Source organism: Emydura macquarii, unplaced genomic scaffold, assembly GCF_026122565.2.
Source record: "Emydura macquarii macquarii isolate MOO-44397 ecotype Brisbane River unplaced genomic scaffold, CSIRO-AGI_Emac_v2 contig_1348, whole genome shotgun sequence".
Lineage (NCBI taxonomy): Eukaryota > Metazoa > Chordata > Testudines > Chelidae > Emydura > Emydura macquarii.
Window position 1 is genome coordinate 13026001 of NW_027131485.1, and position 141851 is coordinate 13167851.

The following is a 141851-nucleotide window of genomic DNA, read 5'->3' on the forward strand; positions in this document are numbered from 1 at the left end:
GTTCTGAGGTCTCTGGCTTCATTGACTGCAGAGCCCGAAGCCCCATCTGCCCTGCAGCCTGACAGGCTCCTGCTCTCAGAGAGTTCCCTGAGCCTGCTCTGAGGCCGGAGGCCTGGTCCTGGAGGCGTGTGTTCTTGGGGCAGAGAGGGGTAGCGGTGCTGCTGGCCCTGTAACCCTGACAGACTGGGGACATGTGAGGTACCTGCATTCCTTCCCTCTGGGAACCTGTGACCAGGAACACGGAGCTGCTGCACACAGGAGGGATCTGATAGTAGGAACAAAGCACTAGCGAAAACAGGCTCTGAGAACTAGCATATGTGCATGTGTGTCAGACCTAGAGTCCTACCATTCTCAGCCAGGGGTGAGCTAGCCTGCCCAGCTTCTCCAGCCTGCCCTCCCCCAGGTTCCTGTGTCTGTCTGTCTGTCTTTTCCATCTGCCTTCCCCCTCCCCCGGCACTGTCCTGAGAGCAGCTTTTAAATCCCACCAAGTTCTTTGTTAGTCTCAGCACTGCAGGCTTTGTCCTGCTGGTCAAATCAGTTTTGTAGGCTCAGCAGGTGATCGAGCCAGAGTCCCTAGAACTGAGGCTTTGTCTACACCAGAGACCTTACCGCAGCGCAGCTGTACCGCTGCAAGGTCTCCCACGTAGCTGCTCTATGCCAACGGGAGAGCGCTCTCTCACTGGCATAATTAAACCACTCCCAATGAGTGGCGTTAGCCATGTCAGCGGGAGAGTGTCTCCCACCGATATAGCGCTGTCCACACCCGTGCTTCTGTCAGTGAAACGTATGTCAGTCGGGGGTATTATTTTCACACCCTGACCGACAAAAGTTTTACCAATAGAAGTGCTAGTGTAGACAAAGCCTAAGCAGCATAACTCCTGTCCCACCATCTTGAGCCATCTCCTCCGTCCTGCCTAACAGCTCCCTTAAGAAGAGGCACTGAAGCCAAAATATTCCTATAGAAAACATCAAGCCGACATACAGTGGTAACAGATTATTACAGAGCAGCTCTGTATTCCTCATTCTCCTCTTCCCTTTCCAGCGTACAGGGCCTAGGCAGGTCTCTCTGCCCAGAGGAAGATTTCACTCTTTGTGCTGCTGAGAATACAACTGTGGTGAAGAGATGTCCCTATTTTATAGGGACAGTCTGATATTCAGGGCTTTTTCTTATAAGGCATTTATTACCCCCCCACCTCCTATCCCCATTTTACACACTTGCTACCTGGTCACCCTGGGGGAATATAAACATTTATCCATAGGACAGGTCCAGTGCAGGCTGGGCAAGTTTCCCCACGTGGCGTAGGTGAGCCCTCTGCAGAGCTAGTCTGCCCATGGGTCAGTTCAGATTGGTCAATGTAGCCAATTCTCCACTAGGAACTGGACTGACATCCCCCGATACAAAACCCCCCTCATTTCTACAGACCAGCCAGCAGTTCACGCTGACCCAAGTTGGATCTGATCTAGTGTTCACAATTAAAATGCCTCCTTGCTCCATCTTCCATGCTGTACCACCACCACCATGCCCAGAACAGGCCGGGCTGGGACAGATTAGAAACCAGATACTCCCAGGGTCAAGCCAGGACCAGAGAAATGGTGACATTTTTGGACTGGTCTGTACAGACGGTGGTAATATCCCCAATTTTACCACTAGATGGCAGCTCAAGAAATGTTATTCTTTGTTTTACTAGATGCCACCAATAAATTAGGACACTGTTGTGCTAGGCGCTGTACATACAGTAAAAAACACTCTCTGCCCCAAAGCTCTTACCAGCTAAGTCCAAATGCAAGGGCTGGCCAAACTGCAGCTGACAGAATTCTGCAGTGTACCCTGCAAGAGCTTGGAGCCACATGGAGCACTGCATTCTGGGACTTGTAGTCTTCACAGGCCACACCTTCATAGTAAGGGTGATATTCATACATCCTTAAACAACATCCTCTATTTCATGTGAACTCAGTGTGAACTTGGAAAACTGCCAACGCACAGTGTACTCAGTATTCACTTCCTCTCGCATTGTAATTGAGAGATCTTTAAGAAACTCCAGCCCACACCAGTTCCTGGTTCCTCCTGCCTTTGATTGGTATCTCTTTGCACTTTGCCACATGCTCCCCTTTTAATGTACTGGCAGCACTTTGCTTTGCCAACACTGATGACGAGAGCTGGGTTCTGGAAAGCCTAGAGCTTTTATTACTGGTGTTTGTATCTACTTGGGTAGAGCAAGGACCCCCTCACCGTGCAACTTTGCCACTAGCACTCATCTAGATCTTAGGCAGGTCATGTCATTCCTCTGTGCCTCAGTTTCCCCAGTTGGTCAATGGGAATTATGCTTCATACTGAGGGCCTGAGAGTAACGTGCTTAGAGATCCATGGATGGCTGTACAGAAATGCAAAGGAAGATCAGTTAGTACTGTACCAGATGCCTACCATTTCAAGGGCACCATTAAGGAGTCCCCATCCCTGCCAGAGACACCTACCGGACCTACTTAAGCCTTCCTCCCTGCTGGACCCTCCCAACCAGACATTTGGGAAGCCCCCGTCCCTGCCAGACACAGTATCTCACCATTAACATGCTGTGTGCTCTGGGGACTGATAAGGCCCAACTGGTCAACTTCCAGTATCTGCCATGACGTAGGATTAGAAGCCTCTTCCTGACCCATTGCTTCAGCTCCTGCTCCCTGCTACTCCCAAGGATTGGCACTGCCCCAGAAGGTGAAGACGTTCCACTTCACTGCCCCAGACACTGGGGGCAGGTGACTCCTTGGGGCCAGACTACCACACTGGAGTCCAGGTCACGGGTAATTCAAGGGAGAGTCCAGTGTGACCTCCAGTCTATCACAGGCCACCAACCACAACTCAGCAACCAATGGGAACGTGTGACAGCAGTGGAGGGGAGAGGGTCTGCAGTTTGGCAGCCAGCCTTGCTGCCCCTGTTTCCCTGAATCAGTCTCCTTTGGGAATGAACAGAAATCCCTGTGTGCTGAGCTTCATCTCCAGAGATAATTTACAGCTTAGCCCCCACTGAACCCACCACCTCTGCTCAGCCAGATTTCAATGTTAGACTGTCCATTAGTAGTGACTGATGGCCTTAGAGAAACAGGGAGTTTCAGTCTTACAGCCTTGTTCCAGACACACTCCCAAGGTAATAGTTATTATAGATTTAAAGTAGCACCTAGAGGCCTCAGCCAAGAGCAGGATATCTTTGTGCTAGGTGCTGCATGTACACATAGTGAGAGACAAGCCCTTCCCCACAGGCCTTACGCTGTGAATAAAAGAGACAAACAGAAGGCAGGAGAAAACTGATATTATCTCTGCTTTACAGCTGGTGAACCGAGGCACAGAGAGGTTAAATGACTTGCCCAAGGTCACCCACGAGGTCTGTAGAGAGCCAGGAATTGAACTCAGCCCTCCACTCGAGTGCCTTAAGCACACCACTATCCTTCCTCTTTAGTATGTGTAAAGTGCTGTGGGAATTCAGGGACTCCGTAATACGTGGTCAGACAAAAACCAAAGCAAGACATTACTAGCACAGATTGACAGTTTTAAACTTTATTTACAGTGTGCACCTGACCCCAGAAACAATGACCACACACAAGTGATGTACATGGTCAGGGCTGTGACCAGGTCGGGATGAATGGGACAGCCGCCCCAGGCACAAAGCCACAAGGTGGAAAAATGACAAGGGGAAAAAAAAAAACCCCAATGGTAAGAGGCACAAATACGGTTGCTTGTTCCAGGCACTAAAATGCCTAGTTATGGCTCCGTACACGGTAAGCGTCCAGGTGAGACTGAGCCCTTCCTGCACAGTCTGGGATCGCTGGGTTAGTCCAAGGCTCGGGATTGTACCTGCACCTGGAGAATGCTGCAGCTAGGGAAGGGTTTCCATCCAGGGGTTTGCATTCTTCATGATCTCACTCCATTAGGCTTGGACAGATACAAAATCAAATGCGTTGGAGTTGCTTTTGCCTTAGATATCCCCAGACTTGCTCTGTAACACACCAGGCTCCAGGTTTAATACCGTGACCCCTAAGCCTCCAGAGTGGATCAGAATCAGTTTAATCAATATAGGCGGGATACTCTTTCCTGGGGAAACTTCTGTAACCCTTTCACTCAGAAAAAACCCTGCTTCATCTGGTGCTACCATCCAAAGGAGGAATCATGGATGGAGACTCTCCCAACCCCTCTCCAGGCCACAAGCCTTAAAGGTGACATGCAAATAGGCTCTGTGTCCTTTTACTGCTTCTTTATGCTAGAGAAGCAATGTTTGAAAGGGTTTGCCATTTAACATTTTTTTTCTGCTTGTTTTTCACTTTAGAAATTCGAGTCCTGTCTAAGCTGGAAAGACTCGATGGTGACAGGAGAACTTGCGAAATGATGAGATCAAAAAAGCCAAGAGTGTGAAAGGTGAGTAACTGACAGGGTGAGACGGAGGAATTTCTAATCAGACTGTTTTAAACACTTTGTGTGTTTTTTTGCAGGGAAAGGTGGAGGAAAGAGGGAGGTTTTCAGGCATATTTAACTCCAATTGCAAATTAACATTGTGGAGAAAGGATGCCTTTGCTAAAGATCAACAAACCCAGCCCTTCGCCTCTGCTGTGAGAGCTCACAATATATCCTTGAGACCCCTCAACAAAACCAGGGAGACCAGACTTGACATTCCTGATATTTCTAAGGTACAAAACAAGTAGGAAAAACTCTCACACTCTTTTTGCAACCATAAAGAAGCAAAAAAAAAGCAAAAGCCCCATTTTAAAAAATTCTGTTGCAAGTCACCTTTAAGCGTCTGCCCCGGGGAATGAGGGCAGATCTCCCAGGTGTCAGGAAAACTATTAAGCTGGCGCATGGAAGCATCACTTTGCCAGGGGACACGCATACTGCATGTATGAGGCACTTTTTGCTTCCTGAAAGGGACTGGAAAGAAATACGTGTGCGCATTCACATAGACTTGTGCATAGACACGTGCACATACACACCCACAGAGCTTAAAGCCAGGCCCATTGCCAGCTCCCCTGATTTTACTGCAAGTCTTGCAGTGTTATATACACACATGAAAGGGTTCACAGGAATTTCGGGTCATTTTTGCCTTCCACCTAAGAGTTTAGCCCTTGTTCCAAATGGTGGCCATCTGCCATCACTGTCAGCAGGACCGAAGCCACAGGCTGCCCTCACCAAGATGGCTGCCATGTCCCTTTGCTATGGCAGGTGAAAGGGTGGCTTCCCCCACCACCTCCCAGTGGCCCCAGTGGGGCGGAAGCCAGGCTGCCCTCAGGGGGTGGGGGTGGGAGAATGTGGAGACCCAGGAATGGGGTTGTGGGGACAAAAAAGGGGACAGGGAGGGACTGGTGAGGTGCCAGGGACTGGGGGGGGGGGGTAGACTGGGAGGGCTCAGGGGAATGTGGGGAAGAAGAGGGGAGCATGCAGAGGTGCACAAATGGGGCAGCTGCCTATTCTGCCTAGGGAGGGAGGGAGCTGGAAGGGCAGCTCCCCACGCCCCAGGGATCAGGAGGGGAAGTGGAGGCCCATCTGAGCAGTGAAGGGTCTTTTGGGGCATGGGTTGGAGTTTGGCCCTAATGGGGTGTCTTAAAGGTGAGAAAACCAGATAGTAGGTGTAAAGTTTAGCCCCACATCCCTTTGCAGTCAGGCACTCCTGCTCCCCATGCCCTGCCTGCTGCAGCTCCCTGGCAGGCTCCCCCGCCCCAACTGTTTGCATAGCCACAGCCCTTGAACTCTCACTTCCTGGAGGGAGGAGGCGGGAGCCCTGGGCTCTGTTTACCCGCCTTCTCTCCAGTGCAGAGTCTGTGGCACAGGGAAGTCTCTCTAAGTCACTCATCACAATGCTCACAACAGCCTAATTAGCCAGGACTCAGTAACCTCCCCTCCCCCAATGCTATTCGGGCTTCCAGGCCCCCTCCAACATATGCTGAAATGAAAAGACGCCCATTGACTTCAGTGGGCTTTGGGTTGGGGTCCCAATCTGGAACCCATCACCTCCTGCCCCTCTGCAGCTCACTCACAGGCTGCTGTGCACACAGGCAGCAGGAAGCATATTTTGTCAGCGTCCCTCCCCGCCCGTCCCATCCGATTCCTCCATGTTCTGCAGGAACGCCCTGATTCCTTGCAGCATGCACCCGACCTGCTCCCGGTGTGCTGGGGCAGCAACCAAATCAAACACACATATAACCTCCCCCCACTCCCCGGGTGCATGGACATGCCAAGAAGGAAAGGGGGGAGGGAAGAAATGCAAAACCACTGAGGCCAAAGCAGTTCTCCCTGAGCGATGGGCAGTCCCCGTCCCTTCCCACCACTTCAGTACTGGTACCTCCCCCGTGCGGCCGCTCACACTTGGCTAGGTTGGCCTGGTCACAAAGACCATCTTGGAGGAGTACACCAGGTCGATGATGTAGGCGATGAGGTTAAAGAAGGTGAGGAAGGTCATGCCCAGCTGTCTGTCCCACATGCAGTTGCTGCCACATGAACTGGGTCTGGGGTTGTCTCTGAAGCTGTAGATGGGCCAGATGATGGCAGCCGTCAGGTACATGAGCGCAGCCAAGAAGTTGTAACCAACCAGGGCTTTCTCCAAAGGGAAAGGTATGTAGGTGAGACACCGGCCGATGGTGAGGATGATGATGAGCAGTGTGACAATGAAGCAGATGCAGTAGACGGCTATGCACCATTGCAGGCCGGGTTTATTATATGTGATGTTACTCACCAAGGAGAAGATAAGACAAGCCACGTAGGCTTCAAACACCTTCAGGAGGCCAGGGACAGTGGCCAGGAAGCTGCTGATATCTCCAGGCTTGGCTCGGGTCAGTCCCACCTCGATGGCGTAGGCCACGAAGCACAGGCAGGACATGGCCGTAGCTGCTGCCTGATGAGCACATTTGCTGCCAGAGCAAGTGCCGGAGATGAAGACAGAAGGGTACACAATGGAGGAGGTGAAGATCATGAGCGTCGCCAGCATGGAGAAGGCGCTGGTGAAGTCATCCCAGGACAACGGCAGCTTCTGGTGCAAGCCAGTCAGCTCCAGCAGCACGATCAGAACGGACACCGTGAAGCAGAAGCACCAGGTGAACATACACCAGGCCCCAGCGGGGGCCCCGTAGGCGAAGACGGCAGCCACCAGACTGAAGGCCGTGCAGGACAGGAAGATCTCAAAGAACCGGACAATCCCCAGGGGGGTGATCAAGGAGCGGGCATTCAGCTCGATGACTGGCATGGTGCCCTTGGCAGGAGAGAATCCCTGCAGCCGGTACCAATTGCAGCAGCGGCTGCCCAGGTGGGAAGGCAAGGGATTGGGGCACCCTCACCTAGAAAGCCAGGCCCAGGCTGCACCCTGTGGCACGCGCTGGGCGTGAAGGGCTGGCACCGGTCTGAGAGGCTGTATTGTCAGTCACAGAGTGTGCAGTGCCACTCTTGGGCGCAGGCTATATGCCTGGCTAGCAGCACCGCCCAAGCCCAACTCCAGGGTGAGCTGGCGATTGGCGTTTGCTCTTATCTGGACAAAGGGGGTGGGACCCTGGCCCAGGGAGACGAAGCTAGGAGGAAACACCTGATACAGTGACTAATTATCCTGGGCTCTGCCTTAGCCCAACCTGGAATGAGCAGGAGGGTCACACCCACAGCCCCGCTCTCCACCTGGCACACAGTCCCCAGACAGGGCCCGCCTGCCGACAGCTCAGCATGGGGCTGGGGGGTGAAGGGGGCCCTTCACAAACAGGGCTTCTGGGGCATCCAGGGGGGACAGCTGCCTGGCTCACTCCTGGAGCTGAATCTAGCCTCTCCTCTGGGCTCAGGGCGGGGCCGCTCAGCCGCAGCCAAGTAGATCATTAACGGGGGCTGGTTAAAGAGCAACTCAGGCAGCCATGGGAAACTCCATGTAACTAATCCTCCTGCCCCCACACCGGGTGGGGAGCTGCTATGTGGAACTGGGAAAGCCAGCTCAAAAGCTTCTGTCCACACAGACTCACTCCTCACCGAGCCTGCCTGCCCCAGGGGGTCCTTCACACCTGGGCGAAGTGTGTGTGGGGCATGGGGCTGGTTTTAGTTTCACCCACGCTGGTGTAAATCAGGAGGAACTGCAACGAAGTCACTAGGGCTACACCACTGCAAAGCTGGGGTCAGTGAGAATCAGGCCCTCGCTGGTAGCACCTGGTGCAGGTGTAAATGGTGCAAGGCAGAGGAGGATTAGGTGCCATGAACTCTCAACGGCTACTCACTTGAGTCCATCCCTTGAGCTGGGCTAGCAACCAGTAGCCCATGTGCTGTGAGGCCCGCAGAGAAGTGGCAGAGCCGTCGAGGAATGTGAAGCCGGATGTGTGTGAGGCTAGAGCCATGCCCTGACACAGGTGCAAGGCGTGGGGCCCGGCTGTGTGTGGCAGGAGGCTGGTTGATACAGTCGCTGCTGTTCCAGGGGAGCCCCCAGGAGGTTCAGAAGGAGAAGTGACCATAGGGGATTCAGCTGGTTCTGACTGGCTACAGTTCTTGGCTCTCTTCCCCCTGCACTTTCACTGTAGGGCTAGTCCAGGGCTTGGGGTACTTATTGAGCAGCAAGAACAAGTAACCCCTTCCCCCCTGCTGCCTGGAGGGTCTGAACTCCCAATTACTGAGAAATAGCAGGATGGGGCCTGTTGCCTGAGCTACCTGGACAGAGGCCACGAGTCGCTGAAGATGCCATTAATCCTTCGGCAGCAGCTTGGGCAGGTGACGTGAAAGGAGCCCTGGCCTCTGCCGAGCTGGAAACGGCTCTTTGCTTAACTTAGTGCTGCCTGCGCATCACGCTCTGGGCCTGCTCGTGACTCTCAGGCACGTTTAAAGCACGTCTCCTAGGCTGAGATCCTGACACTCCAGGCCCTCGCGGGGAAACAGCGGCACGATAGAGCAGGCGAGGTTCTTGTGTTTGGGTTCCCAGGGGTGGGGCTGGTGAAGGGAGGCAGAAGAGGAGAGACATGTAAAATGGCTGCTGATCCTGGGGATTCAGTGCCTGGGGACCTCTGGGGCCTGATTTCCAGAGGGGGCCGCGTGGCTGTGGCTCACCTTGCCATTGGGCTGGTGCTTTCTGACTGCCCCCTGCTGGCAGGGTGTAGGGAGTGACCCAAAGGGACGGACTGCAAGGGTTGGGGTCGGGTCGGCTCGTCCTGTCCGTGTCCCATGCCCACCACCTCATGCGCTGGGTGCCCCGCGGCGTGTGTGCTGACGAGGCCACAGCACCCACAGCGCAGCAGTGGGCAGGAGTGGGGCACGCTGAGGTGGCCAGAGATGGTTCATGGGTGTGGGGAGTCCCCGGGCTAATCCCAAGCACAAGGGGACAGAGGCGGCGCTGCGACAGGGTCAGGGCTGGCCGTGAAAGGCCTCTCAGGCTGGGTTGGGGCAGTTGTGCCCATCTCCGGGACCGGCTTTAAAATCAGGCCCGAGCAGCCCTGTCGTGGGAGGGGAGAGGGAGCAGGCTCTTACTGCCGGGGCCTTGCGGAGAAGGGGACTGGCAGGGGGGGCTGCTCCAGGCTGCCCAGGACACAGCTCCAGCTGAACACTGCTGCCTCCTCCAGCCCTGTGAAGGGGGGCTGCAGCCTTCGCTTCTCAGTCCCTGGTGGGCTCGAGGCTCAGTCTCCAGACGCTTGGCTGACGCCCCAGGCAGCGCACAGCCGTGGGGGGCAGCCTGTCCAGGGGCTTAGTGGCAGTGACCTCGAGGGACATGTCCCGAGCACGGAGGGAAACGGATGCCCTGGCTGGAAGGAGCCTCAAACCCTCTCACTGCCTCCTTCCCTGTGGGGGGATGAACAGCCACCAGGACAAGGGCTGCAGGGGGATCTTTAATGGGTGACCAGAGCCTACAGCGAGAGAAGTCACCCCAGCCCCACAGCCGAGTGTAAATGACAAGCACCGCACTGGGGGCAGTGGGAGCAGCTCCTGGCGGACCGCCCCATGCCCCCCCTTGCTCCTCCCGCTGCCTGGCACTCAGCACCATGGCAGAGTCGCCCCAGCCCTAGCCTGCCCACGAAATGCCACTCTCCTGCCTGGGGCAGCCTGCATCATGCCCCCACACTGGCCTTTCCCAGTCCACTTGTGGGTCAGACACACAGTGCTGATGAATCTGCAACCGGGCAGCCGGTTGAGCCTCCGTCCCCCTCTGCTATCCCCAAAACCTTAGCAGTGCCCATCCCAACTCTTCCCTCCCCCTCTGGGGCAGCAACAGGCTCTAGTCCTGTAGGATGGGTCCAAACCCCTAGAGGAATTCCATGGGGCTGCCCCTAAGGGCATGGGAGAGGCTGGCTTGGTACCACTACCTCCCAGAGCTTCCCTCATCCTCCAGCAGGAAGGGCTAGCTCTGCCCCTCCCCACCCCACCTCAGGGCTCCCCTTACACCACAGCAGGAAGGAGCGTCTCTGCCCCTCTCACCCCCTTTGCCCCTCGCTGGGTCTCCTGAAGGAGCTGGAGACTCAGGACAGCTGCCCAGGTGGGGCAGATTGGAGTGAGGCTGTTAGCAGCAGCTGCCCCAGTCCCAAGGACATGGTGTGGGCCACCATGGCACTGAGTGGGAAAGGCCGGTGCCTCCACACCTACCACTGGGTGCTGCTCGGGTCTCAGGGGGGTCAGGCCCACTGGCCCCAGAGACGCACTGGGCCCTGATGGTAACTGGGGAGGGCTGGTCAGGGAGCAGAAGTGCAGGGGGAGCATATGCTAGGGGCCTCCGAGTCCCATGCAGTCGCCAAGTGGGAGTGCAGCTCTGAACAGCTGGGGGGCCCAGGCGTGGGGGAAGCAGGAGGCGTGGAGGGCGAGTAGTGGGGGCCCTGGAGGCAACGCCTGGCCCGTCCCCCTGGGAGTTGCTCCTTGCTTGAGGCTGTTGCATGGCAGGAAGGTGTTGGTGCAGCGGCACAGACAGTGTCCAGCCCAGCATTAGGGCATGTGGATAGGGCAGTGAGAAGGAGGGGCTCTGTCCAGGGGGTGGGGTCTTAGCAGGGCTCCTCCCCCCTCAGCCAGTCCATGGGCGCTGTCCGGGAGGCGGATGCCTTGCTCCCCCAGCTCAGAGGTTGCTCTCCACCTCGTCTTTCCCCAGCAGCCCCTTGGCGGGGCTCAGCGCCAGCCGGTTGCTCTCGCTGAGCCGCTGTACGCGGTAGCTGTCGTAATGCACGTTGTGGGTGATGTCCTTGAGATCCTGCAGGTGGGACCTGGGGAGGGGGAGCGAGAGGCAGGGGTAATGGGGCAGGAAGAGCAGCTGCGGCCAGAGCCCCGTGCAGGCGAAGCTGTGCTGGGAAGAGCCGTCCTATAGCCACAATGAGGGGCAGGGCCTTTTACACTGCCATCTGACATGGAGCGCCGTGCCAGCCTCCCCCCTCCAGCAGCGTCATCCTCTCTGCCAATCCTGCAAGGGCTGCCCTCGCTGTCCAATGGCCCCAGTCCATCCCACACTCCCCCGCAGCTTTCACTGGGAGTGGAGGGTGCCAAGGGTGGCTCACAGTGGGTGCCAGTCTCCCCCTCCCCCCAGTGTGGGTAGGGAAGGTGGACCCGGCCGGGCGTCTTACCGGATGAGCAGGTCTCGCAGCAGGGGGAATTCGCAGTGTGCCGGGTTCTCCACTGAAAAACAAGATGCAGAGACAGGCTGGGACCCCAGAGTAGGTGGAGCCCTGCAGCCCCTGGATGAGAACAGGAGGGATTCAGGAATGCATTCAAAGCCACCCTGCTCAGAGCAGCACCCCGTGCCCCGCCACCGTCTCATCCTCTGCCTTGCCCTTCGACTGCATCTGTGCTGCTCTGTCCTTTCCTTTCCCGAGAGACTAGATCCTGCCCTACCCCAGGACTGGACTGCACAAGCCAGGTGGCCTTAACTCCCACTGGGGAGCTGCAAGGAGGCAGGTAGTCACTAGGGGGCAGCAGGTGTCCATGCATGTGCACTGGTAAACAGATGCAGACAGCTGCAATCTCAACAGAGCAGCAGCATCCCTGCGTTCAAAAGCGCAGCTCCAACTCCAGGACGACGCGTCCAGGAAGTGGCCAGAGCGCGGTGCTTCCCAAGAGCTGCACGGATGGACACACAGCACCGGAGCCTCAGCATGTGCGGCCAGGAGACCCAGGAACCCCGGTTACCAGGGATGGCCCTGTGAGTACATCTCTGTTGGGGATACAGGCGGGTCTGAGGGTTTGCACGTGTGGCCATAGGTGTGCGCATGGGAGCTGCTCGTGGGGGTCACCATGTGCCTGTGTAGGAAAGCTGTGTGTGTGGCTGCACGGGGATGGCATGTCATCGGTGTGAACCAGAGGCTTTGCACACGCGTGGATGGGAGGGCACGTGGGAGTCTGGACGTGTCAGCGGAAGGAAGGTCTCATCTCGCCGGGTGTGCTGCGAACGCGGTGGGGACAGAGGCTATGCACACAGCAGCACACGTGGGTGCTGCGAACAAGGGTGGGGCTAGAAGATCACCCTACAGAATACCAAGAACTAGTAGGCATGCATTAGCACACATCTGATGGCTGCACATGCGTCTACAGGTGTCCAAGGGAGATTGTGGCCTCCCCATCATTGGAGATTTTTTGGAATCGGTTGGACAAAGAGCTGTCAGGGATGATCTAGGTTTGCTTGGTCCTGCCTTAGCACAGGGGCTGGCTTAGATGACCTCTGGAGATCCCTTCTGGCCCCACCTCGGTGTTGTTATACACGTGTCCCTGCGCAGTCCCACAGCCTACTGGGAGGCTCAGCATGTGCCTGGGCGCTCGCGTGTGTCAGCTGACTCTGCATGGGTGTGTAAGTGCCATGACAGCTCCAGCAGCTCCCCCGGCAGCTGTGCCAGTCCCCGCCACGCACGGCGAGATCTCCCTCTGGCACAGAACACAGACAGACAGCAGCTGGGAGCCTTCAGCCAGAGTTCGAACAATTTCCCTGGCAGCAGCTTGGCCGCACAGTTCCAACGGCCTTCAATAAATGAAGAGGCCCTTGGTAACACTCTCCAAAGAGGCTCTTCCCAAGCCCCAGCTGACCCACAGCAGCCACTAGGCGCAGGTGCAAGGAATCACTGGGGGAAAGGGCTTGTGGCTACAGCAACGGCTTGGGGTGTGGAGGGAGGGAGGATGGATGTTCCCATTGCTCGGACGATTGCAGGAGCACCTGCATGGCACCGACCCAGCAGCGTCCCTGCCTGGGGTGTGGTCCATGGGATCAATGCACACCCTGGAGTTTGGGACGCAGCGATCTCCAGATGGGAGTCACGCTGGTGACGGGGAAGCTGGGGTCCAGCCTGGCAGAGTTCATGGGCCAAGCTCAATGATAGCGTCATTCCAGTGAGTTCAGGAGGCTGACACTGGGGCTGAAGCGAGTCCAGTGTGTGCCCCAGTCTCTGGAGTGCGAGGGACTGGCTTGGAGCTACACAACACGCATCACCCCAGCTCTGCCATTGGGCTCTCAGCAGAGCCTGTGTCCCACGGCGCTCGGAGCAGCACAGATTGAGTGGTGCAAGCACAGCCCAGCCAGACCCCAGCTCCCCACTGGGCCCCTCTGCGCGCCGGGGATCTCTCTTGGGGAGGAGTTCCCTGGGGCACTTGCTGTATTGGTGCTCAAGGGAAAGCTTGGCTCAGGAGGACGCCTGCCTGCTGCACTTCCTTGGGTGCGGGCAGAGGCCCCGAGTGTCACAAGCGTTCCCTGCTCCAGGCCCTAGGGTAAGCAGGGAGTGTCTGAGCTCTGGGGATGGTCCCTGCCGCCTGGCACCCTGCCCACTGCCCTGACACACTCACATAGGCCCAGGACAGAGGTTGAAGGGCCCAACCAGGGACGGGCCAGTCTGAACTTTTGCCCCATGTTCTGGGGTCTAATATGTTTGGGCAACTTTCCTTAACCCTCTGCCCTCCTTACACCCAAAGCCAGCCCCACTTGCTCTCAGGTCAGGACAGGACTAGAACCCCCCCAATACCAAGAGCCAGGCTTTTTGCTGCTGAGTTGCCCCCACCATGACCTCTAGCTCACTGCTGGGCTGCAGCTCATTTCTCAGGGTCAAAGGAAACCTTCCCTCCTGGAGGGTGGCTGGGCTGGAGATGCGTCCTGCCCAGCGGGCCTAGGAAGGCGTTGGGAGGACACCTGGAGCGGGCTTTGGACAGAAGGGACCTGTTTCCATTGGGCACCCAGGGGTGCTGGGCTGCCCCAAACAGCAAGGACTGGGAGCGCTCGGCTTCCCCTGCTCCAAGGCAAACCCTCCGTCCGTTAGCAGGGGTCCAGCGGGAGCCAGCAGTCGGGGGACAGGATCGACCTCAATGCTTAGAGGAGGAGTCCGGAGCCACGCCCCACCCATGGCAGAGCCACATCCGAGATGCCCATTACCTTCAATGATCCCCCACTTGGTCTTGCGGCCCAGGACCCTCTTCCCGTTCACCTGATGCTCCTTGTCCGCTCCCACCACCGCAAAGGGGATTTTGTCCTGCACGGGAAGAGGGGGCAGGGTCACTGTAGAACCGGGGCACCACCCCGCACGGGCAGGCTCCGCCTCCCCCTCATCGCTGCTGCCGCTGCCCAGCACAGCTGCCCGTCGGCCTGCACCAGCCAGCGACTTGTTGCAGCCCAGAGAGGGGTCCAGGGCATGGCCACGGCAGGCACCCACAGGCAAGCGGCCCCACTCAGCTTTCCCCCCGTACACCCACCTCCCAGCACTCACTCGAATCTTATTGTTCAATATCCTGTCGTCTGGGTTGTCATCAAAATCCTCCTGGGGATAGACACTGATGCCGTGAGCCTTCAAGTCCTTCTGGATCTGCAGGAGACAGCACCTGTGAAATTGCTCTGTGCTAGCAATGGGGATGGCTACCATTCGCCCCAAAGTCCTTGAGATTGTATCATCTCTCCTACCGCTGAAATGTGGCCATGTCTGGGGTGGAGCGGGGTGCTTATTAAACAGCACACAGCAACACTACCTATGTGCTGAGAACCCTGTATCCAATTGACCGGCATAGGAGGATTTCAGGAGGGGTGGGGACGGTGTCATTGCAGGGGCTGCTATTTGGCCGGTGAAAGATGCCATGGATCTTTCCAGGACCATAAGATGCTGCCTCCTGCTTTCCTCTGTCCCTGATGTGTCTCTGCTCAGCTGGGAGGAGAGGAGACACTTAGTCGCCTCTGTCTTAATGCAAGAGACCCATGGACTGTTGGGTTGCTCTGGTCAATTGTCAGGGATGGGTGGAGACCACCGAGCGGTTTGGGGCAATCTTACACAGACCAGCCCTTGGTGCTGGGACTGCACCCGGTCCCTTTAATGTCGTTCATCCCCCAATGATGAGAGGCACCTCAAGCCATGCTGCCTACGCCCAGCTGTGCCCCAAGGGCGCTGGGTTCCCATGCTGAGCTGCCCTAGAGAGCTCCACCTCTCCCCCTGTGAGGCCCCTCACCCTTTGCTTGAACTCGGCCCGTTCCTCTAGGGTCAGGGTGTCCGCCTTGGCGATCACCGGCACCACGTTGACGATCTTATTCAGCCGCCTCAGGAACTCCAGATCCAAGGGACGCAGCCTGCCAGGGAAACACCCCACCCCACCACAGCGATTCAGAATGACCAGAGGGGGGCGCTGGCGCAGTGAGATGGGGCCCCTCCATCCTCACACCACTTTCCCTGCCTCCCCCACGACACAGGCCCCTCCACGGCCCATACGCTTGCTGGCAAACTGGGGCAGAGATGGCCAGCGCCAGCTTCAGAGCAGTGGCACCTCCAGGCATCCTGACCAGCGAGGCCAAAGGGAACGGCCGGCCAAGTCCTCAAGCAACTAAAAAGCGGCAGCAGCTAGGCGAGCTTTGCCCCCGGAGTGGGGCTGACCCAGAGGGGCGCCGTGTCAGTCTGTGGCCTCTCTGCTGAAACGGGCAGCAAGGGGCCCGAGGGATGTGGATGCTCGTTCACTAGGACCTGGCCCAAGAAATATTCACACGTGGCACACAGGCCCCCAGCCAGCTCAGCTGGTCACTGCTGTCAGCTGTCACTGCCCGGGCCGGAGGCAAGCTGGCGACCCAGAGAGGCTGCCCCATTCCATTAGCAGCTCCATGAGCCAGCCATCCCAGGACTGACTTCAGAGGAATAGCTTAGATCAGAGGGGCAGATTCTGCCCAGCTACTCTGGAGTAAGCGAGGTTGGCTGGGGATAACCAAGGGCAGGGTTTGGTCCACTCTGCTCATCTTCGCTAGCTGGTGATGGGGCCATGCAAACTGCTTCTAAGTAAAGGCCAGGTGGGCCAAGGATGCCTAATAGCCGTGGGAAGCGGATGTGGGTGGACAGCAGGAAACCCTGCCCCACGGTGGGTCCTGTGTGAAATGGCCCTTTTGGGTTGCTGGAATGAACGGCCAGCCATCTCTCCCCAGCCCCTCCTGTGTGTACCGCTGGGGCAGCTACACCAGGGAGTGGCAGAGGGTTTCCAACCCAGTAGCCCCCAGTTTGATGTTCACCAGGAATGGCCTGGAAAATGCAGCAAGGCAGTGTGCCCCAGCCCGGCTCCTTCACTCCAGGCATCCCCTGCCCTCCCATCTGCACTCCTCCACACCCCTCCCCCCGGCTTTGATAAAATCCACCCAGCCAGTGTGTTTCAGAGGCCAGCAGTGACCCTTCCAGAGCACATCACATGCTGCTGTGGCCCTGGAAGCTGCCTCTCCCCTGTGTGGAGGGAGGGGGACTGAGGGAGAGTTCAGATCAGCAAGGCATTTGGGGTATTGGGCCAGACTTCCCCCGAGGGTGCCAGGCAGGGCCCTGAGCGCTCAGGGGCTGGCAGAGCCCGATCCCAACTCACCAGTGGCCTGTAGGTGGCACGAAGTACACACAGCTGTGGACCCTGGTGTCCGGGATTTTCCGTTTGCGGCTGATGAGGATCTCCTCCCTCAGGTACTTCTCATATTGCTCATTGATGTACTTGATGATGGGATCCCAGCTGGGTGATGGGAGAGAAGGGGTGAGACTGATCCACCACATCCCCGAGGTGCCCTAGGCACCATGTGCACCGCACACAGAGCAACTGTCCCACCCACCACTGAAAGGCAGCCACCTCTGGGGTGGAGACGAGCAGCCAGAAGCACCAGCAGAAGGTGCTCAGATAGGGCAGCGATGAGCATGGTATAAACCCTCCGGGGAGGTGGGGCTGGGGGATTTAACCAAATCCCTAACTCTTACTGAAGTGACTCAAGCTTTGGTGTCCCCACAGAGCAGAGAAGAGCTGGGATTTAAGGTCTCCTCTGAAAGCGTCCCCCTGGTAACTGCCTGGAGCCCAATGGATCTAGCTCACACAGCTGAAAGGCACAGTCCACACTGCCAGCGCATGAACCTCTGGATCCAGGGTGTCAGTTATTAACAAACAGCTGCTCAGCCTAAGCCCCACCTCCGGTAAGTAACCCTGGTGCCCCCTCCCACAGGCCCCACCTCCTTCGATGGCCTGCCCCCAGCCAGCCATGCTGGGCTCCCTCCTGCCCTGCTAGATTTCCCTGGGGATCCCCAGAACCGGGGAGCCCGGTGAGAACCTACCAGTTTTCATTGTTAATCTGGTCGCCAAACCCCGGCGTGTCCGTCACAGTCAGCTTCATCTTCACGCCCTTCTCTTCGATAACTAGCAGGGACGGAGGGTGCAAGGTCACCAGGCATCTCCAGGAGTCCCCTGACCCCCACTCTGGCTGAATCCTGCTGGGCCCCTTTCCCCTCCCCAGCTCCTGCTGGCTTCCCACTGGTCTCTGGGCACACGCCCATCCGGGCACATGCAGCGAGCGGCCCAGGCCCGGAACTAGCAGCCGTGGGAGCTGGGGAGGCACGCTGGAGATCGGCAATCTGGCTAGCACCTGGGGCACAGCGTGGGGAATCCCTGTCCAGTAGGCTCACCCAGGCCAGGGGGCAGCAACAACTGTCCGGCTGGAGCCCCGGCAGGCTGGGCTGGGAGGATGGGGATGATGGGGCTGGAGCCTGTTCCCAGTGAGGTCAATAGGAGCTCCGCCATGGCCAGGGAATTGCCACCATGCCCTCTGAGACCTCACTCGCCTCCCTGGGGCAGAGGGGCAGGAGCCAGGGGCAGGCAGGTGTTCCCCTCAGGGGGTCGCTCTCAGGATGGGGGCAGCTGAGCCAGAGCCTTTGTTTCCCAGGGCAGCACGCACTTCTGAGATTGTAGGGTGTGGGGCGAGGGAGGGCCCTTGCTGGGCCTCACAGAGTCCATTCTGCGGCTCACGGGGAGAAGGATCCAAGGCTACGCCAGGACTTCCAGAAGGATGGGAGAGGGGGCCATGGTGGGGCAGTCTGCCAGGGCTCCCGGAGAGATGGATGGGGGGGGCTGCACCAGGGCTGCTGGAAGAATAGACAAATGGGGGGAGAGGAAGGGTCCTTCCCGGGGTTCCTGCAGCAGGGCCTTACCGTGGGTGACAGAGCGCAGCTGCACCGTCTGTGGGATGCACTCCTCGTAGCCAGGGCCTGTGGGTTTCCGGCTCACCTTCGACTTGAAGAGGGTGTTCACCATTGTCGACTTCCCCAGGCCGCTTTGCCCTGCGCGGGGCCAGAGAGGGGGAGTGCCGTGTGAGCCTGCGGACGGGCACGTGGGATCCAGGACATGCTCCCCTGCCTAGCCAAACCAGCCACTCCTCCTCCCCCATCCCCGTCTCCGCTGAGCTCCTGCGCCCTGCTGGCAGCGCATTGCCGACTGGCAGAGCAGGCAGCATACGGGGGACAGGAGGAGATGGAGGGGCCCGTGGTCCCCAGACATGGGGTGCAGGATGGACAGGGCACAAGCTTGGTTCACTCACTAAAGTGGAGACACTGGGCGTGCCCCCATCCCCTCCCCAGGTCCAGGTTAGAAAAGCTCTGCCCATTGCTCAGTTCTCTTCCTCTCTTCACTTGCCTTGGCTTTCTGCTGCAGCCCTTCAGCAATTAACTTAGCAGCACCCCTGCCACTCCCAGGCACCCCAAGATGTCCTGGTGTCCTAAGTGAGCCCAGCCCCCAATTCCTTAGAAAGCCCCACACGCCCCCAGGCATCCAAAAATCCTCAGATACCCCACATGCCCCAGCACATGTGTGTGGGACTAGGGGGTTTATTACTCTCTCCTTGGACTCCCCCGGTGTTAGCAAATGCAGATGGTAGGTGTGCCACCCCCCGTCACTGTGGTCTATGATCTCTTCCCTGCTGGAAACCCAAAGGGGTGACTCCATCTATCCCTGTATGCCACTGCAGGCTGGAAAGCCAACCCAGGGAAGTAGCTAGCATGGGAGGCTGGGCTGGTGAAGCCGCAGTGTCTGGATCATGCTGCTCGCGAGGTTACAGGTGGTTTAAAGAACATTTTTCCTGGAGTGTTAGTGATAAAAAGCAAGAGGGAGCAGGACGGGAAATTCATACTCCGGAGATCGCACTGGAGGTAAGGGCTGTCAGCTGCACCATGGGAAGGAGAAGTGAAAGCGACCAGGATACAGAAGGGGAGTCATTGCAAGAGTCCTTCCAGCCCCCAATACTGTATCGATCTCCCGCTCTTCTGCTTTTGCAGCTGGTGTCCCAAGAGCAGACAGGAGCTGGTGTTTCCCAATGACACCCACCTGCCCTCCTCGACTTTTGGCCCCATTGTATGTTCCTCCAAAGGCTTGGGACAGCCTGGCACGTGTCCAGTCCCCATCCTACTCTCCACCCCTGCCTCCCCCTGCAGGATCCTTTGAGCAGCCCTACTGACCCCCTCCTTGCCTGGCTACAGCTTTCCCCCAGGCTACGGATCTTGTCTTTGTGACCCTTCCAGGGCTGGCGCCCACATGACTGCCCAGAACAGGAGGGGGCTGGAGTCAGTCACCTGTGTCCAGGGAGGGAGGTGGGTGCCCCTTGGTGCTCGAGCGGCTGGTGGATTGCAGGTGCAGAGACAGGAGAAGGGAGAGGAATTAATATGAAGGGACTGAGGTCCCACGAGTCGTGGGGCTGCTTCTTCCAGGGCCGGTCGTTCACCAGAAGTAAAAAGCACTGGCCTGTGAGATCAGTGTGCCAGGGCTAGCGCTGAAGGAGGGAAACAGCCTCACGCCTGCTGAACACACCCCCAGCCCTGCTGTCCCGAGCCTGGGAGCGCAGCATTTCCATGGCATGATTCTCTTCCTTGGAACCAGCTGAGAGCACCTCGCAGGTGCAGAGACAAAGGCTCTGCAGGGAGCAAACGGGCTTCCTCCACTGCCTCTGCCAAAGCCCCTCTAATCCTGATCTGCAGCCCCCAGTTATCCCAGCCCTAGGGAACCCCCAGCTCTGCCAACACGCCCCAGCCTCGTCCAGCAACCCGCTGCTAGCCCAGCCCTAGGGCCCCCCAGCTCTGCCAATGCACCCCAGTCTTGTCCAGCAGCCCTCTGCTAGCCCAGCTCTGCCCACATGTCCCAGCCTTCTCCAGCAGCCCACTGCTAGCCCAGCCCCAGGGCCCCCCAGCTTTGCCAACACATCAAGACCTGCGACTCCCCTTGCTTCTCCAGCCTTGAGTTACTGCCATGTACACAGTGTGCACTGCTAATCAGTCTGCAAGCCAGTTTCAGGCTGGTACCATAGCAAGCTGACCAGGACTTGAGCTGATTAACTGACAGCTAGTAGCCCAAAGACAAAGCCGAGTAGCCAGGGTGAAACAGGGGCACTCTCCGCTCTGCCCAAGCCACACCTGCCCCGTGTGCTGCACTGCGCTGGCAGTGGGCTAGAGAAATCTGAAGTGTTAACATTGCACTGACTTTGATTCTCCTGGCAGCAAGCCCTGCTTCTGCTGAGCGAAGCGAGCACACCCTCTAGTACCCACCCCCCCCGAGAGAAGGCAGCATTAACACACCTGACCGAGTGTGATAAAGCTGCTGCAGCACCATGCCAGGGGAGAGGTTGAGAGAGCAAACTCAGGGACGCCCACAGGTTTGGTTTGCTCGTGTCTGCCACACGGTGCCTCCTACAGGCCACCAAACGTATGGGCTGCATCACATAGCTTGGCCAACACTGCAGGGGCAGCCTCAGCTCGGGGCAGGTCTTGAGTTTGGAGGGTCCTGGCTAGCATTGACATGGAGGCTTATTTGCAAAGTCAACACCTCTGGCCTGGCAACTTGCCAGTTCCCTGAACTGGCTGCACCTGGTTTGTGCAGCTCACAACAGGATGGGGACACGGGGGAAACTTCAAACCCAGTTGAGCCACGAGAAGGAAGGGCGTGATCTTGAAGAAGGATGCACAGTACTGAGTCATATACCTAGGCAAAGTCTCGGCTGCATGAGAACACTGAACTCCCCACCTGGCCACAAGTGGGGCAGTTTGGTAAGGTGGAATCGCCACCCCATTCTGTATAGTGCCATGATCTGAGCTCTCTCCGCAATAAGGCAGCTCCACCGCCGCAGGCAAACGGGGGGCATGTTTGCAATGAAACTCCTGTCTCCGCTCTGGTGTCCTGAGGCACTTCTGGCTGGAGAATGCTTTGAGCTCTGCTTCCCATCCCCAGATCTGTGCTAGGAGGAGATCATCTTTCTCCAGGCAGGCCACCTCTTGATCTCTGACCTGTGAGGTCGCAGCAGCAGCACTGGGGAGGTGCCGCTCCCGGGTGGGGATCAAAGCTCACAAAGCAGGGGGGAAGAGGGCAGTTTTCCATCACCGCGCACTAGAAGGAAATTCAGCCTCAAGCTCTGAGAGCGAGATGGGTATCCCCTTCCCTCTGCAGGAGGCAGCGCGCTGATCGCTCCAGTGCAGGATTCCCAGATCTGGAACAAAGCAGTCCTTCTTCTCACACCCACGGCTTCCTCTCGGTGGGCGGCCAGTGTCTCCGCTCGCTTCCGCCGGGGGGCGCCAGTAGGTGGTGGCAGCACCAAAGACTTACGCGTGTGGCCGTACTGTGCCCGGGTGCAATGCCTCTGGCAAAGGTGGCCCCTGCCCACCAAGGTGCCTATGTCACTGGCACCCAAGTTACTAACGCCTACCCCACGCATGTGTTCTTCTGCCCAGGCTCCCCAGATCCCCGCCTGAGCTAGCCGCGCACGGGCAGAGTCGCTGCGCTAAATCTGGCTCTGAGAAAGCGAAGGCAGAAGGGTATCTCTGGTGGAATATGAGGTAGGGGCGGGAGGAACAACCCTGCCTAAGTCCAGTCCTAGGCATTGCAGCCTTGCAGCAAGCGCCCCGGTGAGTGGCCGCCCGCGGGAATGGGAGGTGGGATCTCCAGGCAATCAGTGTCATTCTCCAGCAGTCAGATCAGGAGCTGGACTGCGCCCGGACCCCTCACAGCAGCGTGTGGCCCTGCTGACAGGGCAGGGCCCGATGTGAAACACGCAGTGACGCACTGGCAGCGTCAGAGTGCATGGGGCTCGCGCTTGTGACGGCATCAGCTTCCCTCGCTGTAACGAGACTCCCGCTAAGGAAAGGGCGGCAGCAGAGCTGTGCAGGGAGGCCAGTGTGGGGTCTGCCTTGGAGAGGAATGTCCACCTGCGGAGCGGGGATTGGCAGGCAGGAGGGCGGCTGCAATATATGACCTTCCCCTGGCTTCTGTGGAGAGAGGGAGCCAGGATGGGACAGGGATGGCAGAGCAATCCCCAGGCAGAGAGGAGAGCTGCTGGGAGCCAGGGAAGCCTCGAGTCTGCGCCCCACACAGGTTTTGTAGTGGCACAGCTGACAGTTCGGAGGGCGATTTTATGCCGGTACAGCCACAAGTGTGCATGCAGCGGTGAGAGATGCCTTACACCCAGAGGGCTTCTTCCCCTCCTGTTTGGGGAATAAGCACCTTTATCCAATAACTGCGTCCACACTGGCAGGTGACCCCACTTTCCTGAGACCGGTGTAGTCACAGAGCCAAGGCCAGAAATGGCCACCAGGTCATCTAGTCTGACCTCCTGTCTACCAGCGGCCACCCCCCCCCAGCACCCGCACACCAAACCCATCCTGAAATCAGAGCCAGGCACTAAGAGCCTGCAAAGGGCAAACGATTACCTGCTGCAGGCAGAGAACAGCAGGGACCAAGGGGCACATGTGCCTGCAGCCCTGCAATGGCAGGGAATTGACTGAGCGAGTTATGCCCAGATAATCCTGGCAAGTGACCTGCCCCTGCACTGCAGAGGAAGGCAAAAAAGCCCCAGCGTTACTGCCAATCCGAGCTGTGGCAAAACTCCTTTCTGGCCTCATAGGGTGACCAGTTAGACCTGAGCATGTGCACAAGAACCAGCCATGCACCTGAGAGAGAATTGTCAGTTCCACCTCACTGCTCCAGTCCACCTTGTCCAGCTGTGGCGATCTCTGATGCTTCAGAGGAAGGAGTTAAAAGCCACCACCAAGAACCAGATAGAACAAGGGGGCAAGGTCCCTTCCTGACCCCTACAGGTGGCCAGCTGAAGCCCTGAAGTATGAGACTTTAGGAAGATTAGACATGAACCGGAAGGGACACTCTGGGCTGCCAAGCCCAGGCCCTCCCCACCCCCAGCAACCCTGTCGTGCAATTCCACTCATCAATTTGTCCAGCTGTCTCAAAACGAAGTTGTTTGCCCCCATGATTCCCCATGGGAGGCTGGACCGGAAAACCAGTTTAAGTGGCACAACTGTTGTGTGTAGTCAGCGTCACTGTGTGGGCAAGAACAGTGACGTATTCGACCCCAGTAGACAGAGTGGAACAAACCATTGATTGCGCAGAAAGCCTGTGGCTGATAGGAGGCCCCCAGCCAGATGCAAAGAGGCAGACAGGGAGCCCAGCCGGGCCATCGGACTCTGGGCATCATAGAAAGCCCTTTAATTAAATGCCCAGGAACTTGGAGGTGCCTGTTTACTGGAGGAGGTTGAGAGGGTCTGCAGATAGTCAAGGCTGGAAGCTGGCCAGCTGAAAATGCCCCTTCCTTTGTTATGGGGAGGCAGCAGCCTGCAGGTAACTGGGCAAGGAGAAGCAGGCATTGAGCCACCCTTGCTGTGCAGTGGCTCTGTGGTCATGGGACAGCCGCGGAGCCTGGATAACGGAGACATCCCCCCCGCTTCCCTGGGACGTCTGCTAGTTCAACATGTGCTCTCCCGTGATAAGGTTTATCTGGCTGCAGAGAGTTTCCTCTCCCTGTCCCAGGCAGCTCCAATCACCCTCCCTCTCCCTTTTAAGTCAAAATGTCAAATTAGTCCATATGAAAAATTCCCCAGGCTGATGAGAAGCAGATGTGCAGCGCCCCGGCACACAGCTGGAAGCCCTTAGTTTTTCTGTTCCCGTTTGCAATTGGCTGGCCTGGCCTGGCCTCCTGGGTCCCTCCACACACCCTGCTGGACCCCGATGCTGCCGCCCTCCTGGGCAAGCTGAGCAGATGTACAATGGCTGCGGGCCACCGAGCCCTCGCGGTTAGAGGTCTGGGGACAACTCTGTCCCTAGGAGAGGGGGCAGGTTGCTCCCTCTTCTGGCACCTCCGATAGCCCTGGGGCTCCTGGGCGGGGGCGGGTGGCTAAGAGCAGGGGCTGTTTGATGTGCAGGAGAGTGCAAACCTGCCTTTCCTCTGGCCGGGGCTGCCCCACCCCCCTTTCCACTCACTGCTCCGATTTCACTCTCTAGCTCCTTTGGGATCTGCCCTCTGCATCTGCTTCCACCCTCCTCTGCCTCCCCGCTGAGCCAAGCCGAACAAGGCCCCGGGCCTGCAGAAGGAGGGGTCTCTGCAGATGCATGGGATTCGATGCCGAGATGGGCTCCATGGGCCCCCTTCCCCACCCCCTCCCAGGTATCAGATGAAGCCCAGCAAACCAGTGCCGGGGATGCAGAGATCCTATGGCAGCATGTCCCTCTCTCGCTCCTTCTGCCCGGCCCAGAGGTCACTGCGTAGGCGTCTGACAGCCAGGCTGAAGGGCCCAGGGGAACCCACTCTGGGCACAGGGAGAGCCAGCGACTGCAGGACTGCAGCGGCTCCCTTACTCCTATGCCCTTTGCTGAGAGGCTGCCACGCCACAGTGCCATGGGTATCCCCGCCGGCAGCTGCTCTGACCCATGGCCCAGGCCTGCCTCTGTGCTGCTTGGTGCTGCACAAGGGCCAGCACGAGCCCATGTAGCCGTGGAGTTTGAACGTGCAATGCGGGGGCCCTGGCGGGCGTGGGTTCACATGGTAATATCGTGGAACCCACCCCCACGACTAGAACAAGGGAGCAGGGGGAGGGTTGAAAGGCTCCAGTCCATGTTCATTTCATTCTGGGAACCCCACAGGGCTCCAGTAATGCAGCCTGCGCTTCACCTGAAAGTGCCACCATCTCCCAGAGGAGCCTGGGCTATTTAGAGGTTGCACGTCAGCTGATTGCCACACAGCTGCCTACACTGAGGATGCCCTTGCTTTCCTGCTTCTGGAGTGGCACAGATGATCAGCACGTGTCCTTCTCCCGAGGTGAAGAACCTATTTACTGTGGTTCTGAATAGCCTCTCCCTTCAGGGATGGGTCGATCCAAGTCCCATGGCTCGGGCCCGTCTCTTTTGCTAAAAAGTAAATTGCCAGCCCGTCTTGCCTGTTCAATTCTCCTGAAGTTATCACTGTCTCCTTCACCTGCCTCCAGGCTCCTCATGGGCTTGGAGGAATCCTTAATGATTTATCTGACTCCCTCTCTGCTTTTCTTATCATTGCTTAGCTCTCTTAAAAATGTTATCCCATAATCTCCCCATCCTCCACTCTCGCTGATGTTTTATGCTCCACACAACCATCTCTCTTACCCTGGATTACTTTCTGACATCTCCAAGTTGGCTTGTTTCTCTTGATCTGGGAGTATTTACTGCCGGACAGAGCACACACCCAAGGCTCTCCACACAGTTTTGGCTGGCTACAGTGCCAAGTTGGGGCCAAAGAGAAGAGATTCTAGGTATGTTGGGGGCAGGAATGGGCATGATGCTCTGCAAAGTGTTGGCAGCGCTGGACATGAGCAAAGCAAAACTCCCCATCCAAACGCCTCGGAGCTTTGGGGGAGTTTGGATCTAGATCTGGAATTGGTCCAAAACTGTGCCATTGGGGGAAAACCATCAGTGAAATATGGTGCAGAAATGAAAGTGCTAATAGAGCTGATGGTAAGGTTTAAAGTTAGATGAATTTGACTAACTTTAGCCCACCAATAGAGGTTGCTTTAAATTAAAAGGCTGGCGCAGTGTGAACAGATTTTCAGAACTCTAACTCCAATGAAAATAGATATTTTGGGCCAGCTCAGCAGATGATTTAAGCTAGTGTAGCTTCACTAAAGTCAACGGAGCGCTGGTGCTTTACACTGGCGGGGGCTCCGGCCCTGTTAATTTAAGGGACATTCAGGTCAACAGTTAGGTTTTGTAAAAACAAGGTGGTATAAAATCTTAACTGCTTCGTGCCTGTTACATTTTCATTAAACACTAGGGCTGGATTTACACAGGCATTATAGAGACTCTGCAGCATTCCACTGCATTCCCCACTGCCTGAGAGTGAAATGGATCAATTTGATTTGGCAGAGATAAGTAGACACCAGGAAGGAAAGTACATGAAGAATGAAGAGTATCTAGGGGTTTATAAATTGCTGCCTTTAGAATCATCTAAGGCATTAATAGTAACAGAGTGAAGAGGTTTTGTTTTAAAGTATGGTCAGTTTAATGTTCTTTCCCCTTGAAATACAGATTTCACAAGCTGTCTAACAACTGTCCCATGTGCTAAACTCTAGAATCTTAAAGCATATCATGGAGTGACAGACTGTATCTGAACCCAGTTCTCTGGCCCCATCTCCCCTACCTCCTCCTCAGTCTCTTGCTTTATCCAGTTTGATTTCACTCTGCATTTCCCTGCATTCATCCAAAACCGGTTCTGCTGAAACCTAACCTTATACCCCCTTTACTGGTCTCACTTGGGTGCTGAGTACACACTTCGGTGGATTATGGTCACTTTTGCCTCCTACCAGGTCTCAGAAACCAACAGCCCTGACCCTGTGTTGCCAGTACTCATGATTTTATCACAAGTATCCTTTTTCTTAAAGCTCCCGCGTCTGGAGGCATGTGATCACACCGGAAATCCAAGTTGCCAGGGCGGCAGAGAAAAGCTTGAAAAAGTGACCCCTCCTAAACACTCAAAAGCCCTCCTTAAATGCATTATTTTTAAAATCTCATGAGTTTTGAGGCCCGACTCATGATTTTGGCGTGTGGGGTTGCCCTCTCTCTGTCACAGGGCATGCAGAAAGAAGCCAGAGCATTTCCGTCCCAGGTCCTGGAACACAGCCCCAGTCTGGGGCATCGGACTGGTAGCACAATACAAATATTAAGCAGTAACAGTCTATCGTCTGGGCCGACCCTACCACAGCGATATGCCGAATGCCCTCGCTAATGGCAGGGGGAGGAAGGGTGCTCAGCACCTGGCAGGGAAGCCTTGTAGTCCTCCCACAAGACAACTTTCACCCAGCCGAGGGACACATGACACCTTGTGGGGGGCTGTGCCTTATTCTCATGCGTGGCCTGCCCAGACTGAAAATTAGCATACAGCGCAGCCTGGTGGGTTGAGGAAGCCAGCGCGTGCGCCAGGTGTGTGCGGTCCAGTACTCTCCATAGGCCTCAACTCTGGATTAAAGACAAGCAGTGCTGGCTGCAGTTAGCCTGCAGCTGGACTTTCTAGAGCCACCCCTGACGCAGAGTGTCCCAGGCTGAGGGCCCATTCTGGGATCTGAGTCTCCCACTGCTCGCTCTTTTCACAGCCCCTTCTTCTCATTTCCCGTCTCCCTAGCCAGACGGTCACACTTCCCACAACTCCAGCTATTAGGATTCATTGCCGAGCTGTAACGATCCCTCCCCCTGCCCGGAGAGCGCTGTTCTGGCTCCCAGCCTGCTCATCCAGACCTGCTTGTAAAGTGCAGCCCTCTGAGTCCGGATTAAGCCCATGACATCTGAATGCTTCTGGCTTCCCCTCTGGCCCCTGGCCATTTCTCTCAGAGTTCACAGGCACCCCAGGAATTCCACACAAGTGCCCTTCTTTCCCGGAGAAAAGATCCACATGGAATTTGTAGCTTTGAGAACGCTTTGAACTATTTTTCGGGTTCCCATTGGTAGCTCAGGTTCACAACCCGTCCCCCCCCCATCCCACAGCGCACACACACTTTCGTTATCTAACCAATCCCAGGCCTTTTCCTGGCCGAGTCTCTTGACATGTTTTTTTTCCAGCTGCAGAGCGCACCCCCCCAGGGTTTTCATAAGGGAGAGAGGGCAAGACCCTCAGCTGGGGTAAGGCGGCAGTGACATGCTGAAATCAACGGAGACACCACAAATCAAGTAAAAGATACACTGAAATCAGTGGAGCGACCAGGATCTGGGCCAGAAGCTCTCAAAAGCTGAGCTGGCCCAAGTGGGTGCGCTGCACTCTATTAATTTGTACTGCGCTAGGATCCAGAGGGCCCGGTCAGGATCAGGGCCTTCTGTGCTAGGTGCTGCACACACACACCGGCCATGAGTTTACAGTGCATGAAAGGGGATGGATACGATCAGGCCACCTCTCCCACCCTTGTATTCGGTTTCACTCTGCCCATTCTCGGTTCACTTTTTCATGGCTTGTCGTAGACAGAAAGCAAACCCCGAGACAGCAAAGCCGACCAGGCTAAGCCAGCAGTACTCATGTTGGTTTTGAAGCCATGGAGCAGGATGTCATCCACTCCTTTCATTCGGACACCACCACGTGACTGTCCCTGAGTTCACGACTTCCCACTCACTGTGCCACCACTGTGGGGCAATGGGGCAGCCCCCCGTATCAGACTGCACAGGATTTACTAGGCATGCACAATGGCTGGCGTGGCTGCAGCTCACAGCACATGCACAGTCATGACTCCCCAGTTGAGACAGGAAGTGGATGATCCCAGCTCGTTTCCTCTCGGTTCCCTGTCTGCAAGCCAGGCTTTCAGGAAGCAGGTGGCAGGCTGAGTAAAAGCGAGCATCTCACACCGTTGCACACCCCCCCATGGTCACCTTCCCCAAAGCGCTCCCCCCCAACCCAGCCCCACTCCGTATTAAGGAAACAAGATGTAAATACAAATTGCTGTCCTAGGAAGGCTGCTGTGACCCGGTTACCACCACCCTGCCCCAGAGTCCAGGTTTCTCTCTCCTCCCAGCCCCCTGTGCTCGAGTTCCCTGCATCAATGCAGATCTGCCTTCTCTGAGGCCTTGGCTCCCCTTCTAATTCGGATGCAAGCACAAATAAGACCACATGAACAAAGCCCAGCTGACACTGAGACAACAGCTGAGCCGGGCCTGGCCCAGTGCTGCCTGTTTTTATCAGCCTAGTGTGTCCAGAAAAGGCTCAGGGAACCATGAAGTCCTGGACTGGGGTAGGAGCTAGTAGGAAATGTCCCTGCTAGGTGGACAGGGACAGGGAATGCCATGCTGTGATGGAAGCAGCTGTGAAGCACAGTGTGAGCACAGCTGACCCATGCAGAAGGGACATCGGGAGAAGGACTCACACAGACAGTGGCATGAGGGACTTACACCTCCCAGCAGAGAGAGGATAGCAAGCGCCCTTCCACGTGCCAAGCTGCAGCCTTCAGTCCAGGAGGAAGCGCTTTTATTTACCAAGAAGGCGCTAACACCACATCCCAGGCATCTGCTCTGCCCTTTGCCCAGCTTCGCAGGATCATCAGAACTGCTGCCCTACCCTGGGAGCTGCGTGGCACCATTTGACATGGGCCAGGAATGCCCGGCAGCTGCCTGCGCCTCTCTCCCTCCATAGGCACCTGGTAGCAGGGACTGATGTGTCCAACGTGAGACCAGAGCCGTGGTTCATGTAGGGTCTCAGGATGCCTGGAGCACTGTGCAATGGAGATAGATCCTGGCTGGGCACTGGGTGACAGCACCACCTGGGGCTCCAGCAGTGCAGGTTTCCCATCAGCAAAGCCCAGGGAACGGGGGAGCAGTCTGTAATGGGGGCTAAACCCCACCAAGGAAACTCGCGCTCACCTACAACCATGATGTTGAATTCGAAGCCTGTTTTCATGGTCTTGATCCTCATCTGATCCAGCACCGCCTCGATGCCCACGTAGCCAAAGAGCTCCGGACCCACGGTGCCTGGGTTAGCATCGGGGGGCCTCTCCTCGGGCGCTGGCTGCCCCTCCATGCTGATACACCCTGGCTCTGGGCTACTCCCTGAAAGGGAAGGAGATTCCTGAGTTAGATACTTGGCGGCTGCACCAAGTGATAAAAACAAACACACACATGGTTGACCTTAGGGATCATCTGAAAATCATTAGAGCCAACCCCAGCTCCCGAAAATAAATCCATTCATACGGATACTAGAGCATGTTCTGCTGCAAATGCATTTCAGTTCCCTAAATAAAGCTGTCTGGGGAGCCCACAGCCACAGCCATTCTCCTGGGTTGTGAAATTCACCCTGGTCTAGCACCACCGGAAAAGGAAATTCCATGGGCATCTCCATAGGCGGATCCTCCTTGTCCCATGCACCTGGGATGCCCTGCTTGAATAAATGGGGCATCACAAAGTAGCTGTCAGCGCAGAGAGTCGGAGACATGCCCCGTTTCAGGCCCAGGACTCTGGGACAGCTCGCAGCTCAGGAGTCTGAAAACATTAATTTTGCAAAAAATCGTTGAGGAAGTGAAACTCCACCAGCATCGTTTATGCTTTCTGCAGGGCCTGGCTGTTTGGAGACAGTCTCTGGGGGCCAGCATGTATTTCCATATCTGCAGCTTATGGAGGGTGGGGTAGCAGGTAAATCTAGAGATGGAGTGGGGGGACTGAGGCTAGGGCTGAGGAGAACTGGGTCAAATCTCTGCTTCTGTCACCACGCAAAATATGCCCGCCATAAAGCTTTTCCATTGTGTACAGATCCCACAGTAGATGGGAGAACCTTGGATCATTCTCCCCTCAGTAATGTACTAGCACTGTGCTCAGTCTCCTTCCAACGGTCCCACCACAGGATGCATCCCAAAGCCCTTGGACCTGAGGCTGTTGAAGACATTACAAGATCCTTCTAACAGGCGGGCATAGGGGATGCTGGAATTTGGCTGGATTATCCTGATAAACTCCAGCGGCTGCGTAAGACAGAAGGAATCCACTTTGCAACTCGGTGCTAAGGGGGTATCAGCAGGGGAACCCTTCTGACTCCTGCTGGCCATCATTACTATGAGGGTGGAAGAGGCACTGGAGGAAGCCTGGGAGGATCCCATCACAGAATGCCCTGACATCGAGATGGCAGACTAGTATTCTCATTGGGGCCTTCCGTTACTACCGGGTAGCAAGCACAACTGGACTCATTTATTACATGCATTATGCTAGCACACAGGGACTGCCAACCAAGATCGGAGCCCTTTGGCGCTAGGTGCTGTACAAACACAAGGAATTCAGGAGCTGAATTAGTTTGCCCTGCCAGGGCACATGGCCAGCTGGCCACATAGGAACCGCTGCATTCACAGATTGAGGATTACAACCACATTAAACAATGGTAACACATACAAAGGGGGGAGGGGGAATATCCCAGAAACTACCACCAAGTCCAAGAAGAAACAGAGGCGCAGGCAGCATTGAGTTCCTCTGGGCCAGAGGGCAGAGACTCTTGTTCCTGCCATGCTGTGGCATCTTTCCTCTCCTTTGACACATCCCATCCCTCCCTCAGCTGTGTGCTGACACCTCCCAGGAGTATCCATCACCTTGGCATCCCAGTGCCAACATCACGCCCTGCTAAGTGCCAGAGGGCAGATTAGAGAGCACACCTGCCCCTGCCCCCGCCCCAATCTCACACTCCCATGGCTCTGTGGCCAGCAGCAGGGCTGTGATAATTGCTGGCAGGGCCAATAAAAGCTTCCCATCAATAGCAAACAGGAATATGCCTGTCAAATCAAATGAACCTTTCCAATATGTTACCATTGAATTCAGGAGCAGCTTATATTACTTATATTACAGTAATACCTAGAAGCCTCCAATATGATCGCATTGTGCTAGGTGCTGTATCTGCCTACCTTAGGCACTGATGTGCCCTCCATCTCCACAGTATCTGAGCACCTCACAATCTTTAACATACTCACTCTCATGACATCTCTGTGAGTAGGGCACTGCTATTATCCCCACTGGACAGAGGAGGAAATTGAATCACAGAGAGGCCAAGGGACTTGCCCAAGGTCACACAGGGAGCCTGTGGCAAAACAGGAAATTGAATCCCAGTCTTCCAAGTGCTGGGGTAGTACCCTAACCACTGGGCCATCCTTCCCCTCCCCACTTTGCACACTCAAAGAGACAGTCCCTGTTTTCGCTGAGTTAGAAGCTTTAATTTCCAGGATGCCATGCTGTAGCAAGCGAACATGTTACTCTCTGCTTGGCAGAGAGACAGAGTACAACTAGGAATCAGATCCTGCCCATACGCCATGCGCTCTGGGGCAGATAACTGTAGCCCCCGCGTGTGCTTTGGCCAGGTGAGGTCACAGGGTACCACGGAAACAGGTGTGATGCTAGGACACAAACACCTGAGCACTGAAGTCTCCAGCTCTGGAGCTGAGATTTTTGTAAGTCACCAGAGACGGGATGAGGTGAGACTGCAGGAGTGGAGATTCATTGGCTTCTGTCCTCCAGCGCTGCTGAAAGCCTTCGGGGCCAGCCTCTGCCTGACCAACCAGCGGATCTCTTTGGCAGGATATTTCCTTGTTGTTGCACAGCACAGATGATTGACACTCACTCCTAGAGCTACTAGGAGGGTCTGAAAGATAATCACTGGCACATAGGCATAACACCTGGTACCTGGGTGCTCTCCTGTCTCCTTTCCGTGCCTCCTGGTTTGGACTATCTTCTTGGTAGCCCTTAGATCTAGCTTGTGCTTCTCACTCCCTTCTATCTACCATGCTGCATGGGTCATCATACAGAATAGACAGGGAAGCAGCAGCCACGGCACAAATGTGGCACCAACACTGGCTGCACAGCAAAGGGATGCGGTGGTCCCAGTTACTTTGCACAGTTTATGCGGTTTGCTGCAGCAGCGGGGGAGAGAAAAGGGGTTGATCGAGCAGCAATGGGAGTTCTACTTCTGTTACCCCATGGTAGCGTGGGATCTGGCTCCCCTGCTCCGATGGATTGTACACACAGAGAATGGCAGAGGGGATGTGGACAGAGACGTGCCTCTTCCCAGCTTCCCTGGCAACCTCTCAAACACAGCCAAGGCTGGGACAATGGCTCAGAGTTCATCAACACATGCTGCTTGAGTAATGATAGGCGAACCTCGCAAGGTCTATCTAGGAGTTTGGGAGTGTGCCCAAGAGTTTGGAAGCTTAGCCAAGGCACTCTGGTACAGGAGTCAGGAGATATTTCATGCAATCAGGCAGGCTCAGGATCTTCTAAACAGCTTGGTTCAGGCTCAGACAAATGCTGCGTGACAAACTCTGGACTGGGTCTCAGAGTCAGACTGAAACCAGAAGGCTGGCACATGGAAAAGGGAAACACATAGGAATCTCCAAACTTCTAAGAAGTTGGCATGGAGTATTTGGAGCTCCATGAAACATGCTAAATTAACAGCTCTGAACACATCGATAACCTTCAGAAAAGGTGGAGCATGGACAAAGTCAGCGCAAGCTGCCCTCCACCATCTCATTGATGGGCCTCAACCCTGGGCCAACAAGGGCCACTTAGTGCCACCCTTGATGGTGAGTTTTGCATTGGGAACATTCACCTGCCAGAGAATTAAGATCTCTGAATGCCTGACCTACATACTGGGTGCCACACAATACAAAATGCCGCTGGCCAGACATACGCAGCCATGAATCTCTCCAACTCGCTGCCCGTGCCCTCCCTAAAAGTTGAAGACAAAATGAAGAGGCTGGACAACGTGCCTCGGATTTAGATCCCGGCTCTGGCAGATCAAAGGAGCAAATTCCAAACCTGAGGACACCTCTTGGCTAACATCCTATTGGTAGTTCTCTCACTGAGATTGGGGGTGTGCAAACACCACGGCTGATCTCAGCTGAGGCGTGCTTTCCAGGCCCTAGACCATATAAGTTAAACCTAATCCCTTGAATTCCACCTGGAAACCAGCACACATCCCAGAGCACTGACTTAATGCATCTTCAATGTGCAGCTAAGAAGCAGAGTGCAGGATTCTGCACTAACTTCATGTTCTGAATCGTCTCAGAGGGGAGCCCCATGCAGAGCACATTACAGCAGTCTAACCTGAGGTGACAAGAGCGTGGATATTGTGGCAAGATCCCTGCTTCAGAGACAACAAATTGCATTCACTTAGCCAGGCACTGATGAAAATAATAGAGCTCTTGGCCACAGGCACGTCCAGGCCCAGTATCTAACACCACCCCTAACTCAGGCACCTGTTTGACAGACACGGTCCTTCACTCAGGCCACCCTTCTCTTATCCAGACTGCGTCACAGCCAGTAAGCTCTCATCGAAGGCCTGGCCTACAGAAGAGTTTCTCTGGTTTAACTAGAGTGCTACGTTCAATGGGTACATCGCTGTGTGTGGACACTCATGTTAGTCTACACCTGGTTTGCATTGGATTAGCTGCACCTATACGTTTAACTAACTCAGTTTATCATCACAACTTTAGTTTAAGCCAGAGCAACTTCTGTATTTAGAGAAGCTCTATGCCCCAAGCTCGTTGGGTATCTCATTCTGCTGAGATGAGTGATGCAGAGCAATCCAAGGGCACCACAGTCTATGCCTCTTCATTAATTCTCCTGGCAGCCTCATATACAAGGAGCAGAAGCAGTGACAACACTGGTCACCAGGGTCTGCAAGTATGTCAACAGAAACCTCACTATCAAAAGCATCAAAGGCTGACGACAAATCTGAGAGAACAGGCCTGGACAAGCTGTCTTCCTCTATCGCTAGGAGGAGATCATCAATTAATTCGACAAGTGCAGTTCCTATCCCATACCTCGATTAACTGAGGCCAGGGAATCTGAGATGTCAAGAAGCCACCAGAGTTGCCCCAGCACACCTGCTCTGTCATCTTGTCTAAAAAAAGGAGATGTGCCAGCCAGATTGTCAGTCTCAGGAGTTGGTTTCCTGTGCATGGGCTGTACAGGAAATTCCTTAAGAGCTACTGGCACTTGTTGACAGCCTTGACCCTAGCCTGCACCAGCAGGAAGGAAAAGGCTCCAGCTCACAGCTGGTAATACTAGCACCTTCATAACCTCAGTGAGTGACACAAGCTGCGGAAGATGATGCACTTTTCGTCCCCTCAACACACAGCTCTGGTCCCATGGCAGCAGACAGCTTGGTCCAAACAACTATGTCTGCAAAGCAACATGAAAATTCTTCACGGTGAGAAAACTCGCCTGGGTAACCCAGGGGCACAGCGAGGATTCGCCAAGCTGTCTGCCACTCTGCACAGGTGCGAGGATGCTACGATGGCGGTGAAGAAGCCTCTGCTTCCTGTACAGCCATAGGGCACATGCTCAACCAGACAGCAAAGGATTGCTGCCACCAGCACGCTAGTCGTCTCCCCTCTTGAAGGTCATCTGTAAACCATAGTGACTGTGAGGGCAAGGCCAGCTCAGAGGGTGTTTCAGGGCCACTGTAGCAATGAGAGAAGAAAGGAAAGACAGTTGATGAAATCCCAAACCATCAGCAGAGTGGCCTGATAAAACAGTCTTATCTCTGAAGGTTGCCTGCAACTCAGTGGTGTCATCAACCCCTCAAGGTGGGCCATCAAAAACAGGCCCTTGCCTTTTAAGGAGTGGTGCCCCAACCTCAAAACCAAGAGACCATGAATGGTCCATGCCTCTAAAATGCACTCATCAATCCAAACACACGACCAGTCTTTCAAAGGAGCCAGCAGCCACTAACAGCCACCCAGGGCAGTCCAGTTGCCATCCTGGCAGTCATGGAATTCTGAACCATGCCCGGGGTGTCATCTGCCTGGACGTTACAATCATCCAGCACTGCTAGCCCTCGGTTATTCCATCGCTACCGTAGTAGCCAGCCAGAGTCTAGCACCCCAACAAGATGTCTGCAGGGCCACCTTGGTTATGCACACAAAGACGGGCCTCATCCTCTATCGAATCAAGGGTGGTGTTAACTGTACCAGCCAGCAACTGCATTCAACAGCACGAACAACGAACCAGAGCCTTGTTCGCCAGTGCCTGGCTCTCCTGAGAACGGATGCCCCAAAGGAATTGAGTCCAAACGTCTTGCCTTTGATTTGCACCTCTTGCACTGACAAGTGTGATGGTTTCTTCCTGCCTCCTCTCCCCTGCACACCGCAGGAGTGAGGGGCACAAGCCCTCACCCCAACTGTTCCCTTGGGTCCTCCCACCCCCCACAACACTCTGAGGTCAGCCCAACAGCTCTGTGAGAGGGGCTACCCAAGAGGTTGCTAGGTTTTGGGTTAAGTCCCAGTCGGCAATAAGGACCAGGCCAGGCCACAATGCCTGGTGGTCCGTAGTCCCAGGATGGCAGATATCAGTCTAGGTGGGAATTCCAGCCCTTGGCCTGTGTTTCTTGCTCTACCTAAACACGCTGCCCCCTGCCCTCCTTTTAACTCCAAGCATCCAACTCAGTGTATAGTCACTAGGATGCCAGGTGGCTGTGCGGAGAGTACAGAATGCTCCATTCAATTGCGAAGCAGCACTGGGAACAAGCAGGTCAGGCAGGACTTGTTCTGCCTATTCACCCGTGGTGGATCTTCAGGCAGTAGAAGGATGGATGGGCATTTACAGCAATAAGGACCGGGCTGTGGAACCATCTTAAAGGAGCATCTCCAAAGAGCAAGAGGCCAGCGTTCCAGGCCCTGGGGGAGGCTGGGACCCACTCTGCAGCCGGATTGGGCAGAAACGTTCCCTGCACCCTGGGATTCAGAGACCTGACAGCCCCAAGGGGACATGCAATAACCAGCAGCGAGCTGGGGACGCCGGATGGCAGGCACCGGCAGCAAGGGGCTAAGAAGAGCCCCTGCTCGGCTCCTCTGCAGTTCCAAGACCTGCCGGGAGAGCCTCCCCAGCAGCGTAATCAGGCACCTGCACACGATGCACACCCCGCATGGGCACCTGTCTGGGCATGCACATGGAGGCACAGCTTTCCATACCCCTCTGAACTGTGACTCCAGGGTACCAGCATGCGGGAGATTGCGGTTCCAGAGCTTTTCGAGGGCCCCCCGTTAGACCCCATCACCCCCTGGAGCAGGGCTGACCCTTGTCACAGCAGGGACGGGCCAGGAGCCCTGCCTGCTTGGAGGCAGACTCAAAGGGGCACTGGGCAAGAGGCAGTGCGGAGGGAGAATTCACCATCTTTCTTCCTCCCTGAGCTCTTTGTCCACCAGCTTCTGAAACCCTCCATCGCCCCCTTGTCTGGGTCCTACCTTGTCTGTGAGGGGAGAGATCCCCAGCTCCAGGCAGCCAGTGCAGGGCTCTCTCCACTCCACAGCCCCAAGGGCGCATGGAGCATGGGCAGCCCCTCTCCTGGGGGTTCAGCTTCCAGGACAGGAGTCAAGTGCTGCAGGGCTCAGTGTCCTCCCCTCCCATCTGCCAGCTCCCCTCCAGGGATCAGGGCTGTCACACGCGACCTGAATGGTAATAAGCCTCACTCCCCGCCCCCTTCTCTGGGATTCCCTCAATCAGGAACAAGAAGTTTGCCCAACTGTGCGGGCATGTTCAGCATCCCTGAGCCGGCCTGGAACGCTCTCTTATATGGGCTGTCACAGGCCTGTCTCACCCACGGGGAGCTTTGGCTGAGAAAACAGCCCCTGTGCTGCCCTGTGGTTTTGGCGCCACAACAGAGAAGCACAGGGACTAGTCCGTCTCAGCGTGGAGCTCAGAACGCAGCACACTTCAACGGCCAGCTCCTCACTTGCTCAAGGGTCCTGCACCGGGCAGCTGGGGAAAGTCAGAGTTCTGCTCTCGCTCTTCCCTGGCGCATCGGCTCCCACCCAACCCAGGTTCTCTGATCCCTTTTAATGAGGATGCACGAGGCTCATCGTTAGCATCCCAGGAGCAGCTGTCAGCCCCAAACACAGCGAGCAAGCTGCCTTTATCCCAGCCTCTCTCGCCGCACTGGCAGTGCCCTGGGGGTGGGGAGTGTGTGCCCAGCCGCAGATGTTAAGGAGCCTCTGTCTTCGGTCGGTTCCAACAGCATGAACCTTCTGTATAACCAACAACTCCCCCAGCCCAGTCTCAGAAATACAGGGCATGAGTAGGATGTGCTAGAGGGATTCGGTTGCAGGAGGCAAGACGGACGAGACCAGACACACCGGAGAAGTGACACTGGGGAAAGAGTTAAGCCCCCCTGAAGAACAAAGAAACCACACCTGCCTGAGAGTCTCCTGGCCTCCCCGCAAGCAGCACCACACAACGGGGCTGGCCTGGCAGTGGGAGCCTGGAGACTCAAAGGCTCAGCTGCTCTCTGCTGACTCGAGGCAACAGGAAGCCCTAGCCAGTGCCACCTTCAAGCCTAACTGGCCTGTGTTTGACCCTCACGGCTGGTCCTCCACCACCCCTGCTACCTCCAGACAGTTCTAGGTTGCCACTTACCCTGCTGCTCTGCAAGTGGCTGCAGAGTTTCACTGGTGTGCAGGCAATGTGGGGACATACCTGCTACATCTAAAGCCTGGCCGGCATGTTGCATCGGGGTGTACTGTATCTCCCTCTGCACAGCAGGCTCATGGCACTTGCACGTACCCAGTAAGGCACATCTGGCTGCAAGACCACAGTGAAACCCGAATGCCCGGGTGCAGAGCAGACGCAGACAGTAACTGCCCGGGCCCCAGAGGAGAACGAAGGAATGGGCTCATGGCTAGGTTACCTACGCAGTCCTATAGGGATCTCAGACCACACTGAAATCGCACTGCATGCACCATCCAGGGCTGCAGGTAGCGAGCATCAACAGCAGCTGATGGGCCTGTTCGCGGACTGGGCTTCATGCATCAAAGCCTTCTTTACTGTGGTGGAATAGACCACGTTTTCAGCTTGCCACCGCCCGAGGGACAAATACCAGAGCCATTCTGAAGCCCCAGACATCAGGGGCGCGATGGAGCTCCACGCCGTTCATCCCAAGTCCAGTTTCACACGGTCCAGAACCGCCTCCGCCCCTACTGCCCCCCCTCCCCACTCCCGGAAGCGCAGTTACCTCCTAGACAGACCAGGGCCGTCTCTCCAGACCCCTACGCATGTGTGGGCTGCACGTGTGGGCAGATCGGTCCGTTGCTGGCGCATCTGACGCTCAGGCCAGAGGGGGTGTTGGTGAAACCAATGCTGTGCTTCCTGCTCTGCGGTTTCTGCTTCCGATCAAGAGTGCTGAGCTGTACCGAGCTCGTTGCCATGGGAACGAGAACCTAGGGTGGAGGGGAGCGTAACTGGCACCAAGAAGGGCTCCAAGCTGGCACCAGCAAAGAGGGCTGGTGAAGGGTGGAAGCGGCAGGATGGGGCAGGGAGGGGTGCAATGATGAGAGCCCAGAGCCGAGCCTGCATCTGACCACGGTGCTGCCGAGATCATGGCTCCTGAAGCCTCTTCACCAGCCTGAAGAGCCTGGCTTTGCAGGGTGGCGCTTGGCACGCCGACGGGTCATGGCAGCTGCCTTTGGAAGCCAGTTGGAAACAGCTGAGCTGTTGCCAGGACAAGCTCCTGGGGGAAGACAGCATGCTCTGCAGAAGGAAAGCTCTCTCCAAGTCAGACACTATGCCTTTCCCAGCTGCTCTGCCTGACTCCTGAGGCCCTTTCCTTCCCACGACAGCAACGGCAGACCCTGGGATTGGTCCCTGCGCAGGAAGCTTTCTTTAGGGTGTGTTTATGGCACGAAATCTGCCAGGCTGGGCTTGGACTCTGTGACTTTTCAGCCACCGCTAAAACACTAAAACCCCAAACATTCAGAAACCCTGCAGCTGCAGCCCACATCATGCTGCCTCTGAACCTCTAACCACAGCTCACTCCCTCCCCCCCCTCCCCCCGTCACTCCCCAGCCCCCTCCACACACCTTCGTATAGGCTGGTGAAGGGAGGGTGCGTGCAGAAGGGCTTTATGGGAGGGGTAAGGAAAGAAAAGAGCAAGAAAAAGGTTTAAAGAAAGAGAATCAGCGATGCGGATGAGAAGAGGAGCTGGAGAGTGAGTGGCAGGCAAGTTCAGCCACCCTTTGGCATTTCCTGGGTCTCCTGGAGTGGAAGGAACAACAGAGGAATGGACTGCATTCCCACCTCTGTGCCACAGGAGCGGAGAGACCCTGCCCCCAGGAGGGGAATTCCACCTCCTCCAAGGGCCTGTTTGCTCAGGGCTCCCAGTTCTCCACTTTCTCACAGCTCCACAGCCCCGGCACATAAAGCAGGGAAAGCTCATTGCAGAGCACGTTAGACGGGGCATCATGTGATCAGAATTCCCTCTGGGCTGGGGTGTTGTCCCACATCCCCCAGTCCTCACCCGCCCCCTCACACAGGCCATCTCCTGGAGATTCAGGTACCGTTTTCCTCATGACACTCTTAGAAAAGCAGTAAGAGCAGCGGGAGCAGTGCAAGACTTGATACCGCCTGCCACGTGAGTAGAGCCAATTTTGTATGCAGTGAGCCAGCCAACAAGCTAGAGATGGGGTGCTGCAGAGCATGGTCAGTGGATAGGCTCAGCATGTGTGCATGGAGTAGTGCTGTGCGAGGTTTTCACTGTCGGAGGCTGGGTCAGTGTTCACGCAATTACCACAAACTGGAGGGAGGGAAGGGGATTTTGCACCAACATGTGCAAAGACACAAACATTCCTGCATTTCGATGCAGACAGGAATCTTTGGGCAAGTGTCATTACGACTGTTAACATTCAAAGATGAAGATCTTTTCCTCTCCAAGACAAGACAATGGTGGAGTGGGAAACATGTTCAGCCGTCGCTCAGAGGAAGGGGTTTTCCCCCTCAGAATCAGGACTGCGTTACAGACAAACGGGCCATTTTTCACAAACTGGTAGCCAACTGGAATGCTGTTGTGAGTATTTCCCACACTTCCTAGTGTGCTGCACATGTGCACGCAGGATACATCCAGCAAGCCTGTGCCACATGCATCCCATGTGCCCTCCGTCTTGTGGATGGGATAAGGTGGCATTTCTAGGAAGTGTTGAAACATCCCGATGCTTTCTGTCAATAACTGCTACCAGCTGTGACAACACCGAAGGAGAGCGGGACTGTCTAACCCTCGCTCCCCTACCCACTTCCTCTCCATCAGTACAGAAACCATCATGTGCAGAGTGAACCATACCAGGAGGCAGATAGGGGAGGAATGAGGGCAGAGGAGTGACGCTGCTGGTGCAACGTAGATGGAAACTGGAAGGAATACCAAGGACAATCTATAATGGGTGCTGGACACGGGCAGAACTCCGCGTAGTTCTCCTAGACTCCCCAGCTACGCCACTGCCTACCACACAGATTTCCGAGTCCTGGTATGGACTGGCTGATCACAAGGAGAGACAGTCAGGGGTGGCGGATGATGAGAGAGATAATGGCACAGAAATCGGGTGATGAGAGATGGCACAGAAATCAGAGGTGGGAGGGGGTAAAGGATGGGGGAAGATGATGAAGGGAGAAAGATACTGAGCCCCACCACTCCCATTCGCTCAAGCCCATGGAGCAGTTCACCCGAGGAGCTCCGCAGATTGTAGCACCTGTGCACGCTGCAACACCCTTTGCCCCCAACAGCCGATCGCTGCTGGCAACAAAACAACCCAGCTCCAGATTCCAGAGGTGTCAGCAATAAGAGGGTGGGTGAGGGAGAAACCAGGCCAAAGGGCAGCTCCCAGTCTCACCTAGCGAACGAGGAGGGGGGAGGGTGGAGCTCAAGGTCACGGCAAGCCCCGAGCGCATTAGTAACATCCTTTCCGAACGCACCATCCCTAGTAAGGGGCTTGATTAGCTCCTTAGGTCTGCTGGAGTCATGGGTGCGGGACACGACTCCTCCGCTGCAGTGAGACACCCCAAGCCACCAGCAGGGAAGGGGAGTCAACTTCTGGGCTGTGACCTTAGAGGAGGCAGGTGTGGGGATGGGAAGGGTTGTCCCCCCCACTCGCTCAGTCCCAGAGATGCGCTAATCACTGACGGCTGTGCAAACGGAATGACTGGGAAGTGGGGCGAGGCCGGCTCCAAACACCTGCAGCCGCAATGGGGATCCCTGCAGGTGAGTGGGCGGGTGATCTCCGGGCTGGATCCCCCAAGGCCCCTTCACCACCCTTGGGAGGGGCAACCTGTTTCTAATCCCCAGGGAGCCCCTCGTAATCACACCAGGGGCAGATCATCCCTCAGCGTGCCCCCCCTCCTGTAGGCCCCCTCCGCCCCCAGCTGGGAGAGGTGCCCGTGCCCTCTTTCTCCCCCATATCCCTCTGCCCCCAGCTGGGAGGGGTGCCCATGCCCTCTCTCACCCCTCTCTGTCCCCAGCCTGGGGGCGGGTGTCCCTGCCCCTCTCCCCCCCAGGACCCCTCTGCCCCACGCTCACTCCCAGGACACGGAGCTGCTCTCCCACCCACTCTCTTACGTTGTGGTCACAAGCCAGGCGTGGCACCACGTCTTTGCCCAAACAGCCATGGAACCCCGGGCCCAGCTGGTGCTAACTGAACTCAGGGAGGCTGGAGATGGGGCGGGGGTGGGCCCAGAGCCCAGGTGATGCAAGGGTTGCTAAGATGCAGTAAAGTCACACCGGCCGCTCTTAAAGGGATACCGCCAACCGAGAGCACAACAGTCCCACGTGCAATGCTTTGTATGGCAAATGCCACCGGACCGCCTCTCTCTCTCCCTCCCTCCCTCCAGTACCCAGGCTGCATACCTGTGCTGTAAGGTGACATAACCACGCTCAGGGGAAGGGCAAAGGCATTAAAAAACTTGTGGGGTTGGCTGAGAAGGAAAAATGCAGGAGTCCTGCAGCTATGGGATAATGAAAAGCAGGGGGCGTGTGGCGGGTGTGTGAAATATCCACCTTCCCTTTCCCTGCCAGTGTAGTCATGCCTCTATTTTGTTTCCATTTCAGGTTTCAAATGTCCGGGGCCGCTAGCTGCAAAGGGACTGTGAGCAGGGTAAAGATCAGCTTCATGTAACTGTGTCACTGTCAGTGGTTCTTGCTTCTGGCCATGGGGTGAGTGCATTTTGGTGGGCGCGTGATGCCATGTTGGCATCAGGAATCTGGCACCCTACTTGCAGTTCCGTCGCCATGTCGAGCACATATTGGCTGAGTATTGATTGCAGGTATCGGAGGGCTGCTACGCCAGCAGGACGTGCTCTGGCAAGCCCCTTTATCTGAACGAGGGCCGAGTAAACAGCAATTCTCTCTCAAGCTGGTCGGTGTCTTTCTATTCCAATCTGTTTAGAAAGGGGAAACATTTGGCCACCTGCCCAGCCTCTCCCTGACAAAAGGAGTGGCTAAGCCTACTGGGGGTAGCACGGCTTAGTGGTTAATAACACGCTAATACAGGGCTGGAAGGTAGGAGACATGGGATTTCAGCCCAGCCACTTGCTTTGTGACCGTAGGCAAGTCGGATGTGGCCACTGATCTTGGGTGCCCAACTTGAGACAACCTGAAATCTTTACATTCACCTCTTTGCTCGGTTTTCTAGAGCCATGGTTCTCACTATTCTGGGCTCAGGATCCACTTGTAAATGTTTATGGCCTGTCACAACCCAGTAAATAGTCTGGGTGTAGAGGCCCTGGTGTGGTTTTGGTAGGGTCCTGCCCCCGTGGGGGTTTAGGTCCTGCCCAACACTTCCCCGAAGTGGCAGCTCCTGTGCTGTGGGGCTGGCTGGGCTTGGCTTTCCTCTCCATGCATTGCAACCTCCGGGGTTGCAGTGCTGCTCAGGTTTGGCCCTGCCCCCCCCAACTAGGCCAAATCTGTGTGAGTGTGGTTGTGACCTGGGCTCATGGGATGGCAGTGCCACTCACTCAAATCTGGCCTACATGGACACCCATCATCATGATGGTTGGGCCAAACCTGAGTGGGGCTGGGACCCCAGAGGCTGCAGTGCCTGGAGCAGGGAGGCGAGTCCAGCCAGCACCGTGGGGCAGGAGCCAGGGGAGCTGCCACGCCACCCTTGGAAAGTGGTGACCCAGTTTTGGGTCCCAACCCATGGGGTGAGGCCCATACACAGGAATGTAGCAATTACCATATCAGCTCAGACTAGCCACTTAGTCCGTACCGTCTCTACCAATGGTCAATGGCAGAAACCTGAGAGGAAGCAGCTTCTGAGTTTCTAGAGATTCTCTTCTCAAACTGGGGCAATTCAGGAGTGACTCCATTGCAGACAATGGAACGACACAGGTCTAAAGGTGACGTGCGATGCTGGCACATTACCCCTCCAAGGGAGATCACCCTTGGGGTGGGGTGGGGTGGGGTGGATCGTCTCCGACTCATCCAGCTCCCCTAGTGGGGGAAAGGTGCCCATTCAGGATCACCCCTGGTAACTGGGTGCTGGGCTCTGAAGCTGGCGTATGGAGGTGTTTTAGGGCAAGGTCTCAGGCGATGGAAGGAGCCGGAGGCTGTGTATGTTTGTGGTTGGCACAGGTGTGTCTCGTTCTTCATTTCAGGCCTCTGACTCACTCACCCAGCATCCCTGTTCCCATTCAACGCTATTCATGGCTCTAAATGCTCCAACCCAGCTTCCTCTGGTCAGGTATATCCCAGCACAGAAATACCCTCCTGCCGATCCCACGTGAGAAGGGAACTAGCCAGAGGGGATGTTGCGCTGGTGAGCGACATTATTACATTCCTCCACCGCTCCTAGGATGGGAGGGGAAATGAGGCCCTGGCCTTCCCCATCTTACCCAACCAGCAGCTTTCGAGCCTGGCCCATAGGGACCACTCTGTGCTGGGATGAGAGCCCGCAAGCCTTCTTGGAGTATGTGTAGGAGACAAACTCCACCAGTCACTCTCCTCCTTGCCGGACTGGCCACCCAGACCACCCCATTCCCTACGGGCCCACATTAGCATCTGTCACCCCTCCAAAGTGTTATTCAAACATAACAGTTCAGTCTCCTGCGGGCTGGAATATTTTGGGCTAAGTCTGCTGGCTGGGCATGGTGTGTGGGTGCTGGGGGAGGGCTAGAGGCCTGTGATACACAGCTCAGACTAGATGATGGCCTTGAACTCTATGCCTATAACTCTACCAAGCAAGGGGTGTGACACTTCCTGAGGATTCCTGGCTGAGGAGGACGGGGGAAGGAGGTTGTGGCTCAGGGATGGTAGGGAGGGGGAAAGCCCAGAGCGTTCTGGCGGTCACACTCAGATCTTTTGATGTGCATTAATTGATTAATCCCCCAGCTCCCATGTGAGCCTCCTGTCATCCCCATTTTACAGCTGGGGAAACCGAGGCACGGAGCAATTAAGCCCAACATTTTCAAGAGAGGCCACTGACTGGCTGTTTGAACTGAGACACCGTGAGCCTGATTTTCAGAAGTGCAGAGCTCCACAAAACGGAGGTCCCCAGAAAGGTTTGTGACTGGTCCAATGTCAGCGGTGGAGCTGGGAATGGAACCCAGGAGTTCTGGCATGTGACTTCTTGCTAAAAGGCTTTCTCGATCCTCCTGAAAACAGGTCGCTTGGGAAAAGAAATCCCAGGACTGGCTGGGAGGCTCCTTGGCCAATCATATGGCAGTCTCGAAATGGAGAAGAGTGTCCCTGTTGTCGGTGTGACAGGTGGGAAGCCACGGGCACATGAGGCAGCGCCTGTACCCGATATGGCTCATCCCCTTCCTGCGGCAGGGCCTGTGGGGAAGGCTGAGCCATGGAGGAGAGGAGAGGAGAGCTGGTTTGTAGGAGGGCACGTGTTGGAGAACAGATGGACTGTTCTCGTCCCAGTTGTCTGTGGTGTGACCCTTCTGGAGCAGCGGAGCTCCGGCCAGGCCTTCTTGAGAGAGCAAGCAACGGCCATGGGGCTCAGAACGAAGGTGGCCATGGGGCTGAGTCTGGTGCTGCATGTTTTCCGTTGTCCCCGCCCCGCTGGGTGTTTTAAGCAAACTGATGGGCGAGTTGCCAGGTTGGGGCAAGTGGCAGCCGCGGCTGAGAGGGGAACATGGGACGCCAGAGCTGATCACAGCCGCAGTCCCAGACTGTCCCCCTGCTGCTGGGAGGTTAGTTAGCTCTCCCGGTAAAGCCCCTAGGAACTGAAGCGAGGGGAGTTGAGGTGCCCAGGGCAGATGGCGCACAGGCAGTTTGGAGAGGGCAATGGCTGCTTTGCCATGAGTGAGGCACTCAGGTGCTCAGCCCTCTGACCTAGTCACGCTGAGCTGCGCTCCCCACGGCCAAGTTTTCAAGGGCTCAGCACACTCCCATTCAGGCATCTGCATAAAGGCCAGCTTTCCACAAGTGCTGAGTACCTGGCAGCTCCAATGCTGCTGGCCAGATTTTCAAGGGGGCGCGGCCCTATGGGGACACATGGGGTGCTGAGCTCTTTGGGAAATCCTGCCCTTTGCCTGGGCAGGAGGCAGAACGGCACTCCGGCTTGGTGCCTACGTCAGTCCCTATGCGGCTGGGAAGCACTGAGCATCTTGCTTCGTAAGTTGTGAAGCGGCTCCGAGGCAAATCCTGTTGCCGTTGAAAACAGCGGAAGAACTCCTGCTGGCTTTTGGGGGTGTAAGATTGGGCCCTGCCTCCCCATTTATCACCAGCTACTCTCTTTCCCTCCTTGTAGCTAGTCCCACCTACGTGCTCCTGCTTCTGCTTCTGCCCAGCCCAGCTCGAAACACATGGTTAATTATTCCACCATAGCTGACCTCTCCACTCACTCTCCTGCTGGCTCTGAGAGTCACTGCATGGAAAACAAACCCCCGACTGATTATTACAAGCACAATGACTGAGGAGTAACAGCTGTGGAACACATGCAAATCCATTAAAAAGTTGCTCATTAAGAGATAATGTCACAAAATAATGGTTCCCTGTGGACAAGCCCATTCAGGGACTAATTTGAGCTGTTTTATTTTCCAAGCAGGAGGTGAGTAATCCCAGGTCTATGTTCTCTTACAATGATTTAATTACTGACCAAGGTTTAATCAGCATGTGATCTATGGAAGCCCTAAGCTGATGGGGAAACAATTGGGTGCTTAGCCTAGCCAGCCTTATCGCTGCTCCGTATCTGGTGTCCTAGCAACATAAGGAAGCATAGTCTAATGGTCAGAGCACAAGACAGGGAGCCAGGAGAGCTGGATCACTTTGGGTGATCTTCACCAAGGGCCTGACAAAGTGCAAGGCATCCAGAGCACCAATTAAAGTCAATATATGCTGCAGGGACTCAGCTCCTCTGCCAATCGGCCCCTTAGATTCATTCTCTGTCAAATGAGAAGACTCCTTCCCCATAGACACCATGCGGCCTGACTGCTCCATGCAGCACATTGAGGAGCTCCCCGTAAGCATCCACAGAGCTCCCTCTGTCCTCCTGCAAATCCCTTCTTAAAACTCTCCTTCGCCACGACGCCAACACAAAACTGGACAATGCTTATGCACCAATACCGCTGCCTGTCATGCTGACCAGTGTTGTCTCATTGTCTCCTTGTGCTCCCCCGACTGTGTCTATCTGTTGTCTCACGTCTTAGATTGTAAGGTCTTGGGGCGAGGGACTGTTTGTACAGCACCTAGGACAATGGGGTCCTGGTCCAGGACAGGCAAGGTGCTACTGCAAGACTACTAATAAACAACAACAACAGTTGAGATGCTCAGCTGGAAGGTGCAAAATATGATCACAGCAATTAAGCTGCTTTCCAATTAACAGAAGTCTCTTTTCTTCTCATTGTATTATCATTTGATGTTTGTAAACCGCTCTGAAAAGGTGAGAGGCTTTGCACATGATTTATATAGGATCTGTACATCAGAATTCAGCCACCCTGCACTGCCTGGTACAGTTGCCAAGCTTCCCATGCAGCCTGGCACAGAATCCAGCCACCCCATATGGCCTGGTACAGAACCCAGGAGGCAGCAGCCCAGTGTTTTCAGAAGGGTTTGCCCAGATCCATAAGTGAGCCCAGTGGAAGGCAAGAAGACAAAAGGGGGAGCAGAGAGGCAAGGACGAGACAGAAGAAAAGAAATTCTAAAGTAGCTAAGATTTAGGGTTGCCAACCTTGCATTTTAGTTTTTACTGACATGAAGATCTGAAGTTGATTTTTTTTACTGACACAGTAAGCTTTTTACTGACATCACTAAAAATACCATAAACAATACAACAATGCCACAAAAGTGTGTACTTGCTCGCAGTATTCTGTACACAGGAATTTGGAATTATGCAATTGTTTTACTTGCAGTTAATTGATCAATCGGGTTCTTTGGGCATGTGCAATAATAGAGAACACGAAATTGATAAAGTCATGATCAGTGTAGTTTTATGATACAAGAAGTGATTCCAAACTATGACAATCAATGTCAAAATACAGTATGTTTTATTTCTACCCAATTTTACGGACATTTTCATTTATTTATAGATTTCCTGACACTGTTAAAATTGTACATTTTTTTACTGACTATCAGTAAATTTACAGATGGTTGGCAACCCTGAAAAAAAAAGTACACTTCTCTTCTGAGGGTCCACTTCCTCCTCGGTGCCTCTAAGGAGCAGGAAGAAAATGAATTCTTAAACTGTTTCATTCAAGCCTAAGTAAACTGAGAGGAGGGGTCCCTTCACACACCACTCTATTACAGATCGCAGGGCGTGATCTGTGATAAATCTAGCACCAGCCACCTCCCCCTATCCTCCACTCACACTGGGGCAGGGACTGTGCCATGCCTGCCCATCTGTTCTAGGCTATTGTCACGCTGCTTTGAACACCACGGCATCAGTTTGTGTTGATGCCATTTCTGCACTTGAGTATCCGGACAAAGCCACTCTCATCAGCCCAGGAATATTTGGGCCTTTCCCGGTGTTGTAACCCGAGCCGGGGAAAGTCGTTGACAACTCCCATATGTTTAGAAGGAAAACAGTGAAGGGTTCAGCATTTTGGCACGAGAAGAAGATGTTTTGGTAGTGCAGAGACAACGAAGGGGAATTTAGCTGAGGGCCCACACACTGGAATCATACAGAGACATTAGAGCAACGGTTCTCTGCATGCGGTGGGAGAAACCAAGAACTCTTGAGAGGTTTGATAAAGCTTTTAGCTCACCCCCCACCCCACCCCACCCCTTTTCACAATTGAGCAACTCTGCTCTTTGAAGTGCTGGATGGAGGCAGAAGCAGAAGTGAAAACTGCCATAAAAAAATCCAACTCTTGAAGCCACGCTGGCCTGGCAGGAGCATGAGAAAGCTCATGGGAGTCAAATAGCATGCTGCTATACTGTCCCATTGCTTGCCCTGAGATTTCCACCCTTCCAAGAGGATAGCTACCTCAGAGGGCCAGGAGAAACTTCAGCTTAATGGGATGCAACCTATCAGCAACCCACTTCCAGTCCCTGCTGTCAGTGGGGATAGATGGAAGATCAGAGGTTGGAATCAGTACTGGAGATCCAAGACACGACATATAAATATCCCTTTGGTCCCATCCTCATCTTCTTATAGCCTCCCTCCAAGAACATGACCCCTGTCCTCCCTGCTCAGCATGACTCCTACCTCACTGCAGAAGTAGGCATTGTCCTCTGCCTCGGACCGCTCATGAGCTCCGAGCCCAGCACTTAGGGCTTTTATGGCAACTGGGTATAATGGAGGCTTTGGCCAACAGGATGTTTCCCCAAGATGGGAGGGGAAATTCCAGCCCTGCGCTACTTATTCTCCTCCCCTGCTGCTGCTTGAGCCCCAGGATCATCGTGGGCAAAATCTGGAAGTGAAATGTAATCTGTTGCGCTGTTGCTTAGTGTGTTAGCTTCCTGGGTAGATGAGCAGGCCCAAGCCTGCATGCTGGGGAGCTTTCTAGTGCCTAGACCTTGGATGCTGGGAAACCAAATTCCTTCAGATGTCTCAGGGGAACTGAAAGGCCCAGGATATGTGAGTGGCCAGGGCTCAGACTGGGCTGCAGAGCCTCTCTCGTCTAGTATGCTAGCTTGACATGGTAGCCAGTGGAATAGTCATGGACAGTTGCTACCATCTGGTGGCGGTTTGGTGGCCTGTATGACATGAGCTTGTTTGCCTCCTTCCATTTCTCAGCAGACAAGTGTCCACATGACAAAAACCATCATCACTGTCACTATTTGGGCCCCTCATGGATAGCCTCAGCAAAGAGGCTAAGGGTGGGATGGGCCATGGACACCACACTATCCTCTTTCTTGTAGAGGAGGTCCCTCTGGGTTAGGTTTGAGGCACCTTGGAAAGGAAGGGTAAGGAGCTTACAATGCCAGTGTTCCCTGGCCGGAGGACAGAAGGAAATTGTGATTCATCGACAGTTGATCAAAGAAAACCAACAGCATCCCTGAGACACATTAGCAGCAATGGGTATGTCAATCAGCCATCACAAAGGACAATGGTCACCAGGGCAGGAAATCCCACACCTTGATCAAGCAGAGTGGACACACTTCCAGCCCCACACATTCCCAGACAGCTGGGCCAAAGAACAAATCTCTTTTTGGCAAAAAAAAAAAAAAACCAGATTCAGTGACACCAAAACATTTTGAAATTCATGTTTTCGCCAAATAGTTTCAGCCAAAAAAACACAAAAAAACCAAAACCAAAACCTAAAAGAATTAAAAAAAAAAAGAACCATTTCATTTTGACAGTTTCAAAACTAAACATTTCAGTTTTTTGGTTCAAAATGACTTTTCATTTTGAAATTTCCTTTAATTTTATTCAACAATAAATCAAAACCTCTTTTAAGTGCTCAAAATAGAAACAAAACATCTTTTGGCTTGAACTAACTAAATGTTTCATTTTGGGTCAAAAAACTAAATGTTTTTTGATTTGCCAAAAATTAAATGCCAGCAAGCTAAAAAAATCCTTTTAGTCCTGAGAAAAGACAACTCGGGGAGGACCTGATAGGAGTCTTCAAATATGTTAAGGGCTGTTATAAAGAGGATGGTGATCAATTGTTCTCGGTGTCCACTGAAGCTAGGACAAGAGGTAATGGGCTTCTTGCAAGGGAGATTTAGGTTAGATATTTGGAAAAACTTCCTAATGATCAGGGTTGTTAAATTCTGGATTAGGCTTCCAAGGGAGGCTGTGAATCCCAGTCGCTGGAGGTTTTCAAATACAGGTTGGACAGTGATGGTTGGTCTAGGTTTACTCAGTGCTGCCTTAGTGCAGGGGGCTGGACTTGATGACTTCCTGAGATCCCTTCCAGCCCTATATGTCTATGATTATTCATCCAGCTCTACACACCAGGGCAAGGTTAACATGTTTAAAACAAGCTGTTGTTGAGCTAACCATGTATAATATATTATGCTGGACAATTCCATGTACCTGGCATGTACTCCTACTTCACACTGAAATCCCCACAAAACATCTCAGCCTCCCCAAAAACTCGCTGTGACTGGGAAATTACAGCCACGTGGGCCTTTTCCCCCTCTCGTGCCTGAAGGTGTGTATGTGTTCCACTTCTCACCCTAACTAAAGCAGCACTTGTCTACAGCCCAAAGAGTTTAAAAAGTCTCTATTGAGGCTCCACAAATGTAGTGGTCCCTCACTCTCAAGTGGTAGGCAGGGAGGCCACTCCACCTCACCACAAGCAGGCAGCTCTGGCCCTCTGGGCGGGGCAGAGCACAAACAGTCTTTAGCCCATGGCTCCTGGCTGGGGCAGACAGTAATTAACAGTCTCTATGATGAGACGCTCTGGCCTCGAGTGAGTGGGCTGCCAACCCTAGACATGGAGCTTGGGGCAGGGGATAGGGTGACCCGGGCCCACCATACCCCACTCAGGGCTCTAACACGGCAGGTTGGTCCCGCCCTGGGGTCAGCAGGGAAACTACTGAAATACGCTGCCTCACAGCACGACCAGACCAAGGTCTGTTTCCTCTAGGCTACGTCTAACCCTACTCGGGTGGTGTTTTGTTGACACTGAGCCCGGTGGTACGTCAACACCTTGGGCAGCATCCTCTCCTGGGCCTTCCGTTTCTGCCATCAGCAGCGCACTGCTTTACTCGGGGGCTGGTCCGGGATCCTGCACACTAGAAGAGATGCCGGCTCCCTCCAGTGGTCCAGCACCAACTGAGCTCCAGCGTTCTCCTTTTATACTTCCCGTCCTGTCCTGGTGCTTCTGGCGAAGGGGGTGGGGTGGATTTGGCTCCTCCAACTGGGGATAGTGTAGTGGTCCCTCGCTCTCGAGCCTGGAAGGAGGCCACTCTGCCTCACTGCAACAAGTCTGTTTTAAAATGTGTCTTTTCTGTCTGGGTGTTAAACCTCAAACCCAACCTTGCTTTGAGCTTGGAGCATGGCTGTCTTTTTAATTTCCTCTGGTGCTCTACATTTTCTGAGGAGAACTCTTGAAATGCCAGCAGAGAGGCTGCTCTGTCCTAACAGCCTTGCTAGCCTCAGGGGCACCCCTCCTCTTTTGTGAGGTTTCTATCTCAATCCCACCTTTGGGAAGCCGGGATCTCCCCCATTGCTCCCTCTTCATCAGCGCACACTTTTTGTGTGTGTGTGTGTGTGCGTGTGTGTATGTGTGTGAATTTAGTGCTGGTGAAAGGAGTTGCACTAAAAGCCTCAGGAGACTGGAGTCTACCCACAGGACAGGTGCTACATAGACAGCAACAGTACAAGCTTCCTCCACTGTCACAGCAATTCTGGCAGAAAGACCAGTGGGAGGGGAATGGCCTCTCTATGGCCCATTTAGTCCTTGGCCTCTCAGCTCAGAGGGACCAATCAGCAGTGGATACCCAGTTAAAATACAATATCTGGCATGGGACTGATCTGGCAAACCCGAACGCATGGGAGCAACAGACTGACGGTACCCAGCGATATCTTGGACAAAACTTATGGAATTCAGATAAACTTTACTGAATTAAGTTAAACCTTACTGAATTCGTTTTAATGCCCTCAGAGTCCACTGTGTTAAAAATGCAATTGTGTAGGTGTTACTGTGGAATTGCATGTGACTCCTCTATGAGAAGAAGGATGCCAACGTAATCAGCCCTTTTGAAGCCATCCCCCGGAGAGGTGCACATCTACTAATTCAAACTGGATTCTCCAGGGACCAACAGACAAAGAAAGGATTTTTGGATAAACTGCCTGGTTTTAATCTGGCTGAAGGCCTTCTTCCTGATCCAGCAAAGGGCAAGACTCCTGGTCCAGGGAGGACCTCAATCTTTAGGGAAAGGTTTGAAGGACTGGGCCTGCTGAGGCTCCGTAAGACTGTGTGCTTGTTTTAAGCTGAAGTTGCGATGAACTTGAACCCACCAGGAAACCCTTGAATGGGGCGATCTCTGCTCAGCATGCATGTAGGTTCTTTTATTGTTTTAAATATGTTTTCTTTTCAATGCTTTTCACCTGAAGAATAACATAGTCTTGCTTAGAAGGAGCGACGTGGCAAAATGTGGGCAATCACGCTGCTAAGCCCTCTCTGAAGAGACAGCAAGCAGGCCTGCGTGGGCAGCCTGCCTCCGTGGGAACAATACAGTAAAGGCTGGGGCCTGTTTGGCCTGGAAATACCCTGCTCAGAAGGGAGAGAAGCCCAAGAGAGGTAACGGCTGTGGGGTCGGAAGCCTGAGATCGGGTGCCCTTCTGGGACCAGAGGCGGGGAACACAGGTGCAGTTCCCCTGAACTGTGACAGTCTCACTGGAGCTATGGACTATGCCCAGGCATACGGGCTGCAGGGTTGAAGTTGCTGAGAGGTTTTGGTTGAATGGGCAGTGACTGGTGTTTTGGACACTGGATGTCTTTCGCAGTGATCTTGGTGCTTCGATACAACGGGGATGGTTTACCAAGACCTAAGCTAGACAGATGGAGGTTCCCTGTGCATGCAAAGAAGGGCTATGGTTCCTGCCACAGCTCAAAGCCGGCACCACTAGGGTTTGTTCCAGTCCCAGAGGAATTGGGAAGAGGCAGTCCCAAAGTATCCACTGAGGAGGAAGCCATGTGCATTTACCATGCCTGGAGGCTCTCCCTCTGCATAGTCCTGTGGGATCCCTGGGCATAGGAGCGGGCAGGAACAGGCATACAAGGTAAGCAGGCAGGCTGGAGAAGGAGGAACAAGCTTATTTCTAATTTGAACCGGACCTAGTTATGGGCCTAAGTCTTCTGCTGTAGAGCCAATGCAGCCCACATGTCATTGTCCAGGTTTGTTTATCTCCAGGGTTCAGCCTGCTGAGATTTGCCTTTCTTCAAAATCAGGGCTTGGCTCTTATCAGGAGTTTATTTAAAGAGTTTCACAGACTCCAGAGGGGCGAAGGGAACTGCTGCCTTTGAATCAACTGTTCAAAGAACCCCAAGTGAGCGCTGAAAGCTTTCGTGGAATCTTCAGGACAAAAAAGGCAGGACAATGGCCCCGTGATTCAGCAAAGCACTTAAACGCCCACTAACGTTAATCCCGTGAGCGGGTCTGCCAAAGTCAGCGAGGAATCAGTGTTGCAATCAGTGGCACTGCACATGACTTACGCACCTTGCTGAATCAGGGTCTTTTCCCAGGGGCCAAACATTTGTCCAGAAGGAAATAAACTGGGGAATGGCGGGAACTGGGGTCTGTGATTGAATCTTCACTTTCCAAAGTGTGGGCTAAAGAACTGATTTTATACAAAGGCAACCAGCCAGGACCGCTCATCAGCCTCAGCTAGTTCCCCCAGAAACTACGGCTTTGCTTATGCTCGGGTGTGAGCCTGGCTCATCACATAGCCCTGTTGCTTTCAGTAAATGCCTTGGTGAGTAATGTCTATGCGTGCGCGAGTACAGGCTGAAGCATCGTGCCCCAGACGGGCGTCCTGGGCTCAGCCTTACAGCGAGAATCCCTAGAAGACCGTCTGTTATGCTGAAAACCAGCAGAAGGGATGAGCAGGATGCCCTGCAAACTTGCTCACAGTGCACGCTGCTGTGTCTGCATCTGGGAGGCGGGATCCTTCAGCCACGGTCCCCGGGGCTCTGACAAGAGTGTTGCCTTTACGTGGCATATCTTCAGTGCTGAGGAGCGCGTGGATTGCTCTGAAGTGGCTCAGGGATAAGTTCCATGCAAATGCAAATGTTTCTGACCATGTCTTCCCTGCTCCAGTCTGCCCTGAGTTCCTGATTCCAGAAACCAATCTTATCTGAGCAATTGCAGCTGCTTCGCCTGACAAATCCTTATCAGGGCAGAGCAGTCATTTATCTCAAATACCCAGTGTTGGCTGAGATGTTGGCAGCGCGAGCTTCCCACAGGACTGCCCCAGTGCCAGCTGGGACACCAGCAGCACGAGCTTCCCCACAGAAGTGCGCTGGGATACCCGCAGGACTCTTCCTCAGACCCATGGCGTAGCCATGAGAGCTCAGACTCAGAGGTGTGCAGTGCCTGTCCCCGCAAACAGCCAGGACTCAGCCTGTACACATTCCTCCCGTACCTTGTTCCTAGAGGGAACTTTCCCAGGGCATGCAGGCTTGCATCTGAGCTCCTGGACCCACCTATTTCTCGCACTTAGCAAATCCAGCACTCTCACAGAAGCATGTTTTCCTTGTACTAAATTCCCCCTAGTCCATTACTGCTGCCCACAGGGAGGGGAGGGGGCAGACTCCATTTCCAGTGGGGACACAGGGGCCCTTCTTGGAACCACGGGGCTTTTGTTGGGTTGATTTTCTCAGGACTTTGTCCCAGCAGAGCCAGAGCCGAGCACTCCAGTGGGACTGATAAGAGAGTGGCAGTGTTACTAACAGTGATAAGCAAAGGGAGCGGAAGGTTACAGGTAACGGAGAACTCTGACCCTAATGGTGAAGAGGGTGTGGGCTGTGCTTTGCCAGTTCTTTTAAACCCCAGTCTGGTTCCCATCGCTGGTCTTGCTTGGAACACGTCACGGGGGTCTTGGCTTGAAAGCCGCCGGGGCTGCAGGGATGGCACATTTAAAAGCTTTCTCTGTGGGGGGCAGGAGGTATCCTTGGGTTATGCTCTTACAGCTCGGGCACCAGGTCTAGAGGAGACAATAGGACCATGCTGAGAGGAAGGGGGTCTTTGCAGTGTGGGCACCAAACAGAGACTCAGGAGAACTCAGCTCAGTTCCCGGCTCTGCCACACACTCTTTGCGTGACCTTGGGCGAGTCACTTAGGCTCCAATCCTCAAAGGTATTTAGGTGCCTAACTTCCATTGAAACCCAGGGGTTTCATACTAACACTGCGCTGTCTTTCAGGGGTGTTGGATACCTTATGTGACTGGCAGGCACTCCGACTCTAGGGGTCAGACAGCCCTTGAGATGGATCACCTAGATGGATCGATATGTCACTACAGGATGGAAAGACAGATTCCGACTGTCAACTGCAGAATAGATACTTACTGTCAAACAGGGCCCCAAAACGCTTTCCCAGCAAACTTACTAGCTTGCAAGTTTGCAGTGCAAGGTGCAGTACAAACCTTGGGCAAGTGGGATCACCAGAAGAGGTGGGCAGGACTACTGAGCCAATGGCACTGCAGAGTGGGTCGGTGTCTACGGATGGATGGCCGGCCGATATAGGGAGCCATCTTCACTGAGGGTCCCCCTTCAGGAATCTGTTTGAAGGAGACTATTGCCATGAGAACTGATCGGCCCCAGCTCCCCGCACCCCCACCAGCTGCTCCCGGTTGCTCAGGGAGGTGTGAAACACATCAATGCACAGTTTGGCCACTTGCCATCTTCTCCAGCCTCTGGGTCGAGGAGGAAAATGAGGCAACAATGCTGAAGGCATTAGTCCCTGTCCTTGTGCCAAGGAAAGGGGGGGAGGGAGGGAGATGCTGGCCTTGGTACACGTTCCTTGCATCCCATTACAAATATGGCCCTGGCTTTGGTTCTCCCAGAGGTAAAGCACGTGTCCTGACCTGTCTTCTCAGTAAGCGTGACACAGTTACAATAAAGACTCCTGTGAAACGTATCAGCAGCCACTGCCCCAGCCACTGTTGGCTGAGCGGAAGCCAAGACACAGCCAGCTCTGCACACTGCAGCCCAAGGAGTGGCAGGAGGCAGGTCAGCCCCGCTGGGCAGGGGCAATCACAATCATGTTTTTAGCAGCAGAAATGGCACGAGGAGGAGACCTGCCCATCACCAGGGGGCAGAGAGATGGGAAAGGGGGGACAGAGGAGAGGTAGGTGCAAGCTGGGATGTTTGTAACCAGATCAAGGCAGACCAGACCAACACAGCCCAAAAGGAGCTCTCGGTCTTTCCCCTCCCCTTTCCCCAACACTTATTCTAATCACAACGGTCTTGTGGTTGCCTTGTCCTCCCCACACCCAGCCCGGGCCCTCCCCACCCATGTTTCTCCCCCGGCTGCTCCGTTCAACTTACAGGGTTTGTGATTCATGACGAGGACCCAGCTGGCAGTGCTGGAGCTGTCACAACAGGAGAAAAGCCCAGTCGGCCAATCAGAATGTGGCTGTGACCCATCATTGTGTGCGGCCATATTCTAGGCCACACCTCCTCCTAGTTCTGCAGGGGGTATGTGCAAGAGAACATGCCTCTGTATTCACACCCCACACACTAGTGTAATAATCTTGGTGCAAAATATGCCTTGTGAGGTATCATGTGAAAACTAACAACTCATGGGCCAATAATATCACGGTGAAATGTACATAACAACATTGTATGGAAAGTTATGACCATAAGCTGAAATTATGACTGAAGTGTGTTTACCAGACAACTTTGATGGGAAATCATCTATCAAGTGGTCATTCTTTGCCAAGGAACAAACCGATCTGTATCTTCAAAAACAATTTGGCAAACCTCTCCCCACACAGACTCCATGTCTCCTTGCTCTCAGTTGGAAAGAACTTTATCTACGGGTCACTCTGAGGGAAATGCATTTCAAAGGGTGGCTGAACTATAACAGTGAGGGGCAAAAACACCCCAAGTTCTCTCTCCCTGGCCATTTCTCTCTTTTCCACCTAAGACGACAAAAGAAACAGCCTATGGACTCTGGAGGCAGATCCTGACCTGAAAATTGGTCAGCAATGATACTGGGAACCTGGGGAAAGAACTTCACCTTAAACCAAGTCTAGTTTGTTAAGTTTAGAAAGTGTTTTATCATTATTTTTCTTGTAACCATTTCTAATGTTAATGCTTTACTACTTGTACTCGCTTGAAATCTCTCTCTCTGTAGTTAAATAAACTGTTTCTTTGTCCTTTAATCAAAATTAATTCAGTGTTGTGACCTGTGTGGCTAACTCCATTTAAGGTGGCAAGTTGTTCTATATCGTTCCTTTATAGGGAAAACGGGTCTTTGTTATTTGACCTGTCCAGGAAAGGGCTGCACAGTGCAGTACAGAATACACATTTTGGGGGAGAGCTCCAGGATTGGGAGTGTGTTGGGGTCACCCTGCATGTGGTAACCAAGGCTGGCGGATGCCAGCATGTGACTGGCATGTAGTTGTCAAGCCGCAGCCATGCACAGACATTCAGGGCGTGACTTGCATTCTGGCTGGCTGTTTGTAAACAGCCCATGTGGAAGCTACCACAGCAAGGCTTTGTGCGGTCCCCAGGATGCAGTATAGGGGCAACACAGCCTCTCACTGGCCTGGATTGCATCCCAGAATGTGACTATAAATTACACCCATTCAGACTCCCCACTCATCCATGTTTAACCCCCTCAGCGCCCCTTCATCTGGCCCCACATCTACCAGAGACTTGAGCAGTGTGAAACGAGATGGAACTGGCCCCCCAAAGCGAGAGGAACAGCTGATCCAGGGAAGAGAGGACTGGCTCGGAAAGCACATTAGCACCAGAACGGAAAATACCTAGGCAACATCTCATTCCTTGGCTGAGGCCCATCTCGTGCCTGCTAACTAACTCCGAGCATGGAGGCTCCCAACAGCTGGAGATAGCAGGATAGCAGGGAAAGAGAGGGAACACTGTTTGAGACTGGCGAACCTGGCATCGTCACAGAGGGAGCATGCCAGCTTCGGATCCCAGCTCATGCCATGTCAGAGTCTTTTACCAACACCTCCAGAGCAAGGAGAAGAGACATCTGACAGGGCAGCCTTGAACAAACAGGCCAATTCTAGGCCCTGGAAGCTCATGCTCAGCTCTCATTGACCTCAAGATGTGTTGGGTAGAATACAGCCAGTGAGACGAGAGAGAGAGAGAGAGAGAGAGAGAGAGAAGTCCTACCTTCCTGTGTCTTCTCTTGGCCGTGCATCTCCTCGCTCAGAGAAGAGACACCTGGAGACACTGTCAGGCCCACGTAGGGAGCGTCCCCTGGGTAGAAGCTGGGAGCAGGACCCTGGAGGCCTGAGATCTCGAGGCTGGAGGAGTTGACTCTTTCAATCATGGGTCTGACATGTTCCCTTGGGTTGGGCGCTGCTGGGGCCCACTGTGGTGGAATCAGCATTGGGCCCCCAAGGAAGGAGGGTTGAGAAGTCACTTGCACTGTCTGAGGCTGAAACATGAGCCTGAAGGGAACAGCTTGAGCAGGGTATAGAGACGGTGGCCCAGGGCTCTCATTGACCTGGGTACCTGGGAACCTCCCTGGAGCGGGTGCTGTGGAGACACCACTCACAACGGCTGCGGCTGCATCCTCCTTGGCCGTCCACGGGGGTTGCCGGGACAGGCTGGGGCTGGTGCTGAGGCTGACCTTGAGCTGTGTCCTTGGCGGTGGTCTGGACGCAGACTCAGCATTCGGTGCTGGATCTGAGTCATTCAGAGGCTTCCCCACCAAACCATCCAGGCTGATGGGGAATTTCTGCAGCTTCGTTGGCTGCCTGGAGGGTGGAGGAGCGGGGCTAGGCGTGGGCCGCTGGGCTGCATCAGCGAGCGGGGAGGAGGAGGAAGAGGAAGAGAAGGAGGAGGAAGAAGAGAAGGAAGGCTCCCTGCTGATGGGCCTGCTGTTCTCTCCTTGGAGCAGGGCACAATTCTGGCTGCCCGAGCTCCAGGCTGCAGCTGACTGAAAAGCCGGGGCAGGGCCAAGTGGGATAGGGGGGCCCTGATCTTCGGCAATGTGCAGGTCCAGAGAGGGCATCGAGCCGTGGTTTACGCTGGCCTTGGAGACCAGCCGGCCGGGCCGCTCCACCTCAGAATGGAAGACGCTCCCATGGGAAGAGAATTTCTTCAGTGCCGGGCTGGTGCCCAGGGCGGTCCTGAGCCCCCGAGGCTCCGGCTGCCTGGCAGCGCTCTGGGGCACACCGGGGGGCGGCGGACACTCCAGGCTGGAGGAGGAGCTGTGGAGGCTCTCGCTGCCCGGGCCCAAGGAGGAGGAGGAGCCGTTGGGATCGAGCCTGGCCTGGAAAGAGGCGACGCGGGTTAGGTTGGCGCCCACGGCACCGTTGGCCTTGGCCAGCTGGACGGTGCCTCTGTTGAAGGAGAGGCTGCTGCTGATCCTGGTCTTCAGCACAGGGCTGTGGGCAGGGCTGGAGCTCGAACTGAGGCTGCTGTGTGATTGATAGGTGGGCTGCAGGGCGCTGGCCAGCCGGCTGCTCTCCAGGTTGCCCATGGCCAGGGTGGCTGCCGGGGGGCTGGGGTCAAACGGGGAGGAAGGCGGAACTTCTTCAGCATCCTCCATCTCGAATGACCTCTTCAGTGCTGCCGGGAGAGAGAGAAGAGGGGTGGGAGAGTTAGAGCAGGCACCCCCCATGCGCACTGCACCGGGCAAACCCAGCACGGGGCTCTCAAAGGAACCCTCCTCATGGGCTGACACCTGCCCCTGACGACGGCCAGGCAGCCCACCCACGGGCCCTCCTTTCGCAGGATCTAGAGCTGTGCAAAAAAATTGCAGTGAAGGGCCCAGACGCCTCCTCTGGGGCCCAAACCCTCCCCTGAACTTTGGGGGCCTCGGGATTCAGATCAGGTGAGAGCCCATCTCCGCGTTACAACGAGAGCCGGAAGCACAGGAACCTCGCCTGGGGAAATATGGTAGATTCAAAGCCCAGATCCAGTGTGGAAAGCAGAGAGTCTGAAACCCACATGGACCCAAACAGGGGGAAGCTTGGCATGACCCCCATTCTGGTAAATCTCTCTCTCCCAGCATCCTCGCTAGCTACATGGTGCCTTTCCCTGCGCTGCCTTTCAAACCCTCTCCCAAGCCCAGTAGTCTCCGCCCAGCAAGCCCTGCCCCCCAAAGCTCTCCCCAGCTGCGCATTGAGTGGGGTGGAAGGGGCTAGGCCAGGGCACGGGAGACAGACAGTCGGCCGGGTTCCCCCTTTGCAGCCTGCATGGAACAGAGGTTTTTGTTAGCAGATCCCTAATGAGAAACCGGAGCCGTGCTCTTGGCTCCCCTCCTGAGGTCGATAATCTCCCACATCTAACTGTTTTCGGTGTTTTATCTCTTTGCTGCATCGTATCAATGTCACTCGCTTCAAACACTTCCCTCGGGGGCAGCACACTAACCGCTTTATTCACAGCACATGTAAAGGATCCTGCCTGGGGCATCCTGGGTAATCGGATCTGCGGGCCCCCACTTCCCGCACCTTTGCTTCAACGTGTGGGCCACTGCATGGAGAATGCAGGGCATCGCCTGCCCTCGCACAGTCACCCGGCCCAAATCACATATTGCAAAGGCAGTTCAGGGCTGGATTTGCCTCCAGTTCCGTGGCTGCTGGCACATGCCCTACAGCCCCCCCTGCTGGGAGAGGCTGGGTCCAGGGTATCCAAGAGCTCCCCAACAGCCAGCGCTCCTACCCCTTTCCTTACAGCCCCCCCTGCTGAGAGAGGCGGGGTCTGGAGCCCCAGACAGGCTGATGCCAGGGTCCTGTAGGGGACCTGAGGTTGCTCCAGCCATCAGTCACCACCATTGACAGCTTGTGAAATGTGAGGCCCTCACTGCTGGGCTGGTTGAAGTCCCAGCTGGAGGAGGAGCTGGTGGGGGGCGGGCTGCAGCTGTCTGAGGCAGGAGGCAGTGATCGCTCTGCCTAAATAATGGCTGAAGAGGACAAAGATCTCCATACAGCAAAGTTACCCCTCAAGGTCTGGCAGGACATGTTCCCGAGGGGCTGAGACGGAGGAAGCCGGGACGCTCTCAGCTGGAAGGTACTTCCACTGCTTGAGCGTGAAAGAGACAGGCTGGTGCGAGAATGCCACAAAGTTCTGAGGTGCTTGTGTTTCGGGGGGCGGGGAGGTTGGCCTGGTCTGTCTCGAAGAAGAGCATGAGTAAGCCAACAAATACGCAAACACCACAGCCACAACGGGCCAGATTCTCTCCCTTCTTTTGCCAGCACCAGTGAATTTCCACCAAGCAGGAATACAGTCCATGGCACATGGTAAATGTTTTCAGGAGAAGCAATCGACAACAGGGAACTGGGTAGGTTTGAACACTGCAGTATGGAATATTATTTATATTTCTCTTATGGAAATATGCAGCTGCCCCAGTCAGAATCAGCTCCTGTTGTTCTAGGTGCTGTTACAAACACACAGAAAGACACACCTCAGCAAGACGCTCTGGATTCTGCAACTCCACAGAATTTTCCCCTTCCCCCACATCTAAGCTTTCCTTTAAAGAAATGTTTCCAACCCTCATGGATGTGAAGACAAGTTTGAAAAGATGACCTGAATGTAACTAATGCAGCAATGTCTGCCTGAGTCTGTAGAAAGCCTGAAACAATAGCTTCGAGAGATGTTAACTGCCCCATTCGTATTATTGGGCTGTTAATTCTGAAACCTACAGATGACAGTGCAGGGTCAATATGTTAAATAACTTTGCAGATCATTCCAGCAGAAATATTGTTTGTATGACAGTGGCACCACAGGCCCCAGTCAGTACTGGAGACCCATTTATGCTAGGCACCCTACAAATACATAGTAAGAGACAATCCTTGCCCCAAAGAGCTTGGCATCGAATTTAAGAGGAAATACAAGCAGGTTAACAAATGGCCGGATAGGAAGATGACTCCTCAGCAAAGTCTAGGAAAGGGGCGTGAGGGGCATATCTACACAACTGATCTCAGCTCTATGCCCATCCATCACAGAGGAGCCCCATAACTAGACCCACCACTTCCTTAGTGATGGCCCAGAATGTTTTCTCCAGTGAGCCATTAAAGTGATCCGCATTGCTAGTGGCAGCGAAAGACGCCCTGCTTGATCTCCTTCTCTCCTTGATGCCCAAGAAGGCTGGTGTGGGCTAACAGCCACAGACCTATAGCCACATGGGGACTCTGCCTAGTCATGTCCCTAAAAGCCGTGTGGTCTGGGAGCAACTCAGCAGGTATGGGTAAGATGTCCTGTTCCTCCCAGGAGCAATTGGACTGTAACTGACACAAGGTCCAGTAAGGGCGGGGTACTTCTCCCACGGCACGGCTTACTATTCCCTCTTGGAGGGTGGGTAGAGTGGAAGTAGGGCACTGAGGGGGCACCATGGCAGAGGAATCTGGCTAGGATAGCTGACAGAGGAGATGCTGGAGGTTGCTGTATGAAGAGCAAAGTCAGGAGATGTTGTGACCAGAGCTGAGCGAAATATTTCCAGAGACAGTGAATTCTGACAAAAAAAGCAGCATTTCAAAGAATGTTTTGTGAAAACATTTAGATTTCTTTGCGATTCTCATTTTCCTCAACAAAAAATGGAAAAATAAAAACCCACTTGCTCTCTCACCTTTGAAAAAAGTTCCTTGTGATTTTAAAACTGTCAACACTTTCATGTCCACAGTATTTGACTGGAAACATTCTGAAATTTTGTTGCAGGAACAGTGTTGAACTCATGCCATTTCATTCTGTTTTGGAATGAAAACAATTGCAACAATTTCTTTTTTGTGAAATTAGTATTTGGTTTTTCCGCCCGTTCCAAACGAAACGTAGAAGTTCTCCATTCTGAAAAAACAATGCTATTTGTTGTCTAGATCTGGTCATCTGTGTTGTCTTTCAGACAGTAACTTTTTCGAGGCAGGGACTGTCTTCTATTGTGTGTGTTGTACAGTGCCTAGCAAAAAATTGGTGTGATCCTAGTTGAGAGCTTTACGTACTACTAGAATACAAAATGATAATAATAATAATAAGCACATGCTTTTATTGAGTCCCCGAGGCTGCTCCGCTGTTGAGACACACACAGTTATTTTCCTAAAATTATCTCACTCTTTCACAGGTGAGACATCATTTTACTTCCTCTCCGATTGCCACAGTGAACCTGCAGTTCATGTTTAATCCTTTGAGTGTTGTAAAAATTGAAGTATCATTTAGCAGGTAAGTCTCTTCCCTTCCCAAAGAACATTCTCTCTTGCCGGAGGGCTAGAGAAAACATCCTGATTATTTAACAGCTTGTCACTGAAGGTGCTGAGATGCTGGAGATTTGGAAGGGCTGTAAGAGGCCTGTAAACTACTTGTAAAAATAGTTACTAGGGAGAGGTTATTTGCAGTCATTGCACTCACCGGAAAAACAGGACAGATGGACAATGACACTGAATTCCACTCTCAAGCAGAAGAGGGTGATTCCCCCTTCTTAAAAATCAGGTAAAGAGCAGGGTGCTTGGGTAAACGATGAAGAGCGTGGTTGTTGGCCCAATCTTGTTTTTGAGAAATACATGAAAGAGCGGAGCCACAACCCCCCCTTCCTACCAAAAGGCACATCAGCCTGACACACTGTAACTTTAATCAAGAGCTAAAACCTCAACTAACTCTTATTGTTTTACCCTTTTAAATGTTCACTTACTTTCTATAAGTCTATTTGTTTTAAAACCATTTTATCTGTTAATTTTTACTCACTTTCAATATATTTGTAAGTATAAAAAGCCACACTGTGAAATGTAATATATCTACTTTCAACTGTAAAAGACACTGTCAAAAATGAAATAAGGTTTGCTTTAAAAATAATATGTAAGTTCTTCAGCTAGGAGTTGGCCCTGAGTGATTGAAGTGTGAATGGCTGAGGAACTGAATTGTGTGTAGACAGAAAGGGTGATTGAACAATTGGTCTCAGTAAGGGATATCAAAACAGACGTGAAGAAAACACCAGCCTCACCTAAAATGCTTGAGGAAAGAAGAAAGGAGCAAAGATGATCAAATGGCCGAAGAGGAACCCACCCTGATAACTTTGGAGCCAACACATTTCAAAGGACATAATCTGATCAGGCTTGCAAGAATGTGGGTGATTGAGAATCACACCAAGAATGCAGTTGCAGCATGACAATGCAAAACCCATAGACTTACATGGGGTCCTTTTCCTATAAAATAGGACAAGAAGATGAAGGCTGGAGGTTCGGGTCTACAACATCATCACATCAGCCAGGAGTACCGATGAGCATCAGCAGAACCTTGCTCCTCATCCTCCTGCTATAGTCACCTGGCCAGTGACTATCATGGGCACCAAGAGGCTGGTAACTATAATATCTGGAAGATCCCTATGTATGTTTGTCTGTCTCCCTGTCTGTGTATGCCTGTCAGTGTGTGTGAGTGTGAATGAAAGCATCAATTAAAACATGTGTCTCTGTAATTGTAGTATTGATATAGTGTTAATACTGTTTTCCTAGTGTCTACATTATTATTAATGCTATTTCACTATGTAAAGCGCAATATTGATGTTGTTACAGTGTTGATACTTTTCTTTTCTTTGATGCTATTTACCAAGTTTCCGTGTTCACAATAAATGTGGCTTGTTGCCTTATCCCCTGAAAAGATCCTGTGATATTTGTTATTTGGGTAACATGGTAATCAGCACAGGGCCCTGGAGGAGGGGATCCTGGTCAGAGGGCGTCTCTATCTTGGCAGGCTACTGCTGTGGCATGTCTCCCTGAGCACGCACAGCTGGAACCCCTTCATAAACACATCTGGTCAGGAAACATATTATCCAAGCATCAGCTTCCCGCTATGTCAAATGGAACTGCTCAGAGGGGGCCTCCCAGCCCCCAGCACACACGTTCCACTGAACACAGATCCATTTGGTGCTGCAATCTCAGCAGGCCACAGTGTGATGCCTGCCATTTGCTATTTCCCCATCCCTCCCCCCACAACTTCCGGGGTGTTGAGCTGAGGTTTCTGGGGTTAGGTTGAAGGGATCCTTGCCCCTCGTTTATCCCTTCACACAGAACTGCCAATATCCCTGTCTCCCCAGAGCTGAGCGGGTGGACCCCATTCTCAGATGAGGTAGCGCAGACTAAGCGACTGACCCTCGGAAGGACTAGACGGCTCTGCTGGCTGGTGTTAGTGACTATCCGTATTCCTGCATCAAACCATGTGCTGGGCAGCTCGAGGGTTTAACGCTGGCTGTGCTCACGTGGCAGGGTTCCCGTCCTGTTAAAGCTGATGGCTAAACTCCCCAACTTAAAATATTTCAAAGTGCTGAGGCCTGAGCCTCCTTCCTTTGAAGGTCCAAGCTGCAGGAGGCCTGTGCTCAAGCCCCGCAAGGGAAGGCTGGACCGGTGGGCAAGTGTGGGGCCGTGCGCCTGGCCCCGCCCTCTGACTCGGTGCATTGGCTCTGGGGCGGTGCTTTTAGAGGTTTCACTGTAGCGCTGGGTTTCTCACTCCTCCCAGGATCTCTCCCAGCGCTCAGCCCAAGGCCCAGGCACTGGTACATGCTGGGTGAGTGTGACCTGCTCCGGCCCCATAATGGAGAATGCAGAGCAGGGAATCATGGGACAGAAGCATGGTTCCATGGGTTACGCCGGAGATCCAACCTGTTCCCCAGTGGGACAGTGTGGATGCCCTTTCTACAGTCTGTGAAGATCTTTGCAAACCACAATCCCATGGGCACAGTGAGGTTGTATCCCAGGATTCCCAGCTGGGCATGTCCCAGAGCTGGGCACAAGGGGCAGGCACACTGCCAGCCCCTATCTGGGCGTTGCACTATGCACCCGCTAGGAGCAAAGAGACAGAGCGCCCCTGGCCAAGACCTGCCCAAGTTCAATGCTGGGTGATGGCTCATGCTAGCTGCCGAATGACGGTCCCAGAGATGCAGACAGGTGTGGGTAAAGGGGTTCACCCTTCACCTCCCCAGCCCATGTCTCTCAGAGCATCCCATGGAACAAGAGGAGACTAAACCCAGAAGGATGGAGGGGAGAGGGGTTTCCCGTTGAAACCACCCAGGCATGAGAACCTGCCTCGCCAAGGCCACTACCCTCCCAGTTCCAGCTAGGACCAGCAGCAGAAGGAAAGCTCTTCACATGGGGTGAAATCCTGGCCGCTGGGAAGTCAATGGGAGTTTTGCTGTTGATTTCAATGGGGCAGGATTATATCTGTGGTGCAGGGAGCAAGCAGTAGCAGGAAGCCTGTGTTTCTGAAACTGACAGCTCAGTGCTGCAGACTCACATGGGTCAGCAAATCGTTTCAATTGGCTTCCAAGCCTTTGCTTCTTTCACCCTTCACCCATGATTGGGCAACTGCTGCTTTATTTTTGGGGCTGGTCCCACTGGCTGAGATTTTACAATGAAGCTTCCTCTGCCTACCCTGCAGGAATCCAGATGTCACAAGCTCCCAAAGCATGGAGAGATGCAGGGCAATCTCCTTACCCTGACGGTGCCCTGCCAATGAGCCTCAGGTCTGATCTGGTGGCCACATGTGCAGGCACAGAGAAGGGTGCCAGGAATTATCGTGGTTGTCATGATGTGGCCACCTTTTCACTAGGAACTGGCCTGACCCACCAGTTAATTTCACACAGGCCACAGAAGAAGCACGGGCCAGTAATTCCCCTTACTGCTAATCTATGGCAGGGCTGATCAGTGACTCGGGAGATGAACAGCTCCAGCTAATATAAACACATATTGTAGTCAGCCAAGCCCCACCAGAACATCTCCTCCTACCCAGGGCTGTGGGCCAGCAGATGCTGAACACAGCAGAGCTGCCCTGGCTGCCTATGTGGCTCCACACCCTCTGCCCCACTCTCAGACACAGGGCTCCCGTAAAACACTTTGGGTTATCTGGAGGGTAAGTGGTGCTAGAGAACCACTACGGCGTTCTAATCAGCTCTTCCCCATGAGGGTCTGGGAGGGCAGGATTGGTTCATTGAGCCCCTCATTGCTTGGACACAGACCATAACCCTGGCTTGAAGGACCATGCATTCTTGGGGGAAAAGAGAAATTAGACTCATCTCTTCTTCTTCCATCTGAGCTGCTCTTTGAAGCACTAGGACAGCTCTCCCGCCATCGGTGGTCCCACAGCGTGGTGGCCCCATGGCTACTCCTTGAGATGGCCAGAGAGTGTGGAAGTAATGATCTGAGATGTTTCCAGACAGCAGGAAGACCTGCCTGAGGATGATAATAGCTCTGAAGTGCACAGGCTCTTGAAGCTGTGTGCTCCTGGTTAGAATATTTATTCTGGCTGCAGAATAAGAGAGGAGAGAGATTTTGGGGATCCCAACAGAGGGACCAACTTAAAGCCACTGTCATGGCCGAGGAAGCACATCTACAACCTCTACTGCTGAGTCAGAAGCAAACAGCATTTCCATGGGAAGCCGAGGGAGGGCTGCTGTGGCATAGAAGAGATGCAGCTATGCCCCAGCATGGAGGACACTGTACTGGGATAGATGGGAGGGCAGGCAGAAGCAGGGAGATTCCCCAGGTGCAAATGGCTCCTGCCTGCTATGGCAGAGACGATGCAGCCATGTCTTGGCGATGGGTCATAGGGAAGGCGAAGAGGCACTTGCATTTCAGGCTGGCAGGCCCTGAGTGCACAGAGTATATCCGAGGGGATGCCGTGGCAGCAGAATGCCAGAATTGCTCTAAGAGGAGATGATACAATTGTGCCTCAGGGTCAGAGGATCTCCCAGCCGGTGCTGTAACATAGCAAACGTCACTCACCGGGTCTTGTTCGTGGAGGTTCCTGGCTGCTGTGCTGCCCCAGCGTGAGCTGATGCAACCCTAGAGTGCCTCCTTCTCCACCCCTCCTTGCAGACCCCCCCATTCTCCTCCTCCTCCCTCTGCCCAGTCACACCTGCTGCTGGCTCCCTCATTTACAGACCCACATTCACACCTCTCCACACCTTTTCTGCTATTTCACAGCCTCTGAAGTGTGCTGTGGTAACCGTGCTGCCAGTGCACGCTCCTGGCCACTGCCTGGAGGCTGGACTGGTGTTTCACTGCACGGCCCTGCCATGCCGCATCTGAGCTCTTTGGCCTTTTCCCCTCTGGCCCAGCTGGGTGCAAGAGCATCTAGAGCTGCCCCACGGCTCTGGGTGGAGGGACTTAGCAGCACTACTACCACAGCACCCCCTGCTGGCCAGCTGTGGTAAGAACAAGGACAGCAGAGAGACGCTGCATATCGGCTACAGAGATGCTCCTCTTGGAGCAGCAGTACTGGGGGAGGGGGAATGTGCTAAAGCCATATGGTTAACTCTGGGGTCCACCTTTGCCTAGGTCACGTCCAATCCTGGCCAGCCCTAAAGAGTCAAACTGGTAGGGAGCATACACCAGGAGGAAGCTCACCAGCAGCGGGACAGGGTTGGAGGCAGGAGATGTGCTCAGCCCAGAAGTGGGCACCTGTCATTAATTCCCTTGTCGTGGTCACTCTTTGCTTGCTGGAGAGCCTGGTCTGTAAATGTCCCTTAGCTCTGCCCCATGCACAACTGAGATCAGGGGTCTGCAGGCCCAGACTCATTTATTACAAGCTCTCTGGCAGGGCAGGAATTTACTGTCACTCAGGGTTAGCAGATGGTTGGCTTGCCCCTTTGCTGAGCATCCTAGGGGATTCTGCAGCTTCACAGACTCAGGGCATGGGGCACTCACATATCTCCTTCAGTTCTTCATGGTTAGCAATTCATTGGGGGCACACAGCAGCCTCAGGGCGGGCTTTAGTACCCCCAGATCCAAAGATCCACAAGAGCTAGAACCAGAAACTCCCCAGGCAACTAAGGACATGAAGTATGAATGTTTTGCTCCTGTAGACACCTTTCAGCAGAGGCGCGCAAAGCCCTGCACTGAAGGTGGGAAACCTTCGTCATTCACGTCTGCCAAATGGTGCAACAGCAACACTGGGGGTAAAGGGACTCACCCAAGATCACAGAGCTGGTAAGTGGCAGGGTGAGAAAGAGAACTCAGTTCTCCCAGCTCTGCCCTTTGCTCAGCACACTAGGCCATGTTGCCTTCTTCAAAAAGGCCTGAGTGCACTGAAGGCTTTTGGTACCGTGACACACGAGGATCGTGTCAGTACTTGCTGAGGCTGCATCCTGTGAGGAATAAATGTGGAGGGGATGGGGTGGGTTTGGGGCACCTTCCAACAGAACTTCAGGGAGTACGGGAGAGGGGAGCCTATGGGATAAAACCAGCTTCAAGTACCGGTGTGTACACACGGTCCAGTGGTGATCACAATGGGTTGGCTAGCACCAGGAGCTCTCCCTGTCTCAGACTCATGGTGTGATCTTTGGCCTCTCTCTACCTCACTTTTGCCATGTGTGAAGTAGGGACACAGCTACTTTCTCCTCCCAGAGGGCTAGCAGGAGACCTTGCCTGTGTGTGCACAGTGCTTGGAGAGCTGCTGACAGAAGGTGCTATGGGTCTAAGCAATGCCCCTGCAGACAGGTCACCAGGAGGCAGCTGTGAGCCCACACCCTCCGCAGACTGGCAGGTAACATTGCACATGTGGGGACAGAGGGGATCAGAGTCCCAGAGCAATTAGCGAGAGGGCTGGGGGAAGGGCCAACATGGCATCTTGGCAGGGGGAGTGAGGTGAACTGGACAGCAAAAAGCAAGGGTCAAAGGTTATGGACCCAGGTGGGGAGCATGAGGTCAATGGCCAGAACGAGAAGGTTGGAGAGGAAAGGGGTGAGGAATGGGGGTGAAGACATTGAGGTAAGGCAGAGGGGGAGAGAGAAGGAGGGGGTGGAGGGTGGCAGGAGAAGGTGCCAGGAGAGGAAGGCATGGGGAGAGAAGAAAGAGCTTGCAACCCGGGGTCTGCCTCTGAGCACTGCTTACTTTGCATTACTAGCAGAGATTTGACCAACCCTGCCCCCCTGAGCTGGTATCGTCTGTGCCCATTATCTTGCTCTCTGACGATGGGGGCTCTCTGGGAGCAGAAGGGTTAACACAGGCCGTGGTAGGTATGCACATTCTTTTCCAGGCAATAACAGGCTGCAGCTTTCCAGGAGCCCGGCATCAGGTTACTCTGTGATCCTACCTGCCCTGCCCCTCTCCCAAGCCACCTCAGTCCACAATCCCAGCGGCCACTGGCTTCAGGAAAGAGCTTCAGATAATTAGAGGGGCGAAAATCCTTCCCCTCCCCCCAAGGACTCCCCTCCCACCCACTGGCTGCCTGCAGGGGCCAAGCAGTTACAATCCCTCCAGCCTGATGCTCCATTTCCACTTTCAGCAAGGATAGGTCATGTGATCCCCACCTGGGGAGGAAGGGGGGAATCAAGCTGATCTCTGGGAACTGAACTCAAGGGGCTTTGGGGTCCCAAGGGGGAGAGGCACTGACCACCCCCTTTACTGCCTAGGGACCTCACTTTCTGTCAGCCCCATAGATGCCAGCATCCAACTCACCCCTTGGAGCCCCTGGTGCCCTCCTCTCCCTACAGACTCTGCTATTTGCTCTTCGCTTTTCTCTATCCAGAAGGGTCAGAAACAGACTTTAAAGAAACAGAAGCTGAGAGTCCACCGCTCCATATTAACCTAACTCCGGGAGCTGGGGCTTTGAATCACACCAATATCACAGGACTCACGCTGGAAATTGCGAACTGACAACACCGACTGTAAATTGTCACTCAGAATGTCCCCAGCATCTGCTAATCCAGCAACAACCCTCTGCGAGAAAGCGAGACCCTGGGGGAAAGCGTGGCGCTGCTTTTGGGCTTCCCACATGAAGATCTCACAGCACTTTACAAATATCAGTGCCCCCGGGAGGTAGGTAAATCAGCACCATTATCCCCATTTTACAGATAGGGAAGGGCTTGTCCACACTGGGAAACTGCCCAGAAAAGCTCTCCTGGAATAGCTGCCCATGGGGACGCGCTGTTCCAAGATACACATGATTTTGTTCCAAACGAATTACTCCACTTCGGAAGCGCACTAATTATTCTGGAGCACAGTGACCTTTATTTAGGGACTGTGTCCCCATGGGGAGCAGTTCTGAAATAGCCACTTCAGTCACTTGCCCATGTAAAGAAGCCCTAAGTGGGTTGCCCAGGGTCATCCCCTGAGTCAATGACAGAGCCCAGGGCTCCTAATTCTCCGGTTCCCTCACCACTCTGAGGAGAGCAGGGGACTGTCAAATCTTAGCGACAAGCCCCCCACACTCCCCTTACCAAGGCAGAACCAAAGGGAAGGAGGAAGCTTTCCTCTGATCTCCCTGTCTCCTCCTGTTCACAAGGGAGCCTGTGGACTAGCGATGCTGCTCCATGAACTCAGTTCCTGGCTCATCCCTCAGCAGCCCTGCCTCAGATCCCTCTTCTCTTGCAGAGGAGCCCATGGGTGCTGCAGAGTGATGGCCAGACGGGGCAGAGGTGTAAAACCCTCCACGCCCCTGAGGCGCTCAGGACAGGTCCCACTTTCTACCCCACCTCCTGCATCCTCAGCCATGCTCAGAATTTCCATGCTATAGAGAACTAGTAAGAAGGGGGCAGTTGCAGTTTCTTGAGGAGGCAGGGCACCGGTGGGAGTCCTGGGCCCTGTTTTTTCTCCTCCCTGGGTATTCTCTGTGGGGTTGGTGTTCCCCTGGCCCGGCTGCCCTTACCTTCTGCATCTACCACTGGCCCAATCTCTTCCCCTAGGAGGCTGCAGCAAAAACCGAGATGAGGAAAGTGCGAGGGATGGTCCTGACCAGTGCTGCATTCCAGTGATTCGCACCGACTTTGCTTAGAGCTTGTCTACATGGGAGATTTTTCCAGTCATCCCAGTATCACTGAACCACTCCAGTTCTACCAGAATAACCCCCCACGGGGACATCTGTTCCAGACTAAGAATGGCTTTTTGCAGCTTAGTTTAAACCACTTCCAAAGGGACACAAGCTCCACCAAAAAGGCTCTCCTAGACCAGGAGGAGCCAGGTCTCCACTAGGAGGAAAGGAACTACGCTGCTATCCTGGCACAGCGAGTCAGCGATCCTGGTACGCACACAGCTGAAGAGGGCAGCATTGCCAATACAGCTGTGCCTATGCTCAGGGCTTTTGCTGGGACAGCTCTGTTGGTCAGAATCACACCTCTTCGCCCTACTACTACACAGCTGTGCTGGCAGAGGTCTGTGCCATAGCTTGTCTAAGAGTGTACACATGGGGTGGTGGTGGGGACAGGCTATACTGATATAACTATCTGGTTTAAATTCACATCCTATCTTATACCAATATAACTTTCCCATGTAGAAAAGCCCTTAGGAGCTAACTGGTTCCCATTTACTAGGAGATCCCAGCTCTGCCATAGATGCCTTGACCCTTAGGGATCAGTCTCTCTGTGCCTCAGTTTCCCCATCTGCAAAACAGGGGATAATAGTCCTTCCTTTCTCCCATAATTTGTCTCTCGTCTGTTTAGATAGCAGGCTCTTTGGGACATGTGTTGTATGGCACCTAGAGCAATGGGCCCCACGAGTACTACCAGAATACAAATAAGAAAGTCAAGCAAGCTCTTATTTGACCCTTTTCACCTCTTTCCTCCCCCTCCATCCGTCTCAGAGACCTCTGCCAGCTACAAGATGGCTCTTCGCCACAGCATGCAAAAGTCCCCCACATTAAACCCTTACAAGATGTGCCCAGAGCATTGAGCGAGCCCTCTGCACGGGAGCCGCATCACCCTGAGAGTTGCAAAAGCATACGGCCATGGTGCTCCAAAACTCGGGGCAAGTTTTTCCAATCCCACAATGCACTGGCCTTTCTCCGCCCCCTCAAACAGAAACTATACACACAGCGCCTGGATAGCCTGGGCCCCAATCCCAGCCCCTGGGTTTGCTCTCAAAGGGGAATTGTTCTCCAGCTTGCTGGGCTGCACATTTGACTTGTAATCTAAACAAGGAGAAGAGCCCTGCCTTGGAGGCACTCTCTGCAGGCTGGACTGAGCCCTTCCTTAACTGCAATCTGTGAAATGCTGAAATGGAGTCAGTGCCACAGCAACAGCTGGTAATTGGAAGCGTCTTTCCCTCTCCCCTTCCTGTTTCACAGACACAAGCTGGTTATTGTAGCCGCCCTCCAACCCCGCCTCACTTTCTTTTCCCCCAAGCCCCAGAGTTTTTCCAGGATCAAGTTGGATCTAAACACTACTGCGGGTTGGGTTTAATTACCTGCATTCAGTCCAATGCATGAGCCAGTCTGCGCTCAGAGCTCTCCCCAGCCAGCCAGTCTAGCCCCAGATCTCTCCCCACAGCACAACCTCAAATCCCAAACTGAGTCCTCCTGCCATCCACCTCCCCCATACACAGCTGCGCTACACACACCAGATCGACACACACTCCCTGGCAAAAGTGCATTACACCACATGCACTGCTGCACACACATTATATTCTACGCGCACAACGCCCCTGCACAACTCCAGGACAGCAGAGAGGATATCCACTCCATTTACATTTGTTACGAGTTTTTCCTCTTTATGCCGAGTCCCAGAGAAAAGCAGCAAAGAAAGCGAGAGCCAGCGCTCCGGATTTAGGTTCCTTCTAGAAGGGGCAGCCAGGGTCAGAGTGGCCCTTTTCCCCACTCCTCTGACTATTGTTTTATGTCACACTTCAGGAGTTACTTCTCCTGGGCTCTCTGTTTCCTGCTTTCAGTGCATAATTTGTGCCAGGGCGTGGCATTTCATAGCCCCGGCACTTCTGGTCTTGGCGCACGGGTTACAAAAGTAAGAGATAAATTCCTTGGGCCCGGGCCCCTCTTCCATTACAAATTAAGCACTGCCTGGTTTCCATAAGTGGTTGGGCAGAGACCTAGGGTCGAGGTCCCCACTGATGGGAGTAGGGAAGCTCAGCAGAGCTGCGTCTGCTTATGCCAACAGGGTGGTTAGCCCCACGGAACATGGAACATGTATCTCCCGGCGCTGGGCGGATAAATGGCAGGCAAGAGAGTGATGCGGAGTAGCCAGTGCTGCATGGGACGTGTTGCCCAGCCTGGACAAAGCAGGAGCTCGCTGTCGAGAACCCGGGTGCCCCGTCCCCACCCTACCTTCGAAGTCGGAGAGGATCCCCTCCAGGTGGTCTTTGACGGACAGCTGGGACATCCTGACTCACTTCCCACGGCTTCACCCCAACAGCAGCGCAGGATGCCCCTCCAAGTCTTCTAGCGTGGGCAGAACTTCGCCCTGACAGAGGGAGAGGGCAGACTATGGGGAAGGGAAAAGGGGGGAGTGTGAGCTCCCCCACCCAGAAACAGCTGCCTTCCACATCCAAGCCAGCCAGCCCCCGCCAGAACCCGAGGGCTTCTGCTCTATGGGACGAGAGTGGCGGAGGAGAGCAAAGGGGAAGAGAGAAGATCCCCTCCCCCCTGCCCAGAGAAAGAATGACAGACCCCCCCTACACACTGTATAGCCCACCCCCAGCTAAGCCCTTGCTGGGATCACATTGGCTGCACTGGATTGCCTGTGCAGGGAGAGGAGGAGAAAGCTGGAGAAAGGGGGAGGGAGGTGGGGAACTTGGGCCCAGAGTCAGAGCAGCTCTTGGCACAGAGAAGTGAGAGAGGGAGAAGGGGCGGGGGAGGTGCACTCCAGCAGCACTCCAACTAGACCCACGGCTGCCCCTAGCCCAGCAGGACCAGAGGGGCTGGTAGTGCCCCCACTCCCTCCCCGGGAGGGTCTGCCATCTCCAGGGTCTCCCCGTGTCCCAGGCCGGCCCAGCTGTTCAGCCCGGGAGGCTGCCAACAATGCGCTGATCGGGAGCTGCACTCCCACCTGAGCCGTATCAAGCAGGCTGCCCTGTGTCTGAGGCCAATCGGCCACCACGGCGCACTGGCCCCGAGGGGTTCCCACGAGCACAGATCAGGCCCGATGGGGAGAACCAGGGTGGGCTCAGCCCTGCAAGGCAGGCATTTCCCCAGCTCCATTCACAGGCTCCACAGGGCAAAGATCACCTAGAGCTCCTCAACCTCCTCCAACCCCCTCAGGGAGGGACCCGTGCAGCCAGACTGGCGGAGGACTTACAGGCCTGATGCGGGGTCAGCCGTCTCCGCTCCGCTTTGTGGAAGCCCTCAGGCGGGTTTTGGGGTAAGCCAGCAGTTTGGGAATCCCCTCCCAGAACAGCTCCTGCAGCAAACCAGCAGCAAGAGATCTCAGGGCGACAAGCCTTTGCCAGGCTCCAGGGATCTACAACACGCACTAGCCTCTCACTGCACCAAGCACGGGGCCCCGTGGGGTGGGGAAAGCAGGCATTCTTCCATGCTCCCCCAACTAGGAAAGCTCCCCCCACAGTAGAGTGGGAAGATGTTCAAAATGGGGTTGAGGGTCCTCTGCTAGGCTCCCTGGGCCCAGCTGCCCTTTGGGGTGGGGGTGGGGGGCTCCTGGGGCTCTGCTTTTCCTGGGTGGGCCTCAGCGATGTGCATCCCAGCAGGGTGCCTAGCAGAGAAGTTTGATTCTTTTGCCCGGACAGCCACAACACCTGCGGTTTAGGGCAGTTCAGGAGAATTACTGGCTCAAGGAGGCCACGCTAGCACAGGCCTCACTGCCCATCATCTCCTTCTCTTTCGGAAGCCTTGGCCCGGAGACTTTTCTCCCTCAGAGCCCCGGTGGGGCTACTTCTCCCTTTCATTAGCCAAAGGAATATCTTCATCTACCAGGAAAAGCTGCGGAAGAATTTGGCATGAGGGGATTAAAATGGCAGGTCTCACGGGGGGCCATTGCAGGGGACATGCCCTCAGAAAAGCAGCCCTTGCCACAAGAATCTCCTTTCTTAGTAGGATCCTTCTAGCCCCAGGTTCAGAGGGTACCGTGCACCTCCAAATCCTGGCCAGGTCAGGAGCACACCACTCCACACGAGACGGCCCACGCTAAGCTAACTCCTGCAAGCAGGAATCAGTGCCTGTCTCCTGCGCTCCGCCAGGCTAACGCAAAGGCACAAGGAATGGCTGAAGGGAGCTATTCCGGCAGGGAAAGGGTCAGCTCTCCTGCTGGCTTGTGTAGTGTGTGTCAGTGAGGGGATTCACCGCAGACGTGGGAGGAGAGGGGTAGAGAAGCCCCTTCTCCAAACACAGCACCCCCCTGCAGCGGCTTTCCCAAAACTACCCAGCTTGACACCATTTAACCTAGCGGCTCAGCTGAAAGTAAACACCAAATGGCTTAAATGCATTCCTGGGCCCCCTCCTGCCTGGGGGCGGGGTGGTGGGGGCTCCAATCCACATGGAGCAGAGCTGTGGGGAGGGCAGCATTCAGCAGGGAGTGGGGCACACAGGGAGATTTCATCATCCAAATCACCACCGCCACTTTCAGGGCCTGCCTGGTGAACGTCCCCTTCGCACGTTGTCTCGGCCCCTCATGCCACGGTCCGGGCTGCATCCATGACACTGCATTAGAGCTAGCTGGGGAGTTTCAACAAACCTCACCCATTTGTTAAATCCAAAACTCTTGGCAGGAAAGGGACGCTTTCGACACACAGCTTGACTCAGAACAGTTGGGGAAGGGGGTTCAGAATTGTCCAAATAGACACATCTGTTAACAAACAATTCTGGTTTTCCAGTTTAAAGTGACTTTTTGTTTCACAATTTCAAACTGTCTGGTCCACAAAGTAGAAGGAGGCCTCCTTCCAGAGAGCAATGCCCAACTCCGCCTCTGAGTGGCGGCGGTGAGCGCTCCCCCTAAGGACTGCTGGCTGGGCCGTCTTCTCTCTGAACGCATCCCCCTTCAGAGCCCAGCTCAGCAAACACACTGAGTCACTCAGTTGTGATGAATCCTGCTTGCTCCTCGGACAGAGTGAAGGTCCAGATACCCAGCAGGACTTCAGCGAACCTCTTATTAACTCCTGATATGTCTAAGCCTCGAGGCTCTTCATGGCACTCTTGTCATGAGCAGCCAGTTCTCAACAGCGCACTCTGCTGGCTGGGGGCTCCCAGGTTATCCCTTGGGCCTCGTCTCCTGCTAGTTCAAGAGATATTAAACATCTTGATTTTTTCTTGCCTGAAAAGAATGGAGCATATGACTGTGAGAACACAGCCAAAGCCCTGGGGAGGGGCGAGGGGACAGGTGGGGAGGGCCCCAGCCAGCTGTGCATTGACGAAGTAACAGGGACTCAAAGGACACCCAGGGCAGGCTCCAGATGGATGGTGCCACCATGGATCAGTACCACAATCACAGCCACAGTGCTCCCAGAAACGAGGCCTCCCACCAGCTGCAGGTTTCCTTTTGCTGTGGCTGACCATAGCTGTTTATTATTTGTTAAGCACCAGCAGCATGCTTGGCCCTGTATGTATGATAAAGACAGTCTCTGCCCCAAGGCGCTTACATGGGAATGCATGATCTTAGTGGGACCTAAGAGATGGATGCCGAGGGACCATGAAGCACCAGGAGGATGAATGACTTGGAGCTCGTTTGGTTTTGTTCGAGCTCACGAGACTCGCTCCTGGTGGCAGAGGCAGAAGCATCGAGTTCTTAGGAGGTTGGCTTGGTGGGCAAGGAGAGCAGAGACTCTGCAACTGTCTGAGGTCTCAGCATGAAGCAGTGCGGAACAAGGGGGGGTAAAAAAGGGGAGATGGGTCCATGAGGTTTCTCTCTTACAAGCTAACGGGTCGAAGTAAGTTCTGGAGGTTGTAGGCTGTAGGTTTTGCTAGGCACTGATGTGCACCATATCCCCTCTCTGAGTGGTTTCTGTCCCAAAGGTGCTATTTACATCCAGTACGTCTCACTGCAATGGTGCCTGTCGCGCTACTCCCTCCTGGTGGTCTCTGTAGAGGACATTTATCGTGTTTGAAGAGCCCATAATCAACAGGAAAGTGTAGATCAGGATTTAAGTCTCCAATCTCCTTCATGAGCATAGGGTCTGCCCAGCCCTGGATGACCAGGGCCACTGTTGCAAGGGACTGCCTGTCTTTGGCCCCATTGCTGTCTGGTCTCTGTGTCTTTTGTTGGTAGGAACAAAGCAGCCCATTCTTTCAGCACAGGTGCCACTTCCTCACCTGAGCTGGGGGAAGGTAGCAGAGCAGATGTCACCCGAGGGCGTGTAGGAGAGGACTATAGACACTTGCCATGGAGCATGACCACCACCTTTCCTCTCTCCAGGTCATGCTCTGAAGTAGCTCTGCCTGGTAACATGGCCTCTGCTGCCCGCTCAGCAAGAACTGCAGCTCGTCGGGCAAAATTCTGAACTAGCACTAGTAATGCCAGCTGAGAGCAGAATTTGGACTGGTGTGTTTAGGATGGGCAGGGAGTAGCTTTGATTTTAGTTCCCAGAAGACGGGGCCTCTCTTCAAGTCATGATGGAAGAGCAGTCTGGGGAAACCACGCTAGGTGTTGTTCCCTGTCAGGCAGATTGGGGTGGTTGGTATATCAGGTATCAGTCCAATATACCCTTTTCTTTTATGGGGTGCCAGGACTTCCTGTCTTTAAACATTTCCCATGAATATCCATTCTAATCCAAAGACCTTACCGCTGGCTTTGGCTGGAAGCACAGCTACGTTTGCATTTGCTTCCTGCCAGCTTTCTAGCAAACCAGCTAGTTTGGCAGAAATGCCACAGAAACATCGGCACACAGTTCCAGACAGTTGATTTCGGACTCCAGTGTGAGTATCAGCACCAGAGATCAGGGAGAAAGCAGCGCACCACATGACCTACGAGTCCAAGCAAAACAGCTCACGTATCGGCTGCTTGCATGCCACTTCTAGACAGACACTCAACAGTCTCCAGTGACTGATATTATTGGGTGGATAATTCTCAGGGACAAATAGGTTAGAGACAGTCCTAAACTGATGGGAGACCGTTTGGAAAGAGAGTGGAGCAAAAGAACAGACTTGGAGAGGAGGGGGAATGCAGCTCAGCTGTCCCACCAATCAGGAGGAGTGTTAATGGGACAAAGTCTGAAGGCCAGGATGAGTAAATTCCCTCAATCCTGCCCCCACTTTTTGCACCAGTATTACAGCTCTAGCAGATGCCTGCTGCCTTCTGTTGGGAGGGCAGCCGTGGTCAGGTGGCGTTTGGCCTTTACTCTTCTTACACCGATCCCTGGTTGTTTTCAAGGCCTGTCTGCTTATTTCCTAACTAAACCATGGCTACTCCTGCTAGCCCTGCCAAGCCAGTAGCACGCTGGGTCCTTACTCAGTCTTGGGCATTTTCCACAAAATTCTTTGCAGACACTTTGCTACTGGCCATGATACAAGAGGCAGAAACACGGCCTGACTTTTCCATCCCAGGTGGAGTTGGCAGTGTCTTTTGCTTTGGAAGCGGCAGCCCATTGTCTGAGCCTCACCGAGGGAGGAAAGAATCTTGCAAAGTCTTTTTAACGAGCTACTTTCTCCGACTGCTTTGATTTTCAGCCCTGTTTTGTCCTTCCATGGCCCATCACCAAATACCTTTCAGCCTGGGAAGATTTGTCCTCTTTACCAACAGTGTTTCATTCCCAATTCCTCTGCTTTACACTCCCGCGTGATCACCTGTTCAAAGCAGTAAGACTCTGCATCAAGGCCAGGAAGGATTGTCTTGAGCAACACAACCCCAGCATAACTGTCTGCCCAGAGGGAGCATTCCAAATGGCCAAACAAATGAGACAGTCTCAGACTGATGTGTGTCTCCTCCAGCTGCCAGCACAGGCCAGCCAGGAATTTCCTAGCTATATAGCTTCTGCCACTCAAAGAACAGAAGGGGCAATTTGGGGCTCACTGGCTAAAGATCTCCTTCCCCTTCTGTCCCTATCAATAGCAGAGGATTTCTTTAGCAAGCCAGTTACCCATCGATACCAAAACCATCCCTGATGTTAACGACTGAAATTTTGCACAAGGGGTAGGCTGACAAGCATGGATCAATAAGAGCCATTTGCAAGCTTTGGCCAAAGCTAGAGACTTGAGAGATGTTCTGGGGCAAGGCACAAATGAAGTGGGAGAGGTGAGGGACCAGCCTTTTATCTGGATTCATTCCACTTGACAACTCCACTGAAGCTACCATGGTCTGCAATGGCTTCCACCCCAGACCATAAGTGCATACGCCCAGCTTCTCAAATCAGTGGGAGTTAGGCACCTAAATACCTTTGAGGATTTGGGCCTTCACCCCATTGGTAGGTCTCCAAGATGGGCACGTATTATTACCCTCACTTTACAGTTACAGGAACCGAGGCACAAGGAGGGGAAGTAATTTGGGAAGGTCACTGGCAGAGATGGGGCTAGAGCCCAGGTCTTCTGGATCCCAGCCCACTGGATCACATTGGCTCAGAACCTGACCTTTGTGCAGCTTTATAACCAACTCCAGCGCCAGGCCACACTTGCCCGGATTCAGGGGTGCTAGTAGGCTCAACACAGCTTAACCCAACCACTTTCTTTTTACCATGTCTACCCTCCTTTGCAGGTCGTACAAATACATCCCCACCCTCAGCACAGAAGAAAACTACCAGCACGCTTCCATTCCATGCAGGTTGGCGGAGCATCAGTGGGCACATCCACACAGCCGGGAGAGGAAGAGCCCAGCACATCTGCAAGCATTTGATGCCATTCCAGCCTTCCTCGTCTCTTGTTCCCGCAACAGCAGAGACCAAGAGCAGAGGGAAGCATTGCGCTCAGAGCGGGAGGAGCAGCTCGGACCCAGCATCAGGGTGATCGGAAGGCTGTACGCTCCCGTTTGGATAGGAAGAGTCTGCTGAATTCATCATCCCATTGGCAGGAGAGTCCCAGGTTAGCTGCAGGCTAGGATCAGAGGCTGACGAGGAGGAAGGCTCTGTCAATGTGAGCAAGGAGGAGACAGAGCAGCATTATGAAGACTGTTATGGAGAGCACCATGCCTGGGCCCCAAATGCTAACTGAGCCCCGACATGGTCTGGAAAATCTTGGAGGGCCTCCCGGAGCTGTTCTCTGGTCTTTCTCCCCCTTCTTCCCCCCTGTCCCCCAACGTTAAGGGGGAAAAACCCTGGTGTTGACTCCCTGCTGTGGGAAGAGGCCTGCCTGACAGCCCTGGAGCACGCATGGCCCCACTAACTCACAGAACGAGTGCCCCACCAGACCAATGCACAGTGCCTCTGAAGCCCTTCCCCACGCCAGCCCCAGTCTTAACCGTGCATGGTAAGCCCAGCTCCATGGGCCCCGCAAGCCCCACCAGGCTTTGCTCTAAGCGTTCCCCTCCTTGCACTGCCCCCAGGCTGGACCTGAGGGTGAAGGAATTAAGCCAGGTCTCTCCCTTGGTATCTGTGAACGTGTCCCCAGTGCCCAGCGCCAGGGGATTGGATCTGTACCCGCTGTGGGAAGCCAGAGGACAGCAGGGCAAATGGCTCCTTAGCTCACACTGGCTCCTGTTGGCAGACGGGAGAAGGACCATCTCAGCCACTTCTGCTAGGAGGCTCATCCAGGGCCTGGCCAGGGCGGATGGCCCAGACGCTGCCCAGCAGTGCTCTGTGCTAGGGACATGTTCCCCAGGAGAGGCCTCAGCTGCCCATCCTGCTCGCGGCTAGGAACGCCAAGGCCGGGCTCACGCAGATGGGGACTCTCGTGAAGTTGGCACCAGCCAAGACCCCTGCTCTTTAAGAGCTGATGCCTGAGTCGGCTTTGTCCTGCGCTCCTGAAAGTGCTACCCCAGAGAGGGAAGTTGGGAAGCAGCATGGAAAGAGGGCTTGGGATCCCCCTCATTCCAGGGGGAGCTGTGAGCCTGAAAGCCCTCGCTCAACTGTCAGCGCTCCTTCCCCCTCCAACCTGGAGCAGGAGGCATGTAGCCATCTCACGGGATTAGTGCACAGGCCCAGGAGATGGATGGCAGAGACACTCAGGTCAGCTGAGCCTAGCTCCCACCCTGAATCTAGCGATGGGACATCTGCTGGCATAAGCATAAGCAGACTCCCCACCCTCCCTGGTCAACTCCCCTGACATCAAAGCCTGTGCCCTTACGCTGGGACATCACTGCATTGCAGCTCCTGTGGCCTTGTCCTAAAGCCAGCAGGGATCTCCCGGAGGATGGCAAGGAGAGAGTGCAGAAGCAGAGCTGCACGGAAGGTTTCAGGCTGCGGCTGCTGGGGCGGAGCCAGGCTGCCCACGGACGGGTTCAGCAAGACAATGGAGCTGTGCTGGCTTAGACTACCTCTCAGGACACAGAACGGTTCCCATCCAGGGCATCCGTCTGCCTCCCACTCACCCCACCTGTGCCAGAACCGGCTGCAGGCTCCACAGAGCCCCACCAGCCCCTTGGGGTTTGAGGGAGGAGTCTCAATGTCGGTCTCTGAGGGGGCTCAGTCCAGCTTCAGAGGAGAGGCCTCCATGTTCCTGTTCTCCCCTTCCCAGCGGCCAAGGACCGAATGGGCCATGAGGCCTGAACAATCATCCCTCCGGCAGGCAGGGGCAGGTAGCAGTTCTGAGGGCAGCTAGGCGGCTCCGGGCTCCATGCTGGCGCCTTCGCACAGGATCTACCCCTTGACAAATAAAATCCACGTTCACCCAATGAAGAGGAGCGGGCCCCGTCCGCTGAATCATTTCAGGAGGCAGGAAGCTTTTCCACAGCCTGGCAGCCACTCCCAGGGAAGCCAGCGTGCGCTACCCCTCCAGGGACTGGGCTTGGGGGGCTTGGATGTCTCCTGAGGGGCACCCCGGCCTCACATGCCCTACCTCGCCATCCTGCAGGCCCCCGGCCAGCTCTCCAGCGGGCTAGAGCAGCATCCCACACCCTAGCGCCAGGGGTGCTCCTGCCAGTGCTGTGTCACTACCCACAAACTGACGCAGACAGCCACACTCGGCAACCCTTGGCTCCGCAGCCACAGGCTCTCTCCAGGGCACGCCGCTGGCCCCAGCGCAGCCTCTGAGCGCTGACCCCGCTCCACACAGTCGTAGGCACACACACAGCCACCAGAACATCACAGTTTGCCATCACGAGGCTGCACCCTGACCTGGCTGGGCTATGGACACAGCCATCAATGGGCGCAGAGACAGCTGGTAACAACCCTCCCTAGAGCCTGTCTGTCAGCCATGCCATAAACGCGGGGCTCGCTCCCAGGCACACGTCACTGAGGGGCACAGAGGGGAAGGATCAGGACCTGGATCTCCCCTCAGCACCCCCCTGTAGTTCCCAGGGAAGTCAGGAGGTGGCACTGAAAGACAGCTGACTGGCTGGGGAGGCACTGAAGCGAATTATAACCACTGAGAACCCCGGCCATCAGTGCTGTGTTGGGTCTGACTCCTGCTCCCTTCAGCAGAGTCCCCTGGACTCCCCACCGCTCCTGCGGGATGGCGAGTTTGGGAAGCCCAGCTGAGGCCAAACTCCAGCAGCACGGATGGGATGGGGAAGCCAGGTTCCCGATGGGCTCCGAGGGTGGTGGAGGGGCGGGGCTGGGCTGAGGCAGCTGCTCCAGGCAGGCCCTGGGGATACTGAGTCATGGTACTAGACACAGGCAGCCTCAGGAGCAGAGAGAGGCATTGCTGCCAGGCCTGCTCCATATCATCGGGCAGATGGGCACCCATTATTGCTTCCAGCACAGCCACCGTGCGTGAAGCTTTACCCAAAGCCTGGCTGGCAGATGACACCCCTGCAATGCACCTAGCTCCTCTGGCCAGACAGACTAAGGAGACACCAGTGCCTCTTAGCACAGCAACAGCGAGCGCCGCTGGACAGAGGCACTCGCAGCACTCCCTGCCCCCAGCCAGCCCCCTCCCCTGGCTGAGGGGGGCCTTCCCTGGGACAGGCCAAAGGGAATCTCAGCCTGGATTACTGGGTTCGCTCCAGTCAGCGTGTGCAGAGATGCAGGCGCCTGGGACTCTGTCCCAGCCAGACTGTAGGGTGGCACAGCGGCTCCTCTGCTGGTTTTGGGGACCATGCTCTCAGGCAAGGGCGCGTGGGGGTTTCTGCTCAGGCACAAACTGGGAACCGCAGCAAACCGCACCCAGTTTCCTTCGACACCTGCTCCATGAAGCACTGGTGCAAGAGCCACGCCAGCAACCAGGCCTGGCACTGTCAGCGAGCTGAAGGGTGGCAGAGAGCAGCAGTCTGAAAGCAGGTAGTCCATACAGGCTGCCAGTCCGTACACTGCTTAGCAGCAGTCTGTACAGCAGCTTCCCTTCCGTCTCCAGTGCACACTGGATGGACATCACTGCCTGGCGCAGGAGGAGGGGATTGGCAGCAGACAAAGGCCCATCATCCCCTTGCCTTCAAACCAGCCCCCGCAGGAGAGAGAGCGCCTCAGGAGAGCAGACACCCCCCCATAGAGGGGCCTTCACAAACCATTTAGCTGGGAGCAGGGGAAGGGATGCGGGGAGTGATCTTGCCCCGATCAGCTCCGCCCGCCTGTTCCAACTGATCCCAAATCCCCACTTGTCCTGCCCCACCGGCAGGGCTGTGCCACGTTGGCATGACAGCTGCAGAGCAGGGGAAGTGGTGGAGAAACCACCTCCCCCTGTGAGAGCTGGGGCTGCCTGCCCCTGGCAACCTGGCCTGGTCTCTGCCTCCCACCCAGGTGAGGTGCTCTGCAGAGAAGCAGCTGCCTCTGGAGAGTATGGAAGCCTGCCCCCGCCCCACATCTCTTCAGGCCTCTCCAAGCCGCCTCTGGGAGCAGGCCAGCAGCCTCTGGGATGAGCAGGACTGGAGCGATCTCTCCCACCCGTCAGTAGCAAACAGCTCACGGGGGCGTCTCTGCAGGGCAAAGGGCATGCCCCGCTCAAAGGGCCATGCTGGCCCAGGAGCCAACAGCAGCCAGGCTCCTGTATCATGGGAAGAATTAGAAGTTGACCCAATACAATTTTCAGGGTGCATACATGTGCCACGGGAGCAGGGGCGGCTGCAGGGTAAGAGGGAGGGGTGCTGCAGATCAGGACTGAAGGGCACTAGCAGGGCTGGGGGGAGTGGGCAGGACCGGGGTGGGAGAGGCTCTAGGTAAAGACACTGGGCTGGGAAGCAGAAGCAGGGGCCGTGGTGATTCACAAGGGCACAGTTGGACAGAGAGTGTGGACGGGGGTTGGGGCAGAGGCAGGAGCAGAGAAAGCACAGATGTGAGCAGACAAGCTCTGCCTTGCATTGGCACATTTGCGACTCAAAGGCTCAGACCCTGCTTTGCCCCCTAGGAGCAGTGACATGTGCCACCCACCAAAGCACCCGGGACCTGCCTTCAAAGCAAAGCAATCCCAGCCCGCATGCACTGGTGCCGACTGTGCAAAAGCTAGAGATTACGCTTCCTCCTCTCCGGCCAGTTCTCTTGGGGAACAGCCTCTGGCTAAGCTCTCCATTCTGCCCAAGCTCTGCTCAGTACAGTGGGCCGGGCAGCCAGTTACCGCTCTGTGATCCTGAAGGCCTGTCTGGGCTGGCCCCAGTTCAGGCACAAGCCACAAAAGCCTAGGGACTGCTCTGATTTATGCCACTCCTAATTCAAGAGATTAGTGGAGGATCAGCATAGCACAGCTCGGACACGCCTCTCCACACCAGTGTGGATATGGGGCAGATGGCACAGTGGGTAGCTCTGTGAGCTTGATGTAGAGAGAGTTCCCCCTCCACCAGGGCAGTTGACAGCTGGCTATTTGCAGCCAGAACCCACCCACTTTGCATCCCCTGAGCAGTGCAAAGGGGCCAGATCACAATGGAAAATCTGGACTCTTGGTGAGAGCAAAAAGAAAAAGCAGCTACAGGCAGAGAGTTAAACAAACACCTAGAAACTGAGTCATCTCCAAAGGGAGGGAGGGATCTGTCCTTGCAGGTGATGCTGAAGTGCTCTCCGCTCCCTGCAACAGTCAGAAAGCTAACTCTGCTTCTCCATCTGAGCGTTTCCAGGCTCCACGGAGCACTGAGAAACGAGCCTGACCCTCAAGACTGCTGGGTGGAGAAAATAAGCTGCTTTGAAAATCTCTACAAGACACACACGATACTGAATGCACTAGGGGCACCCAGCAGGGAAAGGAGGGCCTCCCAAGTCTCTTCTGCTGAAGAACAAACAGTGAAAAGTGGGGCAGAAGGCAGTGCTATAAACCATCTCACAGCATGGCTGAGAATCCAGGCTGGGACTTTGGAGCAACCATGCCCCATCAAACAAAAAGTCTGGTGCAAGCTTAAGTGTGAAGGTAAGTGGAGCGCGTGCTGCAGGTAGGCTGCTGTCAGAAATGTGACATTCCCTGGTGTAGCAGACAGACAAGCACTTGATGGTTTGTCTCAGTTACAGGAGAGGCCAGAAAATAAAATTAGAGGGCTAGATCCTGGTGCAAAACAGCACTGCTCCATTGAAGTCCCATAAGGTAGATTGTTATATCAAATGTACATTCCCGAGGCTTTTCTATGAAGAAAAGCAACCTAAATCCCTCCAGTCAGGCTGAAAGAGACCATCCATAAGCCAGAGAACAGGTACAGATCAGTGAATATTTAGCAATCCCAAACAGGTCTTTAGCCTAATACAAGAACAACTGAGGGAGAAGTTCCAGCATGGTGAGTGTCACTGCTCGCAGGAAGCAAGGGAGCTCAGGTGTGCTCCAGTCTGCCCCATGGGGTGCTGCCGTGTCCATCCCGCTCACTGGCCAAACAGGGCTTTGTTCATCCGAGGATGCCGAGCATTCTGCCAAGCAGCCCATTTCTTGCCATCTGGGGCAGCTCCCGGCGGGAGTTAAGTGGAGTCTGCTGTATGCTGGGGGTTTGGGAGAAGTGGGAACTCTGGGGCATGAAAGAGGGCCTTGCTGTCAGCTCGCAACTGTGGGTACTGAAGGATGGGTGAACTCTCCCTCCCTCCCTGGGGGCCAGCAGGATCGTGGATGGGGCATGCTGGAGGAGAGGGCTCGATCAGTGAAGAGCCATTCCCCAACCACTGGAGATGCTGATGCCCTCTCCCCAACATGAGATACCGAGACTTGCCCAGAGACAGATTCCCCCAGAATTACAGCCAGCCAAGCCCTTTCTCTGCTTTGAGACACCTGACTCCATGTGCTTCCTGTATTAACCTCCCATATTGTTAACTATTGAGAAGAATTACAATTGCCCCAACGTAATGGGCACTTCACATACAGCCAGCGAAACATGGGTCCTGCCCTGGACAGCTTATGTCCTAGCTAGCCAAGGCCAAGTTCCCCTCCGCCACTGGGGAACTTAGAGACCAAAAGTGACTTGGCCAAAGTCACACAGGGAGTCTGTGACAGAGCCAGGAACTGAATCCAGAGCTCCTGACCTTCGCCTTAGCTTGCCGGCACTTTGTAGAGAACCAGAGTGCTCTCCTCCTAGCCCTGCCTTTCGCCCTTACCAGCAGGCTGAGCACACTGCTGAAACAGATCCTTTAAAATTAAAGCAAGGGGCGACCCTTCCCCAGCAAGAGTGTGAGCATGTTTCCAGCAAAGACAGGAGGGCTCAGACTCCTCGGCTTTTAGTTTAGGCCTTTTTATCTCAAGGGCCGCTTTGCTTCAACTGGTGGCAGCAGGCCATCGGCTAGGAACATTCAGTACAAATAGCCATGGAACAGCCATTGCAAGCCTGCGCCGAAAAGGAGTAAAACCCACTAGTGCCCACCTCCCTGGACAACAGTCTGACCAACAGAGAGGGACAGTTTTTATTCCCATGTCCCATCCCTGGGATCAGCTCTGACCTTCACACACATTGTGGAGGAGGGGAGGGACGAAGGGTTACTTCTTAATGTGTTTTTCTCTGAAGATCAGTTCAGGTGGGAGTGACACAATCTTCACTGGCTCTTATGGGGATGCTTCAGAATTCCTCCTCTGCCCAAGGGTCTGTCTGTGTTGGGGAGACTGGATTGGTCCTGGAAGGGGGGTGCCAAAGAGGGAGAGAGAGGAGGGATGGCCTTGCAATGAAGGCATTGGCCTGAGATCTAGGTTCAGTTGCAGCTCTGCCACAGACTCCTTGCGCTACCCTGGCAAAGTCACTTAGGGACAGATTCACACTGTACTTTGGCATTGCAACCCTTACAGGGGAATTCTCTGCCTCAAGTTAAGTGCCCCAAACACTGCCTGAGGAGAGTTAAGTGCCTAAGAATGGGATCCTCAGAAGCCAGCAAGCTGACAGCTTGCCTGCGCTGCCCCGCCATCTCTCAGTGACCAGTATCGGGAGCAGACAGGTCTAGGCGTGCTCAGAGCACGTCTATAGGATCAGGCCCCACTGATGAGCCAGACTATGACCACAGTATTTGAAAATCCCACACTGGGGCTGCAGCTTGTGCAAGAGTGCTAAGCCACTCATTAGTGGTGGTGCTAGGATTTGGGCAGCCTTGTGCTTGCCTGCACGCCTTGGCTGCCTCCAGGGTCAGACACTGGCTGAGCATGGGGTTTTGAGGATTTCAGAAGTGCCTAAATGTCAGGCATTAGGCATCAAAGTATCTTTGTAAATCTAGCCCTTAGTCTCCATGCCTCAGTTTCCCTTCCCTTTCTGCCATTTGTCGGCCTTGTCTATTGCAAACTCTACGTCTCTTACTATATGTATGTACAGCACCTAGCACCATGGAACCTGAGTGTAGATTTACTGACCTACCTCCCTGAAGAGCTCGTGTCCTCTGAGGTGGTATAAATATAGATGGCTGCCCCGCCTTGAGTCAGGCCTGCCATCCCAGAGGGTCTGGATTTTGGACATATGGGCACAGTGCTTTCCTCTCCGCCTTCTAGGACTGCACACAACAGGCCCAGCGGCAGCACTGCCTCGGGGGGGTGGCGGCAGGGAATTAGCTATGGGATTTCACAAGACTCTGTGTAGAAGACAATCTTCCATAGCCACGTGTAGCCACTTGAAGAGCTCCAGGCTGGCAGCTAACAGAAAGCCAACCTGTTTAGCTAGGCTTTGATTGGCCAGGTGCCTCCCTCCAACCACAGGTGAATTTGGGAGCAGCCCCCTAGCATCCTTCCTTCCCCAGCCCAGTCAGTACCCACAGCCTTCTGTGACCCCTCTCAGCCCAAGCCCAGAGAAGAGAAAGCAGGACAGGGCTCCATAAGAAAAGCTGCCAGATCTAAAGCTTTAACTCACAGCTTCCTGCAGCCAACTCAGCGCCAGCTGCTGCTCTAGATCCCTTACTCCCACTCCTACCTGTGAGAGAGATGTTGCTTCTTGCCCCCAGCCTGCCCCTTACTCCTCTGGCCAGCCTAGCAAGCCCCGCCTAGAAGACTCACCCTCCCTATTTTCTCCAGGCCAGGTGCTCTCCCTAGTTTTGCAGCTGTTAACCCCTTCCCCACCTGGCTCAGTGTGGTGCACCATCATCCCACCACCCTTCCCCTTAGGCCTGGGCTACACTACAAAATGTTACCAGCGGAGCTTGCCTTGCCAGACAGCCTTGCGTGCATCCACTCTCAATTACAAGTCCTACCGATAAAACCCTGCACTTCTGCTGGTGAATTTAGACCCATTCCCCCAACCAATATAAACCTTGTACGGGTACCGTTCTACCGGCACAATGCCTGTGTGGACCCAGAAATACAAATACCAGTATAAGCAGTCCTCCCGCAACAATCCTACAGTGCTGTTGTCTCCATTGCTGGGACCATACTGGTCAAATGTTTGAACTCAGCTGCTCAGGGATTACAGATCCCACCTCCCCACTTTAAAATCCCCAGTGTGGGTTGGGAACACCCCTTTTCCTGCTAGCCCACCTTTACAACTGCACAGATAGGCTCCAGGCAAAGCTCCTGCTAAACCTCATGCTGCTGTCTAGTGCAGAGAAGCAGCCCTGGATTTTTTCAGCCTGTGGGGGGAAGAAGCAGTGCAGACCTAGCTGCGGGAGTCCCGCAGGAATAAAGATGCCTATTGCAATATTGCAAAGGAGATGCAGATGCAGGAATTTCAGGATATCAGGCTTATCAAAGGGCAAAGGACAGCAACAAAAAGCTTGGTACTGTCTCCCAGACCTTCTGCTGTTATGTGGAGCTCAATGCCATGCTGAGGGAGGATCCCTCCACCAGACGTAGTGCAAAACACAACATGCAGAAGTAACAACAGGAATATTTGGCTCATTGAGATCCAGCCTACTCATAAGGCATCGCCACTGGGCCTACAGGCTGCCAAAGGCACTCGCCACACTCACCCTGCCCCTGCTCTGGTGATAGTTACATCCTTCCTCATGGCTGTCCAGGTGCCCGGTGGATGGCTTTATGAGCCAGGGAAGCAAAGGGTAGGCGGGGTCCCTGGGAATCACAATAGGCATTGAAACCCCACCAGCCCCGATCTGGGAAGAATGGCTTGTCAAAAAGTCCCGTGTTCCTAAATACCTAAAGGTCCTGGACCTTTCCTGACCACCCAATGCAAACATCAGTGAAATGGCCCCGGTGATCCACCAACACTTACATAAAAAGGGAGAAGGCTCCGCTTCCATTTATGTGCTCAGAGGCAAGGTGGGAGGTGTCCCATCTGTTGCCTTATCGGTTTTCAGGAAGCACATTTCAGTGACTCCATCTATTATCTCCTGTACATTGCCCAGAGTCACAGTCCTGTGCAGCAAAAAATGCGCAATGCCCTTGTACACCTGGATGATGACTGCCTCCACTGTAGTCTTTCCAATACCAAATGTGTTGCCCACTGACCAATAGAACATGGGGTTGCCAGCTTCCAGAGCGCAAGGGCCACCTATTCAGTCAGAACAGCTCCCATTCTGGTGTCTCTGCACTGCACACAGTACCAGGAATGTGGCCACCGTAGCCAAAACTTCCACTGATCAACCCTGATTTCCCTAATGATCCAGTACCGCCACACTGTGCTCATTTTGTGGGCCCAAACCATCACTCCATTGTGTGCAGCTGCTCAGTGAATGCCTGCAGCAACTGGACAATTTCATTCGCTGCCCGTAACATTCACATCTCCTCGCCATTCGCTATTTCCCTGCTGCCTGGGTGGCCACGCTGGTAGCTGTTGTGGTTCTGCCCTTTCTCTAAAACAGACAAGAGAGCTCCACTGATCTGCTCGGCACCCATGTTTCCAGTGGCAAGATGGTGAAGAGATTGCAAAATGGAGTGGAAAAGAGTAGCTTATGGGATTGACCAGAGAGAACTGCAGGAATTGGAGAGCAGCGCTCATCTCCCACAATACATGGCAAAAAATCTCCCAAAGGCAATGCACCGGAGAGTGGTGTGGGGGACACTGGGATGCCTATCCACCATGCCACACATCTTTTGTCAGTGCAGCCTGATGCTGCAAGGATGCGTTACCCCGCCAAAGGCAGCCAGACGTGAATGCCCTCTGCCAAAAGACCTGTGTCAGTAGCCGTATGCTAGCAGAACTTGTGCCAGTGAAATGTCTTAGCGTAGACAAGCCCTTAAGTGAGCACACAGGGCCTGGCTTTCAGTAACTGTACTGGGGGCAGCAACTAGGGGGCAACCTTTAAGCCACCTTTGTGCTTCTTATATCCTGGGGCCACACAGAGCCCGTTCCAGGCTCCAGCGTAAGTAAGGGTCACCTCAGATCTGCTCTAATTCACACTCTGCTGCTTGTGGTCCCCTGCAGCGCCTGGGGAGCAGAGAATAGCTGTAGTGCAGCATATTCTGAGGTGTTCCAGGGCCTGGCAGATGGGCTTGGGAGGCCTTCTGCATATGAGTATTCTCAGGGTGCCATCTCCCTCTTACTCTGAGGCCCCTTTATGTTGCCAAGGTGGGGTAAAGGGGCCTTGGCAGAACTGAGAATCCAGCCCTCGCAGCTTAGGGGTAGGGGAACAGAGAGAAACCGGCCTGGAAACAGTCATTCCAGCCCCCCGGTTGTGACAGAGAGTTCATTCGTGGCTGCCAGAGGAAGCATGCTCCATTTGTGCCCAACACAATTCTGTCTGGATAGAAACATACAAAAGCAGCCCTGAGCTCCTTTGTTGGCGTGTGGCTTTATGAACTAAATAGATCATGTTATTTATGATCATGTTATACTCTGGGAACTGCGAACCAAGAGGCTGCACATTATCACTGGCCGCTTTCAACCGAACGTGAGCGTCGTAAATCTAACCAGCTTATGGGATAACAAGGATATAACTTCTGGACGTGGGTGCATTGCCAGGGTGTCTTCTGTCAGCCCCACACTACACAAGATGCTGTGTTGCACAAGAGAGAAGCAGAAATGCAGCCAGTGAAATACAGCAGCATATGTGTACTGTGGATGTCTCTGGCTTTGACAGGAGGTAACAACATGATAAACATCATAGGCCTGATTCTCCTTTCACTTACCGGGGTGTAAGTCAGGAGTGACTCCACCAAAGTCAACTGAGTTACAGGAGAATCAGGCCCTTAGAGTGCAGTGGAGTCATTCCTGATTTACGCCAGTGCAAACAAGTGGAGAATCAGGTCTAAAATCTTCCATGTTGTGTGGTCTCTCGGTCTTGTTCCTGATGTAAAGATGCCCAAATCACAACCAACTAGCACCTTTGTTGGCAGCCTCATCACAGAGGACAAAGACTGGGGTAAAGCCCAGTCCCCCAACTCCTGTGCACCCGTGCCACAGGCAGCCAGAATGTTTGTGCTTGTACCCTTTAAGTGCAAGGTGCAGAGAAGTCACAGTGCTGCCTGTGGCACTACACACTCAAAAGAAAACCCGGTGATCGCCTTACACACTCACGGTCCTTGGGACAAGTGCAGGCAGCTCTTCCAAAGAGCAGTTAGAGCTGTTCTCAGCCTCCCTGCCTCCTTGGTACACAGGCACCAACCATGACTGCAGCCACTGCTCCTGGAGCAGCGCACCCCCACCGTACACGGCAGCCACTCACGGAGCCCTGGGCTGGCACGTTTTGTTCTGAGTTCTTTGGCAGCACAAACTGCCACCTGCTTCCAAGGGGAAAGGAGTCTGATGTCTTAGGCACAGGCAGATTTCCCTGCTAAATGGCAATTATTAAAACAGCCAGAAAATATTACAGCCGAGAGACCTTCCTGCACGGTGCTAGACAGGGACGAGCAAGGCAGGGCATTGGCACAGTCTGAACCGTGCAGGGGGAATATAGTCCCAATGGACCATGTCATTCAGTCCAGTGTTTTTAAATGGTAGGTGGAGCTGGTGCATTAATAAGACGCTCCCAGCGTGCCCCGCACCAGGTATGTTAACATGACCTGTCTGCCACTTGTTTCAATGGGAGGTGGGGCCAGGTTCAGACACCGCAGTGACATTCCTTTGCTCACACTTCCTAGGTAACTAACCCTTGGCCCAAGCTCGCACCCGACAGACGTTTGCTTCCAAGGTCTAGGACCTAGGACATACAATGAAAGATCCTGGCTTCCCAAATTGATGCATCCTTCTCCCGGAGGACTGTATCAAGAGCCAAGCTCTTAAATGTAGAACAGCTGCACACTCCACAGCTTTAATGTGTTTGTCCCCACAACATCCCTGTGAACTAGAGAAGGGTCATTTTCTCCAGTTTAGAGAATTGCAGCCTAGATCCCTAAAGGTATTTAATCACTTAAAACCCTTTGTGGATATGGGCCTATGCAACAAGGTGCATAGCAGAGCTGGTAACTGAGCCCAGATCTCCCAAATCCTGGACTAGCACCTTAACTGCTGGGCCAGCCAGTCTCACTGTCTCACAGACGTGTGTAAAGTAGGGCAGAGCAAAATTTGCCATTTCCACCCCGGGGACATTGCTACATGTCACTGTTTGTTTTGGGCCCATTCTGGGATGAAAAAGTTGAAATTTCAAATTTTTGAGGAATTAAATTTCCAATAAATTTTGATTCAGAAATGTCCAAATGTTTATTGAACTGACCCAAAATGCATCAGTTCATTGTCCCATAGTGGGGCATTGCATCACGGGAGGTGTAGTTTGGGAGCCTGATGCCCCATTTCCTTCCTATGTGCTGGCTTCCTCACCAGACTACCTCTCCCATAATGAACCCAGTGTAATGGGACTCCCATGGTACACCACACAGCTCAGGCAGAAGGAAATCCCCATTGCATTATGGAAAGTTGTGTTCCTCCAGGAAGCCCAGAGAGGATCAGGAGGCACACAGGAGAGGATGGGAGACCAATCAACAAGTCCTACAATGCAATGCATTCAGAGAGAGATGAAGTGTAACGTTTTGTTGAACTTATTCGGAACAAAACGTTTCAGGTCAGCTCCGTAACCAAAATAGTCTGATTTGCATGAAGTCAACTCAAAATGATGAGTTGTTTAGAGGGATTCGCTACCATTGAGGCGGGCATGGACCGCGGCGTGCACACTCCTTCTGTAGCTCCTTTAGAGTCCCCGTTGAGACGACTGAAGCCAAGGTTGGCATACAAAATAACGTTTTCAGCAAATTGCTTACATCAAAGTGGGCTGCAGACTTACACACTCTGCAATCCACAGCACTGGCGCTTTGCTACTTCTCTGCTGAATACGCTTGTGCAACATGGGCATGGTCCCCTCACACAGGGGAGAAAAACCCTGCGCTTAACATCACCTGTTGCTACATTATAGGATGTCCTAAGCTTACCCATGTCAACAGCTTCTACAGTCTTGCAGGAGTAGCTATTCCTGCATAACGTCAGCTGTAGGCAAGCCCTAAGTGACTTGGTCAGGGACCCAGGCAGAGCAGGGAATTGAACCCAGCGCTGTCACAACCTAGCTTAGCCCCCAACCACTGGCCCAATCTTCTTCCTTCATAGGAGCAGACAGAGGAGTTACACTGATCACCAAAAACAACGAGAGTTCTGTAGCACTTTAAAAACTAACAAATTTAATTTCTGCAGGCATAAGCTTTCATGGGCTGCCACAAAAGCTTATGCCTGCATAAATTAAATTTGTTAGTTTTTAAAGTGCTACAGAACTCTCGTTGTTTTTGCTGTATACAGACTAACATGGCTATCCCTCTGGAACTGATCACCACGCACAGCAAGATAACAGCACTCACCATTTACAAATATCTTGAGGAAGGTTAGGGCTGGGAATTTCAAAGCCTCCAAAGGAAATTTGGTGCACATCTCCTATAGAAATTTCAATGGGACTTGTGTGCTTTTTGAAAATCCCAGCCTACGGTGTCAAAGTCAAACTGCTTTGAGGATCTTTTCTTCCCCTGTGTTTATGAATGCATACAGTGCTGTTGAGCAGTGCTAGTTCTTAGGGATTTGAATCCTCTCTCTGGCCTGAGCTGTTATGTCTCGTGCCATACAAACAGAGAAGTTAGGTGAAGATTTAAAATGCTCTTGCTGGAAGATTGCAGTGCAAGACAACTTTATTTCTTAGACTTCAGAGTGGTAATGCACAAGACCCCCAGAGCAGAGCAAGACAAAGCAGCTGGCTCCCGAAAGCAGCCAGCACAACTCACCCCACCTTTCTATAGGCTGGGGTTTTGCAGGCTGATCACAGGCTTCCCTACAGAGCCCTCTCGCCTGCAAGCAGGATGGAGAAGCCCCTGAGCATTGAAAGCAACAGCTCTACAATTTTCATTCAGTTTTCCATGCCCCATGAGAACTAGCACAGCACAGGGTATGGCAGCCGCTTCTAGCTCCTCCACTCTGACCTAGAGGGGCCTGTTCTAGGGGTGAGAGAGGAGCTCTTCTCTGTAGTCCACTAAGTCCAGGGACTCTCTCCCGAGACTACCTCCATGGGGGCCAGTTAGTGCCACCAGTCTGAAGTGGACACCAGGTCACCTACCGGGAATGGAGAGCTCAGCAGGCCCATTCCTCCCAGGCCACTGAATAGCTGCTAGATAAGAACAACTTTTGGATCTGGGCTGGCCTTGGATTGGTCCCCTAAATGTGCAAGACATGGCTGTAACCTGTACCAGTCCCCCAGGACAAGACATCCCTAAACACAGTATTTCACCACAGCGATGAAACCCACAGCTAGAGGCTGGCTGTTGATGACATGATGAGGTCTGTAAGTGCTAGTTTCAGGGAAAGGACTCGCTAGGAGAAAAGGAGATGGAGCTAAAGGGAACCCTGCTATGGGTGGGAGATTGAGGAACTAGGGAGATAAGTAGCAGACACAGCTTTTCTGCAACTCTGTCAATCAAGATTAACTCCAGGATGTCAGTGCAATTACAGAGGTGGGAGACCTGAATCAGGCCCTCCACCTGTTCCAAAGACACAGAACTGTGCAAACTTCCATTCTACTGAAACGGGTCCACTCCAGCCTCCGACGTCAGAATGCATGTTGTGTGTTGTGCGGCCATTCCATAGCTCCTCTTATCAGGGACGGCACCACTATCTATAGTGAGTTATGAAACATCCTTGTGTGTTTTTGTGCAGCATGCTGGTGCCCAAGTCTCAGGAGTTATGCAAGGGCCTTTGCTTGGAGAATTACATCCCTCTTCTCACTGAGAAATAAAAGCAGGATGAGACTGAGAGGACAGAATAAAGTTGTTCAGAGGCGAGACTCCTGGAGAGGTGATTGTCAGCTGTGGACACTTACAGGAGAGGCAGGTGTTGGTGGTGCAGGTAAATTCTGCTATGACACACTGGAAAGAGGAAGCAAACAGATGCAGAGTAAAAGCAGACAGACAGGGCAGTACTTACCTGTACTAACCCTTACATTTATACAGTGCTTTTGAGAGCAAAAGCTCCCACATCACTTTACAGTTGCTGGGCCAAAACCACTGTTCCATTGCTGTAAATCTGGAGGAATTGCACAGACTTCAGTGGAATTACTCTAGATTCACAGTGGTAGAACATGTAGATTCGTAGATTCTAAGGCCAAAAGGACCATTATGATCATCTAAGTCTGATCTCCTGTATAACACAGGCTGTACAGCTTCCCCAAAAGAATAATTCCAAGAGCAGATCTTTCAAAAAAGCATCCAATCTCGATGTAAAAATTGTCAGTGATGGAGAATCCACTATGACTCTTGGTAAGTCGTTCCAGTGCTTAATTATTCTCATTGTTAAAAAGGCACACCTTATTTCCATAAGGCAGCATCTGGCCCATCGCACAGGCAAAGAGCACTACATCTCTTACTGAAATGTTGCCTGCTGCTATGCTCCCCCCCAGAAGTGGTTAGCATACTATACAGAAGTCTCAGGCGGGAAGTGAAAATAAGCAGTCTCTCACAGAAGCTGCCAGGGGGACATGGGTACAGAGAATGAAATCACTGAGGTGGAATTTGGCCAGCAAAATGGTGTTAACGACACCACTAGACGTGAAAAAAACCATCATTCAATCATTAAACAAGAGTAATGACCTCAAGTCCTGAAGCATCACTCTAGTAAGATGTGGTGTTCTGGAGCAGTGCTGGAGAACATGATAGGGTTATTTTGTTCAGGAACAACGGGGCATTGGTTCCGTTGAAATGAGTGAGTTGTATTGGCTTTTCGGTGGTGCTCATGACCATAGTATTTCAGCACCTCTCAATCACGCATTTGGCCTCACAACACACTCATGAATAGGGAAATATTATCCCCATGTTACAAATGGGAAACCAGCCCAAAGAGATGAAGGGCCCAATTCTACTATCAATGGAATCATTAGGCGATTAGTTGCAATTGACTTCAAAAAGATCAAAATTGTATTTCCAGGGATTTACTGCAGCTGGGAATAGAACTTAGCCCCCTAATTGTCAGTCTAGCACCTTTAGAAGAAGGCTAACGCACCAGACCCTGGTTTACTTATGAAATCTGACATCACAACATAGGAGGGTACAATGTTGAAACTGTACAGTGCAAAAATAACAGCATTGAACGCATCAATCCTATTCCTCTGCATAGCGTTTTGCAAATCAGTCTGGGTTTGTTTCTCCCATGCTCCCCCAAACACTGTTTTGAATTTAGATAGCAGATGTCACACGGATTTAAAAAAATCAGTTTGGTCCTTTCAAAGACACAGCAACTTACTTTACCCTAATTACCAACCTCTGTGAATGGAGAGACAACATCAGCCAAGGATGTGCTGAGTCAATACACACAATTAGAACCTGAGAAAGCCATTCCCGAAGGAGTGTTTCATGAGAAATACACCATTCTACAGAGACTGGAAGGAATCTCAGCCCTTGCACTCGTGTATGGAGAGTGAAGGTAACAAGTTTTCTGGGAATTAAAATAAGAATAGTGAGAGGACTTTCGTCTGGGCAGGTTCCTTCAAAAATTAAACACAGCAAGCATTATTTAAATTTAACTTATAAAAGGAATCTCTCTGCAAACAATAAACCACATGGAGGATACCGAAGTGGGATACCAAAGACACTTCAGGTTCTCACAAGCGGTTTGCATTTTGGAAATGGGCAATTTCCTTTTCATTTGTATTGGGGATGGCTGGTGTAAGCCTCAGCTGGTGTAAATTGGCAGAACTCCACTGACATCAGTAGCTCCGCTGACTTCAACAGAACTATGCCATCTGGGGATCTGTCCAATGTCCACAGCACAACTACTGAGAACTCACATGGCTGTACTGCAAAGTCAAAGGTTAGGGAAGGTTAAGAAGAAGATCCCTGGGTGAAATTCACTCCTGCGTAGAGGACCAATACAAGGAGGACCTGGGGAACTACCAACCAATCAGCCTCACCTCAGTCCCCGGAAAAATCATGGAGCAGGACCTCAAGGAACCCATTTTGAAGCACTTGGAGGAGAGGAAGTTGACCAGGAACAGTCAGCATGGATTCACCAAGGGCAAGTCATGCATGACTAACCTGATTGCCTTCTATGATGAGATGACTGGCTCTGTGGGGAAAGTGGTGGACGTGATAGACCATGACTTTAGCAAAGCTTTTGATACGGTCTCCCACAGTATTTTTGCCAGGAAGTAAAAGAAATAGGGGTTGAATGAATGGACTATAAGATGGATAGAAAGCTGGCTAGATCATTGGGCTCAATGGGTAGTGATCAATGGCTTGATGTCTAGTTGGCAGCCAGTATCAAGCAGAGTGCCCCATGGGTCGTTCCTGGGGCCGGTTTTGTTCAAAATCTTCATTAATGATCTGGAGGATGGGGTGGATTGCATCCTCAGCAAGTTCGCAGATGACACTGAGATGGGGGAAGTGGTAGATATGCTGGAGGGTAGGGATAGGATACAGAGTGACCTAGACAAATTGGAGGATTGGGTCAAAAGATATCTGATGAGGTTCAACAAGGACAAGTGCAGAGTCCTGCCCTTAGGACGGAAGAATCCCGTGCACTGCTACAGACTGGGGACTGACTGGCTAAGCTGCAGTTCAGCAGAAAAGGACCTGAGGGTTACAGTGGACAAAAAGCTGGATATGAGTCAACAGTGTGCCCTTGTTGCCAAGAAAGCTAATAGCATATTGGGCTGCATTAGTAGGAGCATTGCCAGCAGATGGAGGGAAGTGATTATTCCCTTCTATTGGGCACTGGTGAGGCCTCATTTGGAGTATTGTGTCCAGTTTTGGGCCTCCCATTGCAGAAAGGATGTGGACAAATTGGAAAGAGTCCAGCAGAGGACAACAAAAATTATTAGGGAGCTGGAGCACATGACTTATGAGGAGAGGCTGAGGGAACTGGGCTTATTTAGTTTGCAGAAGAGAAGAGTGAGGGGGGATTTGACAAGAGGCGCGTCTTGACAAAGCCCTGGCTGGGATGATTTAGTTGGGGCTGGTCCTGCTTTGAGCAGTGGATTGGACTAGATGATCTCCTGAGATTCCTTCTTACCCTAATTTTCTATGACTCTACAAGCACTGAAGTCAAAGCACACAATGAAAAAGTGGCAGGCTGCTACTTCTCCCACATGAAGCTATGGAGTGTTTTACTCCCACCGCTCCCCTCTGACCACCCTCCCTATTATTTTGGTAGGGACAGTGCTGCTACTGTGTTAATTACATTTCCATCTCTATGTTCCTCTCTGATGCATGTGAAGGTGACAAACTTCAAGATATTAGGATATAGTGGGCTCAGAGCAAGTGGAGAACTGGGGAGGCAGGAGGCGAATCATGACAAGTTTCAAGATTGGAATTTTTTTTTTAAATGACATTTTCATTTAATTTTTTGACAAACAATTTTTCACAAATTCTTTACTGTAACACATTGAATTTCTAACTTCATGGTTATCATTTTCCGTTTCTGACAAATTATTTTTTTTTAAATTCCACTAGGTGAGTAAGATGTAGCCAAAAAATTAATTAAAAAAAATAATTTCAACATTTAAAAGGTTTTTGAAGCTATCTTGTTTTAAAAATGGAAAAACAAAGGAACATTTTTTATCATTTCAATCAAAGTGTTGTGGGGAAAAACAAACAAACTAGGCACTTTTCAACAAAAATACTTTTTGTCCAAAAAAAAAAAAAAAAAGTTGCCTAGTGTTAATTAGGCCCAAATCATGACGGGCCTGGACCTTGTGTGGTCTCAGATGGTGTACTGTGTCCAGTTCTGAATGCAACATTTCTTCATAGAGAAATAGATATTCAGAGCATAAAGAATGTCATGTATATAAGCAATAAGTAAATTTGTCTTCACTAGCAAATGAGGCACTGTTAAAACATGACTTAAGGAGTCATGTTAGCTAACATGATCGTTAAACAATGTGCAGTCAGTGTGGACAAGCATAGGGTATATTTAACATGGTGTCTGCAGCCCACGGTTAATTCCTGCTGGATCCATAGGTTTAATTTACAACCAGCTGTTATGATGTTAAACACAACTTGGCCCTGTCTGTGCTTGACTGCAAAGCCATGTTTAACATGTTAACTAACTCGGCTGCTCAAGGACCTGTGTTAATATGACCTAATTGTCAAATGCAGACATTTGTCCCACAACAGTTGAAATACCATACTCGAGTAGTTATCAGTAATTCGCTCTCAAACAGCAGGTGTATTTAATGGGGTCCGAGGGAGGGGGGACAAGTTCCTGGGCATTGGCTTGTGGGGGGCACCAGACAGGCCCTCGGAGGAGGAGCCGCCCCCCTGCTGCCGGGCAGCCCCCTCATACTTACATTTGCGCCTTCCCCATTAGTGGCAGCAGTGTCCCACGGGGGGTTGTCTGCAGGCTCATTTCCTGCTCTCCCCCATTCCTACTCCCTGCCGCCCCACAGAGGGGGAGGAATGGGGGAGAGCAGGAAATGGGCCTACAGACACTCCCCCCTTGGGGCACTGCCACCGATGGGGGGGCACAAATGTAAATATTGGCCCCTGTGTGCCAGAGACTCACAGTACAACACTGCCTGCAGGGGTCAGTCCTGGGGCTGGTTCTAGTCACTATTTTCATTAATGACTTGGATAACAGAGTGGAAAGCATGCTTATAATGTTTGCGGATGACACCAAGCTATGAGGGATTACAAGCAGTTTGGAGGACAGGATTAGAATTCAAAATGACCTTGACAAATTAGGAGATTGATCTGAAATCAACAAGATGAAATTCAATATAGACAAGACAAGACTTCCCAAGACTACTCTTGGGAGAAAAAGCATCTAGGGGTTATAGTGGATCACAAATTGAATATATGAGTCAACAATGTGATGCAGCTACTAGAAAGGCTAATATCATTCTGGGGTGCAACAAGAGGAGCATCATATGTAAGACATGAGAGGTAATTGTCCCACTCTGCTTGGCACCGGTGAGGCCTCAGCTGGAGTACTGCGTCCAGCTCTGGATGCCACACTTTAGGGAAGATGTGGACAAACTGGAGAGAGTCCAGAGCAGAGCAACAGAAATGATAAAAGGTTTTAGCAAACCTAACCTATGGGGAAAGGTTAAAAAACAGGCACTTAGTGTTGAGAAAAGAAGACTGAGGGGGGACCTGGTCACAGCCTTCAAATAAGTGAAGGTATAAAGACAACTGTGATCAATTATTCTCCATGTCCACTGAAGGTAGGACCAGTAGTAATGGGCTTAATCTGCTGCAAGGGAGATTTAGGATAGCTATTAGGAAAAGCTTTCTAACTCTGTAGTAGTTAAGCTCTGGAATGGGCATCCAAGGGAGGTTGTAGAAACTCTGTCACTGGAGGTTTTTAAGAACAGATTGGACAGACCCGTCAGGATGATCTAGGTTTACTTGGTCCTGATCAGCACAGGGGACTGGATTAGATGCCTTTTTGAGGTCTGTTCCAGCCTTATGTGTCTATGAATAGATAGGGGGTGAAATCCTGGCCCCACTGAAGTCAGCGGAGTGTAGTGTGTATGGAGTGTTGTCTAGTAGCTGGGGGGTGGTGGGACTGGGAATCAGGACATCCTGGATTCATTTCCAGCCGTGCACTGACTTGCAGTGTGACACCAGTTCCAAACTGCGTGGGATCATTCTCACTTCCCTGGGCTGACCGGAAAATAATTTGGGGTTGGCAAAACATCCTTCAGGGTGATTCTCACCACATGAAGATGAGGTGCTTACCTAGGAAGATCAGCTTCCCACTCGCCCTCTGCCTCCAGCACTGAGCCAGGCAAGAGAAAAAGCACGTCTCCTCTGGCAGAGAAGGAAGTTAAAGATGAGAGCTATTGCCACGGTAAGTGAGACAGTCCTGAGAGGACAGTGAAGCAACTGGTAATGAAATTCCCACCCAGACTGCATCACTATAATCACTCTGCAGACAAACAGCTCCAAGGCTTTAATTTTTTGTTCCCAGCAATTGCCCTTGCAGTGAAAATACTAAAACAAAATAATTCTTCATCTCATCTAAATTACAGGAAGCAGAGACTCCAGCGGGGTGGGGAGAGAATGCAATCTCAAAATGACAGCAGCCAAAATACCATTCTGCTTACATTTTAAATCACCTCTGATCAGCACACTCAGATCTGGGGTGTGTGCGCTATAAGTAAATACAAAAATATCAGTAAAGCATATGAAGGGGAAGGGGAATAAGCCAGGTTGGGGAAGGCTGGGCAGACTGACTGGGAACACATAGGGGCCTGTAGGAGCCTGAAAGGTGAGACTGTGGCTTGAGTTACAGCCAACTAAGGCCACTTGGCTTCTAAATGAGAGCATCCACACAACAAGCTTCATGTGTTTTAACTAATGTATATTAATTTCACTCCTCACAGCAGATGAAGGGTAGGGGATAGGGATATATAACATACGAGCAAATGAAGATAGCGAAGGATTGGCACAGCTCGGTTGGTTACGTGTTACTGTTGGAGTCAATATTGCAGCTACAGTGTTTGAAGAAATCATGAGGCAGCCCACCCTCCTCTCTCTCCACAAAAAAAAGATGATTTTTAAGCCAGAGATTTAAAAATACACTTTTCCTTCTGGTGTCTGAGCTGTTACAGTACACTAGGGTCACAATTTCCAGCTTTTTTCCCCACAACCATGATGGCTAGAAACTTACCTTTTATTTAAGGAAAGCTGAGAGCCTCATGCAATGTCTTGCTTCCATGAGCTTTAAGAAAAAAGTTGGCAACATTGAATTTTTAACTGGGCGGGATGCATCAGCAAGAGAAAGAGTGGGAATAAGGAGAAAGAGGAAGCTCTTCACCGACCAGACCATGAGGGTTTGGTAGCCCCCAACAGGTAGAGCAGATTCGTAAGGAGATTAACTCCAAGAGCTGGTCAGAACATTTCCCCACAAAAGATTTCAATTATTTCCCCCTCCCATTTTCTTTGACTTCTTGGGGGGGAGGAGTGGGTGTCACTGAAAAACCAAAAGGTAAAAAAGCTTTGATTTCCAGCAACCAAAAGTTATAAATGTAAACTGAAGAATTTGGTTTCTCAGTTGCTGAACACACAAAAGGTTGGGTGGCAGGGAGGGGGTTCAAAGTTTCTATGAAAACCTGAACATTTGCAACAAAAGGCCAATTTTTCAATCAAAATTTTCTCTTTGTGCCAAAAGCCATTTTAATTAAAGAAACAAACCCAGAGCATGTAATTATTAGCTTAAACAAAAAAGCAGCCAAAACTCACAAACAAACATTCACTAGAAATTATTTGAGTAGCTCTAGCAGAAGCTGAATTCCAGCACTCAGTCCCCAGAGACTCAATTACCCAGAACCCAACACGCAGTCACTATTTTATTGTCTGGGGAAATGGTTAGGTGGCAATTGGAACTGTTAAAGAAGAGGCTGGAAATGTGACTGCTCCAGTCCCTGCTTTTACTCACTCTTCATTAAAACAATTCAGCACAAACTTTGCAGCAAGCGGTTAAACCTCCACTTAGTGCTTGTGCAGACAATGGAAAGCCATGTTCCAGATGGGATTCCCTGTCAGTGCCAGATGTCCTAGGGAAGCAATGGCATGAGGTCACACATCCAAGGTGTTCTCCAGATGCAAACGCAAGAGAATAATACTGGGAGTGCCACCAGAAAGAGAGTCTTCCAACTGCAAGAGGATTACACAGACTGGAAGCCGTTAGGAGGCTGAATGGCAATAATGAAGAAGGAACAGAGCTGTAAAGAGACTCTCGCACAATGGCAAAGCATGGGTAAATGCAGCGGTGTATAAGCTGAGTGATGTTAACAAGGGGAAGGCACATGAGTTTAGCACAGCATGGAGTCCATTTACGGCTTGTATGAAATGTCTAGCTAAGGAATTAGCTCTGCTTTTCCTTCAGCTCCCATGGGGAATACAGAGGCCATATGGATATATTTAAAAAAAACACCATGGACAAAAAGCAAAACACTCACTCACCCATAGCACAGAGCTTAATGTAAGCAAGTGCTTGCTGCTTGGTTAGGGTTTGCTCTCTATTTCTCATTATCTCAGGCATCAATGAACCACATCCAGGTTCATCTAATGATTTTGATTATCAAGTAGTTTGTCTAAAACACATGTCTTATTGAACTATGGCTTTAACACATCTGGTGAAGGGCGGCGGGAGAGACTAGAAATAGGGGGTGGAAACTCTTAATTAGTATTTCCAAGAGTACAGGATCATTGTGATATAATCAGCCTCTGTCAAGCACACAGTTAAGATTGTTTCAGTTACATGATAACAGGAACTAAGGTCACACTCAATCCTGTTTGCAAGCTTACAGGCTCATGTGCTTGTACAATAGAGCTTCCCAGCTGGTTCCCCAAAAAAGCAGTCACTCCCAGGAGGATTGTTCATGGCCTGCAGAGAGTTCTTGTCTTGCTTACACTAGTTCTACACGACCGGCTTCAATGGAGTTACGTGAGTTATGCCACTGTGAAAGGAGACTCAGGCCCAGAAATTCCAAGCATCTCTAATGGGGCCTGGATGTGACAATCACAAAAAAGGAGGCCAGCCAGTTACAAACGGAAAGCAGCGGATCAAATGCCAGTCGCTTGCCCCTTGCATCCCCAGTGAATCCAGTCCTTGAACTGAGAGCACTATGGCCTGCTGTCTCTGGTGCTGAAGTCCCACTGCACTGCTCTCCTCTAAGTTTCTTGTCCCCCACCATGGCCAGTAACTCAGGTCACAGCAGACATGCGGGGCCAGCTGCTTAGCTGTGATGTGGTCCTGGTCCATGACCAGGGCTCCCAGGAACTACGGCAGTATAAATAAATAAGGACAGGTTTGGGCCATTCCCGAAGTACGCAGTGGCCCGAAAACCAGCTCAGCAGGCCATGGGAAGAATGCTGTATCAGATATGGTACAGCCATTTTAAGGGCTTCTCTGTTACATCCGTCACTGTGGTCAGTTGGGGGGGTGACTTGGGAAAAGGGCTGTGTCTGGGGCAGTGATCGCTGGCGCTGCAATGGCAGCTTGGGGATCTTGGCAGCTGGCACAAGTTAGAGCTCCCTTTGGGTGACTTTCATTTGCCTGGGGGCTGGGCCTGGCCTGGTGCAGATTGGGCCACAGTCATAGGAGAGTAAGAGAAGATCCCCTCATTAAAATTTGCAGGGTCAAATTTTGTTGGAAAAAAACACCCCACCCCCCATTTCAGTTTTTGATGGGGAAAAAAACTGAGGAAACTAGACCCTGCCCCTGGAGAGTTTCACTTCATCAAGCCCCTGCCCAGCACCCCAATTTTCCACAGGATGGCTGTTTCAACAGAAACATTTCCACCAGCCTTAATGACAGGCGTCTGTCACTTCTGTTTGGGTTCGGAGCTGCTGCTGGCTTCTCCCTGGCTTTCAGATGCACCTGTGACTTCTGCTGCTGGGCAGCCTGGATTGAACGCATCACTTCAGCAAAGGGTGCAGATTGGCTTGTTTCTCCTGCAGGAAGCACGCGGAGATCTCTCGGCAGGCAATCTCCAGCGCCTTTCTCAGGCTCTCACAAAGGAAAGGTCATGCTGGCAAGTGGCACGACAGCCCTGGAGTCCCCAGCATGAGTGAAGCCTGGGCATGGCCAGCTTCCCAGCGCCACCCCAGTGCTAAGTGTGAGGTCAGAGCCTCCCTTAGCCCAGGCAGCCTTTGGGATATCTCCTGAGTGCCTAGAGCAGTGCCAGTTAGTGCCCATCACCTTGGTGCTTTTTATGGTGTAGAAACGTGCACTCTAGGAATTGAGCTGAGTCTTCATCAGATACTGAGCAGTCTCCAGATGGCAAGAGCTTTGTCATGTGAGTTAAAAAGGAATGCCTTTGTGTCCCGATCCCTGCCACAGCCAGCACTCTAGATTTGCTTGCAGTCTCCTTGTTTCCCTATTCCCTATACCCTTGCACTGGAAAGCTGCCACAAGGGCTTTATAATTGCTGGTATCCTTAACATGCTCTCTGTGCAGTGTGTGTATAATGCATGGGACTCATTTCCAGCAGGATTCCTTAGCTACACGTGCGAACACCTCCACACAATGCTTCAAGCTTCAATATATGAGAACACATTCAGCATGTGTTACGATGCTGCACTCATCCAGTTCTCTGGCTGGCTTAATGTGTGACACACGCCCACCAGATCCAGCTCCCTGACACAACTTCACACATTTGTAACTGTCAGCATGTTCAAGGCTGTTAACCATTTGACATGTCCTTCACACCCGTAGGCACATGGAAACACTGTCAGAGCCCATCCTATTAGCAGGGTGTTAACACATGTCAAAGGCTTGTCTTTTCCCCATTATTTTATAGGAATAGCTACTAAAAATGCCCTTTGGGGTTCACACAAGGGAGGCCGCAGGACAGAGCATGGCTGAGATTTACCGCTGGGCTCTAGGAGGTACACTAATTGCAACCTTAAGAGTTTGGGATGGGGGCAGGAGCTGTGGCAAGACAGCAGTACGAGGGGGGTAACAAAAGTGCCAAGGAAAGAGCATTCGTTCTATTGCTGGTTTTATATTGTACAGAGATACTGCTACCATTTGAGATGGGAGCAGAGTGGACCCACCCTCACTCTGAAGCCCCCTGTGAAGTAAGGCCCCAACTCAGCAGTCTCTCTCTACTCAGAAAGGCAGTGCTATGCTTAAGTGTTTTGCTTTATAGAGGTGAATTTAAGCGTGTGCTTAAATGCTTTGCTGAGGTTGGAGCTAGGAGAGCTCAGATTGGGAGTAGAGGGGGATATCATGTTCGTGGCATACAGAGAGAAGTTAGCTTTAAAAAACCATAAGACACCCTTCCTGGAACAATGTGACACTACTTCATTTCTTAGAATGCACCAGAGCCCAAAACAGAGCGACACAAAACAGGCTGCTCTATAAAACAAAGTGCCTCTGATCATGCACTTCCTTACAGAGCCCCCTGCTTCCAAAGCAGGGCCAGGAAAAAATAATCCTGCAATTTAAGTACAGAAATTCTTAAACAGACAAGTCTGCTGGGGACTGACAAAACTGTTGCATTCTGGGATAAATTCCTGGGCCTGGATTCAAATTATGTGACACGAAGATCTCTCTAGAACAAGTGGAACCAGAACACTTAATCCAAACAGCCTCGGCCTTTCAGGTACTTCTAATCAGATTTCAGAGAATTCTGCTGGAGCAGCCAAGAAACAAAAACATTCATAACTCAGAATACGGAGCACTCCTGGTGTGTTCACATGTATACACACTGGGCCCTATTCTGGGGCTGTACAGATGCAAATGAGAACAGAATTTGGCCCACTAATTAGAAAAATATATCATTAAAATCTCCAGATTATAAGTGAAATATGCCACTGTTTCATGCCCACTAATTTCATGTGACAGTGATAAGACTCACAGAAAGAGGCACTATGAACACCGCACAAGGAACTATGGGCCAGACCCTCAGCACTGTTAATGGAGCTGCATTGATTCACACCAGTCGATAGATTTAGCTGGGTTTATTAGTAGTATCCTGATAGCTATTCTGTCCCTCTGTTTCACTGTGGAGGGTTTGCCTAGAATCTCTGCAGCCCGGCTTCCTGACACAGTTTTAAAGAAACAGGACACACATCCTGAGAGGTGCCTCTGTTTATGACCGAGAGCTTTTAGCTATCTGAAGTTGGGCAGCCAAAACCAGGAGCAATGCAAAATCAGCGTCCCTATCTCTAATCTGGACACTCTAACACTCCCTGCCTCCCCGCTGGTTTGTGAAGCTGACTCCACTGAAGTGCTGGAGGTCGGCAGGTGGAGGGTGTGAGAGAAGGGGAAAATGCAGCATTAATGGCCTCACAGAGTGGACAGGAGCTTGCTTTGGGGCAGAGGGTGCCACTAAGTCATGGCTCCGCATTGGGGCAATGCAGCAACAGGGCAGGACAATGCTTCCTGAGTTCCCCAGAACACGGGCTGGCTGCATCACCCCTCAGGAGGCTGCAGTATACAACCACTCAACGGCCATCCAGCCTCTCTGGGAAGGAGAGGGATAGGGCCAGCATTGGGGAAGGAAAGGCCTGGCCCTGGAAAAGGATGTGGTGGGGGAAAGGCAACTTGTGCCCTCCCACCGCTCAGCCTGGCCTTTGAGAGGTCTCCCAGGGCACATCACATGATGCCAGCCATCCCATAATACGCCACGCACGGAGACGGTTGCCGGGACGGAGTCATTTCAGAGCGACATGGACATGGCAAGAACTCGGGCGAGCCAGGCTTCTCTCCCACCTTCTCCTCCCTCCTCCTCCCAGGAGAGCTCTCAGGTTCCCACAGCTCACACAAAGCATCAGCTCCCCAGTGCTGGGAGAAATGATGGCGGGTGCCTGGCTTGTCATGCTATCGTCGGACAAATTGCCTAGTATAGGAGTGGGACTCACTAGCCAACATCTTCGCTGCTGGCTGGGCATGGCATAGCTCATGGCTCTCCTCACTGGCAACCCTGCCAACAGCTGCGCCAACCCTCCGATGGTCTTGTGACTCAGCCCTCCGGCCAGCCCAGTCAGAAGCCTCTCCCCATCCAGAGTATCAGTGTCTCACACAAAGCATCTCACACACCTCTAACTGTCAACACGGCACCTTCTGCCCACCCTGGGCTCCTTCGCAATCTGGACTTCACCCTCTGAGCCTAAGCACCAGAGCCGTTGGGAACTGGGCCCAACTCCAAGCCACGCTCACCTTGCATTGGTTTCTAATCCATTTCAACAAAGAGTTCATCAAAGGTCACAAACCCAGAGCAAGTCTGGGTGGTGTCTGGCCAGCATACGGGCTTGGAGAGACCCAAAAGGGGCAGAAACCTGACTTGCCTCATGCAGTCATTGACACTAGTGCAAAATGCTAGTATTTGGAGCAGGCAACAATACATCTGTTTTGCACAGGTGTGAATGGACAGCACAAGGGGCGAGCGACAGGGAAGGAGCAGAGCCCTAAGGTGCAATTTTCAAAGCTGATGCAGGGACTTGGTGCCAAATTTTCAAAGGTATTTAGGCTCCTAAATACCTATGAAAACTGCCCCTTGATGACTTGGTTCCCACAGGTTTTAATTCAGTGCACGCGAGCTGTCTGCCACATTAAAAGGCAAATTAGAGACAAAGGCTGATATTGTGATTGAGGCTCTGGAGACCTACGTTCAATTCTGGGCTCTGTCACAAAATCTGGGGCTGATTTTCAAAGGCATAAATGGGAGCTAGGATGGCAGTCCAGAGGGAGTCGGTGCCTTGGCGTCTTTGAAAATCCCTCTCTATTATTACAGCCATGTCTACTCTAGCGGACACAGTCAGGAACCAACACCCCACTGTGCAAGGTGCTGTACACACACGAAGAAAAGACAAGTTTCTAAACAAGGGAGTCTCACAATCAAAACTTCTTGTGCAACCTTGGTCAAATAATCTATTGTGGGATAGTCACAGCAGCCTAAGGGAGTTAGGTGCAAGTCCACTGAGATGTAATGAGAGTTGGATATCTACAGGTACATCCACATGGCAGCTGGGTGTGTGCTTCCCAGAGCAGGGAGACAGTCACACGCTAGCTCTGCTCGAGTTAGTGCATTAACAATAGCAGCGCGGCTTCAGCGGCACAGGCTGGTGACTGGGGCTAGGCACCCTAGTACATACCCCAGGGGTCAGGCAGTTTGTACACGGGTGGCTAGCCCAAGCCACGCCCCACACTTTCGCAGCCACAGTGCTATTCTGAGTGTGCTGACTCCTTTAGGTTCCTCAGAAAATTCCAGCCTCAATCTCTGCTGCTCAGTTCCCCATCTGTCAGCACAGGGATCACACGCTTTCCTTGCCCCCACCCTCTGTCTGTCGTGTCTCTTTGGACTTGAAGCTCTTTGTGGTCTGGACTGTCCATACAGCACCTAGCACCATGGGGCACTGATCTCAGCTGGGGCCTGTGGCTGCTCCCGTCCTACAAACGGGAATGATCAGGAGATTTACATGTGGTGAGAGAGTTTTACAAACAGCAGAAGGGAAAAATAAATAAGAAAAGAAAATGAAGCCCCAGGGGAAAATCTATCAGAGCTGCCAAGCAGCCCTTGAAATGTGATGTGAACTCCAGCACTGCTCATTACACGGAAAACCAGAGGCACACAGCACTGTTTGCTCAAAAGATGAAGAGAATGACAGGCGGCTCCGGGAAGATGAAAGGAGCGGACAAGAAACGTTGGCTATACCCCGCTGCAGCCTGTGGATGGTTGCAGGAGAGGGGGGTGCCAGGGAACAGCTCTACACCCACCAGCTCATACACAAACCAGCATTATCCAAAACCCTCTGTAGTCAGGGCAGCACCTGGGCTAGGGTCTTAGACCAACAGGAATTGTCACTGGGGCTATGGACGCTGCTGACTTATGCAGCCCAAAGCGGGCCTGATCACAGGGAGGCATCTCCGAAGGCCAGGAGCAGCCATGTGTGACACTGTACAGGGATAAGGGAGGTGCTTGGGCTGAGCTGTGAGTGAGCGAAAGAGAGAGGGGAGAAAAATAGTTATCCTAAATCCCTTAGGCACTTCTCAAAATCCACCTCAGTCCCCTCCAGTGATCCAAACTCCTTCCCAGTTACAGCCCTGAGTGAGAATGCAGCCGTGGCCGGTCGCTGGAGCGTCACGTGCTGCACTCAGGCACTGCCATCCGGGCGCTACAGGAATATCTGAAACAGACGGACTAGCCTGGGTTCGAGTGGAGCCGGAGGAGGCATTTTGATCAGTTAGCATGGTCAAGCTGCTATAACAGAGTAGCTGGTGCTGTAGGTACATTCTATGACAGCCTGACGCTGCATGAAAGGCTCTGGCCTCAGGCCTCCTTTCTCTTTCTCTCATGAGGCCATATTACATTTTCTAATGAATGGCATGGCTTCTGCCACCAACTTCCCGCTCCAAATAGCTGGTCCCGCCACCTGCCGCAACTTCTGTCAGTCCCCAGCAAGATGTGTCTTCAGGGGCTGGCTCAGCTAAGCGGGAAAACAGCTGATCACCACCATTGCACAGAGCCAGAGAGCTTGGAAAAACTGGACTGGAAGAGAAAAGGGAAGGAGAAAAGAGGAACAAGGCTGGGAAGGTAAACGAGGATTAGAGAAAAGAGACGGGGAGGAATAGGAAGTTGATGGGCCTTGGGCAGTTGGGCACGTCTGAGTAGAGCCCTGCAAATCCACGGGTATCTGCTTTATATCCACATGTACTATTTCTAACCTGGTGCTCAGACCCCAGATGGTTACACCCAGGGTCACGGAGGAACCCTTTCTCCGAATACAAGCCCCAAGAGGCAGCCACTGAAATAGAAAGGCAACACATACATAGCGGATAACCTGTGGAACTCACTGCCACAAAACAGAACACAGGCTAAGATTTTAGCAGGATGTGAAATAGGGTTAGACATTTATATGGCTAATGTGAATCCCCCCCTCACCTCCATTACCTTAGATAAGGAAAAGGAGGCTATAGACTTTGCTGCTTTGGAGCATGAGCTACCTGATGGGGAGATAGGAAGAAAACACCCCATTCCATAACTGTCACTGCAGGGTTTTACCTCTTCCTCTGACGCAGCTGGTGCTGGCCCCTCTCACAGAGAGGACACAGGATTAGATGGACCTCAGGTCTGATCCAGTCTGGCAGCTCCTATGTTTCTCTGAGCCTGGCACAAGGGAGAGTCCTGGCTTCATGTCTTGATGGGGAAGGGTGCGGTGGCTGAGACGCCATTACTCTGCATTGGAAAGCAAATACATGTTGCAGGGAGCATCCCCAGCAACCCTAAAAGAACACCCTTTCCCCCAATGACCCCAAACTCCTGTCTGAGGGAGAGATGAGACGGTGATGGGGACAGCATCAGAGCTCACGGCTCTCCAGGTCCCAGATTCCTCCTGCCCTCCCTCCCCAACCAGGTGCTGCTCCCACCCTCCTCTGCACTGGCCTAGCCTTTACTCTCCAAACACAAGAGGAGGCTTTACATGCCCAGTTACCCTGCCTGTATTTTGCAGCCCTTCCAAAGGACGTTGCCTCCAGTCTCAGGTTGGGGAGGATCCTGGTGCCAGATGACAGTGGCTGTGCAGGCTGGGGATTGTTAGCAGAGGGAGGGGCTGCTGGCAGAGAGCATGTCTGGGGCAGTACAGATCCCATCTGGGGTGTAATCTGCTGCCAACACCTGGAAGCTGAATCGGGCATCTGGGGCCAGATTTGTAGCTCTCCCTCCCCTTTGCTCTGGCTGTGCATAGCAGTGAATAGCACCAGCACAGAGACCCTCTTACACTATGTGCAGAACCCACTCTGCCAGTCTCAGGTTCCCCTGCTGGGTACAAGGGACGCCTGGAGCGAGGAGGCCCTGTGGGGTGGGCTGGGGTGGCCCAGCATCCTGCCAGTTCTCCGGCTGCCGCAACCCCCATGGTCGGGGCGCTGGCCTGGAGAGTGGGCAGGGGATGCCAGCCCTGCGCCACCCCAGAAGCTGCCTGTGCCCCGCCCCGCAGTCCGCACTCTCGGAGAGACAGAGAGGGAGATTCTGGTCTCAGCCCCCCTGGCGTAAATCCGGGGTGACTCCGCCGAAGTGAACGGGGTTCACACGGGGGCCGCCCCACACCACACAGGCTAAGGGCAGGGCGGGGTGCCTGCGCCGAGCCAGGAGTGCCCGTGCCAGCCGGGCGGGCAGCGGCGCCTCCCAGGGGCCAGGGGGCAGCAGGGGGGGCGGAGCGTGAGGCCGGGGCTGGGCAGGGCGGAGCGGGGCGGGCAGCGGCGAGTGGCGGGGAGCAGCAGCGCGGCGCAGTGCCAGGGATGGTGCCAGGCGCGGAGGCAGCGCGCTGAGCGGCCGGAGGTAAGAGCGGGGTCTGGGCCGAGCCCGGAGCCCGGCGGGGCGAGCGGGGTCTGGGCTGGGGGCAGGCGGGGAGAGCGGGGCCGGGCGCCGGGCTGTGCCAAGGCGGGGCTGTGCCCTCGCCTCCCCGGACCGCTCCGGGACGGGGCGGGCAGCTGCCCTCCTTCGGGCTCCGCCTTCAGCCCTCGGCCCCTGGCTCCAGCACGCGGGGCTGCCCATCGCGGGCCCCCCCGCTTTGCATCAGCCGCCGGCCGGGCTGCCCAGCGGGGAGCGATCCCGGCGGGGAAGGGCTCTGGGGTGTATCCCCGGGCTGGCAGCGCTGCCCCGGGACGGCACGGGAGCGGGGGCCGGGGCTGGTGCCCCAGCGGCTGTCACAGCGCTAAGCCCAGTGCTGTGCAAGGCTGGGACGAGGGGGGCTAAAGGGCAGCATAGATAGATCCAGCCCCCACCTCCGCTAGCACCCATCCCCTGGCTGAGGCGTTACAGCCGAGCTGACTTGTGCCAGCCCTACCTAGCCCAGAGGCTTCCCCCTGCTGTTTGGTCCCCCTTGGGTCCCCCGCGGATGGGTTATTGGCACAACACCCCCCTTCCACTCCCTGCGAGATGTGACACCACCAGCAGCATGATGACACATGGGGCCAGGGGATGGACTGGTGCTGGGACCGCTGGCCAGCCTGATCCGCTCCCAAGAGACAGGCAGAGGGAGGCTGGGTGGAATAGACCGAGAGGTTTGCAAGCTCTTTAATACTGGGGGAAGAAGAGACAGAAGAGGCCACAGGGTGCCACTGAGCGGGGCTGACCAGCCAAGTGACTGGCCAAGGTCTCCACTGAGGGATGTGTTCACAGGCAGTGGGAGAAAGAGACAGATACCCAGACAGGCAGGGGGTGGGACTGGGGGATCTGGACTCACTGCTCCTATGGTGTAGGACAAAGGCTGGGTGTCACAGGGTGCCCTAACCCTTTAGGAGTCAGGGGCAGAAGACCCCAGTCCAGTGACTTGGAATGAACAAAGGCCTAGGAAATGCCTGCTCGCAGAAAAAGGAAGTGGTCCCTGGGAACTAGCAGTTGGCTGGGTTGGGGGAGCCCAAGGACCCTGCCTGTTTAAGGGCCAGGGACCAGTTCCTCTGTTCTACTACCAGGCCATTTCCTGGGCCTTTTTTTCAATCCAGTTATTTGGAATGGGGTCTTCTGCCCCCTCTACTCTTCAGAGGTCAGTGTGCCCCCTTATTAAACTGGGTCATGTAGGGACATGGCTGTATCTTTAACAGTCTGGGCTAGGGTGCAATTGCCATTACAAATAGCACCATGCTGCTGCTAAAGCAGGAGAAAGAGCCCTGGATCTGTCAGGGGCTTGAAAGGAGGGATCAGGGTACTTGGTATCCTTAGGGGGCAGAAAGCTCTGCAAAGGTGGGAGAGGAGGGCATGCTCCTTCAGTTTAAGATAGCCAGGGTTTTATTTGCCACCCAGTCATGAGAGGGGCATTGTGGGAGGTGGGTGTTTGAGTCAATACCTCCTTCCCTCTCCCCACTAATAAAATACACCTGCCCCCTCCTCTCCTTTTCCAACTCTCCCTGCCTCTGATCCTCTCTCCCCCTTCCTCTGTATGCCTCACTCACCTCTGCCCCTGCTGGTTCTGATGCGCCTGCCTCGGTGCTGATCCTGCCCCACTCTCACTGATCCACCTGGCCCCTTGCCCAGCCTGCTGCTGCATGCCCCTCTCCTGAACCAGTAACAGGCTGAACTGGCTCCAGAGTGGCCTGTCCAATGACCTTGGTGCTGCCCTGTGCCAGATCTGGAGAGGTCTCTGACTGCAGCCAGCTGTGGCAGCACCACCCTTTGCAGCTACATCCTGCTGCATCTCAGAGCAGACTGTATCCAGTCTGAAGGCTTTCCCCTGATCGCTCTCGCCCTGGGCTCTGCTGGGGCCCAGGGATTCATGCTGGGAGGAAGGGTGCCTACTGCTGCAGAGAGCAGGACTGTGCACCCTTCATGCCCTGTTCCCTGCTGTAGGAAAGGGCCTGGTTTGGTTCATCCCTGCACTTTTCTCCTGCCTGTTAGACGCCCATTAGCTGGTGTGGGAAGATCAGGGATCATTTCCCTCACTGCCCTGTCTCTCTATTGGTCCCTCAGGACTCCTGGGTTCTGTTCTTAACTTTGCCATTTACTCCGTGGGCAGCCTTGGGCAAGTCACTTCACCCCTCAGTGCCTCCATCACCACACTTCTAAAATGGGAAGAACGGTGCCTCCAGGAGGTTCAGGTACCAGGGTAAGGTACACAGGCGGCTTAGGTAGGCAGAACAGTATCCCCTTTGGATACAGGGTGTGCCTGTAGCTCCGGTCCCTCTTCTCTCTGTTCATTTCTCTCCCGTCCCTCCCACTTCTCTGTTCAGCCGCAGTTGTGCTTGCTGTCAGAACTAAGTGCAGGTAATGCGACACCCAATTTAATAAAGCCATTAGGAGGACACGTCTACACTAGAGAGCTTACAGCGGCAGATTTGGACTGATGCAGCGGCGCTGCTGTAAGATCGCTCCTGTAGCTGTTCTGTGCCGATGGGAGAATGCTCCCGTTGGCATATTAAAAGCACCTCCATGAGCAGCGGTAGCTATGTCGGCAGGTGAAGCTCTCCCACCGACATATTGCTGTCCACACCGATGCTTCCCCCCGTGTAACTTATATCTGGGGGGGGTTGGGGGGGTTCACACCCTTGAGCAACATAAGTTATACCGACAAATTTGCTGAATTGTTTGGGCCCCCCCAAAAACCAAAACCCCATAAGAGAGTCTAAACATTTCAGTTTCTCAATTCAAAACAACTTTGTTTTGAATTTTACTTCGAATTTGGGTGGTTGTTTTTTTAAGTTAAAAAAACCCTCAAAAACTAAATGAAACATTTTTTGTTGTGGGCTGAATGAAATGTTTTGTTTGACCCAAAACAAATGTTTTCTCAGTGGTTTTGGTGCGGCCACTGAACTGAAAAAATCCGTTATTGGCGTCGCTCTAGATTAGTACCAACTGACACTTCAGAAGAACATCTGCACAGGCACAGGAGTGTAGCACAAGGGAGAAGCTCCAGGACCTCTAGCACTAAAACCATGAGCCTCTATCATGCGAGCTAAAAGAATAGCTCCTTTAGTGACTACCTATCTTAGGCTTTTATCCTTTGTACACCAGCCACTAGTACAGGACTCACCACACACACTGAAGAGCAAGTTATATATGTCTGCCACAAACAAACATGGAATTCTGTCATCTTCATCTCTAGTCCTCAGGGAGATTTGTACCAGCGTAGCTACTTCAGTGATGCATTCCTGCAAACTCACAGTGTAAGCGTGCTGTGCTGATGTGAAATGGGGCTTACTTTGGTTTCAAACAGCTTCATTGGCATGACTACACTTGTACAATTATCCACAGTATAGACCAGTGTTTCTCAATTGGTGTTCCGCGGAACCCCAGGGTTCCGCGGGAACACTGTTAGGGTTCCGCGAGCAGCTCTTCGCGCTGCTGATCAGCTGTTCTCCGTGCCACCGATCAGCTGTTCTCCGCGCCGCCGATCAGCTGTTCTCTGCAGCGCCGAGAGCAGCTGTTCTTCGCGCTGCCGAAAAAAGGAAGATGTCCTGGATTTTTCGACAGAGGGTATCGAGTGTAAGTGTAATTTAAGTGTAATTTAATTGAGAAATGCTGACCTACTTGTTTGTATATAATTTGCTTATTTCAACATTTTTTTTGGCCCCATATGTAAAAATACTGTTAAGAGTTTGGGGGGTTCCGTAATTATTTATCGAGTTCAAAAGGGTTCCGTGGCCAAATTTAATTGAGAAACACTGGTATAGACAAAGCCACATCTGCCTTTCCTTCAACATACATGGTCAGGCAGAGCTGCTTTTCTGTGCTGGTGCCATTCCCTAGGTGAAGGCAGCAACACTTCAGATAGTCCCATTTCTACTCGCTAGCGCCTTTCCCATGACGAAACCTTGGCTGCTCATCAATTCCCTGAGTGAGTGAGAGAGAAATCTTGACTCTGCAGATGTTGACAGACACCCCAACACACCTGTTGGGAATGGGATAAAGGTGGGAGACATGCTATGCTGCACACTGCAGACAAGTGTACTGGTACAAATGTTTGCAGAAAGGAGATAAAGGGAGGTTGTGGGTTTGAAATAAGGATTACTGTTTGCAAAGTATATTGATGCAGGCTTCCCCCAGCTCCAGCGAGGAAGGATAAGCAGCTGCTTTCTGCCCAGAAATGTATCCCACTTTACTATATTTATTAATGTGTATAGGAGATCAGCTTGTGATCCCAATGTGCTAGCCCTGATTCAACCTCAAGATCAAATGCCAAACCTTAATCCAGAAGCACATGTGCATGTTTCCAAGTACTATTGACACAGCACGGACACTTCATTCTCACCATCACTCCTCTGGGGTTTATTTTAATCTCAGATTAATCTCCCAGCCTTTATGGCTGTGGAGAAACCCTTCCAAATGAGCTGGATACAAGGCTGTGCAGCCAGACAACCTCACAGGTGTGAGCTGCCCTCTTCAGCACAGCAGTTAACACTGAAGCCTAATGATTACTTTAAATAGCAACATGGTTAACTGCTTCATTATCAATCCCCTTAGCAGAAACATCCCGCTACTCTGGGATAGGGTAGAGTGCCACCATTTCCCCCCACTTCCACCCACAGCCATCAGCTCTCTTAGGGGAATCAATCCTGGGCCCTTAACCCTTTCAGTCAGATTTTCTAATTTCCACGCACAATGTTATGCTTTCTGTCTGAGCAACCTATTTTAGAGGCAGGGAAGCCAGTGACCACATAAAACACAAACAAAAAAAGGAAAGTTGCCGTGTGTGAGAGCGCGAGCACAGCCGGTAGATCTCCTCTAGAACATGCTGCATCTGCTCTGAGTTGCCCCTATGGACAGGCCAACTCCTTTATGTGCGCTGTTGGAGAGCGGCATTTATAGCCCTGCGTTTAGTAGCGCTACAGTTAATTTGGTGGAGCAGGGCGGAGGAACGCACTGTATATTTAGACAGTGTAATAAAACTCCCTGGCTTTGCAAGAGTGTTGATTTACCACGGGAGCCTCATTGTTGGAGTGGGAATGCTGCTCCCGTGCTGCAATCAGTCAGGCTGTCTGGGAGGCAGAGACGCTGCAAAGGCCAGTGTGCGTAGATCCCAGCTACAGGGGAGCTCTGCTTTATCTGTGCTGGAGGCAGGCAGGGCTCCCCAAGGAGATATCGCTAGGGGAGCACAGCGGGATGCATACAGCTTGATCCCGGGTTCAGGGGCGGGGGGGAGGAATTGCCAAGGAGGGAGTGGAAGCTCGTAGACACTGGCTTTGTTAAGACAGACCCTGTCTCCTACTGTGTGTTCCCTGAGCCAATAGTAACTAGCAGGTAGTGCTGAAGAGCACTTGGCCACAGAGCTGCTAACGGTGTCTGACCCTCCCACTCATCCATCTCCTCTCTTCCTCAGTAAGATCTCTCACCTCTCTCGAACCCTCCAGGTTTCCTGCATCTCCCCTGAAGGCAGGATGACAGAGCACGAGGACTTTGCCAGCCTGGCTGGGTACTGGAACTCCTCGGACAGCTATCAGTTCAGCCCCGCCAGTGTCATCGTCCCAGTGGTCTTCTCCCTCATCTTCCTCTTGGGAACGGTAGGCAACAGTTTGGTGCTGGCGGTGCTGCTGCGCAACGGCCAGATGGGTCATAACACCACCAACCTCTTCATCCTCAACCTCAGCCTGGCCGACTTCTTCTTCATCATCTTCTGCGTCCCCTTCCAGGCCACCATCTACTCTCTGGAGGGCTGGGTCTTCGGCTCCTTCACGTGCAAGGCCGTCCACTTCTTCATCTACCTCACCATGTATGCCAGCAGCTTCACGCTGGCTGCCGTCTCAGTGGACAGGTAAACAAGGCCGAAACCTGCCTCGGGGCTGTTGGGCCATACCAGATGCCCTGTGCCTGGCCTCTGGAGCTGGATGGCTCAGGGTATGGGGAAAACGGGGCTCATCCCCACCAAGTCAAATCCAGCCTGCATCAGTAAGGACCTAAAGCCGTTCCTCTGCGGTCTGTGCCAAAAGGGTTGGAGGGACTTTGTACAGTTCCTCTTAGACAGGTGTCCCTTTCTTCCAGGCCAAGGAGATGTAGCCTCTGCACTCTCCAGCCTAGAAGTAGCCCCACCAGTGCAGCTGGTGCTGCCTTTCTAAAGGAAGGATGGTCCAGTGGTTAGAACATTAGCCTAGAATGTGGAGACCTAGGTTCAATTCCCTGCTCTGCTAGAGACTCCCTGGGTGACCTTGAACAAATCACTTTGCAGCTCTGTGCCTCAGTCCCCCTCTCTGTACAATGGGATAATAGTAGTGCCCTCTTTCACAGGGCTGTTGTGAGGATAAATACGTTAAAGCTTGTGAGGTGCTCAGATAACATGGTATTAGTGGCCAGATAGACGTGCCTAAGCTAGATAGAGTCTAACTCTGTGGGTAAAGAGAGGACTTGCCTTTTCACAGCTGTCAGACCATCACTAAAACACATGGACAAATGATCAGTTTAGAAGCCACAACATCTGTGCCAATAATACATTGACTGCACCTGGTGCATTCAAACTGGGAGCCAAACTCAAGTCCTGGTGTAATCAGTGAGGAGTCAGTTGTCTCCAGTACAGGTGTGCCTGCTTAAAGCCGGGCTGAATCTGGCCCTAGATCTATGGAACAATGGACCCAGTTTCATATCACAAAACTATTAAGCCTGATCCTCAGCTGGTGTAAGTCAGCAGGTCTCTGCTGCCTTTAGTAAAGCTGTGCGGCTGACACTTGCCGGTGCTCTGCCTGAAATGCAGCTCAGAGTGTGCGTTCAAGGCAGAGTTCTGAAAGTATGCTTTGGTTCATGCTGTGTATTGGGCCCTGATTCTGACTTCACATGGCTGTACAGCAATGTAACTCTATTGATTGCAGCTGACCTATTCCTGATGTACAGCAGTGTGGCAGATCAGAATCAGTCCATTTGGTTTCTGATAGGACATCTGCCCAGTCTTGGCTATGCTGCCCCGACTTCACCCTTCAGTGCAATAGAGTGGGAAGTATATGTTCTTTCCCTGGACCATGCGCTTGGCGTGGTTGGGCCACCTCCCTTTTCCTGTTTGTTACATTCACTGCTGGTGGGAGTAAGGATGAGACATTACCCCTGTGATTGAGAGACCCACATTGACATCAGGGACTGAAGATAGAAAGATGTCAAGAGTCCTGCAGATACTACATGGATTGGTTCTGTCTAAATATTTACAGATAGATTGAGCTAATCTGTGCCTATCTGTAAAATGGAAATAATGATACTGAATTTCTTTGTAAAGCACTTTGAGATCTACTGATGAAGTGTACTATATAAAAGCTATATTCTATATACAGGTAATTAATGACTATTGCTATCTTACCTTACATATTACCTCTCTTTCTGAACGATCCTAAAGTGCTTCTCAAACTATATAGGAAGCACTATTACCAATATATTAGAATTCTTTGAGGGGGGTCAACAAACATATGAACAAGGGTAATCCAGTGGATATAGTGTACTTGGACTTTCAGAAAGCCTTTGACAAGGTCCCTCACCAAAGGTTCTTAAGCAAAGTAGGCAGTCATTGGATAAGAGGGAAGTGCCCCATGGATATGTATTGGGCCCCGTGCTGTTCAATGTATTCATAAATGACCTAGGAAAAGGAGTGAACAATGAGGTGACCAAATTTGCAGATGATACAAATTTACTCAAGATAGTTAAGTCCAAAGAAGACTGCGAAGAGTTACAAAGGGATCTTACGAAACTGGGTGACTGGGCAACATAATGGCAGATGAAATTCAATGTTGATAAATGCAAAGTAGTGCGCACTAGAAAATGTAATTCCAACTATACATACAAAATGATGGGGGTCTAAATTAGCTGTTACCACTCAAGAAAGAGATCTTGGACTCACTGTGGATAGTTTTCTGAAAACATCCACTCAATGTGCAGCAACAGTCAAAAAAACTAACCGAATGTTAGAAACTTTAGGAAAAGGATAGATAATAAGACAGAAAATATCATAATCCCACTATATAAATCCATGGTACAGCCACACCTTGAATACTGCACGCAGTTCTAGTTGTCCCATCTCAAAAAAGATATATTAGAATCGGAAAAAGTACAGAGAAGGGCAACAAAAGTGATGGGGGTATGGAACGGTTTCCATATGAGAAGAGATTAAAAAGACTGGGACTGTTAAGCTTAGAAAAGAGATGACTAACGGGGGACCATGTAAGGTCTATGAAGTCATGAATGGTGCAGAGAAAACGTGTTATTTGCCCCTTCACATAACATAAGAACCAGCGGTCACCCAATGAAATTGATAGTCAGGAGGTTTAAAACAAAGATAAGGAAGTGCTTCACACAGTGCACAGTCAACTTGTGGGACCTGTTGCCATGGAAGGTGGTGAAGGCCACAAGAATAACTGGGTTCAAAAAAGAATTAGATAAATTCATGGATGATAGGTCCGTCAATGGCTAGTAGATAAGATGGTGAAGGACAGAACCCCATGCTCTGGGTATCCCTAAGCCTCTGACTGCCAGAAGCAGAGACTGGACAACCGGGGATGGATCACTTGATAATTGCCCTGTTCAGTCCATTCCCTCAGAAGCATCTGGGAGGCCACTGTCAGAAAACAGGATCCTAGGCTAGATGGACCATTGGTCTGACCCGTGTGGCCATCCTTATGTTCACCACTGAAATGCAGCCCCTTCTATAGGAATGCCCCAGCAGTTATTTGTTATTGATATTACTGCAGTGCCAGGAACCCAGTCAGGGACCAGGATCCCAGTGTGCTAGGTGTTGGTTGGGGTAAGAAGAGAAGAACAGCATCCGCAAATGAAAAGGCAGGGGGCATTAAGATAGACCAGAACTGGACCAGGACTTCAGGGCACAGCCCCAGGACTCCTGAAAAAGATGCTGTGAGATCACACAACGATCACACGTGCTCAGGTGCTTAGATTTATATCGCAATGGAAGCAGCGATTTATGAGTCACTACTAGCACTTACTGTAAGCAATCTCTGGAGGTCTCCAACCCAAGTACTGGCTTAAAGCTGACCCCAGGTAGCTTGTGAGTGTGGACTGACTCCTAACATGAGGGAATGTGGCTCATGGTGCCTGAGATTCTTCACTGCAGGCGGAAAGTCCAAGTTCAAAGTTGCCATGGGAGATGGAAGCTGCATCTCTGCAGCTAACTCAGAATCAGGGACGGTCTCTGAAAACGCCTACAACTCCCTAGCACCGCATTCTGCCCACATGCTTTCAGGCTATTCTCCACCTCTCCTGCTGTGTAGCGTTGCTGCTGCAGAATGTTGCTGTGCTCCACCCTAGAGATGGCTGCACTTCAGCACAGGATGAAGCCATCCCCGTGCCTAGTCTGGGAAGCGCTTTGGGAGCTTTCTAGATGGACGGCACTGCAGAGACAAGCTAGGATACTGATTGGGGTGACCCTTTGTGCTGGCTGACTTATTTTCCTGTGCTGTTGGCTGTGCTCTGTTGCCAGAGGCACAGGACGTGGCAGCTGAGCATCGCTCCCTGCTTGACGAGGACAGGCTTAGACTGTAGCAGTGAAGAGCTTGTGCCTGCATTGACAGCTACTTCCCCCTCCCCGCAGCCTCCTGTCCACAAGTCAGCTAGGGTCCCAGCTGTCTCCCTTCCTAACTGTCACCCACAGCAGGGATCCTGCAGAGACTGTCACAATAAACATGTTTCAGCTCTCCTGGGGTGCTGCAGACAGATGTTCTCATCAGCCACTCATCCTCTCTCCCTGCTGATGCATGCCAGGGAGCTGAACACAGCGCTCTTCCACCTGCAAGCTGCACTGCTCTCTCAGCCTCCCGGTGCTTGATCAGCTCCTGGCCTCATTCTCAGCCAGGCAGAGGCACAGTCTCTTCCTTTTGGCAGAGGAAGGATCCCGTGTCCATGTGGGCTGGCCAGTGTTTGGTCCTTCCCCTCCTGCTCCAGCCAGGCTTGGGAGAGCCATGGAGGGAACGCACTCCATCCCTGGGTAGTGGACGTATCACGTGTTACACATGAGAAGCTTCCCCAACCTCACCGCTCCGGCCAGTGTTCAGGGAAATGGGCCCAGTCCTCTTTGTTTGGAGGGAGGGGATGGGGCTGGGTTAGAAAATTTTGGGTGTCCAGGAAGAATCCCACTAGGAAGAAAAACGGTGCCCTACGCAGGGCCGTATTCTGAAGAGGCAGGGTTAGGAGGGTGAGGCCCCTTCCTTAGTGATGTTGTGCCCATTTGCTGAGACTGGATGTAAGCAGAAGGGGAGAGAGGTAACCACTACCATGGGACAGCAAAAATCCCACAGCGATTGTGTGTCCAAGACAGAGTCCTCCGTCCCCCTAACCACTGCCTGTTTGGTTTCATCTCCAGGTACCTGGCCATCCGCTACCCGCTGAGTTCCCGGGAACTGCGGACCCCCTGCAATGCGGTGGCCACCATGGCTGTGATCTGGGGCCTCTCTGTGGTCTTTGCTGGTCCATACCTGAGCTACTACGACCTGATCGAGTGGGAGTCCAGCTACATCTGCATGCCCGGCTGGGAGGAATGGAAGCGCAGGATTATGGACACCAGCACGTTTGCCTTTGGCTACGTGATCCCTGTGCTGATCGTCAGCCTCTCCTACACTAGGACCATCAAGTACCTGTGGACGGCCGTGGACCCCCTGGAGGATATGTCAGAGTCCAAAAAGGCCAAGCGGAAGGTGACCAAGATGATCATCATCGTGACCATCCTCTTCTGCCTCTGTTGGCTGCCCTATCATGTGGTGATCCTGCGCTACCTCTATGGGGACTTCCCCTTCAACCAGGCCACCTACGCCTTCCGGCTGCTCTCCCACTGCATGGCCTACGCCAACTCCTGCCTCAACCCCATCGTCTATGCCCTGGTCTCCAAGCACTTCCGCAAGGGCTTCAAGAAGGTCTTCAGCTGCCTCCTGAGGAAGAAGGCCCGCAACAAGGTCCACGTGGTGCACGCTGCCCACATGGTGCCTGGCTTCGAGGCAGACTCCACTGAAGTATCCCGGATGAATGAGGAGATCAACGGACGGCAGAACGGGTGCGAGCTGGATGCAGGATCCCTCATGGTCCAGTCAGGCTCCTCCAGGCCCCTTCACATCTCCTAGAAACAAGGCTCCATCCTCTTGGACAGCTGTGCCATGTTGCCAGTGGCAGGGAGAGGCCTCCCCTTCTGCTGGATGATGGAGAGGACATGAGGGAAATCCCCAGAGACTCCCACTCCTACCCTTGGACTTTACATTTTTCCTGTGATGCCGCAGGCCTAGTGCTCTCCAAAGCACTGCAGCTGCGCCCTCTAGGCAGTGTGCCAGAGTGGGCCTGCCCCTGGGAGGGAACAGATCTGGTTTCACACTGAAGCCCCAATCCTGTTGGACTAAAGCTCTTTGGGCCCCATCTTTGTGAACAGAGCAGAGACCGGCAGCACCGGCCCAGCTCCTTTAATTGCACCCGGGTTGGCCTTGCTCTAGTTGAGTCCCAGCTAGGCAGACCTGCTTTTTGCCTCACTTCTCTGGCTTCTTGTGCTGCAAACATCCCCATCCCCCAGCCCCTCCCATCTCCTGCTCATGAAAGTCTGGCTGGAGGCAGATTCTCACCCCTCTGCTCCTTCTAACATAGGAGACGGGGCATCACTCAGAGCAGAGAGCACAGAAATTCAGCAGGCAAAGCTGCCTGAGGCTGCTCTAGTCGTGCTTTCAAACACTCCCTGGGGAACATACAGTGCCAGCCTGTCCCTCAGCCTCTGCTTGGGGCACCTGTTGTGTACCACGCCATTTGCCACGTGCATTTGCAGCTGCCCTGCAGATTCTGTTGTGCTGGCCAGGTGCTTGTCACTACGAACCCATGACCTTGGCCACGTGCTCAGCTTTTGACCTATGCTCCAGCCCTGTGAGGTCAGGTTCCTACTTCTCCCAGCCCGGGCTGCCCACCCAGCTGTACCTGCCACAAGCTCACCACTTGACGCTGGCCCAGCTGTAGGCATGGGGACCATCACCACAGCACAGCCTGTATGTGTGAGCTGCCCGCTTCCCCGGCACTCACTGTGCAACTTCATCGGCACTTGTGCTCTGCACAGCAGGTGAGGCCATAGAGCGCAGGCAGTGCAACCTATGAGGCAGGTGACTGGAGGCTGCTGGGACAGCTTGTCTGAATCTGTACCAATTTATCGACTATAAATATAGCTGAGATTGGTCCTGCTTTGAGCAGGGGGTTGGACTAGATGACCTTCTGAGGTCCCTTCCAACTCTAATATTCTATGATTCTATGCCATGGTCAAGCCAGTCACTATAACCCGGGTGCCACTAAAGCAAGTTGTGTTCATAGCATGGGTATACGGCAGCCTGTGTGTGTCTGCTTCGGTGCTCTCCTTCGCATGTGGCATGCTGGGGTCTGCGTGAGTGGGACGGGGCTGTACATACCGTGGAGGTGTCTTTCTAACCCACAGCAAATAAACGTGGTTTCCTAATTTGGGCAGCGAAGGGGCCTTTGTCGATATTCTTTGTGCTAGGAGCAGGGATGGGCCCCAGCTGCAAAATTCAAACCTGGGTTTGGATCCCAAAGGAAAGCAGGAAACGGCCCTGTGAGTGCCAGAGCAGCCTCTTCCTCTCCCAGCCCATTCCTCTCCCCCCAGCCCCTGGGAGCATGGGATCTCTGGGCAGGCAACCCAGGGGAGTAGGGAACAAGTGGCACTGGTACTGCTTTGTGAGAGCCCTGTGCTTGGGCCCATCCACATTGTGTGGATCGACCCTGCACTGGCAAAGCCCCTTCTTCAGATCAAGGACTTTTCAGTCTCCTGCCAGCCTTCACCTGGGCAAAGCGCGGAGTGCACCAGCTAGCAGACTCCTGGAAGGCCGCTTCGTCACCCGGCGTAAATCTGCAGAGCTCCACTGAAATCAGAGCTCTGCTAGTGTGCACCGGCAGAGGACCTGGCCTACTGGCTCTGCTGTCCACCCAGCCCTTCCTACGAGGACCACAGCTCACTTGCCTTCCTGACATAAGTGCAGTGAGCTGACTGAACCAGGCAAGCTCCCCACGCCCGCCTAGAACTCATGGCAGCCAGGGAAAGCAGCTCTCAAGCCCGGGAAGGGCCGGGCAGCTTCCGAGCACTAGGATGGAGGAGCCCCGGGCTGAGGGGTACGCGCATAACCCTGGCTGGGCAGGCTGTGACCAAGGTGGGATTAGAACCAGGTCTCTGAACTCTTAGGGCAATGCCCTGCCCACTGCAGCCCAGTCCCGTGCTAACCCAGGTGCCGATCAGAGCCATGAGGGGACCATCTCCCTCGACTCATCCACCGTTTCCACTGCCAGACCATTCACCCCCTCTCCCAGCAAGACAGGGCGCCTGATGCCTATGAAGGCAGAGAAGAAAGCTCCAGATGAATGAGGCCAGCCGACGGAGAGAGGGGCTACGTGCCCTGGAAGGCACATGCTGGCAGGCACTTGGGAAAGGAGAGTAGAGAGAAAGGCAGGGTGGGGGCAGTAATTACTCCAATTGGCTGATACTGTCACGCAGGCCCCGCGCCAGACATTTACCAGCAGCACCCACTCCTCACTCAGCCCCAGTCAAGGAGGGAGCAGCTGAGGAGTCACAGTAATTGGGTCAGCGGCTGTGAGAGACAAAGGGCCTCTGCTCAGCATGAGGCCGGAGCTGCTGGCAGTGTGCACCTGCCTCTCGCCCTTAATTCGCCATCCAATTCAGACAGCCAAGCACGGCGCAGTTTGGAAAGCAGCCTCGCCCCATTGCAAAGCCCAGCTCGCTCCTGCTGGACCCAACGGGCAACCGGGCTGTGGAACGGAGCCACCAGCCTAGCACCATGCTGGGTCTGTCAACTGAGCCCAGCAGCAACCAATGGGGGCTCCTGGCATTTCAACTGAGGCCGTCACGGCGCCGCTGTCCTTCAATAGCCCACGTCCCCGCCTTGCAGCCAGACTGTCACAAGCCCTGCACCGCCCACGACACACTGAACCGCGCACAGAGCGCAGGGGTGTATCGGGAGGTGGGAGGGGGATCGTGCCATCCCCCCGCTCACATCCCAGCGGCCGTGCTGACCAAGTGCAGTGCCAAAAACTCTGACTGGCAGAGTTTGTGACCGACCCCTCCGCCTCCCGTCTTCTCCGCCCCCGTGCTGGGTGCAATGAGGGAGCCGCGGGCCAGGTCGGCGCGGCTGCCGGGGATGTCAGCAGTGGGACAGCTCAGCCGGCGTCCCCCCAGGCTAGCGCCTGGGTGCATGGACCCTTCCATATGCCTCTGCCGCCGCACCTGCCGCCCCCACAGCAGGGGGAAGAGGAGGAATGTGGGGGAGAGCGGGAAACGGGCCCAGAGATCCCTCCCCCACAAGGGGCGCTGCCACCGACGGGCGCAAATACATGTATTGGCCCCAGGGCACCGGAGATGCACGGCACGCCACTGACAAGCGTGTGTGCATGTACACAGGGCCCCCTTCAGCCAGACGTGTACAATACATCTCTGCCCCCGGCTCTCAAACCATCAAGCTGCACCTCCTTCACATGGGAGGGAGCCGGGCCTGACAACACACACACTGTGATATCACACATACACATCCCCCCCAATGGACAATAAATACAGACACTGCACACACCCATTCATGCACCGACACCATGACGTACGGACACAGGCAATCTCCCTTCACCTCTGCAAAGAGTATGCAACACGCACTGAAAAACTGCCCAAGAAAAGAGGGACACCTGCCAACACACAGACGCCGCTTGGAAACACACATGCGCACGCTCCCCCACCCTTCTCACACAACTCTGAGACCCAGCAACAGTGATCTAGGTGGCAGTACTTCTAGCTAGTCACCCCTCCGCCCCGGCATACAGGGAAGCACCCACCACCAGTCTGCTCCTTATACACATGCATGTGGTTTCAGGATGAAAAGCATAGAGCGAAGCATGCAGGAAAAGGCTGTCAGAGCTCAGTGCAGATCTCAGCATCTTTCCTTGCAACATTCATGGGTGCCGCAATGCTGCCTCATTGCTTCAGCGCCACCCAAAAAGATTCTCCCACCCTTGCCTGCTCTGTCTGATCAGCATCTATCTCTTGGCTGTCCTGCCTCTTTTGCCTCCTCTTCAAAACCCCCAGCTGATTTTACTCCAGTCTCTCACAAACACAGATCCTGACATTTAAACCCCAGTTCTTTTCACCATGGGCAAAATCCTCCTTTCATTTCCCCCACCCATCTTGCCTGCCCTTTGCAGGCGTTGTCAAAGCCACTTTGAGGGTCAAACAGAAGAGGGCGCTCAAGAGCAATGGGCGCTGCTAGTGCGCTCTCCCTATGAGATTCACCCCGCACAAGGCCTGTGAGTGACCACAGGACTCCAGTGGTGTGCTGGGCCTCTGCATAGGGAAGAATTTCTCTCTCCCAGGATATGATCAATGTCGACTGTGTGGCAGGCCTGGCCCCACTGAGCCAGGCTATCAAATGTGCTGAAAGCTCTCAGCACCCCCATGCTGTACAGGTCGGATATTGTGAGCACAAGCTGAAACTCAGCACTATTTCCACCTGCCTCTGCCTGGCAGGAGGCACCAGGAATGTTGCAGACATACAGACGTTATGGTTTGTCTTGGCAGAAAGGGTAATGAACATAAATATTAATGGCTGCAGGTTCCCAGAGAGGGTCCAAGAGATTTATTATGAGGCAGCTGCTTTCTGGATTGCAAATAAGATGTAGATGGCATGGCTCCGGAACAAAGAGCTGCCTGCATGGTGACCTCTCCAGAGCCCTGGTTTTTTTTTTTGGTTTTTTTTTTGCGAAGTGCCCCGGCCCCCCAGGCAGAGATGTCTCAGCAACAAACTGCACAATCAAGTAGCTTTAATTAACTGATCAGCAGTTTTTAGAGACAACCCAGAGCTTCCGGGAAAAGAGAAGGAGCAGTGATTCAGGAGGCAGTTTATTACAAAGCCACTCAGAAGCACCTTAGTTAAGGCTGAAACCTGCTCCAAGCCCTACATAGCCAATTCCCCTTTTGCCTGGTGGGGAAATGAAAAACTCCCTCCTTTGAACCTGATAAGTGTTCTGGCTTACTCCCACGCCATTGGACTATTGCTGCGCAGAGACAGGACAAGGTTACTCCAGAGGCAAGTGACTGTAACCCTTCTGCCAGGTGGAGCTGGCAGCAACAAAGGCCAGGTTCAATTTCTAGGGGTTCCTTTTGACAACACAACACAGAACTGGCTCAAACCCCCACCCAGCAATCTGGGGAAACTATACACCACCGCTGGGCGCCTCTAAGAGGCAATACTTCCCCTCTTGCAAAGACTGAGTCTATGTATGGAAAAGAAAACTTATTAAAAAGTGGGACTGGAACATGGCTTTAATTTGAGAAAATACCACAAGCATGATTTGAAAATGTGACCATGAGCAAAACACCCACCCCAGAGTACTTTGGGCAGTGTCCTCTTCCTTAGTCACTTACCTTGTGGTGTGAAAGTCCGACAAACAAATGTCCCTTTAACATGGCACTCCCCACTCCTTCCCACTCACAGTGGTCATCCAGGGTCAGCGACAGAGGTGCATTCATATGAGTTCACCTCCCACCCCAGGGGGTGGGGAAAGGTGTTAAGCAATGCCTCAGTTGCTACTGCCGCACTATTCACTGTGTCGGCTGCTCCTCCTTCATTCACTCCACCGCCAGCCACTCCGCTGTCAGCATCTCTGCATCATTCACTCCACCACTGCCCTCTCTACTGCAGCCACTAGGATGTCTTGAGTCTCATCACTTAACACAGCTCTCAGTAATGTCAGCTGTTAGTAGGGGAGCCTCACTGCTAGTGCAGGCTGGGCAGCCTCTTTCACCAGAGACACTGTCCCATAAGCAGATCTAAGACTTAGCACTTAGACCTCATTATCAGTGATTTCAGCTCTTGTGATCCACAACAAAAGACTCTTAATTGAGTCTTAATCAGCTCTGTCCTTAAACAGTGGAGAGGGGGATGGTGAAATGATGTCTAGGGCTCTGAGGCAGAGCACACACCACCAGGCAAAATACCTCTCCCCACCCTCTCTCATCCCCACTGGGCTTTGGCACCCCTGCCTCTTGCTTAGCGAGTGCAGTTCAGTTGAGTGTGAACCCCTCAGGCACAGCACGCCAAGCACAGTTCTGCTATGGATGAAACTTCATTGCCCCTGCACTCAAAAACGAAGTGACCGGCAATCCAACTGCAGCCAAAGCAGCTCCGTCATGCTGTGCACCTAGGCAGAGTGGGTGTGGCTATGCAAATAAGGTCGGTTCCTGAAGTCTTCTTCCCCAGCTTGTGATTGTGTGTCAGAGGAGAGCTCATTCAGACGCTGCTCACATGACTATTTGACATGAGTCTTTTTGTGCCAGAACTCAGAAATGATTTGGTTTGAAAACTGGAAACTTCTAACATGGTCAGAGCTGTCTAAGATCTGCCCCATGGAGTGGTTTCTGAAAGTTACAGTCAATAAATAGTGTTATTCTCAGTTTCAGCTGCTACTTACTAGTTATGCATGAAACTTTCCTACTGAAACTGAATCTGCACAAGTGATCCAACACCATGCGTTACTCATTTCCTAACCTTCCATGGGGGATGCTGGATGCACCTGGGAGAGGGAACCCAGCTGCATTGGTGAGCATTATAGATCCCTGGGGGACTAGGGAAGTGCCATGGCAGTGTACACCTAAACAGTGCCCCCTGCTTCAAGTGCTGGGCTCAGCAAAGCTCAATGACCACAAAGTTGAATCCAATATATTCTTCACACACTGTGACCTTCCAGGGTGCAATCCAGGCCAGTGAGATGCTGTGTCACCACCTGCCCTGCAACCTAGGGTGCCTCACAATACCTTGCTGTTGTAGCTCTCACCTGAGTTGCTCACAAAGAACCTGCCAGGCCAGCATGGAATTCACACCCCAAGTCTCTGTGTCCAGTCACAGCCCTGGTCCAGAGCCTCTGATCCCAATAGCCTGTCCACAAACACTAGCCACACCCTGGCTCTCACTGGCCTTGGTTACTATTGGCAGAATGATCCCAACACACTCCCAGGCCCAAATATCCCCCCCAAAACATATAATTTGCATTAGACAGCTCAGCTATATTAGGTCCAATGGCCCACTAAGGGTACAACACAACAGCTTACCCCCTTAAATGGAGTTACCCAAACAATGTAACAAACACGCCAGAGTTGATTAAACAACAAAACAAGTTTAGTAACAAAAGAAGATAGCATTTGAAGTGAATTCAAGTATAGGCGTTTACACTTAGAAATGTTTACAAGAAAAATAGAGAGAAAAACACTTTCTGATGCTAAAATTAAACTAGGCTTGATTTAAGGCAAAGTTCTTACTCACATGCTCCCATCAGCATTACTGACCAATCTTTTTGGTCAAGACCCATCCCCTCAAATCTAATGGCTGTTTCTTTCATTTTCTTAAGTGAAAAGAGAGATAGAGAGAGGGGTGCCTTGGGGTGTTTGCCCCTCACTTTTATAGTTCACTTTTCTCTTTGAAATGCAAGTTTGTGAGAGTGATTTCTAGGTAAAAGTTGTTTCCAGCTGAGAGCCAGACATCTTCTGGGGAAAAGTCCCATACTGTTTTTTCTCACCCGTTTGCTGAAATGCAAATCGCCTTTGTCCCCTGCCTTCCCCCTTTTGTTATCTGAGAACTCTGTTTACAATTTATATGTACATTGTCAGAGTACACACCCCTTTATTTAAGACCAGCTTGACTCATTTTGCCTAATTCTTGCTACAGGAGTTTGAACATGCCCCACCAATGTCATTCAGGGGAAATTCATAACTTTACATATAATGATGCCATTCACATTTCAGCATGATATTATTGACCAGTGAATTATGAGTTTTCAAATGATACTTTACAAGGCATGCTTTGTGCAAAGATGACTACAATAGGGTTTGAATACAGGGTGCATTCGGTCACACATACCTACTTCCAGTACCACCTGGCTGGTCCTCAGTCTTTTGTTCGTTATTATTTGTATTACTGTAGCACCTAGGAGCTCCCATCATGGACCCATTGTGCTAGCAGCTGTACAAACACAGATCAAGGAAGGTCCTAAAGAATTTACAATGTAAGTATAAGACAAGTGATAACAGGTGGCTACAGAAGGACAGACAGGGGAGCACAAGGGAACAATGAGGCAGTACTGGGCAGCATGATTGATTGGGGTCTCAGCATACCAGTGGCCTAAACATCCTGACTTTAAATTCACAACATTGGAAGTGCACAGGATCTGGTCCAGGAGATGAATATAGCTGAACCGCTTGGTAATAGTGACAATAATATAATAAAATGTAATATCCCTGTGGGGGGATGGGGGAGAAGAGATTACCAAAGTAGCCCACCATGGTAGCATTTAATTTCAGAAAGGAGAACTACACAAAAATGAACAAGTTAGTTAAACAGAAATTATAAGGTACAGTGCCAAAAGTGAAATCCCTGCAAGCTGCATGGAAACTTTTTAAAGACACCATAATAGGCTATGTGAAGAAACTAAATAAATTCTTTGCATCAGTCTTCACGGCTGAGGATGTGACGGAGATTCCCAAACCTGAGACATTCTTTTTAAGTGACAAATCTGAGGAACTGTCCTAGGTTGAGGTGTCATTAGAGGAGGTTATGGAACAAATTGATAAATTAAACAGTAAGAGGTCATCAGGACCAGACTGTATCCACCCAAGAGTTCTGAAGGAACTCAAATGTGAAATTGCAGAACTACTAACTGTGGTATGTAACCTATCATTTAAATCAGCCTCTGTACCAGGTGACTGGAGGATAGATAGTGTGATACCAATTTTTAAAAAAGGCTCCAGAGGCGATCCCGGAAATTACTGGCTGGTAAGCCTAACTTCAGTACTAGGCAAATTGGTTGAAACTACAGTAAAGAACAGAATTATCAGACACATAGATGAATATGATTTGTTGGGAAAAGACTCAACATGGTTTTTGTAAAGGGAAATCATGCCTCACCAATCTATAGAATTCTTTGAGGAGGTCAACAAGCATGTGGACAAGGGTGATCCAGAGGATATAGTGTACTTGGATTTTCAGAAAGCCTTTAACAAAGTCCCTTTCCAAAGGCTCTTAAGCAAAGTAAGCGGTTATGGGATAAGAGGGAATGTCTTCTCCTGGATCAGTAACTGGTTAAAAGATAGGAAATAAAGGGTAGGAATAAATGGTCAGTTTTCAGAATGGAGAGAGGTAAATAGGGGTGTCCCCCAGAGGTCTGTACTGGGACCAGTACTGTTCAACATATTCATAAATGATCTGGAAAAAGGGATAAACGGTGACATGGCAAAATTTGCAGATGATACAAATTTACTCAAGATAGTTAAGTCCAAAGCAGACTGTGAAGAGTTACAAAGGGATCTCACAACACTGGGCAACAAAATGGCAGATGAAATTCAATGTTGATAAATGCAAAGTAATGTACCTCAGAATGCACTATAAATATAAAATGATGGTGTCTAAATTAGCTGTTAGCACTCAAGAAAGGTCTTGCAGGTTTATGCTGTTTACCCTGAGCTCAGCAAGGGCTGACATTTTCCAGTTCACAAGTCCCTGGGTTTACTGCCTGCAGATGATCCACTTGGGAGTGTTCCTGCAGATGCAGAGGGACAGAGTCAATCTCTTTGCTGCATTTGGGTCTGGGTCAGGGAAGTCCCTGCCCTGGAGGCATCACAAGCTCTGACTCCGTGTCAGAAACATGATCCTGCTGAGAAGGATTTTCCTCCCCTGTTGAGCATGTTCCCTGCAGCACTTACTCAGTGCAGGGAGCATAAACTCATGTCCTGCACAAGCCAACAACGAATCTTCCCCGGGGGCTTTGGGTTCCCATTTCCCAAATGCAGAAAATCAATTCAGCTACAAGTAAGGGCTAGTCTACACAGCAGCTGCTACAGCGCCTCATTGTGCCAGTGTAGCACCGTAAGATAGAGGCAGCACACAGCTACTGAAGGGATTTTCCTGGTAATGTCGTTAATCCATCTCTCCAAGAGGTGGGAGCTAGGTCAATAGAAGAATCCTTCCCATCCTAGCTGTGGTGTGATGTTTTTCACAGCTGTGAGGGAGGTAGCTAGCTCCATCTAATTTTTAAGTCTATGCAATGAGGTCTGGAAAGCTACTTGCTCATTCTCCCAGCTGAGAGAGCTCCCAGCCAGATGCTCATTAACAGCTATTAACCAAGAGTGCTTTAGCATAACTCAGGTTCCTTTCCCACTGCACCAACCCAATAACTCTTAACAAGAATGAACAAAAATAGTCATTGAAGCCACTGTATGGAAAAATCTCCCAAGATCCAACACCCCGTGAGAGGGACACCCTCATGTTTGGATCAAGAGGTGGCAAACACACACACCACATCAGAACTGTAATTCGTTGAGTCAGTGTGTGATTTCTTTGGAGCAGTTGAGTTAATAAGTTGTGATGTGTTTGTGTGCCTTCAGAGGAACAAAGAACCCTAATTATTTCTCTGAACCATCCAGGAGAGGGCTGAAGGTTGCAGAGCCCAGGGTTTGGGGAAATTAGGGACTGGGAGTGCATTGGGGTCACCTTGCTGGCTGTAACCAAGGCTGGTGGAAGCCAGACAATGGCTCTAGGGTAAGAGCTGTTGAACCAGGGCTGTCAAAGCACAGACACTCAGCACATGACCTACACACTCGAGGGCTGGTTGTGAGCATCCCAGGTTGGAAGCGAGAGCAGCAAGGCATTGTAAGGTGCTCAGGGTTACAGGGCAGGCTATCGCAACCCTCACTGGGTTGGATCATACCCCAAACCACTTGACTCCTTGTCCTCTCGGGCCAGGCTACGCTGCCTGAAGCCTGGCTGGGCAGTTTCTGCATGGAGCAGGGAGCAGCTTGGGATGTGGTATTTCCCTAACCAGCTTGCAGCTCCCAGTCTAGACACTGCCAAAGAGGGGTGCCGCATCTCCCTACTCTCTAAAACACAAAACCCCTCTAGTGGCTGGTTTATATATGACGTTTGAGTCTGTCCCTGCTTCCCACTAATAGACCTGAGTTTAGGGCCTTTAACGATAGCCGCTCATGCTTCCAGCACGGCAGCTCCTGTGTTTAAATCCTGCTGTTAGCTCCAGCTTGGTCACAGTTACAAGATGCTCATCGTTCTGGTGAAGTCACAGAGCAGAGTGAGCTAGGACCGGGTTCTGCCCTCTCTTTCTACGTGATAGGGGGAGAGGTTCCCAGAATGTTTCTGTTGTAACATGGGGTCACAGTCTGGAGGAGGCAGAGCGCGTTCCAATGAAGAGACTATGGCAAGCTCTTCAAATCTCACTAGCTGGCCTCAGTCTTGTTACATCAACTGTGTTCATGCAACACCAGGCAGAGTGGCAGCTGAGTGAGCAGGTAAGTGACGCACAGCTGCTAGCAATTAAGCCCCTGTCCTTTCCTTGCTTTATTCAGCTTTAATACATTCAATTACTGTTTCAGAGCAATTCAATGCAGTCAGGCCCCATAATTACCAAATTACTAAAAGGGAGAGTTAGATGTTAGCTCAGCAATGAAGAACAAATCATCCATTGAGCAGAGTGAGGGTAAGAGGGGGAAAACAACTGTATGAACTTGCTTTATTCTACTTCGAGTGATTGCTCATATCCCTTCCAAGATAGGTGAGCACGCGCCCCGTGCACTGGTTCCCGGAACTTTTTTCCCCTTAGCAGGCCCTGTAGGGTCGGCTTAGGCGCCCCCTGGAGTACCATGCTCATGTTGCGGTACATAGGGCATCGCTGACCCCACGGGCCCCCAGTTCCTTCTTTCCGCCTGTGACGGATCCTGGAACATTTGCCCTTGCTAACTAGCAAGTTGCATCCCCTTCGCATAGCATTCTGTTAGATAAGTGACTGTTAATTAGTTGTTAAGTAGTATAGTTGTTAGCATTAAGTGTTGGTTAGATAGATAAGATAGATAGTCCTTAGGGGCTTAAGGTTGGGCCATGCCTGGTTCAACCGGCTTCAAAGCCTGCGCAGCTTGTGGCAAGGCTTTTCCCATGAGTGACCCTCACGACCGCTGCCTCGGAGAGCAGCACAGAAAAGACAGATGCAAGATCTGTAAGGCCTTCAAGCCATGCACCCAAAAGGAGAGGGATGCGCGTTTAAAGGCCATACTTATGGAGTCTGCGCTTCGGCCAGACTCTGAACTGGCGCGTTCTCCTGCGGCACCGAGTGTCTCCTCAGTGAGGAGCGCTCCACTGGCACCTACGTCGACTCGCCTGGTGCCGAAAAGGAAGAAGCAACAGGACACGACGTGCCAGGACTCCCGCGCACTGCCTGCCTGGCCTGGCGGGAGTCAGGAGATGCACCAGCCATGTGCCGTGGAGATTACTCCGGCACCTGCATCTCTCTGCAGGGGAGCCTCCCCCGACTCCTGGGGGTGGGGGAGTGCACCTGCAAGGGCCATTGACGCCGGAGACGTTTGCAGCGGCACGCGCCCTCATGGGCCTGCCCACGCCTCAACCCCCCCTCGGCCGAGGGCGCAGGGGCCAGCATCTCGGGATAAACCCGTGCTGGGTGGCCCCGGTGGGTGGCAGAGACAGGAGTCAAAGTCTCCCCCCAGACGGTCACGGAGGGTAGAGAGTGTGAGCTCCCCTCCCAGCTCCGACACCGAGTCATCAAGCTCCTCGACACCACGGCACCGAGGGCGGTCGAGAGGTTCAAGCGCGAGGCGACGCCAATACAGTCCCGCCTTGCACAGGGGTCACAGTTCCAGCTCTAGCACCCCAGCACTGAGCCCAGCTCGGCACCGGTCCAGATCTCCGGCACGCAGCCCGGCGCGGATCCCGGCACCCGAAGAGACTGAGCACGCTTGGCACCGGTCCAGATTCCTGGCACGCAGCCCGGCGTGGATCCTGATGCCCGAGTCCCAATGTGCTCCGCACCGCTCCAGATCCCCAGCACCGGTGGGGACTACGGCACCGGAACAGATACAATGGCACTGGTCTCAATCCCCGGACCGTAGTCCGGTGAGGATCCCGGTGCCAAAGGACTTGGCACTGATGGCGGCAACAGCACCGCACCACCGATCATGGTCTTTGGAGTCGGAGACGGCACCGAGACAACACCACTGGCACCGCTCCCAGTCCACGAGAGGGAAGCGCCGCCACAAGACCTTGGTGCAGAGGCAGCGGTCGTCATCCAGCTTCTCCAGCCGCTCACCCCCCTGCCGGCACCGTAAGCATCGGCACTGACGATCCTCCACCTCGTCATCGTCTCGGGGCCGATTGACATCTAAGGCGGGCAAAGGCCGTAGATATAAGAGATCCAGCGACTCAGGGTCCCGTGCCCATCATCAGGAGGTATCCCAGTCGGCACCGATACCGGCACCGGCGTGGCCACATGGACCCTGGCAGTGGCCATACTGGGGGTCTTGGGGGACCCAGATGGGCCAAGGTACGGTGTCGGTCCACTCCTCCGTAGCCCAACCAGCACCCCCCGCTCCGAGCCCGCCAGACAAGGGCCATTCCTCGGAGGAGGAATTGGACCCTGGGGAGGGTCCCTCCACGGAGCCCCTCCCACAATCCTCCTCCTCCTCCCGATGATGTGGCTGCCAGGAACCATAGGGCGCCAGTTCCTGACTTTAGGGCTTACCAGGAACTGCTAAGGAGGGTGGCCAATAATTTGAACCTTGAGCTCAAGGAATTGTCTGAGGAGGAGGACCTCCTGTTTGGTGTCTCCAGATCAGCAGGGCCCTCTAGAGTTGCTCTGCCAGTGCATAAGAGGGTCTTGAAGCTGGCCAAGGCCCTCTGGCAAACCCCCGCATCAGTTGCCCCTACGTGCAAGGGCGCCGAAAAGAAATACTATGTTTCCGCGGAGGGGTTCAACTATCTGTACACCCACCCCACTCTGGGAACTCTCGTTGTTGATGCTGCCAATCAACGAGAGAGGCAGGGGTCCCAGGGCAATACCCCTAAGAATAAGGATCACAAAAAACTGGACCTTTTCGGCCACAAGGTCTATTCTACGGGGGCCCTGCAGCTAAGGATCGCCAATCATCAGGCACTCCTTGGCAGATACAACCTGAACCTCTGGTCCTCCTTGCAGAGGTTCGTGCAGGCGTTACTGCAGGACCAGGCAGGGGACTTCACTATGGTGATTGAGGAGGCTGCTGCAGTAGCAGGGGCGGCTCTGTAGTCGACCAGTGACATAGCAGACGCTGCTAGCAGAGCGATGGCGTCGGGCATCGTGATGCGCAGGTTTGCTTGGCTACAGTCTTCCGGCCTGTCACAAGAGGCCCAGCAGTCCATCCAGGACCTACCCTTTGATGGCACTGGCCTCTTTTCAGAAAAAGCAGATGTCAAACTGCATGCCCTCAAAGACTCTAGGGCTACTCTGAGGTCCCTAGGGCTTTACACACCACAGGCCTCAAGATGCCACTCTCGGCCTCAAACCCAGCGCCAGCCCCAGCCTGCCCCAAGGCCGCCACCCAGACCCACTCAACCCAGGAGGGATCGAGACAGATACAGGCCACCCCACTGCCGCAACCACCAGGGCTCCTCGGCGGACCCCCAGCAAGGCCCAGCCAAGGGGAATAACAACAAGTGGCAGTTTTGAGGGTGCGCCCGAGGGTGGCACTTCTCCTGTCTCTCTGGATCGAACCCTGCTCTTTGTCTACAGACTCCTGCCGTTCTATGCCGAGTGGCGGAACATTACATTGGACCACTGGGTCCTCGGTGTAGTTCGCTGGGGCTACGCCCCCCAGCTTATGGCCTTCCTCCCAGACTCTTCCCCTACCCCGTCCCTCTTCAGGGACTCCTCTCATGTGCAACTCCTTACACAGGAGGTGGATTCCCTCCTCCACCTTGGAACAGTGGAAGAGGTTCCTCCACGGGAAAGGGGAAAAGGGTTTTACTCATGTTATTTTCTCATTCCCAAGGCAAAGGGGGGGCCTGAGACCCATATTAGACCTCCGCCATCTGAACAAGTTCATCAGATGCCTCAGGTTCCACATGGTTTCCCTAGCTGCCATTATTCCGGCTCTAGATCCAGGGGACTGGTACGCTGCCCTCGACTTAAGGGACGCTTATTTCCATATTACTATTCTGCCCAGTCACAGACGGTTCCTCAGGTTTGTTATAGCTGGCTCTCACTACCAGTTCTCGGCCCTGCCCTTTGGCCTCTCGTCCGCACCCAGGGTCTTCACAAAATGCATGGCAGTGGTAGCAGCCCACCTGCGCCGCAAAGGGGTCCAGATTTTCCCCTACCTGGACGATTGGCTGATCCGGGGCAAGTCCAGGGCCCATGTGAGGAACAGCCTAGCACTTATCTGCGCGACGTGCACCAGACTGGGCCTGCTCATAAACAAGCAGAAGTCCACCCTCACCCTGGTGCAGCGCATAGAATTCATCGGGGCCACCCTGGATGCCCCGCAGGCCAGAGCCTTCCTCCCACAACCTCGCTTCGAGGCCATGGCTGCCATAATCAGCGATCTCCACAGGTCCCCCATGACAACAGCCAGGCACTGCCTTCAGTTGTTGGAACATATGGCGGCCTGTATGTATGTGGTGAGGCTGGCTCGCCTCAAGCTCAGGCCTCTCCAGGTGTGGCTGGCCTCTGTGTATGCACCAGCCAGGCACTCATTGAACAGAGTGGTCACAGTTCCCCCTCTGGTACTGACCTCCCTGGATTGGTGGAGGGACCCATGGGAGGTTCTGAGGGGTGTTCCCTTCAGGGACTTGGCACCATCCACGACTCTTATCATGGATGCCTCGGATGTGGGCTGGAGGGCCCACATCAGCAGCGACCGCAGCACCCAGGGGCTCTGGTCGGCATGAGAGAGGGGCCTCCACATCAACATCCGGGAGCTCAAGGCAATCCAGCTGGCTTGCGAGGTGTTCCTCAGATTCCTGAGGGGCTGGATGGTGCAGGTCCTTACGGACAATACAGCGGCCATGTTCTATATGAACAGGAGGCCATCCAACTTTGGGACTTTGCGGTGAGGCACGACTTCCACATATCTGCCTCTCACCTCCCGGGGGTCAGGAACGACGAGGCAGACCACCTCAGCAGGTCGTTTCTACCCTGACACAACTGTCACTACACCCGGAGGTGATAAGTTTTATCTTCCGTAAGTGGGGTGTTTAGCCTGGGGGAAATTTCTTCCCGACCCCAGATCTGGATATCAGCTGGACCTTGGATCCAGTCCACACTGGTAATTCCTGTGTGTTTTAAATACAAATCCACAGGACGTGAGTTATGCCAGTCACTTCAGCAGATGGTTAGTGGGAGAGGCTGACGGCTCATTAGAGAAGCAGGTGGCTGCGTTGCAGTGGATTGTCCGCACTGCAATGGTTAGTTACATTTGTTCCATTTTCCACACATCACTAACTGCATTTAGATTCAAGCTTCATGAAATTCAATGGGGGGCTGGCTTGGAGGTTGCATTCTGCCCACCTTCGAAGTACAATTTCCGATTTCAAACTGAGGAGGGGTGTATAATTGGCTGCATTCCCACAACATCTAGGAGGCCCTAAATGAGCATGAGCTTGAAGAACTCAGGATAGTGGTTGTGCGAGTGCTTGTCTACTACAGGCGCTGCAGCAGCACAGCCCTGGCACCATAGCTATGGGCCTGTGGCACCGTAGGCTAGATGCTTCATGCAGTGACGGAAGGAGTATTTTCATTGCTGTAGGTTAATCCACCTGCCCATGCAGGGGTAGGTGGGCTGATGAAAGCCTTCTTCCATTGACCTGTGTCCACACTGGGGTTAGCTTGGCATTGTTATGGTGCTCCAGGGTGTGAATTTCTCACATCCATGAGGGAGGTACCTAGGTCAATCTAAATTGTAAGTGTAGACACAGTCTAATTGCTGGAATAACCCTGCACTGTGGAGTAGGAAGAGATCCTCTTTCTCTTTGCTGGGCACATGCAACCTTTTCCTGTGAGGGAGACGTACCAGCTGTCAGTCAATTTCTCTCAGCAAGGTACTCACTCATCAGATGCCAAACCCATAGCCTATCTCACCCTTCTAGACAACTTCACACAAAACCGCAATGAGAAAGTGTGCTGCTGGGCTTGTCACCTAGACCCAGCACTTAGTTTTGGTCCTGATTAAA

At 53.1% G+C, this 141851-nt stretch overlaps 3 protein-coding genes across 4 annotated transcripts; 1 reads left to right on the forward strand and 2 right to left on the reverse strand.

The window, feature by feature from the left end:
- Nucleotides 1–3245: 3245 nt before the first annotated feature.
- On the reverse strand, nucleotides 3246–10371 carry LOC137155162 (myeloid-associated differentiation marker-like). The gene has a single exon (XM_067551235.1). It carries the CDS (start codon nucleotides 7209–7211, stop codon nucleotides 6342–6344), a length of 870 nt encoding a protein of 289 aa, XP_067407336.1. The 5' UTR covers nucleotides 7212–10371; the 3' UTR covers nucleotides 3246–6341.
- Nucleotides 10372–10401: 30 nt separating this feature from the next.
- On the reverse strand, nucleotides 10402–89579 carry SEPTIN12 (septin 12). 2 transcript variants are annotated; one of them, XM_067551236.1, is made up of 13 exons: nucleotides 89559–89579; nucleotides 75621–75722; nucleotides 74651–74807; nucleotides 58850–60256; nucleotides 29789–29974; nucleotides 18322–18450; nucleotides 17452–17533; nucleotides 16727–16864; nucleotides 15350–15467; nucleotides 14623–14718; nucleotides 14292–14388; nucleotides 11512–11563; nucleotides 10402–11157 (listed from the first exon to the last, which is right to left on the reverse strand). In XM_067551236.1, exons 3-13 carry the CDS (start codon nucleotides 74703–74705, stop codon nucleotides 11013–11015), a joined length of 2505 nt encoding a protein of 834 aa, XP_067407337.1. In that variant the 5' UTR covers nucleotides 74706–74807; nucleotides 75621–75722; nucleotides 89559–89579; the 3' UTR covers nucleotides 10402–11012. The 2 variants fall into 2 exon arrangements, with proteins under 2 accessions (XP_067407337.1, XP_067407338.1); XM_067551237.1 differs by lacking the exons at nucleotides 58850–60256; nucleotides 74651–74807; nucleotides 75621–75722; nucleotides 89559–89579 and adding an exon at nucleotides 42261–42296.
- Nucleotides 89580–119219: 29640 nt separating this feature from the next.
- LOC137155325 (galanin receptor 2b-like) lies at nucleotides 119220–126262 on the forward strand. Its single transcript, XM_067551512.1, has 2 exons — nucleotides 119220–119623; nucleotides 124151–126262. The coding sequence occupies exons 1-2, from the start codon at nucleotides 119250–119252 to the stop codon at nucleotides 124899–124901; spliced, it is 1125 nt and encodes a 374-aa protein (XP_067407613.1). The 5' UTR covers nucleotides 119220–119249; the 3' UTR covers nucleotides 124902–126262.
- Nucleotides 126263–141851: the final 15589 nt, after the last annotated feature.

Bases quoted from the DNA above. Each gene is read 5' to 3' on its own strand.
- LOC137155325 (XM_067551512.1), top strand. From the start codon at position 119,250: ATGACAGAGCACGAGGACTTTGCCAGCCTGGCTGGGTACTGGAACTCC. The intron at 119,624-124,150 runs GTAAACAAGGCC...TTTCATCTCCAG, and splicing joins GCTGCCGTCTCAGTGGACAG to GTACCTGGCCATCCGCTACC.
- SEPTIN12 (XM_067551236.1), bottom strand. From the start codon at position 74,705: ATGTCCCAGCTGTCCGTCAAAGACCACCTGGAGGGGATCCTCTCCGAC. The intron at 60,257-74,650 runs GTAGGGTGGGGA...CTCTCCCGGCAG, and splicing joins GATCCTCTCCGACTTCGAAG to CACTGAAGAGGTCATTCGAG. The intron at 11,158-11,511 runs GTAAGACGCCCG...CCCCCTCCCCAG, and splicing joins CTGCGAGACCTGCTCATCCG to GTCCCACCTGCAGGATCTCA.
- LOC137155162 (XM_067551235.1), bottom strand. From the start codon at position 7,211: ATGCCAGTCATCGAGCTGAATGCCCGCTCCTTGATCACCCCCCTGGGG.